At 35.5% G+C, this 109,201-nt stretch overlaps 8 protein-coding genes across 17 annotated transcripts; 4 read left to right on the top strand and 4 right to left on the bottom strand.

Annotated features, from left to right (window-relative positions):
• Positions 1–388: 388 nt before the first annotated feature.
• ei24 (EI24 autophagy associated transmembrane protein) lies at positions 389–7,101 on the bottom strand. Its single transcript, XM_051120625.1, has 11 exons — positions 6,956–7,101; positions 6,241–6,371; positions 5,819–5,964; positions 5,669–5,729; positions 5,519–5,585; positions 5,310–5,434; positions 3,847–3,966; positions 3,638–3,749; positions 3,437–3,548; positions 1,910–1,984; positions 389–1,815 (listed from the first exon to the last, which is right to left on the bottom strand). Exons 2-11 carry the CDS (start codon positions 6,280–6,282, stop codon positions 1,653–1,655), a joined length of 1,023 nt encoding a protein of 340 aa, XP_050976582.1. The 5' UTR covers positions 6,283–6,371; positions 6,956–7,101; the 3' UTR covers positions 389–1,652.
• A 29-nt stretch (positions 7,102–7,130) lies between these two features.
• On the top strand, positions 7,131–20,329 carry LOC127171755 (beta-galactosidase-1-like protein 2). Its single transcript, XM_051120614.1, has 19 exons — positions 7,131–7,361; positions 9,309–9,494; positions 9,565–9,633; positions 11,268–11,363; positions 12,813–12,921; positions 13,006–13,098; positions 13,180–13,261; positions 14,371–14,435; positions 14,511–14,595; positions 16,488–16,625; positions 17,024–17,104; positions 17,844–17,950; positions 18,032–18,178; positions 18,266–18,337; positions 18,791–18,869; positions 18,971–19,058; positions 19,136–19,247; positions 19,855–19,971; positions 20,192–20,329. Exons 1-19 carry the CDS (start codon positions 7,270–7,272, stop codon positions 20,273–20,275), a joined length of 1,902 nt encoding a protein of 633 aa, XP_050976571.1. The 5' UTR covers positions 7,131–7,269; the 3' UTR covers positions 20,276–20,329.
• Positions 20,154–36,662, bottom strand: b3gat1b (beta-1,3-glucuronyltransferase 1 (glucuronosyltransferase P) b). 9 transcript variants are annotated; one of them, XM_051120627.1, is made up of 10 exons: positions 36,532–36,662; positions 33,329–33,410; positions 32,331–33,187; positions 29,763–29,933; positions 29,445–29,672; positions 28,608–28,665; positions 26,332–26,450; positions 24,801–25,303; positions 23,115–23,411; positions 20,154–23,024 (listed from the first exon to the last, which is right to left on the bottom strand). In XM_051120627.1, the coding sequence occupies exons 7-10, from the start codon at positions 26,441–26,443 to the stop codon at positions 22,938–22,940; spliced, it is 999 nt and encodes a 332-aa protein (XP_050976584.1). In that variant the 5' UTR covers positions 26,444–26,450; positions 28,608–28,665; positions 29,445–29,672; positions 29,763–29,933; positions 32,331–33,187; positions 33,329–33,410; positions 36,532–36,662; the 3' UTR covers positions 20,154–22,937. The 9 variants fall into 9 exon arrangements, with proteins under 9 accessions (XP_050976584.1, XP_050976587.1, XP_050976588.1 ...); XM_051120630.1 differs by lacking the exon at positions 36,532–36,662 and having other exon boundaries at positions 32,331–32,410; positions 33,001–33,187; positions 33,329–34,316; XM_051120631.1 differs by lacking the exon at positions 36,532–36,662 and having other exon boundaries at positions 32,331–32,406; positions 33,001–33,187; positions 33,329–34,316.
• Positions 36,663–36,760: 98 nt separating this feature from the next.
• On the top strand, positions 36,761–49,206 carry slc37a4b (solute carrier family 37 member 4b). 2 transcript variants are annotated; one of them, XM_051120617.1, is made up of 10 exons: positions 36,761–36,834; positions 42,833–43,229; positions 44,213–44,445; positions 46,183–46,435; positions 47,216–47,371; positions 47,463–47,548; positions 47,983–48,096; positions 48,186–48,251; positions 48,351–48,489; positions 48,575–49,206. In XM_051120617.1, the coding sequence occupies exons 2-10, from the start codon at positions 43,082–43,084 to the stop codon at positions 48,739–48,741; spliced, it is 1,362 nt and encodes a 453-aa protein (XP_050976574.1). In that variant the 5' UTR covers positions 36,761–36,834; positions 42,833–43,081; the 3' UTR covers positions 48,742–49,206. The 2 variants fall into 2 exon arrangements, with proteins under 2 accessions (XP_050976574.1, XP_050976575.1); XM_051120618.1 differs by lacking the exon at positions 36,761–36,834 and adding an exon at positions 42,601–42,679.
• A 2,755-nt stretch (positions 49,207–51,961) lies between these two features.
• Positions 51,962–53,429, top strand: rps25 (ribosomal protein S25). The gene is made up of 5 exons (XM_051121908.1): positions 51,962–52,111; positions 52,421–52,513; positions 52,629–52,812; positions 53,184–53,282; positions 53,369–53,429. Exons 1-4 carry the CDS (start codon positions 52,109–52,111, stop codon positions 53,276–53,278), a joined length of 375 nt encoding a protein of 124 aa, XP_050977865.1. The 5' UTR covers positions 51,962–52,108; the 3' UTR covers positions 53,279–53,282; positions 53,369–53,429.
• A 1,203-nt stretch (positions 53,430–54,632) lies between these two features.
• mipepb (mitochondrial intermediate peptidase b) lies at positions 54,633–63,991 on the bottom strand. Its single transcript, XM_051120239.1, has 19 exons — positions 63,687–63,991; positions 61,498–61,671; positions 61,324–61,412; positions 61,154–61,240; positions 59,785–59,848; positions 59,516–59,698; positions 59,175–59,331; positions 59,011–59,059; positions 58,867–58,927; positions 58,713–58,765; positions 58,478–58,631; positions 58,280–58,357; positions 57,359–57,563; positions 56,067–56,176; positions 55,883–55,957; positions 55,505–55,621; positions 55,262–55,383; positions 54,918–54,991; positions 54,633–54,829 (listed from the first exon to the last, which is right to left on the bottom strand). The coding sequence occupies exons 1-19, from the start codon at positions 63,813–63,815 to the stop codon at positions 54,744–54,746; spliced, it is 2,067 nt and encodes a 688-aa protein (XP_050976196.1). The 5' UTR covers positions 63,816–63,991; the 3' UTR covers positions 54,633–54,743.
• A 3,617-nt stretch (positions 63,992–67,608) lies between these two features.
• si:ch73-1a9.3 (non-histone chromosomal protein HMG-like) lies at positions 67,609–71,323 on the bottom strand. The gene is made up of 6 exons (XM_051121839.1): positions 71,105–71,323; positions 69,155–69,181; positions 69,036–69,065; positions 68,902–68,937; positions 68,707–68,814; positions 67,609–68,608 (listed from the first exon to the last, which is right to left on the bottom strand). The coding sequence occupies exons 1-6, from the start codon at positions 71,120–71,122 to the stop codon at positions 68,561–68,563; spliced, it is 267 nt and encodes an 88-aa protein (XP_050977796.1). The 5' UTR covers positions 71,123–71,323; the 3' UTR covers positions 67,609–68,560.
• A 15,276-nt stretch (positions 71,324–86,599) lies between these two features.
• On the top strand, positions 86,600–102,262 carry igsf5a (immunoglobulin superfamily, member 5a). The gene is made up of 9 exons (XM_051120340.1): positions 86,600–86,926; positions 91,263–91,341; positions 92,308–92,619; positions 96,567–96,848; positions 97,136–97,255; positions 97,424–97,451; positions 97,587–97,675; positions 97,781–97,830; positions 100,387–102,262. The coding sequence occupies exons 2-9, from the start codon at positions 91,299–91,301 to the stop codon at positions 100,444–100,446; spliced, it is 984 nt and encodes a 327-aa protein (XP_050976297.1). The 5' UTR covers positions 86,600–86,926; positions 91,263–91,298; the 3' UTR covers positions 100,447–102,262.
• The last annotated feature ends 6,939 nt before the right edge of the window (positions 102,263–109,201 follow it).

Genomic DNA, 109,201 nt, shown 5'->3' with positions numbered 1-109,201 from the left:
AACCTTTTATTCATCAAAGAATCCTGAAAAAACAAAACAAAAAAAAAAAGAATCACAGGTTCCAAAAAAATATTAAGCAGCACAATGGTTTCCGACTTTGATAATAAAAGTAATAAATCAGCATATTAGAATAACAGGAGTAAATTATATTTTACAATATATTAAAATAGAAAACCATTATTTTAAACTGCAATAATATTTCACAATTACTGTTTATTCTGTATTATTGATCAAGTAAATGCAGCTTTAATGAGCATAAAAAAATTCTTAACAAAAAACAAAAAAAAAAACAACATTACAAATCTTACTGTGTAAGTCCATTTGGATAAAAACATCAACAAAAACATAAATCTAAATGTAAACACAAAATAAGACCATTCTGTACAAATACTGTACACAGACCAAGTTTATTGAAATAATGTAATACTTTTACAAAATGTCACTCACAAATATCCGTCTGTAGGTGTAACACTATTGACTCCTGACGATAATTACAACCCTTTTTTAAAACACACACAGCCCCCCCCAACGGATACACTGACATAATATGTGCTTCAGTTTCAAATGTTTCAAAACAGGTTCCAGGTACTGAACTCCAGGAACATACACCACAGTAGACATCCACTTGACATGCCAGCATTCATTGGAAACTGGATCCGTGATCATTTAAAGAACAGTTTCACACGTGTCGCACAGTTTGGCAGTGTCACCTGACAGCAGCAGAGGAATAAAGCTTGTGCATACTGTTGGAAATCATCCCCGAACCATTACAGATGACACTGGATCATGTTGACATGGTATTCCCGAAATAAAATCGCATTATAAAAGAAATAAAAGCAGCTCCCTTTTTTTCACAGAGTTACTTCTAATATCATTTACTCACCCTCATGTTATTCCTAACGTGTCAGGAACACAAAAGCAGAAATTTAGAAGAAACTTCACAATGCTGCTTTTCATAAAATATAGGGACTTGAGCAGCATGAACATTCTGCAGAATGTCTACTTTTTTTGTTCAACGGATACATGAGGGTGATCAAATGATTTTTCCATCTTTAAGAAGATGTGTAAGCAATTAAAACATCTAGCAGACAACTCACAACTTTTTAGGCCAAGAAACATCCCTTGCATAAAGAAAGAGGCCTTTCAATTTGATCGTTTTTCAGTCTAGTCCAGATTTCAGTGCAGTGAAACAAACCACTATGGGACATCAGGGCCTTTTTCTACTGATCCATTCCATTAGCTAAAGCATAGAATTTAGTGTTAACTAAGAGACAAACTGTCATGTGTCTGCACCTCACAAGGCATACAATTAAAAAGAAGGCCATAAATAGATAAAACGAGTCGAGATAGAAACTACAGGGCCTATAAGAGGAGGGAAGCCAGTTCACAGAAAATGTGCACGCTGAGGTCTTTGTGCTGTCTCTACAAATCACCCAAATGGCACATAATGGGTACAAAAATAGTCCAACAAAAATCACACAGAGAATCATGACCTTGTGTATCGGCACAGGGCGATCCAGTCCCAAACACCGGCCGTTCACATGACTAACCCGTCTGATTCATCCCTCAGAACATCGACAGACACTTTTAAAAAAACAAAGCAAATTTTCCCGTCCACCTGACTCTTTCTGAGTTGGGAATCCTGAAGGAGGTCACTGGGGGGGCATGGGTCGCTGGCGCGTCGGGGACACGTGAGGCGAGGGCAGCTTCTCCGTGGACGTGGAGGTCGTGAGGGAGCTCTGCAGGTGCACCGTCTTGTGGAACAGTTTGTTACTGATAAGGACGACCAGGGAAAAGAGGCGGAGCTGGAAGTGGCTGCAATAGTTTTTGGAAAAAAAACAGCAATGTTATTATCAATAAAATCTTTTTTTAGTCCATTTTACGTAGAACAAAACAGAAAAATGCTTACTAGAGTTTGACTGGGGTCTTTGCTTCATTAGCGCTGATGATGAAGAGCGGGAAGAGAATGGAGAACAAACAGCCGCTGGAGGAAAAAGCGCAAGATTCGGTAGTTGCACAGAAATTATACATTATAAACATTGCTGGAATACTACAGTTGAGGTCAGAAGTTTACACCCCCCTTTCAGAATCTGCAAAATGATAATAATTTATTAAAATAAGAGGGATCATACAAAATGCATGTTATTATTATTATTTTTTATTTAGTACTGCCATGAAAAAGCTATTTCACACAAATGGTGTTAACATATAAGTGATAGTTGTTCTGGAGTCCCTAGTTTGTCCTGAACAGTTAAACTGCCTGCTGTTCTTCAGAAAAATCCTTCAGGTCCCACAAATTCTTTGCAACAATGACTGAGGTACTCATATGCAACTATTACAGAAGGTTCAAACACTCACTGATGGTCCAGGAGGAGCATTTTGACATTTCGAATTTGAATGTAACTTATTTTGTCTTCTGGGAAACATGTAACTATCTTCTGTAGCCTCTGAAGGGCAATACTACATGAAAAAAATATATGATATTTAGGCAAAATAAGAAAAAGTACAAATCTCTATTCTGTTCAAAAGTTTTCACCCCTGGCTCTTAATGCATTGTTTTTACTTCTGAGGCATCATTGTGTTTTTAAACCTTCTGTAATAGTTGCACGTGAGTCCCTCAGTTGTCCTCAGTGTGAAAAGATGGGTTAAATACAAAAAAATGCTGGAAAGAATTTCCTGAAAAACAGTGGGCAGTTTAACTGTTCAGGACAAACAAGGGACTCATGAACAACTATCACTAAACAAAAAAACACAGCTGTGGGTCATTCAGGTAACAACACAGTATTAAGAATCAAGTGTATGTAAACTTTTGAATGGGGTCATTTTTATAAATTTAACTATTATTTTATCTTGTGGACTATATCCAAACATCTTCTATGTGAAATATCTTATTTAGGTCAGTACTATATTAACAATAACATGCATTTTGTATGATTCCTCTTATTTTGGTAAAATAATTAACATTCTGCAGATTCTGAAAGGGGGTTTTTAAACTTTTGACCTCAAGTGTATGCCTAGGAAAACAATAGGGATGTCTAAGAGTGATATTAAAGGGATAGTTAAACTTCTGTCATTAATTACTTATGTCATTCCAAACCTTCGTTCATTTTTGGAACACAAATTAAGATATTTCTTATAAAAAAACATTCTCTTCTGAAAAGTATTCTTGTGGCCTAATAAAATTACAATGTCCTTACTACCTTTCTGGGCCTTGAAGAGTTGCATTACTGTCTATGCAGGGTCAGAAAGCTCTCGGATTTCATCAAAAATATCTTAATTTGTGTTCTGAAGATGAATAAAGGTCTTGCATGAGGGTGAGTAATTAATAACAGAATTTTTCATTTTTGGGTGAACTATCCCTTTAAAGTGAGGTGAACCATCTCTTTACTCACAATTATAAGAATAAGAATTAGTTGAAATGGACTTTGATTTGTACCTTATGATGTATGAAGAGGGCAGAGCAGTCAGTAGTGCCATGGGCAAACCAAAGCCAAAGTAATACGGCCAGTTCCTCTCGATGTTTGACAGCCTTTGGTGCATTTCAATTCCTTCGGAAGAGATAAAATGTCAGTCAGGAAAAGTTTGGAGTAGATACTCTGACTGTCACAGCGATTGATCAGAGGAACCACACACTTACCGTGATTAAACCAGCGATATTCAAAACAGTAAAGCGAGTAGAGCAGAGACATGTGCAGGAGACTGACCAACTGACCGATAGCATCAATAGGGAAGAGACTCACAATCCATCCCTAAAAACAACAGACATAAAAAAAGCATGTTTGAAAAACAGAGATAAACAAATTAAGTGAATCACAGATTTTCATCTTCCAGATTTCAACAACCTACCTGAATGAGGAAAAGGGCCTGGAGCAAAAGATTGAAGAGCATATCTGCAATGATCTTGCTAACGCTGGGAAAAGGCTGAGCTTTACGTCCAGACACTTCAAATGCCAAATCAGCAATGTCCTGCTCAACAAAATGGAACAAAATTTACAACTCTGCATTTCAAATACTCCAAAACAGATACGTATATGTATGTGGAGATGTATGTTTGTTTCTTGAGCACCAAATAAACATTTAAGAATGATTTCTGAAGGATCATGTAAGAGAAGACTGCATTTAAACCCATTTCATAAGATTTACACTTTTACAGTATTTTTTATTAAATAAATGCAGCCTTGGTGAGCATAAGATACTTCATATCTTAATAACCCCAAACTTTTGTACAGTACTTGTCTACTTATATAAAGGCTTGAAATTGGGCATGTTGAGGATTTTACTACTATAAAGTCCTTCCTAACCCAATAAGCATAGTAAAATCACTGTAAAGAATGTCTCATTGTGTCTTTGTTTGTTTGTTCATTCATTTATTTATTTATTGCTCTAATAAACAGAAATAGTTCACTCCTGAATTAAAATTCCCTGATAGTTTACTCACCCCCCATTTCATCTAAAAGGTTAATGTCTGTCTTTCTTCAATCAAAAAGAAATTAAGATTTTTGAGGAAAACATTCCAGGTTTTTTCTCCATATAGTGGACTTTAATGAGGTTCAACATGTTGAAGGCCCATATTGCAGTTTCAGTGCAGCTTCAAAGGGCTTTACATGATCCCAGCCAAGGAATAAGGGTCTTATCTATCAAAACAATCGGCCATTTTCTTAAAAAAAAAAAACAAATGCTCATCTTGCACTAGCTTTGTAATGTGCATATACGACTTCACGCATTGCGTAATGATGTCGGAAAGGTCATTCGTGGTTACTTCATCTGTGTTCTTCAGTTAAATAGGTAGGGTGAAAAACTCTAAAAAAAAAAATTTTCTCCTTAAACTTCCAACATTGTTATTTTACCTTTTTCGTAAAGGGCATTTGACTTTCTTTGCATGTTCGCTTTGTAAACACTGGGTCGGTATTTCCACTCACGCCACGTGTGACCTTTCCAACGTTATTACTATTACGAGAAGTCGAGCTAGGGCAAGACAAGCATTTATGATTAAAAAGTATATACATTTTTATTTATTTTTAGAAAATGAGCAATTTCGCTAGATTAGACTCGTATTCCTCATGTAGAGCCTTTTGAAACTGCAGTTTGGACCTTCAACATGTTGGCTCCCATTGAAGTCCAATATATGGAGAAATATCCTGGAATGTATTCCTTCATTTCTTTTCAACTGAAGAAAGACAGACATGAATTTGATGACACAGGGATGAGTAAATTATCAGGCAATTCGAACTAATCCTTTAATTACAAGAATGCCCATTTCACGATCAAACCAGTAGGCCACCCATATAGCATGTTCAAAGCAGACTCACCTGGAACCAAATCGCATTGACTATCTTGCTAAGCACAAAGAGAGGCAGAACCCAGAGAGCGCTAAATACAGATGTCAGGATGAACTCCAGCCAGGACCACACGTTACCATGCAGCGAAGGGTCACCTGAAACCAGATAAGCATAAGAACCATGAATAAAAGACATACCTGGATTATATGACATGAAAGTTACTTAAAAGCAACACATACCTATGATTCTAGCAGTGAGGGACTGCAGCAATGGGATAAACACCCGATAAAACAGGAACAGACTTAGCTGTGAGATAAAAGAAATGGAATTTTGTTTAATATAACAGTTTAGCATACACATACCAAAGCATAAGAGATTGAGCAACGTACCCAAAATACACCTCCATTCCAGGCACAGCACTGAAAAATTCGACTTGCAAGCTTCGGTTCACTGTTAAAGAAAAAAGCAAAGAAACACATGTTATCAGGACTGGTAGTTTTGGAATAGACTGAATAAACAAATTCAAATGGCACATCTACCTGTCCTGTTTGCGTTCCTCGCTCTGAGCCCGTCTCATCGCCAGGGCCCCGCTCGTTCTGCGCCTCCTCTGCTCCTCCCTCTTCTGCTGGATCCGAGCATCGAGCTTGGAGATGGTTCCAATGCCCAGAATGGAGTCTTTGATCCCCTAAAACGAAGCAGGAAAATTGACCACTTAGATTGATTTTAATACATTTTAAAATGTAGTTTAACTAAATTTGCTGCATCATTACTTCAGGTCACATGATCCTTCAGAACTCGTTATAATATGCTGATCTGCATTAACAATATTAAAAGTCAAGCTTGTGTTTCCCACAAGGAACCAAGCTCAAGAACTTAAAGATGTTGATGTCAAGTCATAAGATTAAATCATAGGTTATTAGCTAATTAGTATAGTTAGTTATTAGTAAAATTAGGTTCTGACCGTCGCAACATTGCGGACAAACGCTCTGACACTGTCCGTCATCTCCACACCGGCTGCGGAGTCATCAACTGCAGAAGGGGCAACCAGGAGCCAGGCAAGATCTCATGACAGGAGGAGGACACGCCTGCAAACTGTCCAGAAAAAGAGAACTCTTTATATCTGTGGCTTCATAACATTTTCATGCTTTGATTTCAGTGTTAAACCATTTAATCCAGAGCTTTTAAAAAGAAACTCACTGAAAAACATTAGTCATGAACTGAAAAGCAGTAAACAATAAATTAAATAATATGTCTTCAATATTAATTGAGGGAACCTGGAAACCCACAGCTGAAATGGCATGACATGCATGTTGAAAACATGCCCTAATGGATCTCCATGTGACCATGATCAAGGGTCACACACATCTATAACAACAATCATGTTTTTCAAGATATTTTAATTTGAACTAAAGCTTGGGGTAGACAAAAACACTCTGTATCGCCAAAAGACAGCATTACATTTCAGGCTAAATAAGATTATATTCATTTCGACTATTAGAAAATACTGTCACGAAGGATTTAAATGACCAGTTCTCTAGTAAACAACAAAACCAGCAGCATTAGCCAGTGGATCATTAGCTGAGTAGCTAACTATAGCAAAAATCAGCTTTAACAGATATTATCGGACACCCACAACCATAATAAACATGTCAACATATCAATCCAGCACGTCGTACCTCATGTGCCTATTTAGGCTAAAATCTTCTCTTCACCTGAAACCTTGAAGTTTCACTCTCTTTTCTCAAGCTCTCAACAAAACAGCATCAGGCCAGTGCAGCTGCGCATGCGCGCTGTGGTCTGCCGTGTGACGGGATTTGTAGTTTTTAGACGGCGCGGATTGACAGAAACTACACCGGAGATACCCAAGCGACGCTTTCTGTTTGTTCCTAGAAACTTACAGTATAAATGTCACTGCCTTTTACCGCATCCTGGTGGGCTCTTTATTTCAGATTATATTTGAAACATTTCACAGCTCTTAAATGAGGAAAACATGGCTGTTTTCAGTATAAGAAACAATCATAGGAGGCGATATGTTATTCTATTTTTGAGTCTTGCGTGCTTTATTATATACCGCCACTTCAGGTAAGGCCACATTTTGCACTTATCTTCGAAGTTAAAATGTCTTTAGTATTTAATCTTTTTTATATTTGAAGTCTGTGGCATGCAGCTGCACAGAATGAATGCATAAAAATAAAGGCGGGTTTCACTATTCATCTCAGCATAAGCAGGGTTGTTGAATTATTTGGTTACACTGTATTTTAAAGTGTCCTTGTTACCGTGCATTTGTATGTTTAAGTAGGCCACTGAGTAATATTAGGGTTTGGTTTACGAGCAGTTGTTATTACTATAGTCGGTTAAAAACACATCTCTTGCATCTTTATTTGACCCTCTAACTCTAGCACTTTCTATTCTAATTCTATTCTTAAAAAATAGCTCACTAGCTTCTCTGTTCTTTATGTGTTCTATCGTTTCTGTCTGTTTTCTTTTTATTTATCATACGATTAACAAAAACCAAAACAAAAAACAACACTAGCTTGCTCTACTCTTTTTCTGTTCTGTTTTTTATTTGTTATATAATTTAAAAAAAAAACAACTTTGCTTCTTGCCTTGTTTTAAACTGAGACTTTTCATAGCACTTACATATCATTGCTCTTTTGTTGATTTTGATTGTATTTAAATACTTTAATTATTAAAATGGCAATAATCAATCTCTGCACATAGTTAAATGTGCTTATTTATTTATTTACATTAAATACTTTAAATATATAAATAGCAATAATGAATCTCAAAATAGTTAACTATGCTTTATTTATTTATTTATTTATGTTAAATGATTCCATTCTAAATGAATATTAAGGAAAATAAATAACTTTATTTTTATAACAAATTCCAACATTTATTTATTTATTTATTTATTTATTTATTTTATATACTTTAATTATTAAAATGGTAATAATCAATCTCAAAATAGTTTACTGCGCTTTTATTTATTTGTTTGTTTGTTTATTTTATTTATTTATTTATTATTTTATTTATGTTAAATAATTTAATTATGAAAATGGCAATAATCAATCTTAGAATAGTTATCTGTGCTTTTATTTATTTGTTTGTTTATTTATTTATTTATTTATTCATGTTACATACTTAAATTATTAAAATTGCAATAATCTCAAAATAATTATCTGTACTTTTGTTTATTTATTTATTTATTTATTTATATTAAATATTTCAAGTATTAAAATGGCAATAATCAATCTCAAAGTAGTCATTTATTTATTTATTTATTTATTCATTATGTTAAATACTTTAATGATTAAAACAGCAGTAATCAATCTCAAAATAGTTTACTGCACTTTTATTTGTTTGTTTGTTTATTTTATTTGTTTATTTATTATTTTATTTATTTATGTTAAATAAATTAATTATTAAATGGCAATAATGAATATCAAAATAGTTACCTGTGCTTTTATGTATTTGTTTGTTTGTTTATTACATTTATGTTAAATACTTTCATTATTAAAGTGGCAATAATCAATCCCAGAATAGTTAACTGTGCTTTTATTTATTTATCTGTGTATTTATTTATGTTAAATGATTCCATTATAAATGAATATTATTGGAAATAATTTCAAAATAATTCATTTAATTCTTAACAAATTCCAACATTTATTTATTTATTAATTCATTTATGCATTTATTTATGTATGTTTGTTAAATGCTTATTATTATATTACTAAATACTTTAATTATTAAAATGGCAATAATCAATCTCAAAATAGTTAACTGTGCTTCTTTCTTTCGAGTATGTATGTATGTTTGTTTATTTATTTATTTATTTATTTTAAGTGATTCCGTTATGAATTAACAATAATATTAATGGGAAAAAAAAACTGAATTAAACTTAATAAATGATTAACTGTGCTTCTTAACAAATTATAGCTTTCAAGTATGTGTTTGTTTGTTTGTTACTATTGAAATGTTAATGTGAATATCCTGCAGATAATATTTTGTTGTTGTTGTTATGTCCAGTGGTGCGACAGGAAAGATAAGAATAAATCGATCGATGGGTCTGCGGATGAACTCTTCCCAGTTCAATCTGGGAGGAAAGCCGTTTCGTATTCTGGGAGGCTCTTTACACTACTTCCGCCTGCCCAGAGCTTACTGGAAGGACCGGATGGTGAAAATGAAAGCCTGTGGTCTCAACACTCTCACTGTGTAGGTTTGAAAAGGACAATTACATTAAATGATGAGGAAACATTCAGTAATCAGACTGTTTATCTTGCAGTGATGTGCCATGGTCTCTTCATCAGCCAGAGAAAGGAGAACTACATTTCCAGGGAAGCCTTGATATAGAGTAAGAAATCCTTCCTATCCTTTTTGTAATTCCCACATGTGAGAACATTAGCGCTATATGCGATCTGTGTGTTTTGATCCTGGAAGAATCTCACCTCTATTTAATGCCTTGTTAGACTTTCACTTACGGTAGTTAGACAAACATCTCTAAGAGCTCCTGTTGCCGGTCCTTTGACAATACTGTGGGTCTGCTGTTGTCAGGAGGGACTTTGTTCTCATTCTTGTTTCATCCTGGTCTGCATCATTATCTGGGCTCTGCACAGCACTGGGAATACATCATTAATGCAGATCCTCGCCCTTCCATAACAACACGACTCTCCGGCTGGAGAATGAGCGAATATCGTCGCAAAATGTAAAGACCTTTTCAAATCAGTGAGGCTTGAAGCTGTAAATGGCAAAAAGGTCATGTGACCAAGTGGTTACAGAAAACATTTTGTTAAACACTTTAATTATTAAAATGGCAATAATTAATTTTTAAATAATTCACTGGGCTTCTTTACAAATTCTAACTTTCATTTATTTATTTAGTTTGTTAAATGCTTTAATTGTTAAAATGGCAGTAATTAATTTCTAAATAAATAACCATGCTTTTCTACAAACTCCAACTTTATGTATTTATTTATTTATTTATTTAATTTTTAAAATCTATTATATATTATATATTAATTTAATTTTTAAATAATTAATTCTCTTTACAAATTTCAACTTTATTTATTTAATTATTTATTTTGTTAAATGCTTTAATTGTTAAAATGGCAGTTATTATTTTCTAAATAAATAACTTAGCTTTTTTACAAATTCCAGCTTTTTTTATTTATTATTTATTTAAATGGTTGTAATTCATTTTTAAATAATAATATAATAATAATAATGAATGAATGAACTTTATTTATTTGTTATTTATTTGTTTTATTTTGTTAAATGCTTTAATTGTTAAAAATAAATTCCAACATTTATTTATTCATTTATTTACTTTGATTATTAAAATTACAATAATTATTTTGAAATAATTAACTGTGCTTCCTTACAAATTCCAACTTTCAAGTATTTATTTAATTAGTCAGTGAAATGCTTTAATAATTATAATCACAGTAATTATGCTTCTTTTACAAATACCAACTTTAAAAATGTATTTATTTATTTATTTATTTGAAAAAATGGAAGAAATTCAGTTCTAAATAAATACCTTTGCTTTTTCAAATTACAACTTATTTATTTCTATTACAATAATTATTTTTTAAATAATTAACTGTGCTTCCTTACAAATTCAAACTTTCAAATGTTTTTTTTTTACAAAATTGCAACATATTTATTTCTTTATTTCTTTATGTATTTATTTATTATTTAATTTATTTACTTATTTATTTAAATGGCCATAATTAATTTTAAATAATTAATTCTTCTTATAAATAAATTCCAACATTTATTTAGTCATTTATTTACTTTATTAAAATTCCAGTAATTAATTTCTAAATAATTAACTATGCTTCTTTACAAATTCCAACTTTCAGATATTTATTTTATTTTATTTTATTTTATTTTATTAATGCTATTTCTTTGGTACTTTGTTTACAATTCCTTGACTTCTATCTGATTATTTTTCAGTATCTCATTTTTTGCTCATCCAATTCACAGAGCTTTCCTTCACTTGGCTGCAGAGGTGGGACTCTGGGTGATTTTACGTCCAGGACCATACATAGGCTCTGACCTTGACCTTGGAGGACTGCCCAGGTGATTTCTACTGTTAAATGGAATATAAACGGCTCTACTCAAGCATAGCTTTTAAGTCGTATCCTGCAAATTCCAGAGAAAATGTGATTAAAAATTGTGAGGCAGCAAGCAAAGGCAGCATTTGAGCAAACCAAAATGATGTGCCACACTTTCTGGTAATGCATGTCATGAGGGGAATAAAAAAAAACTCTTACAAAGAGCTGCAGTTAAATATCCTGTGTGTCTTCTCACTGGGTAACACCTTTATAAGACATTCTACTTACTTTGCAACTACGTGTCAACTGCCGGTCATTAGAGTATTAGTAGTCTGTCTGTACATGTAGTCTTTACATGTCTTCTTATTCTGTCTTAAAGGAGAAGTCCACTTCCAGAACAACAATTTACAAATAATGTACTCACCCCCTTGTCATCCAAGATGTTCATGTCTTTCTTTCTTCAGTCATAAAGAAATTATGTTTTTTGAGGTAAACATTTAAGCATTTTTCTCCATATAATGAACTGATATGGTGCCCCGATTTTGAACTTCCAAAATGCAGTTTAAATGCGGCTTCAAACGATCCCAAATGCGGTTGTAAACGATCCCAGCCGAGAAAGAAGGGTCTTATGTAGTGAAACGATCTTTTCGACTTTTTAACGACTTTTTAATGCCAAACGCTCGTCTTGTCTTACTCTGCTTGGACTGTTTTTGTTCCGGTTCATGACAGTTAGGGTATGTCAAAAAACTCTCATGTTCTCCGTCAACTTCGAAATCGTCCTACATCGCTATTTTACCTTTTTTGTTAAGGGTGTTTGATGATCTTTGCATGTTCACTTTGCAAATACTGAGTCGGGACTTCCGCAGTAATGTAGGATGATTTTGAAATTATTTTTGAAGTTGAGGGAGAAAATACGATTGGAGTTTTCCGACATACCCTAACTGTCCTGAGTCAGAATACACAGAGTTCAGGGAGAGAAAGGCAAGAATAGCGTTTGAGTTTTAAAAGTATTTAAATTGTATTTTTTTTTAATGAAAATAACCGATCGTTTCACTAGATAAGACTCTTCTTCCTCGGCTAGGATCGTTTACATCCGCATTTGGGATAGTTTGAAGCCGCATTTAAACTGCATTTTGGAAGTTCAAAATCGGGGCACCAAAAAAATGCTGAAGTGTTTTCCTCAAAAGACACAATTTCTTTGCGATTGAAGAAAGAAAGACATGAACATCTTGGATGACAATGGGGTGAGTGCATCGTATGTGAATATTTGTTTTGGAAGTGGACTTCTCCTTTAACTTACTAGTCTACTAATACTCTAAAGAGAGTTTTTTGACATGTAGTTGCAAATTAATGAGTGTTAGTTGTAGAGTGTTTAGTTGCTAAGTGGTTAGCTGAATGCCTACAGTGTAACATCACACAGAAAGAGTAATTTGTGCTATTTCTATCACCCCTAACAAACCACTTCCCTCCACAGCTGGCTTTTGCGTGATAGAGAGATGAAGCTGAGAACAACTTACCCAGGATTCATAGCAGCTGTAAACGTGTACTTTGATAAACTCATTCCCAAAGTGGTGCCTTTCCAGGTAGGATTCTTTCTGAAACACAACAAGTACTGAAAAATGTACTCTGAGCGATTTTTGTTGGATGTTGGCCTTATATGTTATCAGTTTAGGAAAGGTGGGCCTATCATTGCCGTTCAAGTGGAGAACAAATATGGATCACATGCAAGAGATGGAAACTACATGGCATTTATCAAAGAGGTATGAATGAACATTAAATCTCAGATAAACTCAGTTATACTTGCTGGCCGAGTTTATAATATAATAATATAATATATCCAGGCTCTACAAGAAAGAGGCATCAGTGAAGTTCTCCTAACATCAGACAACCACGAGGGGCTAAAATATGGTGGAGTCCAAGGAGGTACAAACAAAACACAAAAATTAAACTGTAAATTATAAAATTATTTGCTGTAATACAAGTTTGGGGCCAGTTAGATTTATAAATGTTTTTGAAAGATGTCTCTTATGCTCACCTAATCTACATCGATTTCATTGCATCTACTAACCCGAAAAAGATGAAAAAGCCTTTTTCTGCAAGCTTGTAAAAAAAATAGCTACTCAGATTTTGCTCCTCCGCAATATAGGGGAGCTAATTATAATATTACTGCCCCTTAATCTGCACGTTTCCACCCACGGTGCCGCCATTGTGTTTTCGCAAGCGACAATGGTATACCAGTCCTAATGCCATGGCAAAAGTTTGAGCAAAGCATGCTAACTGTTTTGTCGAGCTCAGAACACTATTTAGAGTCCCAGTCTCAGAGGAGACAAGAGAGCAGTGGATTTATTGATTTACATAATGTATATTATGTTGCTGCCACACAGATTTAATATAAACATGCCATTTCTTTTCCAGCTGTTTACCTTCACAGACATTCACAGACAACTGACTGCTTTTTAAAATCATGCATGTTTTTAACATTAACTTGTGCATATTTGATAGTTCAAGTGCAATAAAACATGGAAGAGAACTTAGTTTGGTACTCACATGCTGTGTTACAGCCGCCTTCTGTGTGCGTGCTCCCAAAAAACCATGTATAAAAAGTTTAAACTAATATGGCCTTTAAAACGCTTGATTTCAGCACGGTACGCATGATAATCAAAACCAAACAGATGTTTTTTAGCAGAATATTTGAGGTAGGAGCTGCAAAGGCACAACTCTTTTCTGGAAAAGGGGGCGAGGAGCAGCAGCTCATTTGCATTTAAAGAGCCATGCATGAAAACAGCATGTTTCTGCTTCCACTTAAAATAGGCATTTTCAAAATTATATAATAAATGATCTGTAGGGTATTTTGAGCTGAAACTTCACAGACACATTCTGGGAGCACCTGAGATTTATATTACATTTTGTAAAAAGGGCTGTGAGTATTAATTTCTTAACCAAAGGTCTTGCTGACCCCAAACTTTTAAACAGTAGATTACGTATTACTAATTAAAACTGATTGCTGTCAAACATTCTTTCCTCCATCACAGCTTTAAGAACTCTAAATCTACAGAAAATGAATCATGATGACATCAAATATCTTGAAACAGTACAGGTAGATATTTTAGTGTCTATTTAGTAGATGAAAAGGTGAAACGTTTGACATTACTTTAATCACATGTGCATGAAGCCCAACAGTCCTGTGCTGGTGATGGAGCTCTGGACAGGGAGGTCTGATGGATGGGGTGGTTTACATCATAGTTTTCCTGCAGAGGGTAAGATGCCATCATGTGACACATTAAAAAAATAATCATTCTGAAACACAGAAATTAATAAAACATACACTCTAAAAAATGCTAGGTCATTTGGCAACACAGTGCTGGGAAAATATTGGACTGAACACATGCTGGGTCATTTTGAAACAGCTGGTTGGGTTAAATGTTTTAACAAACATGCTGTTTTTTTTATTTAAGTCAACTATTGTTAAAAAATTATTATATTGTTGGTTTAAAATGGACTGGACAGACAGACAGAATTGCTAGAGGCAACAGCAATAATCAAAAGATGAACAGTTATTATTGAGCAAGAACACATTGACAAAATACAAGACAAATTGAAATTATTTGGGTGAATACAGCATAGTTTACAATATTACATACATTTAAACTCATTTAACAAGCATTTTAGACATACAAAAATGTAACATTTAAAAGTACCATTTTAATTTTAGTGCATTCAACCGTTCTCTGTAATAGCTTTTTACCGAAAGTTACCCCGCCGGTGAAGGGCTGCTGTTTGGCGGGGTAACTGCGAACTTCAGACCGCGGCCTCATCTTTCACTCGTAGCTGAAAGATGCCGTGACTGACTCTAAAACCTGCCCATAAATAAACAGTACTGACATTAGAGAACATATTTTAATATCAAATTAAAATAAACTCAGTACTATAATGAATAAAATCTATTTATTTTATGCAAGGCAAAAGGCGTTTCCATCATGCGAAGTGACCGCTGCTGACGCAGCTGGCTGACATCTCATCCTTATGTTGCGTTGCGTAAAATAATACAATTTACAGCACAGTAAAGATGTTGTAAATGAAATAAAATGTATACAAACCTTCATTTTGCCGAAGAAGTGCATCAAATCAGCGGCGCTGAGACCGCTCTCTCCTGTAGGGGAGAAAAAAGCCTGTAACTCAGTAGCTGGGTTGTTTCTTCAGAGACAGGATCAACCAAGTGGTTGGGTAGAATAAAAGAACCCAGCATTAAAAATGACCCAGCAACTTACCCAGAATATGGGTAAAAAATATTAAAAATGACCCAATAAAAAGACCCAACAGGCTAAACCCAGCATTTGGGTTAAAAAAAAAATAGCACAGCATTTTTAGATATATTATATATATATATATATATATATATATATATATATATATATATATATATATATATATATATATATATAATTTTTTTATTATGCCTACTTTTAATTTTTATTAAAGGGATAGTTTGCCCAAAAATGAAAAGTCTGTCATTAATTACTCACCCTAATGTAGTTCAAAACCCATAAGACTTTTGTTCATCTTCAGAACACAAATTAAGATATTTTGGATGAAATCCGAGAGCTTTCTGACCCAGTCAGCAAGGGTCTAACAGGGTCAAGGGTCAAGGCACAGAAACGTAGTAAGGACATTGATAACATAGTCCATGTGTCATGGGTCGTTCAACCATCGTTTTACGAAGCTATGAGAATACTTGTTGTGCGCAAAGACAACAAAAATAACAACTTTATTCAACGATTTCTTCTCTTCTGTGCCATTATCGAGAGCACCACAACATAGCTTCATAAAATTATGGTTGAACCACTGATGTCACATGGACTATTTGTAACAATGTCCTTACCCTTGCTGTCCATGCAGGGTCAGAAAATTCTTGGATTTCATCTAAAATATCTTCATTTGCGTTCCAAAGATGAATGAAGGTCTTACGGGTCCAACATGAGGGTGAGTAATTAATGACTGGATTTAAATTTTTGTGCTTAATTACTTCAAAAACTTTATTTACTATTGATCTATTTATATACATTTTTTAAAAGCCCTTGATAAATTGTTATTTATAATAATGAACATTAAGAGCCAAATCACTGACATGAAATTTCCTTTCTAATGACAGACCTGGTTGCTGTGGTGAGGGAGATACTGAGACGAGGAATGTCCATCAACCTGTACATGTTCCACGGAGGGACAAACTTCGGCTTCATGAATGGAGCGTTGGCCAACCCATCTTACAAAGCTCTGGTTACAAGCTATGGTTTGTCTTAAACATGACATCGCAGTTAACCTAAAGTTGCATGTTAAACTAGGGTAGAAGAAAGTATTTAAATATATCACTTTTCAAGGGATAGAATACCTAAAAACTAAAGTTTTCACCCTTGCGTTGCTCCAAACCAGAATACAAAAAAATATATTTTGAAAAACACTGGAGACCAAACAACACTGGAGCCCATTCACTTCCATTGTAAAGTCAATGGTTTGGAACAACATGAGGATGAGGAAGATTTGATGTTGATCAACTAATGTTGTACTTCACAATATGGCCAGTGTGTGGCGCTATCAAGTAGAGCACAAGCATGTAGGACTGAAAAAGCAGCAGAGCAAAGAGTTTATACTGAAAAATGCATAACACAAGCCTTTCTTTCTCTCTTTTAGATTATGACGCTCCTCTGTCAGAAGCAGGAGATTACACACCAAAGTACCATCTTCTCAGAGATCTCCTCAGCAATTTCAACAGTATGTCGTCCCATCCTTTAAATAAATAGGTCAACGAAAAATGAACATTCACTGAAAAAGTACTCACCCTCAGGCCATCCAAGATGTTGATGAGAAATTGAACATGACATCACTTGCTCACCAGTGGATCCTCTGCAGTGAATGGGTGCCGTCAGAGTCCAAACAGCTGATAAAAAACATCACGATAATCCACAACACAACTCCAGTCCATCAGTTAACATCTTGTGAAGTGAAAAGCTGCATGTTTGTAAGAAACAAATCCATCATTAACGCATTTAGACTTTAAACCATATCTTCTGGCCAAAATATAAGATATAATTTCCTCAAGTAAAGCACATTCCTTATTGTCCTCTCACATCAAAATCCATATTGGTTTAAAACTGTTTTGGACTGTTTTTGCTTGAAACAATGTCTGATGTTGCATATTTCTCTCCTGATTCAGACGAGACGACTTTTTTACTGGAGAAAGCAATATTTGGATGGAGGACTCATGTTTTAGCTGGATGGTTTGAAGTTAAAAACGTCTTAATGATGGATTTGTTTCTTACAAACACACAGCTTTTTGCACCTCGGGCCATCTATCTTGGATTCTATCAACATTTTGGATACTGTACAACATATTACTGGTTAATATTATTTTGCCCCCTGTCCATGTGGCCTTTTTGAAGGGGAAAGTTACTACATCAGTAACATGCTCACATGTTTTCTGACCTGTGCTGATTTCTGTGATGCTCTTTAGGTGAAGTCCTCCCTGAGATGTCTGGTCTCTGGTGGAAAGAAGAATATGAGGCGGCCATATTGTTTCAGCATCTGTCACTATGGGACGCTTTGCCATACACACATGAGGTAAGAAGTCTACTTAACCCTGACTTTATCCTGAGAAGCAGAAACACTAACTCTGAGAAATCCAACATCTTTACCCTCAAGCCTTTCAAATCTCAGTTCCCGGTCAATATGGAGAATCTGCCTGTGAATAACGGTAACGGCCAGGCGTATGGATACACCCTCTATGAGACCACCATCATCAGAGGAGGCTCTTTAAAATCAGGACGCAACATCCAGGACAGAGCCCTGGTTAGTGCTGATAAATAGTCAAGCTCTGCTTCTGTATATGAACATGCTGCTCTAATTTCATTTTAATCAAGATTTTTGTTTCCTTAGGTTTTTGTGAACCAAAGTTTCATTGGCATTTTTCACCACAGAAATGTAGAATTAGCTGTTCCCGATGGAAAGGTATGATTTATTTTATTTTACATCTTATTTTTGTTCTGTTAATATTGAGTTGGTCTTTTAAAAAAGCATATTATAAATGTAATCATATGTTATATCTAAAAGATATATGTTTTATATAAAAACAAAAAGTGACAGTAAAGACATTTATGTTTCATCAAAGAATCCTGAAAAAAATTGATCACAGTTTCCACAAAAATAAGCAGCACAACTGTTTTCAACATTGATAATAATAATAAATGTTTCTTGAGCAGCAAATCAGCATATTAGAATGATTTCTGAAGGAACATGTGACACTGAGGACTGGAGTAATGATGTTGAAAATTTAGCTTTACCATCACACGAATAAAATATAAAATAAATGGTATTAAAATGTTATCTTATAATATTTTACAATATTACTGTTTTTAATGTATTTTTGATCAAATCAACTAATTGACTATTGATTATATGTAGGAGAAACGCATTTTGAGTCTGCTGGTGGAGAACTGTGGCCGTGTGCATTACAGTAATGACATGGACAACCAGCGCAAAGGTACAGTACCATGTTTTGAAGTTATTAACCATGTTTTAATATGTCACGGTTTGTCTGAAACATATTATAACCATCATAAACCTATCCAAATCTGTTTTCAGGTATTGTTGGAAACATTATATTAAACAATATGCCACTTAGAGACTTCACAATATATAGCCTGGATATGAGTCCTGACTTTATTGACAGGTGAGAAAAATCATTATGTGACAGTACAGAAAACCAGGGGGAGAAAAACTCAGTTATCATTAATGCTTTCATTTCAGTTTGTACAGGGCACCTTGGAAGTCCGTCCCTAACAAACCAAGCTTCCCAGGATTTTTCCAGGGAAGGTTATTCGTGAATGGATATCCCAGCGACACTTTCATGAAGCTGCCAGTGAGTTGAATGAATTAGGATTTGAACACTTTGAAAAATATGAAAATTTGCTAAAAATGTACTCACTCTCAGGCGTCCAAGATGTAGATGAGTTTGTTTCATGTGAACAGATTTGGTTTAGCATTACATAACTTACTCACCAATGCATCCTATGCAGTGAATGGGTGCCGTCAGAATGAAGAAACAGCTAATAAGTCACAATAATCCACAAGTAATTCACACCACTCCAGTCCATCAATTAATGCCTTACGAAAAGCTGCATGTTTGTAAGAAACAAATCAATAATCCATAAGAACATCTTAGTGATTAATTTGTTTATTACAACATGCAGCTCTTTGAATTACAGCATGTTAACTAGTGGACTTGAGTGGTGTGAATTACTTGTGGATTATTGTGATGTTTTTAACTGCTGTTTGGACTCTCATTCTGACGGCACCCATTCACTGCAGAGGATCCATTGGAGAGGAAGTAATGTAACACTAAGTTTCTCCAAATCTGTTACTATGAAGAAAAAAACTCATCCACATCTTGAGGCTCAGCCTGAGGGTTAACCTGTTCCTTTAAATTTGGTCAGAAATATTAAAGTGATTATTATGTCCCCATGCAGGGTTGGAGTAAAGGTGTAGTTTTCATTAATGGGCAAAACATTGGACGATACTGGGATGCTGGACCACAGCAAGCTCTGTTTCTACCAGGACCCTTCCTCAACAGTGGAATGAACCAGGCCAGTTTATATAATTTCCTTGACAGCTAAGATCTGTTTTTGGTTATGTGTTTGAAGAATTTGTGCAAATATCACTGTTGAAACCATGTAACATTATTTAGAATCTTGAATAGGATATTTGGAATTTTAGTAGTGGAATTTGTTTCCATGGCAACAAATCAACACAATTTCTGACCATTAACAAAAGTTCTGAAAGATCTTTTATTCTTTTATTCAACAGGTGATTGTGTTTGAAGAAGCAGAAGCGGATTTTAAAATCCAGTTTGAAGATTCTCCTGATCTGGGAATGACAGTTGACATTTAACGAACAAAATTACAAAACAACATGAAGACACAGGAATGTACTATTAAATACATGAATACTACTGAAGTGCCTGAACAAAAATAAAATGTCAATGCTGGATTGTTAAACTATTAATGGCACATTTGTATTAATAGCATGGCTTTGCATTCCATGATATTTCTAAAAACGTTTAAACATTCAATATTCTATTTAATTGTTTTTATTAAAAAGTGCAGTCTTGCTGGAGACTGTGTAATCTGTAATTTTGTGTTAAATTTGTTTAAATGTAAATGTTAAGATGGACTGCCTATTATAACTCGGGGTGTGTGTTTGCATGACAGCTTCATTTGTTAGCAAGACAAGGTAGATTGTACTTTTTTTGATTGTCTCATGGTATTTACTGGCTGAAATCGATTATATCAGTGCAATTTTATATTAACACTTAAATGTTGCACTGGCCATTTAGGCAACAGAAAGTTACTAATTTTTCTTAACAATAATTTCCACAGGCACCTGATTGTTTACACAAGTGCATTTACTGTAGATCCAGCATGTTGTTTTCCCTTTTTGCAAACACTGAGAAAGATTTTATATATAACTGAAACTTGAGGTTTGTTCAAATTAAACTTGTAGCGTTGTTTGTGCTACAGACATACGTGATACCTCACACTGCACAGTTTAATTGAGGAATATCCTTTAAAACAATCAAGACTTTTGCCTATATTTTATCTGGCAGACAATAAAACAGATGTTAAAAAAATACAAAAAATACAACCTGAGCCATATCTATGGTCAGAATATGATTGTGGGATTGTGTGACAACAATCACCTAGCAATCATTGGTTAACACCACCACCACATTCTTATAGAAATGCACTGACAAGAAATCAGAACAAGCTTTCATTGCAAATACTGTTTCCATTCAAACTACATCTAAACTTAAACTCAAATGTGACCCTGCACCACAAAACCAGTCATAAGGGTCAATTTTTGGAAACATCATCTGAATGCTAAAGAAATAAGCTCTGATGTATGGTTGTTAGGATAGTTCAATATTTAGCTGAGATACAACTATTTGAAAATCTGAAATCTGAGGGTGCAAAACACCCTCAGTTGTCCAAATAAAGTTCTTAGCAATGCATTTTACTAATGAAATTCTAGTTCTAATGTATTTACGGTAGAAAATTTACAAAATATCTTCATGGAACATGAACTTAATATCCTAATGATTGTTGGCATAAAAGAAAAAAAAATTGTAACTATTGCTACAAATATAACCGTGCTACTTAAGACTGGTTTTGTGGTCCAGGGTCACAAATCAGCTTTGTACAGCTCTGTTAGAATCAACGTTTTCTGGAATAAATCAAGTTCTCAGGAGTTTCTATATGGGAATTTGACTAAAATCCTTTTTAATGGAAAATTGCTCTTCAGTGAGATTATCTTAAATCTTGAATACACTACACAACTTTTAAAATCTGGACCGATTTTAAAACACTGTGCATCATAAATTTTGACAGCTTCATAAATGGTTACAGAAAAAATGGGCATCATACACTAAATGAGTGAAGATCACACATTAAATATACGATATTGCATCTTTTCACAGATTTTTGATCAGTAGAAAATGATTCCTTGTGCGATGATCATTTGATTTTTTATTTGTTCATGTGCGTTAGGGTTTTATGTTACATCTCATGTTGTTAAATGAATGTTTATTGCATTATTTTTGTCTCATGTGCTACCATGATTGTGTTTTGTATTTGTGTGGATGAAACGGTGCGTCTTCTAATTATTAATATCCTCAGCTTGTGAAAAAAGTGTCAGTTTATTATAAAGGTACAAAACAAACTTTGGTAAATTGCCATTTATAAGACAAAAACATGTTATTTTATTAGAAATTAGTTCAATCTGTAAAAATATTGCTGCTATTTTTTAAAATGTTCTTATTTTTTGCAGTAACATTCTAGCAACTTCAGCTGCCCTTTTAACCATAAATTTTACAGATTATTCTTTACAGTGTGTCAACGACTTTTGTCCTGTTTAGGGTTGTGACGATAAATCGATGAATCAAGAAATGATTCTGCATCGATTTCAAAATTTTCCGAATGCATCGTGATTCTCTCTCAAATCGATTGTTTTGAACAGAAAATGGCACTGCGTGCTTAAGAAACAGCTGTACTCTGCATGCTTCTGATTTCTTACACATATTTGAACCTAAAATAATCATTCATGAAGTTCGAAAAGGTTGAAGCGAATTACAAGGGTGTTCATTGTGGGCTGTGTTTACATTAATCTCACGTCATAAAAGCATTACGCTCTTCAGCGCTCTTCTTTGTAAGCATTTGAGTGTGCGGTTTAAAAAAAAAAACTAGATTAGAACGCCTTCTGCTGTTAAAAACTAACCTCAGAATCAATTCCAGAGAGAATCGGGATGCATTCGGAAAATCTAAGAATCAATTCAAGAATTGAGATGCATCGATTTATTCTCCCAGCCCTAGAAATTGTTGTAACTTTAAGCAACAGGCATCCAGATTGCAAATCAGGGCAAAAATTGTGTAGTGTATTCCAGCCTTTAGTCAAATACTTCAGCGTGTCTCTGATAGTTTACATTCAGTGCAGTCAACTATAAGTTTAATTCTGTTCCAGATAGGCCTACTACGAAAAACAGCATGAAAGCAGTTCGTCATACTTCCACGTTGCCACTTGTGAATCCCTTTTTTCCTTCATTCACAAGCAAGGGTCTTTCTGTCCGGGTGTGCCAAACCAGTATCTGAAAAGGACAAAGAAAACATTTTTCTGTTTACTTCAACAAGCCTGTGCATTTCCAGTCACGTTATGAAGACATAGATTCACGACTCACCTTTGTGCAGTTAGCGGCTTTGGGCTCCAGGTCACGGAGGGTGACCAGATCCTGTAGAAGACTACTTTCCTGGTATCCGCCTTTAACACCTTTTAACTTAAAGTAGGCTTGAGGTTTGCTGAGGATGAGCTGAAGGTTCAAGGCAAACCCGGCCATGTCGATGGCAAATGGTCGACGAGGGTCGAACACCGTCCTCCAGCCGAACACTTTGCCTTGAGAGTTGATTTTGGGCGATTCGTACCGGAGACCTCCGACGAAGGCAACGGGCCAGACTGATGCTTTGCGAGTCCAACGCATCTACGGTATGAGGAAGATGGAATCGATTAAAAGACTGAATAATTTTTTCTAGTTTAACGGTATTAAAAATATGAAATGCAGTTAACACGTGGCGAGGCTAGACGTTGACGTTGGCCATCTAACAACTGCTGCTTCTGTCTTGTTTTTTCTTGATAAGAAGTGTTTATTTAGTCGAAGAATGTCTTTATGACCACATCAACCTGGAGAATCATTAATATGTTAATTATTGTACCAAAATAAGAGGGATCATACAAAATGCATGTTATTGTTTATTTAGTACTGACCTGAATAAGATATTTCACATAAAAGATGTTTGCATATAGTCCACAAGAGAAAATAATAGTTGACATTATAAAAATGACCTAGTTCAAAAGTTTACATCCCCTTGAGTCGTAATACTGTGTTGTTACCTAAATGATCCACATCTGTGTTTTTTTGTTGTTGTTGTTTTTTTTGTTTTGTTTTTTAGTGATAGTTGTTCATGAGCCCCTTGTTTGTCCTGAACAGTTTGTCCTGCTGTTCTTCAGAAAGAACCTTCAGGTCCAACAAATTCTTTGTTTTTCCAGCATTTTTGTGTATTTGAACCCTTTCCAACAATGACTTTATGATTTTGACATACATCTTTTCACACTGAGGACAACTGAGAGACTCATATACAACAATTACCGAAGGTTCAAATGCTCACTGATGCTCCAGAAGGAAAAACCATGGATTAAGAGCCAGGGGGTGAAAACTTCTGAATAGAATGGAGATGTGTACATTTTCCGTAAATATCATATTTTTTCATTTAGTACTGCCTTTCAGAGGCTACAGAAGATAGTTACATGTTCCCAGAAAACAAAATAAGTTTAAATTTACCCTGATTTTCAAATTCAAAAAGTTTTCACCCCCCAGCTTAATGCATGTGTTTCCTTCTGAAGCATCAGTGAATGTTTGAACCTTCTGTAATAGTTGCATATGAGCCCCTCAGTTGTCCTCAGTGTGAAAAGATGAAATGTATAAAAATGAAATAGCAGCCAAATAACCTAATAACCCAGATGCTTTAAGGATTCATCTATATTTACTTCAATATTTAGTGTTTGGTAACTTTATTTAATTTCTGTATATTTCCTACTTGCTGAAGGGCACAGGTAAATAATGGGTTTATGTGATGATTGTTGTAAGTTAATTTAAATTAGATTTTTTTAAAGTCTAATAAATGTTAAAAATGATACCTCTTATTATATTATTATACTGTAATGTTAAATGGCTATAGTCAGTGATTAAATATTAGGGAAAAAAGAACAGTTTCTTAGAGACATCAGAATTAATTCAATTAATTCGTTTTTTTTTTTAATTGATTGACAGCGCTAGTAAGGACTTATGAACGGTAGACCAAATGTACCGTACCTCCTCAAACAGCTCCAAACTGTAAGTGTTATCATCATCTGCAAAATAAACAACTCCTTTATGACTGGAGTTTGGGTTGATGTTCTCCCTGAGCCAGCGGAGAGCCAGGTTCCTCTGCATGGTACCGCGTGGGATCCGTACATTTCTGGGCTTCTTTTGAGTCCTGAGATTCTCAGGTGTCTCTACGTTCAGATGAGTGTAATTCAGTCCCGTGTTCTCCAGCAGTCTGGACACCAGCGCTGTCTTCTGTGCCGAGTCCTCCACTACCAGCCAGTGAAGGTTGGGGACGTGTAGGAGGGTGTTCGTGAGCCGGGTCAACTCGGCTTTCTGAACGGGTCTACTGTAGGTTGGCGTTATCACGTGGAGAGTTGGCAATGTGTCAGACCAGGGTGGAGGCCGCTGGTGGAAGTACTTCATCTGGGTGGCCTTAGTGTTACGCTTGTTCTCCGTGATGCAGGACTCATGAAGTCGGTAGCCTCTTCTAGTGGCCCCAGTTCTGTTATCTGTGCATCAAAAAATATTTCTGCAAGAGTTTAGAGTAGGGCAAACAATTTAGCAGTTGAGCAGTACTTGCAAATTGCAGATTGATAAAAACACAACATCATAAAAGTTTATTCTGCACTAATGTCTACTACTGTAATGAAAATAGTATTCTGTAAAAATAGTATTTTGCAAGATTGAGGAAGAAACTTGATGATCAGATACATTCTTTTTGGGAGAATCTAAGTTGTCATTTATCTCCTTTTATATAATGTAATATAGACTTGTTGCTTAAATATATATTTCTTTATTTTTCTGAGAGCATGCTATTGACCTTCTGGTAATTTCATTGTTTTGCATTGCAAATTTTTCATTCACAAGAACAAGTTTCTCAACACTTTCTTGCTGAACACTGTAAAATCTCTTAAATTCATAAATAATAGAATGAATATTGCATTTCTTAAAGGGATAGTTCACCCAAAAATAAAATTAACCCATGATTTACTCACCCTCAAGCCATCCTAGATGTATATGACTTTCTTCTTTCAGACGAATACAATCAAAGTTATATTGGAAAATGTCCTGGCTCTTCCAAGCTTTATAATGGGAGTGAATGGGTGTTGAGGTTTTGAAGTTCAATAAAGTGCATCCATCCATCATAAAAAGTACTCCAGCATATAGTACGCCTACATCCTATGTCATCGGCATTCTTACACAAACGCATTCATTTGCTTCAGAAGGCCTTTATTAACCCTATGGAGCTGTGTGGAGTATATTATATGATGATAGATGCACTTTATTTGAGTATTGAATCTCAACAGCCATTCACTGACATTATAGAGTTTGTAAGAGCCATGACATTTTTGTAATATAACTTCGATTGTAATCGTCTGAATGAAGAAAGTCATATACATCTAGGATGGCTTAAGGGAGGTCATTTTCACTTTTGGGTGCGCTATCCCTTTAAGAATTATGATACATAGTGGCACCAAAACGATGCCATTTCACTAATTGCGTAAATTCTCTTGTATAATGATTTTAGTTTTTTTACCTTTAGGAACTGGAATCAACGGGTTGACAGCACGCTGGTGCCAAAGTGTGACCAGTAAAGCCCACGGTAACAAAATCAAAAAGAGTGCCAAGACGTCCCTTCTTTTCAGCATGTCTTGTCTATGGCAAAAAAAAGTATTTTAAAATGTTTTACATTTAAATGAACATTGGTAAAGATTAAGGAGTAGCTGACTTCCAGAACAAAAATTTACAGAAAATGTACTCACCCCCTATCTTTCTTCAGTTATAAAGAAATTATGTTTTTTGAGGAAAACATTTCTTTCATATAATGGATATCTATGGTGAAAGACATGAACATCTTAGATAATAGGGGGGTGAGTATATTATCTGTAAATTTTTGTTCTGGAAGTGAACTAATACTTTAAGTGTTTTATAGCAGGTTAATTAACTCACTCAAAGATATATGAGATTAATCAGACAAAGACAATATATAAACGCATATATTAGAACTGAACGTACCTGCACAAAAGGACATGAATATGCAAGTGAACTTAAATTTATGTTATAAAAACGCTCATCCCCTAATAAAACATTGTTAATGATTAACTAATAAATCATAAAGACGGCCTACTCATTGTAATGCTATTATTTCAGGAGATCAGGTTTTCACATAAACAGCAGTATTTTTTCATACATGTTTAAATGAATATGTGTGGATACTTGTTAAACTGTGGTTTAGTTTTAATTTTGGTAAACTAAAATGCCATTGACTAATATATTCAATGAAGTAAAAATTACTAAAATTAATAAACATAACAAAACGAAATTGCCTAAATATAAAGAATAATTTAATCAAAAGACAAAAACTATTGACTGAAAAATTTGATATTATATTTTTATAAACTGTAATTTAAAAATTAACACCCTTCTCTCATCTAGACTGTTGATCAAAAATGTGGTCTATCCTGAAATAATCTGTCCGTGGAATTCAAATATAATTCGTACTTTGGAAATATTTAAGTGATTTTTTTTTTGTTTTTTATTCCTGTTGACAGCCTTACACCCCTTTCCTTTACAGTGGTGTACATTTACCCCTGAATATATGTTAAGGACTACATTACAAAAACTACAATGTCATTGATCTCATTTATTTTGATTTATCTGATCTTATTTGTTTTTTACATTATTTTATATATATTATATTTAAATGCAAGCCTATATATTTATATATGTGCCCCTGGTCCACAAAACCAGTCATAAGGGCCAATTTTTTTGAAATTGAGATTTATACATCATCTGAAAGCTGAATAAATAAGCTTTCCATTGATGTATGGTTTATTAGGACAGGACAATATTTGATCCAACATACAACTATTTAAAAAATCTGGAATCTGATGGTGCCAAAAAATCAAAATACTGAGAAAATTGCTTTTAAAGTTGTCCAAATGAAGTTTGTAGCAATGCATATTACTACTCAAAAATTAAGCTTTGATATATTTACGGTAGGAAATTTATAAAATATCTTAATGGAACATGATCTGTACTTAATATCCTAATGATTTTGGGCATAAAAGGAAAATCGATAATTTCGACCCATACAATGTATTGCTGGCTATTGCTACAAATATACCCAAGCTACTTAAGACTGGTTTTGTGGTCCAGGGTCACATATTATATATTATTTCATTTATCTTATTTTTTAATATTTTTCAGTTGAGTATTTAAAGTTTAAAGAAATCCAGTGTTAAAAGACCCTGTGTTTTTTTTTTTAAGTTAAATAAATGCATGATGATGCATCTAAAGTCAGTAAGTAATCATGCTAAATAATCATAATTTCATTACTGAACAAAGTAAATGTGATTATGATTATAATTCAGCAACCATACCTAATTAGTGACATTTGCTACTACAAGAATTACTATTAATCATATTGGGCTTTCTGAAACATTTGTTGCCATCACTGCACAAAGTGTTCATCTCTGTAATGTGCAGCATGATTTATAGCATTTAGCGTGAACTAAGTCAAGCTCTACTTGAAAAAGTGTCTGAAAAAATGAGATTCTCTGCAGCTTCTTTTCCCCAGAAATAGGTCAGCATAAGCTATAAAGGGATAGTCTACCCAAAAATGAAAATTCTGTCTTTTAAGTCATACAAGTTTGGAAGAACATGAGGATGAATAGATGAAGACAGAATTTTCATTTTTTGAGTGGACTATCCTTTTAAAGTTTGCTTCTGTTGCAATCAAATAAAAATGTAAAGAGACCACAAAAAAATGCAAATCAATCCTCACGAATCTCAGATGTTAAATGTGCTCACCTGTGTTTATCCCTCTCTCATCATAACCCCACAGCCGTCAGAGTGACTTCATCAGGATCTGCAACATGACAGTAACTGAGACGTTTAGATTACGTTTAGATTCAGACATCATGAACAGTAATCATTTAATGTAATATTTCAAATACTGAAAAATCTGCAGTAGCTAATGAAATATTTTAGAGCATAACTTAAGAGACGTAAACACACACATTTTTTCTTGGTCAATAATTTGGATGTCACCAAACCTGCATAAATGTTAAATATATAACAAATGATAATATGCTTACTTCTAGAATGTGCTTATTTGTTATGAAAATTGTAATGAGAAAAAACTGATTCAATCATAATGTTCTCCAAAACACTGTTAAATAACAGAAACTGCAAGACTGTCGTTCATGAATCCTTTACATTCTCTTCAACATCAATGGTTCAGTCTGTCTGAAGATACTTCTTAAGCATCCTAATCACTTGTCTGTCCCATATGTCTTATGCAAGCAGCCAAGATTCACTTCTTATTCTTTAGACAAACATTTAAACAACCAATAAAACGGCAGCACTGCTTGGTGCCTCGCACTTGTCTCGGTTTGTTTATTGTCCGCGTGTCCCAGAGGGAGATATGCTTGTGTTGCTAAAATTGGCTGTCAGGGAAAGCTGAAGCTCCATATATTCAGCACAAACTCAAGCTTGCATTTAAAAGCAAATGTGAATTTTAAAACTGTGACAATAAAACATTTAAACACCATAAATCTCACACTTTCGCATTTAAGAGGAAAGCATATCAGCATCTGTTCTATAGAAAATTAAAAGGATTTAAAGCAAGCTTAAAGCAATACTTACATGCTCCATCTATCTTTTGTTCCCTTGGCACAATCATGTACACACTCTGTGTATCAGTCAGATATCCTGCTAGTGTTCTTTTAGGGAGAAAAGACAATAAGAGACGGAGAGAGAGAGACGGCTGCTGGGCTGGTGTCAGCAGTGCCAGGGCCAGCAGGGAGAAGAGAGGTCATCCCTCTGGAAGAATGCGTCCTCTCATTCAGACAACAAAGACTGCAATTGTGGATGCTGATGCGAGATGGCAGCGGAGACAAAGGGCACTCATCAACAACGTCACCAACTGAAATTCTCAAAACATGAGAAATACAATAATATTACCTTAAGAATGAGGCTTTGTTTTATCCACTAGGGTTCTGAGACTGCTCTGAGATGCTGTGAGGTGTGGGTTTTCCTCTTGATCGTCACACAATGTCTAATTCTCACCGATCAGATCATCCCAAATAAGCAAAGCTGCCATGGTCTGTCACAATCATCGTAGAGATGCTGAGTCTAAAAGCAATGAGACAGCAAAACTAAACTGAACTAAAGTGAAACCAGACAGAGATGGAAATCAGACTATGATCAATATCAGAGAGTGAAATCAGACTATTAGACAGTGAAGTCAGACTGAGACCGAAATCGGACAAAAAATCATATTAAGGTGTGAAGTCAGACTGACGGAAAGAAAAATCAGGCTGAAGTTGGCTGAGACAATGGAATCGGATTGAGGTCAAAATCAGACAGAGGTGGAGATCAGACTGCAAAATCAGGCTGAGATGGAAATCAGAGAGTGAAATCAGATGGTGAAAACAGACTGTAGACATTAAACTCATATAGCTGGATATCAGAAAGCAAAATCAGACTGGGGTGTAGATCAGAATGCAATATCAGACCGAGGTGAAGACAATGAAATCAGAGTCAGTAGAAATGAGACAGTATAATCAGACTTGGGTGGGGATCACATAGTAAAATCAGACTTCAGCAGAAATAAGAAAGTGAAATCAGGCCGAGATCAAAATCAGACAATGAAATCAAAATGGGGTGGATATTAAGGTGTGAAGTTAGACTGTCGGAAAGTAAAATCAGGTTGAAGTTGAGACTTCAGACTGAGATGGAAATCAGAGAGTGAAATCAAATTGGGCTGGAAATCAGACATTTAAATCAGACTGAGGGGGAGATCAGTGAGATATCAAAAATATTTTTTTTATAAAAAGAAAAATCTGACAATGAAATCAAACTGAAATGGACATAAAACAATGAAATCACACCAAGGTGTAAATCAGAAAAATTAGACTAAAGTGGAATCAAGTTAGTGAAAACAGACTGCCAGAAAGTAAAATTAGACTGAGGTGGATATCAAATAACGGAATCAGACTAAGGCAGAAAGGTGGAGGTAGGTGATCAAACTGCAAAATCAGACTGAAGGAGAAATTAGAGAGTTAAATCAGAATCATGTCAATATCAGACTGAAAATCAAACTGAGCTGGAAATCAGACAAGGAAATCAGACTGAGGAGGAGATCAGATTGTGAAATCAGACTGTCAAAAATCTAACTAGGGTGGATATCAAATTTTGAAGCCAGGCTGTCAGAAAGTAAAATCAGACTGAAGTTGGCTGAAATGGAGACAAAACAGTGAAATCAGACCAGGGTGAAATCAGACTGTCACACAGTGAAATCATAAAGCTTGGCATCAGAAATCAAAATCAGTGTAGATCAGAGTGAGATATCAGACCGAGGTGAATACAATGAAATTGGTGGAGATGAGACAGTGAAATCAGACTGAGGTAGATATCAGACAGTGAAGTTTAACTGAGAAGGAAATTGTCAGTTATTAAGGTGTAAATCCGGGCTGTCAGAAAGTAAAATAAAGCTGAAGTTAGCTACAAGACAATTAAATCAAACTGAGGTAAAAATCAGCCAGAAGTGAAGATCAGACTACAAAATCAGACTGAGATGAAATCATATTGGAGTGGAAATCAGACATTTAAATCAAACTGAAATGGAGATAAAAACAGTGAAATCAGACCAAAGTAAAATCAGTTAGTAAAAACAGACCGCCAAAAAGTAAAATCAGACTGAGGTGGAGATCGGATGGTGAAATCAGACTTTCAGACAGTGAAATCATAAAGCTTGATATCAAAAAGCAAAATCAGACTGGGGTGTAGATCAGAGTGAGATATCAGACTGAGGTGAATACAATGAAATCAGAGTCGGTGGAGATGAGACAGTGAAATCAGACTTAAGTAACAAGGTAACAATCAGACAGAGGTGAAGATCAAACTGCAAAATCAGACTGAGATGGAAATCAGATCATGGAATCAAATTGGGATGGAAATCAGACATTTAAATCAGACTAAGCAGGATATCAGCGAGATATCAGAATGAAGTAGAAATCAGACATTGAAATCAAACTGAAATGGAGATAAAACAATGAAATCAGACCATGGTGTTTATCAGACAGTAAAATCAGACTAAAGTGGAAACCAGTTAGTGAAAACAGACTGTAGAAAGTAAAATCAGACTGATGTAGACATCAGATAATGGAACCAGACTAAGATAGAAAGGTGGAGGTAGGTGGAGATCAAACTGCAAAATCAGACTGAAGAAAAAAAATCAGAGTTAAATCATATTTAGGTCAATATCAGACAGTAAAGTCAAACTGAGCTGGAAATTAGACACTAAAATCAGATTGAGGTGGAGATCAGATGGCGAAAATCAGACTGTCAGACAGTGAACTCATATAGCTGGATATCAGAAAGCAAAATCAGATTGGTGTAGATCAGAGTGACATGAGAAAATAAAGACATAAGACAATGAAATCAGAGTAGGTGGAGATGAAACAATAAAATCAGACCAAGGTGTAAATCAGCAAATCAGACAGCAAAAGACGGTAAAATCAAACTGACCTGGAAATTAGTCGTTGAAATCAGACTGAGGTTGAGATCAGATGATGAAATCAGACTGTCAACAGTGAACTCATAACTGACTATCAGAAAGCAAAATCAGACAATGAGATCAGACTCAGGTGGAGATGAGTCTGTGAAATTAGACTAAGGTTAAAATCAGTCGATGAAAGTAGACTGAGATGGAGGTCAGACTGTAAGATTTCACTTTTCACTTGCTCTTAGATTTTAGTCCCATTTAAATAACACAAAAAGATCATTTCTGAACCATTGTTTACAATGATGCTACAGGTACAGATAGTACCAGATCCTGAATACGAACTCTACAATCTGAAATTATGCATAATAACTGTTGCTATGGCAACAGAGGGAACAAATCTGGCAGTAGATCTCTGGTACGAACGGCAGACGGTTCTTACTGACATCGCTCCGCTCTACTGTTCTCCCTCTCTCTATCATACTAATGTGTATCGTTTCAATATGAGATGTCCTCCCTACTCCAAATCTGATTCAAAAGATCTGCAAATACCGAAGCTGAAAATGCCCTGACAAATCACACAAAGGCCAGCAGACCAGTAGTAGTGGCTTTTAGTTTTAAAAGAGCTCATTTTAAGTCGTATCTACCTCTAAATAATTTAATCAGGTCATTAAAAGCTGTTAATGCAATCTTTACTTCGCAGGATGGTGCTGTGGTTTGGCTGATAGCTGCTTTATTGACGTCCATGCACATGACACAGTTCACTCTCTAACTCTCTAACTAATCAATGCCTTCAGCCTGCAGCACCAGAGCGGAGCAGACAGAATACCCTGCACGGTCACGTCCACGTGCTGCAGTGATCACAATTTCTGAGCTGTAAAGACTAAACCCAGAAAAGAAACACAGAGCAGTGTATTAATTCCTTAGCACAGCAGTTCCATGTGACCGGGTCTGTAATTGTTTTAGAAATTATACTTTCAATGATAGTTCAGTCTATTGATTGCAGGAGAAGAGATTGTCTTACCTGAATGCCTTTCAAGTGTACCGAGTCACGTCCTGTAAAGATTCTTCATTCGTTTTTTCCCCTTGTCTTGCTCTTGCAAATGCTTTTTGAGAATACAAAAGAACTAAATTGAAAGACAACTTATAATCCAAGGTTTTGTTTTTACAAAACAAAGAAAACAAGACAGCCTTATCTGAAGAGCAGCAAAGCATCCTGTGCTGCTTCTCTCTGTTTCTGTCTGTCTCACTCAAACACACACACACACACACACGCACAAGCACACAGAACGAGTTGAAACATGGAGATGTCGATTTCTGCATATTTCCATGGGTGAACAGATCCATTATAGAGACACTGGGCATTATACTGTCACTTGAATTGCAATTTTCTTCTGCTAAGTGTTTCATATGATATTTTGTCAAATGGGTTGTCAACTTTGTGCTGTGTTAGTAATTTTGCAAAGTGAAGGTAATTTAACAACTTCTTAGACATTACCACTGACATTTTGAGACCCCAGGGCTAGTGAACACACATTTTACTCTAGTGGATATTTCTCAGGGTATATGTTTATTTAGAAGTTACACATTACCTTGTATGGAAAGAAAATAAATGAAGAGTTCAGATGCAAAAGCCCCTAAATCCATCTGACGTATTTCTTTAAAATGAGCATTTCTTTCTGGCTACTTTGTATAGGTTTCTATGTAAGTACTGGTACTTCTGATTGAGCTGAGGCTGAAATTTAGCGAGTTTGAAGTAAAAGTATTTGATGGACGTATACTATGTGTCAGGAGCATTTACTCAGTATCATTATCTCATTTTTGACCGAGATGGCTTTTAGCTGGTTTTACATCTGACCTCTTCAAATGTAGTCATTAATTACAATGATTCTGTATTACAAATAAGATGCTCATGTGTCTATCTAGCTGTCTAGGGATAGTTTTAATTTCTCACCCAAATGTGCTCAGCACAGTATGTGTGAAGCGGAAGTACATGAAGTACATCTAGTTAAGAGATAAAAAGAGAGTGAAGCCTTGAAATAGTATTAATAACGGCCACTTTTAATCATTTATGATTCAGAGCTTTACTCTAAAATATGCTGAGGTTGTTTTTAATGGGACAATATGCTAAATATCTTGTTAAAAATATGAGCAAAACCATTTATCAAAAGCACCTTAAATAATTTGAGAAGTGGTATTCATAAAGGAAATCAGTTCATATCTACTGACCTACACCTATTCCTGGTATTATAGCTTTGAAAAACTTAACTTGTCATGTGATTTAACAATCGCCACCACATATAATATCTATGTAGGGATGCTCTAATTAGTCTTTCTCTCCACTCCTTAACCTTGGTACACTAATCACTCCTAATAGGGCAATGATCACTTTTAAAATCCTGACTAATTTAATTAGGGAAATGCATCTATGTAGTATCACTAAAGGAATGTCTTTTACAGGCGAGCTCTCCAGTTTCTCTATCGATTGAGGTCTGTATCATATATTGATATGGTAAAAACTGTTTTTTGGCACCTATAGGTGTAGGGATATTCCACAGGTCGGTCAGCATTCTTGTCCATGTTACTGCGATCACTGTGGCTCTCTTCTGCTCACCAAGCCTGCATTTATTTGATCCAAAGTACAGCATAAAAGTACAATTTTGAAATATTTTTACTATTTAAAATAACCGTTTCTATTTGGATATATTTTAAAATGTAATTTATTACAGTGATTCCAATGCTGAATTTTTAGCAGTTTTCTTTGTACACTGTTTTTTAGCAGCTTCTTTCGCAGCTGCATCAGCCAGTTGATTTTCTCTTACTTCATCTGAATCTTCTGTTGCATGCCTCTTCACAATGACTACGGCTACTTTTGCAGGCAGCTGCACCGCCTCAGTCAAGATCCTTATCAATCTCAGAATGAGCTATTGATTTCACATCGACACTAATTTCCAAAGTGGCCATTGTTAATATTTTTCAAAGCTTCACTCTCTTTCTCTTTATTTCTTAATTAGATGCACTTCATGTACTTCCTCTTTTCACACATACACACTGTACTTAGCAAATTTGGGTGGAAAAACTGAGTGCTAGACAGACTTTTACAGAATATTTTATTTGTATCTTATAAATAGTGATTTAGTAACTATTAGTAACTATCTTTCCTTTTCCATAAAATGTGCAGCTTCTAAATATATTGACTGGATGTCTGGGACCTTAGGGCTGGCATTTTTTTTTTTTTTTTTAATACAAACCCTCTTCCTGAATAAAACGGAGAATGCTTTGAGCACCAACTCTGTGTCTGCTCATTCATTCTCCCAGGCATATTTGATCCAAAGCACAGCAAAAACAGTAAAATTCTGATATATTTTTACTATTTAAAATAACAGTTTTCTATTTTAATATATTTTAAAATGTAATTTATACCTGCGATTTCAAAGCTGAATTTTTAGCATGGTTACTCCAGTCACACGATCCTACAGGAATCATTCTAATATTCTGATTTGCTGCTCAAAAAACATTTATTATTATTATTATTATTATTATTATTATTATTACGTTGAAAACAGCTGAGTATATTTTTATTTTAGGTTTCTTTGATGAATAGAAAGTTCAGAAGAACAGCATTTATCTGAAATAGAAATATTTTGCAACATTATTAATGTCTTTATTATCACTTCTGATCAATTTAAAGCATCCTTGCTAAATAAAAGTAATCATTTCCATATTTTCTTAGCTTTGATCACAGAAATAAATTACATTTTAAAATGTATTTAAATAGAAAAGAGTTATTTTAAATAGTAAAAATATATCACAATATTACTGCTTTTGCTGTATTTTGGATCAAACAAATACTGCTTGGTGAGCAGAAGAGACATTTTTAAAAAAAAAAAAAAAGCATTAAAAATCTTCCTGTTCAAAAATTTTTGACTGGTAGTGTAGATGATCTCTGAAGGTTGTTGTCGTTCTGTCTATTATTTGAAAGAGAAAATATATTAGCATAACATGATATTAATTGCCCATATATGAATTACAATATCAGGACAAAACACCGCATAACACATTCTAAGTGCGCCATCTAGTGGTTCTAGTGCAATAATTGGCTACATCTTTGCTTCAGCTCCACTTCGACATTTCTTCAAGTCTTGTTTTTAACTTATTCGAAAAATGAATGTAAACCTTCCAATCACACCTTAAAAGTAATGTAAAAGTAAATATTAGGCTACTTACCGCAAATACATTTCAATTTGGTCCAGCAATTAAAAACATAAACTTCTAGCTCTTTAATTTCCCTTTAAATGCTGTAAAAAACGAACATTTACCACAAATGCGGTCAAAAAAAAAAAAAATAAATAAAAAAAATAAACAATATTACCGCTAAGGTTTATGTAAATATGTCACTGGGGACCGCAAGAAGCCGAAAGCCCGCCCACCGCGCCTCAAATGACAGGCTCGCAGCCAATCAGAACAGAGATTAGAGAAGGAGCTCTTGCAACAGCGTGAATTCTGAACGCGAAGCCCGGACTGTCGGAGGTATATTTTATTCGCTTCTACTTAAATATGAAACAGTGAAGTAACATTAAACTATCTAAACAATATACATGTCGAGAATTATCGCTGTGTGTCTTAGCATATCATAAGAAATACGTTTAGTCTCCACCGTGGTACTGAGGACGCTGTTGTGGAGGTCAGAATCAAGCGTTGTTACAGCATTCGCTGAATTGATGCAGTGACGTCACCGCGCGGTTTTGCGTTTTTATAATGTCGTGCGGGCAAGAGGGTTGCGTAGTGATGTTAAACGTAAAGCTATTTTTTTTATATGCTAAATCGCTTAATACTGATTTTTGTTTTATACAAGAGTCGCATGCAAATTCTAGTGATTTTAAGTTTTGGAAATCACAATGGGGTGATGAGTTATTTTCTTCATGTGGTTCTAATTTTTCAGCAGGTGTTTTAACTTTGAAGCACAAATTTAGGGGTAAAATAATAGAGACAATTTCTGATCCTGAAGGCCATTTTCTTTTTTTATTGGTTACTTTAAATGATCTTTTTTTTGTCCTGGGTAACATGGATTTAATGCTGCAAAAAATAACCTCAAGTTATTTAATTCTATAGAAGTTCATTTAGAATATTTTAAATCTAAATATCCTAATTTGTTTATTATTTTGGGTGGAGACTTTAATCAAACTATAAATAATATTTTGGACCGATCACCTCCTAGACTTTCTGATAGTTCATCAGGCCTTTGTGGTTTGATCTCCCGATTTGGCCTTGCTGACATTTGGCGAGAAAAACATCCTCATGCTTTACAGTTTACTTGGTCTAACAGCTCTGGTTCACTTAGGTCTAGAATTGATTTTTGGTTAATATCGGACTCTTTATCTAATTATATTACTAAGGCTGAAATTTTGCCTTCTCCATTGTCTGATCATAAATCTATCATTCTATCTTTCGATAACCCATCTGCTTATTCAAGAATATGTAACTCGTACTGGAAACTTAATTCTGTTTTATTAGAGGATGCAGAAATTTGTCGAGCTGTGATATCTAAGATTAATTTTTTTCTTAACAAAGCTCAAGCCGAGGATAATTTTAGTTCTAACTGGGAGCTGTTAAAATATAATGTTAGATTAATCTTAGTTAAAGCTGGATCTCAAAAAGCTAAACAATATAAAGCAGAGGAACTTGATATTATTAAAAAACTTGTCTGCCTCTCCAGCACTCCTTTTGAGAATTTATCTGTTAATCAGAAATCAGAATTGGTTGATCTTCAGAATTCGTTAGATAATTTGTATATACAAAAAGCGAAGGGTGCTTTTGTTCGCTCAAGAAGAAGGTGGTTGGAGGAGGGAGAACGTAACTCCAGCTATTTTTTTAGATTAGAAAAACAGCGAAATCATCTAAATTCTATAAGTAGCCTTAAGGTAAATGGAGTGGTTTTGAAGAATTATAAAGAAATCTCTAATTATTGTGAAGAGTTTTATAAAGACCTTTATCGTTCCAGATACTCTCAACAAAATTTGGACTTTTTTTTTAACTCCCTTGATATGGGCCTTATTTCTAAAATTGATGATAATGGCAAGAATATATGTGAAGCCCCTATTCAAATGAAAGATATTTCTGAGGCTATTGATAAGTTAAAACTAAATAAGTCACCTGGGAATGATGGTTTGACCACAGAGTTTTATAAGAAATTTTCAAATTATCTTTCACCTTTTCTCTTCAATGTTTATTTAGAGAGTCTTAAAAAGGGTATTCTCCCACCTTCTATGACTCAGGGTGTTATAAGTTTGATCCCTAAACCTCAAAAAGACCTCTCTCAGTTGGAAAACTGGCGACCTACACTGTGTGCAGAATTATTAGGCATGTTGATATTCTGGTCATATTTTTTTTCCAAACACATTTTACCAATTCCAAACCACATCAGTCTTAATAACTACTGTTAATTTTGTGTTTAATCATTTATATGTGATATATAATTGTCCGTGAAGGCTGGAAGTGAAAAACTCCTTATATTCAGGTGTGCAGAATTATTAGGCATGTTTTCGTTTACAGCTAAAATGAGCCAAAAAAGAGATTTAACCCAGACTGAAAAGTCCAAATTATTAAATGCCCATGAGAAGAATGCAATACTAATGCATTACAAGAATTTGCAAAGTTAAGGCTTGACCATTGGACAGTGAAATGCTTGTTGAGTCTGCATGGTCAGAAAAAACAGGTGGAGAAGAAAAGATGCATGTTAACTGCAAAAGAATTAGGAATTAAGGTGAAGAATTAGGTGTGACACCATCAGGAACCGTTTCCAGTTCTCCAGCGCCACCATTTTCCAGAACTGCAACCTACCTGGAGTCTTCAGAAGTGCAATGTGTCAGGTTCTCAGAGACTTTGCTTGGTAAAAAATCAAAAAATGCCCTGACTTAATAAGAATAACAAGCTGACATGTGTTGTGAAATACATGAAGACAGTTTTTTTATATGCTTTAGAGACAGATAAGTTGAGAGTGACTCTTGAAGGACAAGCATCACATCCTCTTGTACCTCTGATTCAAGAATTTATCTTCTAAAATCTGGCAGTAAGTTTTGGGAGTTCATTTTAGTCCATCTCTGCAAGTCAGACTTTTCAGGATAAGAGACTAAACATGAACTCCCAAAACTTACTGCCAGATTTTGGAAGATAAATTCTTGAATCAGAGGCACAAGAGGATGTGATGCTTGTCCTTCAAGAGTCACTCTCAACTTATCTGTCTCTAAAGCATATAAAAAAACTGCCTTCATGTATTTCACAACACGTCAGCTTGTTATTCTTATTAAGTAAGGGGCATTTTTTAGGATTTTTTACCAAGCAAAGTCTCTGAGAACCTGACAAATTGCACTTCTGAAGACTCCAGGTAGGTTGCAGTTCTGGAAAATGGTGGCGCTGGAGAACTGGAAACGGTTCCTGATGGTGTCACACCTAATTCTTCACCTTAATTCCTAATTCTTTTGCAGTTAACATGCATCTTTTCTTCTCCACCTGTTTTTTCTGACCATGCAGACTCAACAAGCATTTCTCTGTCCAATGGTCAAGCCTTAACTTTGCAAATTCTTGTAATGCATTAGTATTGCATTCTTCTCATGGGCATTTAATAATTTGGACTTTTCAGTCTGGGTTAAATATCTTTTTTGGCTCATTTTAGCTGTAAACGAAAACATGCCTAATAATCCTGCACACCTGAATATAAGGAGTTTTTCACTTCCAGCCTTCACGGACAATTATACATATAAATGATTAAATACAAAATTAACAGTAGTTACTAAGACTGATGTGGTTTGGAATTGGTAAAATGTGTTTGGAAAAAAAATATGACCAGAATATCAACATGCCTAATAATTCTGCACACAGTGTATAAGTCTTTTAAATAATGACTACAAAATACTAGCCATGATTTTTGCTAAGAAAATTAAATATGTTCTAGATGATATAATAGATGAATATCAGTCAGGTTTTATGACAAACAGACTTATTTCAAACAATATTAGACTTGCTCTTGATATATTAGATTACTCCGATCTGATCCCGGATGACAGTTTTCTGCTTTTTCTTGATTTTTATAAAGCTTTTGATTCGATTGAATTTCCTTTTATTCTTAAGTCCTTGAGTGTTTTTGGTTTTGGCCCTAATTTTATTAATGCAATTCAAACGTTGTACAGTAATGCCAATGCTTCAATTAAGTTACAGCATGGTACTACTCATAGGTTTAACATAGATAGAGGCATCCGTCAAGGCTGCCCTATCTCACCTTATCTTTTTCTGCTTCCTATGCAACTTTTAGCCGTCCATATTCAAAATAGTCCTTTGAAAGGTATCTCTGTGGCAAATCAATCAGTATTAATAAGCCAATTGGCTGATGACACAACTCTTTTTCTAAAAAATAAAGATCAAGTTCCTTTAGCTTTGGATAAGATTAAGTTTTTTTCCTCTGCTTCTGGTTTATGTCTTAATATTCATAAATGTGAACTTTTATCTGTAAAAGATGCTACTGATGTTAACATTTGTGACATCCCAGTCAAATCTGAAGTTAAATATTTAGGTATAATTTTATGTAAAGATCAGAAAAAGAGATTAAAGCTTAACTTTGAACCTCTTATATTCTCTGTCCGACGTAAATTAAACTCTTGGTTACAGCGTGATCTGTCAATAACAGGTAGAGTATTGCTTTCTAAAGCAGATGGATTATCTCGGGTTATCTATCCTGCAATGGCACTGGATGTTTCTGTGGAAATTTGTAGAACACTAGACAAAATTATACTTGATTTTGTTTGGAATTCTAAAACTCATTTAATTAAAAAAAGCGTTATGTTAGCTGATCGGGCTATGGGGGGTTTTGAGTTAGTGGATTTTTCCACTCTTAACAATTCGTTTAAAGTTAAATGGATAAAGACATTTTTAAACAACCCCACATCCTGTTGGAATTTTATTCCAAATCATATATTTAATTCAGCTGGAGGTTTACATTTTTTGTTGCGTTGCAACTTTGACATCTCTAAAATACCTTTAACTTTATCTTGTTTTCATAAACAAGCATTAATAAGTTGGTCACTTATATATAACTATAACTTTTCTCCACACAATTATTTTATTTGGAACAATAAAAATATTAGATATAAAAATAAATCTCCACAACTGGTTTAATAAAGACATACTTTTAGTTAGTCAGCTTTTAGACAATCATGGTGTCCTTTTTACTTATGAACAATTTATGCAAGAATTTTCTTTTCCTGTCCCCCCAAGAGAATATGCCATTGTTTTTGGTGCAATTCCTGATTGTATTATACCTTTAATCAACTGTGGCCCTAAAGGTTCTTTAGTTTCTCCAATTTTTGATAACACTAACTTATTTGTTAACAAAATTCTTCTCAATACCATGTCAAACAAAGATATTCGTTCAATTATTAATAGATCTCAGATTTCTCTACCTGCTTGTGTAAGTTATTGGAATAACATATTTAGTGATATTGAATGGGAAGAGTTTTGGCTTCTTCGACAAAAATTCTTCTTGTCTAATAAAGTTGCTGAAGTCTCTATTAAAATGGTCCATAATTGCTACCCGGTAAATTACAAACTTGCTAAGTTTAATAATAGTATTTCCCCCAATTGCTCTTTCTGTCTTAAGTCTGAAGAAACAATCAATCATTTATTTTGGGACTGTGTTTATTGTAAAGTATTTTGGGTTGATTTTTCTAATTTTGTTAACAAGTATTTACTTCCAAACTTTTGTATAACTCCCAAAATTGTGTTTTTTGGTTACTCTTTAAATATAGGCTCTTCTCACTGTAAGCATATTATTAATCTATTGCTATTTCTTGCAAAATTTTATATTCATAAATGTAAATGGTCAAAGAAAACCCCTTACTTTTTTATTTTCAGAAAAGATTTTGATATATATGTGAATTCTATAAGAAACTCTAATAACCCCATCGCAATCAAGACTCTTTCTTGGTGTAAATCCTGTAAGCTAATATAATACGCTTTGGATTATTGGATGTAACCCTCACTGTTGTCTTTTTTGTTTTTATTGTTGTAAATGTGATTGTTGACTGCATAATAAAAAAAAAAAAAAAAAAAAAAAAAAAAAATGTCGTGCGGGTACCAGAGCGCGCTCCCAGTGTCAGTGGCATCTCTTTTATTCACAGTTTTATTATTATTATTATAATGTTTAGCGCATGTGTCCACCTGCAATGTGTAGCAAGCCTGTATAACGTTATTTTTATCTGGTGTCTTGGCATTCTTGCAAGAGATGTTCCCTTGACACCTGTATCATGTTTCAAATTGCTGTTCAAATCCCCCTCCCATGCACCATGGCCACTCAAGTAGCCCTTTAGCATTTAGACTGCATGAGGTCTGTAGAACTCCAGAACGGAGTGATTTTTTTTTTTTTTTGACAGTCTAAATAGTGCTGATGCTTTGCTTAGATGCATTTGGATGCAAGCCAACTTCACATCAAGTTACTTGCATAGAGACCAAAGTAAACTGACTCTGAAATGTTTTCCAGGCACATCGGTGAATGCTGGCTGAAGAGGGGGTCGCCTTTCACCCATGCAACTTTGAGGAACCTGGAGAGGAGCTGAAAATACCCTCAAGAAGTCAGAAATGAATTAGAGATTTGGATCAATTTTTGAAAGTTGTTATTAGAACTGAAAAAAAATTCATCCAGCACACTTTTTGGCTGTGATATTGGAGCCTTTTTTATTTTATTTGACATTTTTTCTTTATATTTATTAATAATTTTACAACTGCAATCATGGGAGCGGCGGGTTATGGATATTATCGCACAGTTATATTCATCTCAATGTTTGTGGGCTACATGCTGTATTACTTCAACCGAAAGACTTTCTCTTTTCTGATGCCGTCGGTGATGGAAGAGATTGATTTGGATAAAGAAGAGCTTGGTAAGTGTGTTGTGTGTTCTGCACGTACACTACCAGTCAAAAGTTTTTGAACAGTAAGATTTTTAATGTTTTTTTTTTTTTTTTTTTTTTAAGTCTCTTTTGCTCACCAAGCCTGCATTTATTTAATCCAAAGTACAGCAAAAAAAGTTACATTTTAAAATATTTTACTATTCAAAATAACTGTTTTCTATTTGAATATATTTTAAAATGTAATAAATGTTTAGCATCATTACTCCAGTCACGTGATCCTTCAGAAATCATTCTAATATTCCAATTTGCTGCTCAAAAAACAATTATTATTATTATTATTATTATTATTATTATTATTATGTAGAAACAGCTGAGTAGAATTTTTCTGATTTCTTTAATGAATAGAAAGTTCAGAAGAACAGCGTTTATCTGAAACAGAAACCTTTTGTAACATTATAAATGTCTTTATCATCACTTTTGATCAATGTAAAGCGTCCTTGCTAGATAATATTAATTTCTATAATTTCTCCCTCAAAAAAATCCTTTTTATTTCAGATAAATGCTGATCTTTGTTACTGTTTTAAATATTGATAAAAATAATAATAATAAAAAATGTTTCTTGAACAGCAAATCAGCATATTAGAATGATTTCTGAAGGATCATGTGACACTGAAGACTAGAGTAATGATGCTGAAAATTTAGCTCTGATCACAGGAATAAATCACATTTTGACAATATATTCAGACAGAACACAGTTATTTTAAATAGTAAAACTACTTCACCTTTGACTGGTAGTGTATAATAAAGTTTTGCTGCTAAAAATTCAGCTTTGCATCACAGGAATAATTTACACTTTAAAAAACATTTAAATGGAAAACACTTAACAATATAACTGCTTTATTGTATTTTTATCAAATAAATCAAGTCTTAGTTCGAACGCAATGCTGTATTTCTTCCACAAAGCATCCAAAGTAGGTTTTCAGCCTTGATTTTTCCTGATTCCTGTAATGCAGGACTGATCACCAGCAGTCAGACTCTGGCCTACGCTATCAGTAAGTTCATCAGCGGAGTTCTTTCGGACCAGATCAGCGCTCGCTGGCTCTTCTCTATTGGGCTTTTCATTGTGGGCGCCATAAACATTGCCTTTTCCTGGTCGTCCACTGTCATGCTGTTTACCGTGCTTTGGTTCGTGAACGGGTTCGGTCAGGGTTTCGGCTGGCCACCCTGTGGAAAGGTGCTTCGGAAGGTAAGGCTGACCCTTTACCTTTAAATCCATCAATATGCACCTGTCTTCCAGTGTTGGCAGTGTGACAGGAATAGTTGGGAACTCTTAACTGCTGACCTCACGGCTCACGCTGATGGATTGCAGCCTGTATTCTGATGTAACAGCTGATGCCGGCCACATACTTGTGGAGTCAAGCAGGGAGCATTACGATACGCTTAAATCTAATTAAAGAAACCAGCAGCAGTTATCCGTGCCAGACCAAACTGGAAGCACTTGGTCTGCAGTAAAATTAATGTCATTGAGTATTACATAAATTTCGGTGGAGGAGCATGTGCGTAATGGTCATTAACAGGCATTGCTCTTGAATTTCAATTGACTGTAAGGAACTAAATGTTATTTACTAGCTTTTCCCTCTTGTCGTTCCAAACCCATAAGAGCTTCATTCATCTTCAGAATACAAATGAAGATATTTTTGACGAAATCCAAGAGCTCTTTGACCCTCCATAGGCAGCAAAACGATCAAGGTACAGAAACGTAGTAAGGACATTGTTAAAATAGGCGGAAGACTGTCCCAAGAGAGAAGAAATCAATGAGTATTCTTGTAGCTTCATAAAATTATGGTTGAACTATTGATGTCACATAGACAGTTTTGACAATGTCCTTACTACGTTTCTGTGCCTTGATTGTGGTAGTACCTTTGCTGTCTATGCAGGGTCAGAAAGCTCTCGGATTTCATCAAAAAATATCTTAATTTGTGTTGAGAAGATGAATGAAGGTCTTACGGGTTTGGTACGAGATGAAAGTAAGTAATAGGGGTCCTATTATGCTCTTTTACAAAGTCTTGATTTTGTTTGGGGGTGTAGTAGAAAGTGCTTTCATGCTTGGTGGTTCGAAAAACGCATTATTTTTAACATAGTTTACATTACAACAATACATTTCTCCCAGCTTAGCACATAAGGCTCGATTAGTTCCAGGTTTAATGAAGGCCAGCCTTCCAAAAAGCGAAATGTGTTGTGATTGGCGAACAGCTTAGACGGTGTTTCAGTACTGCCACGCCCCTTGTCAAAGAAGCAAGTTCTGTGTACAACTGTTAGCGCAAGCTAGATTAAAGTGATTCTAAAGTATGGATATTTTTCTTACAAAAACGCATCGATTCGCTACAGGAGTCCTTTATTAATGCGCGAGGCACTTTTTATTATGGATGGATGCATATTATTGGACTTGTTTTGGACTAATGAGGAGAAACATTTGTCTATGCCGTTCTAAAGCTTGGGAGTGCCAGGATAAATTTTAATATAAGTTCGTTGCAGCATGGAGAACCGCTTCATCGCTAAAGTTAGGCTAATCCCCCACCTCGTCCCTACCCTCCCTCCAACAGTTCGAATTTCTGTGGGCAGGATTTAATTTAATGATATTCTAATGGACCACATTGTGACATCATTGCATGTGGAAAAGAAACGCTGTAGTCCAAAGGAGCATTCACTGTAGTTCTTGAAAAGGGATTTTTTAAAAAACGAAATATCTCCTTTCGGAGTGGACTTTGAGATTTGTAAGTTTGTAGATCTTATACCCGAAAATACACACCACACACTGACTAAAGTTCAAAAAGTGAAAAATCATAATAGCACTTCTTTAATGACAGAATATTTATTTTTGGGTGAACTATCCCTTTAAATAGCTGTTTTTAAACTTTATCCTGTTGTGTTGGTTTTCCATGAGTAAGTTTAATTAAAATGTCCTTTTACTGGCCTTTTTCAGTGGTTTGAGCCGTCTCAGTTTGGGACATGGTGGGCTGTCCTGTGCTGCAGTATGAACCTGGCAGGTAGTCTGGGACCCATCATCACTACAGTGTTGGTTCAGTACTATAACTGGAGAATCATCATGTCCGTGTCTGGGGTGATCTGCATGACCGTCGCTGTCGCTTGCCTTCTGACGGTGAAGAACGAACCCAGTGATGTGGGGTTGCCCAATATTGAGCCTGGCGCTAAAAAGGGCAAAGGGAAAAAGGGAGGTAAGAAAGCAGTGCATTATCTAGTGTTTATTAGACTGTGGTTGGAGATAAATATATTTTTGAAAATTCAGCTTCTCAATCACAGTAATATATTACATTCTAGAATATACTGAAATAGAATAAAGTTGTTTTAAATTGTCATAACATTTCACAATATTACTGTTTTCAATGTGCAGTCTTAGTTAGAATAAAAGATTTCTTTTAAAAGCATTAAAAAACTCCAAACTTTTGAATGGTTGTGTTTAATATACAGTTGAGGTCAAAAGTTTTCATACACCTTGCAGAATCTGCAAAGTGTTAATTATTTTACCAAAATAAGAGGGATCATACAAAATGCATGTAGTTTATATTTAGTACTGACCTGAATAAGATATTTCACATAAAAGACATTTACATATAGTCCACAAGAGAAAATAATAGTTGAATTTATAAAAATGACCCCATTCAAAAGTGTATGCACATTTGATACTTAATTCTGTGTTGTTACCTGAATGATCCACAGCTCTTTTTGTTTGTTCGTTTTGTTTAGTGATAGTAGTTCATGAGTCCCTTGTTTGTCCTGAACAGTTAAACTGCCTCATATGCAACTATTATAGAAGGTTCAAACGCTCACTGATGCTTTAGAAGGAAAAACCATGCGTTAAGAGCCAGGGGTGTTAACTTTTGAACAGAATGAAGACGTGTACATCTATATACTTGTTTATGCTATTTAAATGATTTGTGTTTGTTATTGGCTACCGCTCCTGTCAGTCCACTCAGTCTCTGATTGTTTTTTTCCAGGCCCTAATGATGAAAGCAGTCTAAAAGAGTTCCTGTTGTCTCCTTATCTTTGGGTGCTGTCTGCGGGCTACCTGGTTGTGTTTGGAGTAAAGATCGCCTGCACTGACTGGGGTCAGCTCTTCCTCATGCAGGAAAAAGGCCAGTCTGCTATGATGGGTGAGTTCGGTACTTTATCTCTGTTTATTTTATTTCATATTAAGTTTATGGCCTCTGTGAGGATGCTAATGTGAATGTGTGTTTTCTACAGGCAGCTCGTACATGAGTGCACTGGAAGTTGGTGGGTTTTTTGGCAGCATTGGAGCTGGTTATCTGTCTGACAGGGCTGTGGCTAGGGTGGGTTCAATTTGAAGTAACATACATTAAAGGAATAGTTCACTCAAAAAGGAAAATTTGCTGGAAATATACTCACCGTCAGGCCACCCAAGAATAGATTTGGAGAAATGTAGCATTACATCACTTGCTCACCAATAGATCCCCTGTAGTGAATGGGTGCTGTCAGATTGAGCGTCAAAACAGCACAATAATTCACGAGTTATCCACACAACTTCAGTCCATCAATTAACATCTAGTAAAAAGTGAAACGTTGCATTTTGTAATAGATAAATCTGTTTTGATGAAGCAATGGATGGCCTGAGTGCATTTTCACTAAATCTTCTTATTTGCTGCACCATCACCCTTAATTGCAATATTGGTGCATTATTGGATAAATTTGTAATTTATGAATAGAGATCATGTCATCTGTTAAACAGTGACTTCCTGATTTATAGCAAGGGCTGGGTACCTATGGTAATCCTCGTCATGGGCTGCTCCTGATGATGATGGCAGGCATGGCTGTGTCCATGTACCTCTTCCGGGTTACCATCACACCAGAGACCCCAGAGGTGATTTTTAATCTAAAACTGGTAAAATCTATCTGAGCATTAATTTTTGCTTTATTGTGTTGATTAAATTATCATGTTTGGTTTCTTAGGAACCACCACTGTGGGGTTTGGCACTCCATCCAATTTCAATCCTCACAGGTGTCTCAGAGAAAGAGGTATATCCAAAAATTCACCATTATGAGATTTGAACATTTGAGAATTATTCATCTTCAGTGTCTTTTTTTTCCTCTAATACAACAATTTCTGTTCTGCAGCTTTGGATTTTGATTCTTGGTGCTGCATTTGGATTTTCCTCATACGGACCAATTGCCTTGTTTGGGGTGATTGCGAGTGAAAGCGCCCCCTCTAATTTCTGTGGCACATCACATGCCATTGTAGCTCTGATGGCAAACGGTAAATCTGCTGGGATTGTTTCATGACAAAATGTGTTAAGATAAAATGCTCCATATAACCATAAATTCCCATTTTTTCCTTTCAGTTGGTGCATTTATTGCTGGCTTGCCATTTAGCACCATTGCCAAACGGTACAGCTGGGACACGGCATTCTGGGTAGCAGAGGTCACCTGCGCTGTAACAACAGTTTGTTTCTTCTTTGTGCGCAACATGCGCACAAAAATGGGCCACGTGCCTAAAAAGATGGACTAATCTTCTAATTAAATATGATCCAGTTGGAGAGCCCGGACAATGTGACAGCACTCGGTTAGGACATTGTACTTAAAGGGATAGTCCACCCAAAAATGAAACTTGTCATTATTTACTCACCGTCATCTCATTCTAAAGTTTGTAACACAAAATAAGATATTTTTAAGCATTTTGATAACCAAACAGTTTTGGTTCCCTTTGTATTTTCGGTCCGACATGAGGGTGAGCAATTAACAGATTTTTTATTTTTTGATGGACTGTCACTTTAAGGAAGTGCTTTAATGTCAGTGTTACTGTGTTAAAAATGTATATTTTTAACTTGCATTTAGATTCAGTTTCACAGTAACTGTTTTTTAACCTTATTCGTCAGCAATAACGCAACATTTACACACTTCAGAGGCAAAGTGTGTCCACTGTACATCTTTCAGAAGAACTGTATTTGTATTACTGTAAGAACAGAAATGTTTACACACTTTTTAAGTATAGAAAGATGTTTACTTTCTTAGAGTTGTTTCGCATGAATGTTGGTTAACTTAGCACAAGCTTTTTAAGCTAGTTAATTTGATTTAGGTAACAGTTTTAAAGTGCAAGTTATGTGCTGAATTGAGGATCATCTTTTTCCAGTGTACAGACACATTTTTTTTTTTTAAATATCTGTACTTTTGCCTTCAGTGTTACAGCAAAAATTGTATTTTTCAAAATATGTACCCAGTCATACTAATCTTAATGCAAACAGCAGTATCATTTATGATGTATAAAGGTGTAAAAATGTAGTATAAAGTTTATTGTAACTAAGTTGTTGCTTATGTGTCATTTCACATCATTTTTACCACTGGTCTTGATTTTTCCCCCTATCTTTAATTAATTTATTTATTTATTTATTAAGTGAGCTTAACTTATCTTAGTTATGTTACTGTTTTGGTATACACTCTTAAAAAATGCTGTGTTAAATACGACCCAACGCTGGGTGAAATATGGACAAACCCAGCAACTGGGTGTTTTTAAACAGCGGTTGGGTTAAATGTGTAACCCAACCTTCTGGGTAGTTTTATTAAACTCAACTATTGTTTAAAAAATTACTATATAGCTGGCTTAAAATGAATCTAGGTTGTAAATTAATATATAAATCAGACACATATTTACTAGAGGAATCAAAGTAAACATTTATTAATAAACAATTAAAAAAAGGCTTTTATTTAATTATTAATTCAGCTTATTAATAAATGTTTATTTCTTAAACATATGAATAAATGTTAATTTCCTACATATTTTGGGTTCATTTTAGTCTGTGCATATTTCACTCAGCTTTGTTAGAGTGTAGATTTTAAAAAAATTGCGGAGATATATATATATATATATATATATATGTGTATATATATATATATGTATGTGACCATGGACCACAAAACCAGTCATAAGGGTCAATTTTTCGAAATCAAGCTTTATACATAATCTGGAAGCTGAATAAACAAGCTTTCCATTGATGTATGGTTTATTATGATAGGACAATATTGGGCCGAGATACAACTATTTGAATATCTGGAATATGAGGGTGCAAAAAAATCTAAATATTGGGAAAATCACCTTTAAAGTTTCCAAATGAAGCTCTTACTAATGCATATGACTAATCAAAAATCAAGTTTTGATATATTTACAGTAAGAATTTTACTAAATATCTTCATGAAACTTGATCTTTACTTAATTTCCTAATGATTTTTGGCATAAAAGAAAAATCAATAATTTTGACCCATACAATGTATTTTTGGCTATTGCTACAAATATACCCCAGCGACTTAAGACTGGTTTTGTGGTCCAGGGTCACAAATATATAAAGTTATATAAAAAGTAGGAGTGAATTCAGGTAATTTGGGTTGCTTTTTACCACTGAGATGAAAAATGGCAAAATTATCTTGAATTAACTAATTGACTATGTATACACTACCATTTAAACATTTTTGAACAATAAGATTTTTAATGTTTTATAAATAAGTCTCTTATTTGATCCAAAGTACAGAAAAAAGTAAAATGTATAAACATTTTAATATTTAATTTTTTCTATTTAAATATGTTTTAAAATGCATTTTATACCTGTGATTTCAAAGCTGATTGTTTAGCATCATTACTCCAGTCACATGATCCTTCAGAAATCATTCTAATATTCTAATTTGCTGCTCAAAAACATTTATTATTATTATTATTATTATTATTATTATTTAAAACAGTTGAGAATATTTTATTCAGGGTTCGTTGATGAATAGAAAGTTTAAAAAAAAACAGCATTTATCTGAAATAGAAATCTTTTGTAACATTATAAATGTCTTTATCATCACTTTTGATCAATTTAAAGCATCCTTGCTAAATAAAATTAATTACTATAATTTATTTTCCTTTTTTATTTCAGATAAGTGCTATTCATCAAAGAATCCTGAAAAAAAAATATTCTCAACTGTTTTAAATATTGATAATAATAATAATAAATGTTTTTTGAACAGCAAATCAGCATATTAGAATGATTTCTGAAGGATCATGTGACACTAATGCTGAGTAATGATGCTGAAAATGTAGCTTTGATCACATGAATAAATTACATTTTGAAATATATTCAAATAGAAATCAGTTATTTTAAAAAAGTAAAAATATTTCACAATATTACTGCTTTTGCGGTATTGTGCATTTTCAAATAATTGCAGGCTTGGTGAGCAGAAGAGACTTCTTAAAAAAAACATTAAGAAACTTACTGGTCAAAAACTTTTGACTGGTAGTGTATAAGTATCCTATTCTTGGCAAGGTTGCATTTATTTGATTCAAAATTCAGTAAAACACTAGTATTGTAAATATTATGTTATTAAAATTTAAAACAACTCTTCTATTTTAATATATCTTAAAATATAATTTATTCCTGTGATGCAAAGCTGAATTTTCAGCACGATTACTCCAGTCTTAAATGTCACATGATCCTTCAGAAATCATTCTAATATACTGATTTATTGCTGAAGCGACTTAATGTTTATGTGAAAAGCCGTGTTTGTTTTTTTTTTTTTTTTTTTTTCCAGGATACTTCTAACGAATACAGCGTTCAAAAGAACGGCATTTATTTGAAATAGAAATCACTTTTAACGTTATAAAATTCTTAACTGTCGCTTTATGAAATAATTAATCACAAAAACTGTATATTTGTGGGAAACTAGTTCTCTAAAAAGTTACCTCACGTGTCTGGATGAGACTCGCACTCGCTCCAGTCCTGCGGGTGGCGAGCTCGAACCACTGAGCGCAAAGACAGCGCGCGCTGCACCAGACGAAGTGCACGCAGACAAAGCGGACGTGCGCGTGCACTACTTCCTTTCTCTTCCGCAGCTCGCAACGCCTCAGCATGGTGAGTGCTAGAGCGACTCCATAATGTTAGAAAATATCACTTTTTACCCACTTCTCACGTGTAATAGCCGTATTATAACAACAGCGTTCTACGTTTTTAAGCATGATGAATAATATAATACAGCTTTATTGGGCCATTTCAGCATTTGTGTATGATTATTTTGTATGAATTGTTGCCGCATCGTGCGACAGGCCTGAACACGCGTACCGCATGTTCACACATTGATTTATTAAAACTCAAACCATGTAATGATCAAAATAGGCTTTTATTTATGCATATGATTGAAATGAGTTTTCTGTAACTGTCTAGCCGCCCAAGGATACCAAGCAGAAGAAAGATACGGGCAAGTCCAAAAAGGACAAGGATCCCGTTAACAAATCCGGAGGCAAGGCGAAGAAGAAGGTAAAGTACTTTAGTATTTACCTCACTTAAGAGACCCGTCTGTCTTTTTAAGTGATATTTTATGTTGTAATTGCGTGCATGGGTTGTAATTTCCCCTGTATTTGGTCTTGAGTAGAAGTGGTCCAAAGGAAAGGTGAGGGACAAGCTGAACAACCTGGTCCTCTTTGACAAGGCCACATATGACAAACTGTACAAAGAAGTTCCCAACTACAAGCTCATCACACCCGCTGTGGTCTCTGAGAGGCTGAAGATCAGGGGCTCACTGGCCAGGGCTGCCTTGCTGGAGCTGCTCGGCAAAGGTGATTATCTGATGCTATAACAATGAATATGATTGATTCACAAACTGTTTGTGAACATCACATGTACAGCTCTACTGTAAAATTTATATTACATGTATATAAGTACGATTTATTGGACACTACAAGGTACACTGCCAATATGTCTTAAATTCTTTAAGGTTTCAGTTCTATAAAGTCGAAGCAGTCAAGTCTTTAATAAGTGAACTTCTGTAGGCTGTTCAGGAAAACGTTAGAAATTTAGCAAATGTGTTAAAAACCTGAACGTGGAACACATTGCATTTTCTAATGCATGTCAAACTCCGCACATTTTGAGATGTTTTGAGTTTTATTTTGGATTCATGATAGTGACATTTTGCGTTTGTCGTCATCAGGTCTGATCAAGCTGGTGTCCAAGCATAGAGCTCAGGTCATCTACACCAGAAACACCAAGGGCACAGATGAGGCTGCTCCAGAGAAGGAGGCATAATATGGTGATTATCAATTTGGAATATCTCATTTTCATATTTGATGCCCTGTACTGGTCTCCTATAATGAATGTTATTCATCTCTTTTTCAGATCACACCTTGGCTTGAGTTATGGTCTTTTGTATAGGTAAATAAACAACCACAAAATGGAACCTTGTGTTTGTGCTTTTTTTCCAAAGTGAACATGTACCTACATTCAAAGCAAATTGCGAATGTGTAGAATGTATATTGTGATTTTAAATTAGGTTTCATTATGACAGCAGGACGATGTTTATGAACACCTTTTAAAAACCAAGCTTCGTTATCTATTATTACATTAAGTGGATCATTTTCAAATTGTGTAATGCTATACATATTTGCCATAACTTACGCATCTTTCATCTGTATGGTTGTGTATTTTTCTGCTTGTAACTAAATACTAGGGATGAAATTATATCAAAATCTTACGGTATGATATTTATTACAATGTTTTGCGATATTTTAAAGACAAATGAAGACTTGGGGTAAAAAGAAAATGACATGAAATTGTTTTAATGTACTTTGAGAGTTCAAAATTAAGAGCTCCAGCCCATCTTCTTAACTAAGAAAACTTAAGTCAGAAAAAAGTCAATGAACTGACTTGTACTTGAACTTTAAAGGGGACTCAACCCTCTTTTTATTTGTGGTATATTGTCTGTCTAAATTACATTCACACTAGTGTTTTAGGAAGCCAAACAAATTAGAATATAGTAACAATAACAATTTTATATTATTGTTATTCCTAAGACAGTAATAGCTGTATATTGTAAAACAACTGCACTGTAATATAAATAAAAATGAATATCTCATAGGTATATTTATGTTTTACACTACAATAGGGAAATTACAATACTACTTTCCTAATTTCTACACCTGAAAGAAATATTTTGAATTTGGACTGCAGTAACGTTACCCATTTAAACCACTAGCTGTCAGCAATTCATGTACACTTTTAACCTTTTATTTTGATGGAAAACTTCTTTAAAATGTGCAACAAAAACAGACTTGATTGAAGGGATTAAGTCATATTATGCTTTTTGGTTTTAGTTTGACAGATACTGTGCCAAAGCATAATGGCCCAAAACACAACTTTAAAGACTTTTTATTTTAGACTAATAATTTAAAAATATCTTAAAAATCTGCACTTTATGCCAAGAAGACCCATCATTTCATACCGTCGTGACCACGATAATATAGAGTTTTGATATGATAACATGATATTGACAATATCGTTACATCCCAAATATTTAATCAATTCAAGATTATTTTTGCAAAAATATCACTTTGATAAACATCTTCAAATCTATCATTGAAGTTCAATATTTAATGTTTAATGACAAATAGAAGTGACACCATTTTTTATCTCTTCACATTTTTCACAAGGCTTAAAAAGCAATACACACAACAGTGAGATGATACCCAGTGTATGAGACTGAACAAATAAGCATCTAAACTGGGCATTTAAAATTTGCATCAAGGTCCAACACTAGTGCATCAACAAAATCTTCAATACTAGGGGTTTTCTGTAGCATTCCTGAGGATCAAAAATAAGAGTGTGTGAATATTTACTTGTATCGTTAACAGTGTAGTCTTGAAAATTTAATTTCAAGTGTTACTTTTACCTTGGACCATCAGCATGGGCTCTTTACTGCCTCCATGAGCGAGCATCTCTCTGCGGTAACGTTCTCCCATCACTCTGCAAGTGATCACCTTTACTTTACTCTTTAATTTGATCAGACATATCCTGTACAACTACAGATACTGTGTTTTAATAGTGAACATCAGTCACTATAAAATAGAAAATATTCTACATTAAATGTATATCGAACAATGTAAGAAAAAACAAGACTTTCCGGTCACCATGAGTAAAATTATCTGTGCACTTAGCATCCATGATGGAGTAACAGAACATATGCATGACAAAGGTGTCCTAAATGGCACAAGGAGTTGAAAACTCCACACTGACCTGCTGAAGGGGTCCTCTAGAAAACACTGCCTCCAAACCATGGAGGCAACCGCCCTGGACATGAGGTAGGAATAATATTTGGCACCATATCCAACAAGGTGACTAAATCTCAGTTGCCAAGCCTGTATCATCAGAGAAAATGAAAGATGAGCATTTTATTTGTAACATTATGGGTCAAAACCAAAAAATTTATTTAGACGAACAGTGCAAAATCTGAGATGTGTCTGTGAGGTTGCCACTCACTGTGTCATTAACATATGGTAACCCGTAAAAGTTCTCCTGAATTTCTCTAAGGATGTCAGTGGTTGATCTGTATTGTGGTTTTCCATGATAAACCTGGTCTAAAGCTGCATAGAAAATCTGTAAAGAGAAAAAAAAAAACTAGTAGACTTATATAAATCCTACTGTATCATATTTATTACATGCATTTTAAGGCCTCTAAATGATCAACATGATCAAAATTCAGGAAATTTTTATTCTGGTGTGAACCAATTCTTTAAGGTCACTCTGGAGTTTTTCAACTGTACTTTACATCCACAATTACTCCTGACTCATTAAAGCTGACTTATTTATACCAGCACTAGTTCTCCATCTCAGAGCAGTGATATGTGTTGTTAGTACCTGTAGTTGAGTGTCAGCAGCACTACAGACCCTCTTAGACTCACATAAACGGGACACTAGGCTCTCTGGAAGAGGCTGAACAAAACAAAAGACGATGAAGATGTTACATCAACATGCAGCTCTTCTAATAGGGTTCAGATACATAGACAATGATCTCTGAAGCAAGTTGTGTGCACAAACTCACCTCTCCAGTCTGATAATGTTGTGCAAACTGGCTCACAACTCGATAATCTGAGGCAAAATACTCCATCAGAATAGAAGGGACTTCAGCAAAGTCTGTGGAGCACCTGGTTCCTTTATAAACATACAAATCAAATTCAGATCTGTTATTTGTCATTTAAAGAGAAAGTTCACCCAAAAATGAAAATTCTGTCGTTAATTACTCTTTCATGTCATTCCAAACCCTTAAAGGAGAAGTCCACTTCCAGAACAACAATTTACAAATAATTTACTCACCCCCTTTCATTCATTTTGCTGAACGAGACTCAAAGGTCCGAGTCGTTAAAAAAAATGATCTGAACTTCCCATCACTACTACGAATCACATCTAAGTTCATCGTCTGTGTACTCTGGCTCAAAAAGGTAGAGTATGGCGAAAAACTCTTCACATCTTATTGAACATCTTATTTTCTCCTACAACTTCAGAATTGTCCATCATCGTTGTACCTTTTTGTTTGTAAACAGCGTTTGACTTACTTGCACTTCCGTCTTTGCGTGTTCGCTTTGTAAACACTGGGTCTGTAGTTCCGCCTACAGTCCGAATGACTTTTCGACGTGATTCAATAGTACGTAGCGTCGTGAATGCGCATCCCAGAACCTGTGCTACACGAGCTTTTGTGCTTAAAAAGTATACAAATTTTTTATTTTCCGAAAAAAATGACATATCGTTTCGCTAGATAAGACCCTTCTTCCTCAGCTGGGATTGTTTAAAGCCAGATTTAAACTGCATTTTGGAAGTTCAAAATCGGGGCACAAATGAAGTCCATTATATGGAGAAAAATCCTGAAATGTTTTCCTCCAAAATCATAATTTCTTCACGACTGAAGACAGAAAGACATGAACATCTTGGATGACAAGGGGGTGAGTAAATTATTTGTGAATTGTTGTTCTGGACGAGGAGTTCTCCTTTAAGACCTTCACTGATCTTCAGAACACAAATTAAGAAATTGTTGAATGAAGTTATTTTTGTTTTCTTTGCACACAAAAAGTATTCTCACAGCTTCATAACATTCTAGTTGAACCACCTGATATCACATGGACTATTTTAACAAAGTCCTTACTACCTTTCTGGGCCTTGCGGTCTATGCAGGGTAGAAAGCTCTCAAATTTCATCAAAAATATCTTAATTTGTGTTCTGAAGATTGACAGGTTTGGCTTACAGGTTTGGAACATGATTTTCATTTTTGGGTGAACTATCCCTTTAAATTCAATTTATGCGTAAACACCAAATAACCCTGAATATTCAGTTCACTCTAACCTGTGACATGCTGATAGCGTGTCCTGCCTAACATGGAGTGCATGGCATGTCCCATCTCATGAAAGAGGTTCTCCACCATAGAAGGGGTGAGCAGACATGGGGTTTTGCCATTGGGTGGAGGTAAACTCAGCATCAGCACCACAACAGGCACCTGGTAAATGCCATCTTCCCTCAGCCTCCCACCACGGATGGTGAAGTGACAGTCCTGCCATATATGAAAATAGTATGATTAGAGGTCCTGATACCTGATAAAGCAAAACAAAGTTAAGTACACGCACTACCCTTAATGTTCTTGAAAGAATGTGTTATATATGGAAGCCTGGAATTTAAAAAATGACTTGTAATCTAATAATTCAAACTTTACATCTTGCCATTCTGAAAAAAGTTCAGAATTGTGAGATACAGTAGTCAACAACTGAAGTGGATCAAAACCTTTCATCAAAGCTGTCCTAAAACCAAAACAATAGCCATTCTTTGTCTTAGGACAACTATCTCAAAACTTTTGTTTCTCAAAATTGTGAGATATAAACTTAATAAATTATATCTCACAATTTGCAACTGATTAAAATCGCAAATTGACTTTTTTTCCTCAGAATTGCGAGTTTATATCTCACATTTCTGACTTTTGAGAGTTAAGTCAGAATTTAAGTTAAGTGATTTTATAACTCACAATTTTGAGTTTGTATCACACAATTCTAAGAAAATAGTCAGAATTCTGAGATACAAAGTCGCAATAACCTTTTTTCCTTTTAAAGGGCTTCCATAGTTCCCTATTGTAGTATATTTTATAATGTAGTTTATTTTTGTGATGCAAAGCTAAATTTTCAGCATAATTACTCCAGTATTCAGTGTCACATGATCGCATATATGCTGATTATATATCAGCATTGTACAGAATGAGTCAAGAGCAGCCAGCTGTACCTGGTGAGGTTTATCACATCTACGGAAGAAATCACAGTAGATGTATCCCAGCAGTCCCTCTGTTTCATGGACCACAGCCTGTTGCCATCACAAGAAACAGTAAATACAGCTGCCCATCTGCAATAACACATCTGTGACTGATCAACAGAGAGCTGGTCTTGAAAACTGAGCAAACAAAAATGGAGGAGAAAATCTCACAAGCTTTCGAACATCTTCACTCCACAGTTCGCCCATCTTCGCCTGCTCCGTTTGAAAAGAAACACCCAGAAGCTGCGTGAAGAGACGGTTGAGTCCTTCCATACAAGCACCCAGAGAGAAATACGGACTGTAGATGCTGGGATCAATGTTAAACCTACAGGTACATGATTGTGTGTGAGGATAAACAGGAAGCAGATGGTATATCCAGAGGGATGTATACATGAAAACACCTTACTTTTCAGTTCGTATGGCACTGCTGAGGTACGCGTGATCCCACGGCATCACTTCCTGACATGCGACAAAAACAATATTTAGGAAATCTGTCTGCATTTGTGATGAGGAAAAACAGCATTCACGAAACAAATCCAGTGCACAAAATAAACATTTACAGGGTTTGTCGAATGTGTTTGCTTCTTCATTTCTTTCATCATCTTGAAGTCCCTTGATGTTCTGTATTATGACAAACAAACAGAGTAAACTTCACAACACATCAAAGATTCCCATTCAAAAACAGCAGTTAGTGCAAAACATACCTGTCAGAGAGCTTTTCTGTTAGCAGCTTCAAAAACTTCATCACAGTCTCTGTAAAACAAACAAATTCGTTTGCAAATGCGTTTTCGTTTCACCTTCAATTTGCAGCTTATACATAAAAGTAGCTATGAGGATAGTACCCAGCAGATGATGCTCTGATTTTTACCTGGGGTTTTAGCCATCGTTCCTTTCAAAGCCCTGTGTGCAAACGACTCATAGCCCACTAAAGTTGCCAGCTCATGTCTACAAGCCAAAAGCTCATCCAGACAAAGCAAGAGACTAGCGTTGGGGTACAGAAAGATTTTATACGCAGCTTCCCGCACCTACCAGAGGGAGGACAAAAAGACGCTTACGGAACATGCAAATGAAAGCAAACCATGTAGCTTGCATAAACAGCCAATAGCACGTCACACCACAGGGACATGATGGATTTATGTCCACCTTTAAGCTCAAGCAACAAACAGAGAGGTGGTAACTATATAAACAGACTAATACAATCACACGCACCAGCTCATTAGGAGAGTCAGCATGCAACCCGCCGATCTGAACGCGGTTCCCGTCTATGGAGAAGCAGTGGCGGATGTGTTCTGGTAGAAGTCGCTTATCTATGGCGTTTGGGAGCTGAGAGCCACTCAGAAACTCGTGGTAAAGATCCAGCAGCTTTACATTTAGAGCGACGGCCTTGCTTCTCTGAGATAATTCATAAAGAAATATCTATATATCAGTATGCTCACATTAAAAAGAGCTTGTATTTGGGCTTAAAGGATCGTTCCTACCTTCGATTCATCCAGATGTATTCCACTGATTTCAAAATCAAACATGAAGAGCTCTGCCACTCTTCTAAACCAGCAAAAGAAACATGTGAATAAAATAAATGTTGTGACAGTAAAGATGTTTATATCATTTGAAAAGGTTTGTATTTTAAATAAACACTGATATTTTGGTCTTTCTATTTATCAAGAAATCCTGAAAATAATGTACTACAGTTGTATATTAATGTACACTGCTATTCAAAAGTTTGGGATTAGTAAGATTTTTAATGTTTTTTTTAAAGAGGTCTTTTCTGCTCTGCATTTATTTGATACAATAGAGATTTTCTATTTTAATATACTTTAAAATATAATTTATTTCTGTGATGCAAAGCTGAATTTTCAGAATCATTACTCCAGTCTTCAGTATCACATGATCCTTCAGAAATCGTTTTAATATGCTAATTTATTATCAATGTTGGAAACAGTTGTGCTGGTTAATATTTTTTTGAAAACTTTGGTACTTTTTTCGAGATTCTTTGATGAACAGAACATTAAAAAATATCAGCATTTATTTAAAATAGAAATTTGTAACAATATACACTACCATTCAAAGTTTGGGGTCAGTAAATTGTTTCCTTCTTTCTTTCTTTGAAAAATATTAATACTTTTATTCAGCAAGGATGTGTTAAATTGATAAAAAGTGATAGTAAAGACTTACATTGTTAGAAATTTTTTTTATTTTAAATAAATGCTGTTTTTTAACTTTTTATTCATCAAAAAAAACCTGTAAAAAAAATATAAGAATATAACATTGATAACAAAAGTAAAAATTTCTGATTTCTGAATGATCCTGTGACACTGAAGCCTGGAGCAATGGCTGATGAAAATTCAGCTTTGCATCACAAAAATCAATTATATTTTAAAGTACATTAAAATAGAAAACTGTTATTTTAAATTGCAATAATATGTTGTATTTTTTCAGTATTTTTGATCAAATAAATGGAACTTTGATGAGAAAAAAATTAAAATTCTTACTGATCCCAAACTTTTGAACAGCAGTGTATATTAAGCTGTTTTCAAATTGATAATAAAAATAAATATTTTTGAGCAGCAAATCAGAATATTAGAATTATTTCTGGAGGATCATGTGACATTTAAGACTGCAGTAATGATGCTGAAAATTCAACTATAACATTATAGAAATAACCTTATAAAATATATTAAAACAGAAAACTGTTATATTAAATTATAATATTTTACAATATTAGAATATTTTAATCAAATAAACGCAACCTTGGTGAGCATAAGAGACTTATTTCCAAAAGTTTGAACACACATAAATACAGTTTTTAATCTACACTTGTTTAACAGGATTTTTTTAAAGTTCGCCTGCCTTGTGTCTGGATCCAGTGTGGCCAAAACAGCCTCGTTTTCCAGCAAATTCTTCAGGCTCTGACACAAATCGACATTTGTATTTAGTCTGTAATATACACAAACAAATGAAAATCAAACACAAATATCATTTAACAATACTGCCAGAATAACCAGCCGACAGATACACACTTTTCCACAACAGTGCCGATATCAACGCAGGTCCTTTCCGCTGCCTCCCGGAACGCAGCATCCGGATGAGCCACTTTGATGAAATCTGCCTGCAACGAAACTCTTGTGAGATTTAACAGACCCCTAACAAGTATCACAGTTTGTGTTTTATGCCAACACAATTATCAGGTTTACCAGGTCTGCAACTCTGCATAAACTGTCAGACAGCTGATCAAATGTTTCCACAGTGACGGCACCAGGAGGATGTGTGCAAGCCTTGTGGACCAGAAACTCTGCTTCCCTGAGAGCCTGATGCTGAGCCATCTGGAAACCGGCAGGACCACTGAGCTCTGATACTCGAAACAGACCCTGAAGACAGAGAATAAAGAGACTTGGTTTCATTTTGCACAGAAAAACAAGGTAAATACAGCTGCCGTCATTTGTATGGAAGTCTGCTTATGCCAAAGAATAAAAAAATGTTTTATCTCATAATTCTAACCTTTTTTTTTTTTTTTTTTCACAATTCTGTTTATATTTCACAATTCTGAGAACTGCAAGCTATAAACTTTTTTGTTTACATCTTGCAATTCTGACTTTATTTCTTATAATTCTGAGTTTACATTTTGCAATTCTTCAATTTAATTTCTTGTAATTCTGAGTTTACATCTCGCAATTCTGACTATTTCTTGAAATTGAGTTTACATTGCACAATTCTGATTTTATTTCTTGAAATTTTAAGTTTACATCTCACAATTCTGACTTAATTTCCTGTAATTCTGAGTTTACATTTTGGATTTTTCCTTGCGATTCTGAGTTTACACCTCTCAATTCTGACTATATTTCTTGTAATTGTAAGTTTACATCTTCCAATTCTGACTTTTTTCTCAAATCTGAGTTTACATCTCGCAATTATGACTTTTTTCTTATAATTCTGAGTTTACCTCTCTCAGTTTTAACTTTTTTCTTGTAATTCTGAGTTTACATCTCGCATTTCTGAGTTTATTTCTTGTTATTTCTAAGTTTACATCTATCAATTCTGACTTTTATTTCAATTCTGAGTTTACACCTCTCAATTCTGGCTTTTTTCTCAATTCTGAGTTTGCATCTCGCAATTATGACTTTTTTCTTGTAATTCTGAGTTTACATCTCGCATTTCTGACTTTATTTCTTGTTATTTCTAAGTTTACATCTATCAGTTCTGACTTATTTCAATTCTGAGTTTACATCTCTCAATTCTGGCTTTTTCCTTGTGATTCTGAGTTTACACTTCTCAATTCTGACTACATTTCTTGTCATTTTAAGTTTATATTGCACAATTCTGACTTCATTTCCTGTCATTCTGAGTTTACATCTCTCAATTCTGACTTTTATTTCAATTCTGAATTTACACCTCTCAATTCTGACTATATTTCTTGTAATTTTAAGTTTACATTGCACAATTCTGACTTTATTTCTTGTAATTCTGATTTTACATCTTGCAATTATGACTTTTTTCTTATAATTCTAAGTTTACATCTCGCAATTATGGCTTTTTTCTTATAATTCTGAGTTTATGTCTCTCAATTTTGACTTTTTTCTTGTAATTCTGAATTCACATCTCACATTTTGGACTTTATTTCTTGTTATTTCTAAGTTTACATCTATCAGTTCTGGATTTTTCCTTGTGATTCTGAGTTTACACCTATTAATTCTGACTATATTTATTGTAATTTTAAGTTTACATTGCACAATTCTGACTTTATTTCTTGTAATTTTGAGTTTACATCTCACAATTCTGACATTATTTCCTGTAAATCTGAGTTTACATCACATAATTCTGACTTTATTTCTTGTAATTCTGAGTTTACATCTCGCAATTCCAACTTCATTTCTTGTAATTCAGTTTACATCTCACAAGTTTTTTGTAAGTTTTTTGTCAGAATTCTCACATTTTTATTGTTTCTGCCAGACTTAAAAAATTAAAAACGTAATTGCACCTTTTTATGTCAAATATTCTGACTTCTGACTCACAATTGCCAGTTTATATTTCACAGTTTTTAGTTGATATCGTAAAATTGCAAGATATTATCATCAACTCAAAATTGTGAGAATTGTGAGATAAAAATTTTGTCAATACATTTGTCATGAAATACAAAATGAGATGATATAATCATAACACAAAGTAAACAAAATATATACTAAATTGTATAATTAAATTGAAAATACTTTATAAAAAACACTTTATAAAACTTTATAAACAATATAACAACTATAAAACAACATCAACAGTTCATAAAAAGTAATCACTTATGCAGACAAATACGCCTGCCTAAATTATTTAACTTTTAAAGCACAAGTACATTCTATTATAAAAGTCCTTTGATAATATATAATAAAAGTCTCACCACATTTTTCTGTAAATGTTCAGATCGTTGGTGCTGAACATTAAACGCTGCTCCGACGGCGGACCATGTGTTGACACTGCGTCTGTAGAGCGCGTTCCAGCGCTGCAGCACGAGCCGCGAGCAGCGCATCGTTGATCATCTCACACAACACTGTTATTTCACATTACAGCATAAGCTCCTGAGAAAACGCATTGTGAAACACCCAGGCCGGCTCGGCTCTTGCAAAGTATTATGCAAACACAGGTAATTAACAGAAGTTTTCCAGCTTGTAAATCTGCAGAGATCAGCTGTGGATTTCACCTCTCATGTGAATACCTAGTTTACGTGTCACTTCAGCACTTTCTATAATCAAAAATGAAAACGTGAACGCTTTCATTTAGAAAACATAATGCAGAAATTTATATTAAATTTATGTATTTCGGAAATGTATTATGTTATGTTTAGCAACGTTACAGTTTATTTGGGTTTGTTGTTTTTATACAGTAACGAAACTGCGCGGACGTTGGGTAAATACTGTGTGACGTAAAGCCCAGAGTAAATAAATCCATCCAAAGCAGCTAACAAAAGCTCGCTCTGCCCTTGTTCTCCAGTAATACACTGACGAAAATGTTTCACACGAAGATTAAGCTTTGATTTTAAAGTCAATGACCGGTTTATTCAATAATCTGTGGAAGTAATTTTGGTTCAAAATCCGAAAATAAAGAGATCACACACACATCACGTATACTGGATAAATAACACTGATTCAAATAACTCTTTCTTTCTTTTTGTTCGTTTGGGAAAAGTTTGATAAACCAAATAAAATATTAAAAATGTACACTCTTCATCTACTCTGAAAAATGCCTTAAGCGTAGAGTCAGTCAAGGACGAACAAGTTCCCTCCTTTCTTCATGTTTTATGTAAGGTTAGGTTTGTTTTTCAACTATTTGACAAATGTTCATAAGGGAATCTAGCCAACAGCACTGCCTTTACAAACCCACATTAGAAATAGCAGGAATGTGGCACTAAACACAAAACTCAGACACTCCCTTGCCTTAAGCTGAAGTGTGTGTTAGAATATAAACAAAAACCCTTATGGCAAACATTTTCTAGGTCATCACAGTCAGAGAAAGTTTGGGTGGGGGTTGGGGTTAAGATCACATATGGTGGGCAACTACATATCCATTTATCCTATTAGGCAGTTTCTCTGTTTTCGTGTGGGAACAGTTGATGTCACTTCCTGTGCCAACAGGTGCTGTTTATGAGCTCAGATCCATCTGCCCCACATCTGATTTGGTAATTTAAAATTTTCACATCAGTACAAGGCTTTTGTTGACTAATAACATGTAAATGTGAATGATTTTGTACATATGCATATACAGGTGCATCTTAATAAATTAGAATATCATGGAAAAGTTCATTTATTTCAGTAATTCAACTCGAAATAAATTTAATGCACACAGACTGAAGTAGTTTAAGTCTTTGGTTCTTTTAATTGTGATGATTTTGGCTCACATTTAACAAAAACCCACCAATTCGCTATCTCAACAAATTAGAATACTTCATAAGACCAATAAAAAAAACATTTTTAGTGAATTGTTGGACTTCTGGAAAGTATGTTCATTTACTGTATATGTACTCAATACTTGGTAGGGGCTCCTTTTGCTTTAATTACAGCCCAGGTTTGTTTGACAGTGGCCTTCAGCTCATCTGCATTTTTGGTCTCTTGTTTCTCATTTTCCTTTTGACAATACCCCATAGATTCTCTATGGGGTTCAGGTCTGGTGAGTTTACTTTTGGTGCTTTTGGCAGTGTGGGCAGGTGCCAAATCCTGCTGGAAAATGAAATCAGCATCTTTAAAAAGCTGGTCAGCAGAAGGAAGCATGAAGTGCTCTAAAATTTATTGGTAAACGGGTGCAGTGACTTTGGTTTTCAAAAAACACAGTGGACCAGCACCAGCAGATGACATTGCACACCAAATCATCACAGACTGTGGAAACTTAACACTGGAATTCAAGTAACTTGGGCTATGAGCTTCTCCACCCTTCCTCCAGACTCTAGGACCTTGGACCAAATGAAATACAAAACTGTCTCTCATCTGAAAAGAGAACTTTGGACCACTGGGCAACAGTCCATTTCTTCTTCTTCTTAACCCAGGTAAGACGCCTCTGACGTTGTCTGTGGTTCAGGAGTGGCTTAACAAGAGGAATACGACAACTGTAGCCAAATTCCTTGACACGTCTGTGTGTGTTGATGCCTTGACCCCAGCCTCAGTCCATTCCTTGTGAAGTTCAGCCAAATTCTTGAATCGATTTTGCTTGACAAGCCTCTCAAGGCTGCGGTTCTCTCGGTTGGTTGTGCATCTTTTTCTTCCACACTTTTTCCTTCCACTCAACTGTCTGTTAACATGCTTGGATACAGCACTCTGTGAACAGCCAGCTTCTTTGGCAATGAATGTTTGTGGCTTACCCTCCTTGTGAAGGGTGTCATTGATCGTCTCCTGGACAACTGTCAGATCAGCAGTCTTCCCCATGATTGTGTAGCCTAGTGAACCAAACTGAGAGACCATTTTGAAGGCTCAAGAAACCTTTGCAGGTGTTTTAAGTTGATTAGCTGATTGGCATGTCACCATATTCTAATTTGTTGAGATGTGAGTGAATTGGTGGGTTTTAGTTAAATGTGAGCCAAAATCATCACAATTAAAAGAACCAAAGACTTAAACCACTTCAGTCTGTTTGCATTGAATTTAATACACGAGTTTCACAATTTGAGTTGAATTACTGAAATAAATGAACTTTTCCACGACGTAATTTACTGAGATGCACCTGTACATCTTTTATATTAAATGAAGAAACAGCCCAGACATAAAGTTGTTGCCATTGCATTTAAATCCCTACACATGTAATAATGACTTTTGTATGATAAAGTAAAAACTACTCAGACAAATCAAAATACAACCTGAAATGTTTTTAAAGCAAACTGAGCAAGCACATTTCAAATACTTTTGACAAATTGTCACTTACTGTGCCACAGAAATGTAATTTTAGCCATAAAAGGACTTATTTTGACATTAAATAAATACAAATGTGACCCTAGACCACAAAACCAGAGATTTATATGTTATCTGAAAGCTGAATAAATAGGCTCTTCAAATGATGTATGGTTTGTTAGGATAGGACAATATTTGTCCAAGATACAACTATTTGGAAATCTGGAATCTAAGGGTGCAAAAAAGAAAAAAAGAGAAAATTGAGAAAATTGCCTTTAAAGTTGTCCAAATGAAGTTTTTAGCAATGCAGATTACTAATAAAAAAATGAGTTTTGATATATTTACAGTAGGAAGTTTACAAAATATCTTCATGGAACATGATCTTTACTTAAGATCCTAATGATTTTTGACATAAAATAAAAACTGATCATTTTGACCCATGCTATTGCTACAAATATACCTGTGCTACTTAAGACCGGTTTTGTGGTGAGTCATAAATATTAATTACTTTTGAAGAGTGCACAGGCAACATGAAGAAACATAGAAATAAATGCAGAAATCAAAATACAGACTGGTATTATCATGTTTTATTTTTTGGCATGTACCATGGTAATACCAGTGTGATTTTATTAATACAGTACATAATACATATATATTTTGTTTTCTATCTGATTTTATTTTAAAGTTTTAGTAAAAAGTAAAGTTTTAATTCTTATAGTGATATAGTTGGGGTTATAGTTATATAGTGACATTTTAATGCTATTTTAGTACATAAACTAAATGAAAATGAGAAATATTTCCTTGAAACCATGGTACATGCAGAAAAATTGCAGCATTTGACAGTACAGAAATCTCATTTTAATCACCCAGTTCATTTAATATATCAATATTTTAAAACAGTACCACTGAACCTACAGTAATGAATGTAACTTCAAAATCAACGGGAGAACAGGGTATCACAACTGATATTTTATTGGCTTGTTTTATCGAACCATAACACACAGAGATACATCTATAAACAATGATCAAATGAAACTGTACATTTATACTTGATATCTAAGTCCCACAAAAATAATGCTACTGCTGGTCAGAACGCTTTACAACTAAAAGATTTTACACGTAATGACTCGTTTCCAATTTTCCATTTTAATAATGCGTTTGGATATTAAAGAATCGCTGGCTTTTGCAAAGATATTTATCGCACGTCTGCCATCGGTACCATAACAGCCCCGAAAATCTTTTTCACAGCAGTTTTAACAAATTTATTGCGGTACTATCACAGAAGAGACAAAATCAATACACACGAAGCACAGGCCTGACATGAACTCCAGTACTAGAGAATATGTTTATTTAGCAGAAATGATTATGGAGAACTGCAGTTAACATATGGAACACAGCTTACAAACGTTCTACAAGTAATCTTTCGCCTTATAAACAATAAACAATGAGTTATTTGCCCACCCCTCCCTCCCCGAACACACATTACAGGTTACACACACACAAAAAAAAAACAAAAAAGAAAAAAAAAAAAAAAAAATCAAAATCCCTCATAGAGCCAATGGAATGTTAGTCATCGGACAAGCTCGGTAAGATGTCCAGCTGTCTTTGTAAACGACATGCCCGCAACCTTCCCCTCTACCTCACGCTTTGAAAGCGAGAGCAGAGAGGCGGGGAAAAAAACGCCTGTCGACATTTACGATGACGGTAGTTTTTTCTGCCCAATGTAAAAATGCTGGATATGATGAGATCACTTTCAAAATGTTTCTTTTCTTCCATAAAAAATGTGTCTCTACAATCAAACTACTAAAAAACCTGCCTTTAGAAAATAGTAGATAAAAATATTCCCCTGAATTGTACAAGAAAAGAGGTACAGGGAGTGCTGGTAAAAGATGAGACCTCAGCAAAGTTATTCCCCGTCTTCTCCCTTCTTGTCGGCGTCTTCTGTTGCCGATGCCTGAAAAAACATGCCGTTAAGATTACATAGAAAGACCACAAAGCAGACCGTTTTTAGACCGTTTTAATGTAAGATTTGCCATGTTATGACTATGTTACCTCTTCGTCAGCTTTTGTTTCTCCGTTTTCTGCGGGCACGTCCTCCTTCTTCTCCTCCTCCTTGGGCTCCTTGGGTTCCTTTGTTTTCTTAGGTTTGGCAGCCGCCTTCTACAATGTGTTAAATTATTTTTTACATCATCGCTAAGTTATAATTTTATGTTTTTATAATTGTTTTTATTTTTACATTTATCTTACCTTTGGCTTAGGCTCTGCCTTTGGGGGTGCAGGTTTCTAAAAGTGAAAAAGTTATAATACATCAATTAATAAATCACTGTCACATTTGTTGAATGAATGAGAACTGTATATAAAAGCAGAACACGAATACTCACATTTACCAACCTCTCCGACCTTCTTTTAGGCTGCAAAGTAACAAGTAGTTAAAAACATGTACTTCATTTTGATGCAATAATTCTTTATTTCCATGCAATAAGAAGCGAGATCTTTTTACCTCAGTGACTTCAGCATCATTGTTCGCCTATGAGGGAAAAAAGAAAAAAAAGTTTTATTATATCTGAGTAATTGATAACAGATACACCTTTATAACACAAGTAATGTATGTATAAAATGGCTAAATTTATTTAGGTAAAACAATCTGGGTCATCTTTTCATTTATTTTGATTCTGATTCCTCTTTAAAGATTCTTTTAGTACTCCTCAGAAGACAATTTGAGGGGGAAAATTTGTATTTCTTTAAATTTGATAATTTCATGTTTTAACAGAACAGATATAAAAGATGTTTACAGACTTTTTAATGACTTAGACCCAAGTCTATAATTGGTTAAAATACCAAAACAAACAAAACACGTGGTACTAAACATCCTTTATTAATTCATTTTAATAAAACATTACTTTTTAAAAATCATAATGTGTTAATGTGAATAAAACCACGTTGATGTTAATAACCAGTCTGCACTACAATAATTTAAGCGAGCCTTAAAAATAACACAGAAACTATTCTTGACTCCTTTCTAGTCGGACATGACCAAAGTAAATAACTTTAGTCGCGAATTTAGTAACTCTAAACTGATTCATAAGGTTTATTAAAAACGGACTAAATATAACCCATTCATTGGGGAACCGAACTATTCATGTTGTATGTTATTGATTCACTAAAAAAAGAACCGGCTCATTCGAGTCATTCGTTCGAGAACCGAACTGCGCTGGTCGCTACGTATGTTTTTGGTTCATTAAAAAGAATCGGCTCATTTGAATCATTCGTTCGGGAATGAGACTACTCGTGTTTTGCAGTACATTTCAATACACTAAAAAGAATCGGAATCATACGAGTCATTCGCTCGAGGTTCGGACATGACTGTTTGTTTCGTACTGTGTGGATTATTTCTTAAAGTAATGACTCCCAAACATACAGCCAGCAATTTATCAGTGTTTATGTCCTGCCTCCGTCCTCCAATACTGTGCCGCTCGGTCCGTTTTTATTGCAGCCTTTCGCGCACCGCCCCCTTCATGCACACCGACTCATTCAACGCTGATTAATGGAGATTTGCTCTCGCCCCACCGACCCTGCTCCATGACATTCCCGCCATTCGCTTTCAAACACAACATCCCGAGGTGCACAGCCGCGAGGAAAAAAACACACACACCACAGAATATACCAGAATAATAGGAAACACCAAACAGTGGCGCTATGATGTGCAAGAATACCGCCATTGCATAATCTGGCACTTGCACGATCAAATGTATCGAGACGCAATCGTGCACTAAAACCCTAATGCACGAATTAAATCCCTAATGCACGACAGGATAAAATATTGCACCGTCTGTCGCTGTGTTTTCAGACCCACATTGAGTTTAAATCATCGGGGTTGCGCGTAAGGGCAGCCATGACACTAAAACCCCCCAGCCTTTACAAAGACATTTACGTGCAATTACAGCCAACCATACTAAAAATAAAAACTGCGTGTGATAGATAAATAAAAACATAAATATTCAATGCAACAATTTGATTTGATGACCTGCGCGCAACAGCCTTTAGGTCGCCCGACTGTATAAGCTGCACGTAAACGAAAACTAATAACGTTACACCCCCTTTGTCTGATGCATGTCGACAGAGACTTCATGTATTTGTAAACAAAAACACGACACATATGCACAAATTATATTCCACATCCGCGCGTGCATGAAAATTAAACTGGGTTTTAATTAACTCCGGTGGAGAAAAAAATCTCAGTCGCGCGTTCTCAAATCAAAACACGCGTTTATAATATGCAAACACAAAAATGCACGAATACTGCTGCAATTGGATAAAAATTAAGCACATTTGCATGCAACGTGCACTAGTGCACATGCACTATTCTTTTCATTCCTCTTTTGCTTTTTTATACAGCATGTTCTATTAAAGATGGTGTCTCGATAAATTAGGAAACCAATGCGCTACTTACTTTGCTCCTTTTAGGCATGGCTGTGGGTTTGTACAACGCGTAAAAATCAAAGCGGTTAAAATGCAAGATGCACGGATTTAACGGTGAAAAACAGTCGACACTGTTGAGCTCGGTTAAAGATTCACACAGTAGGTTTGATCACAGTATAGGAAGACGTTAACGCTCGTCCGAAACAAAAACCTGCTCAAACCGGATTGGATTCTCCTCCTCCTCCTTCTTCTTCCCTATTCAATTCATCACAGGCCGGCCTGACAGTGAATTTTCCATTCCTACTATGGCGAAGCCTCAACTCATGAATATTAATGAGACACTAATGACGTTACTCGGTAAGCGTCCAGTAGCCTACCTTGATTAATATTCATGAGCCATGCCATATTGCTAGTAGGATTCGTTTATTGGCCAGCAGACTAGCGTCCCCTTGCCAACGGCTGGCTGTAAGCCAATCAGAGTGAAAGCAATTTTGATTATTTAATATTCATAACCCACGTCTTCACCATAGTAGGATTATCAAATCCGTCTCTCCGCCTCCTGCTCCCGGTGATTGGCCTGCGGAGACTCACTGCACATTTTCAAATCATAGCAAGATACCCGTGTGGACACTTTTGCATGCCAATCAGTTGGAAGATTATTTGTTTTTGATAATTTAGAGCTGCTGAAGGGAGATTTTGGTGCTTTTTGTCGATTTAAAAATGTTTTTAAAATCCAAAATCATATTCCCATTTTAATTTCCATGCGATTAGATCACAAATGTTGCGCAATCTAAAGCTTTTCGTTTTTTTCTATGGTTTCCAGATGTGTGCGAGTTATTTTAGGAGCCGGATTTGAAACGGACCTCGGAGCTGTTGGGCTTTTAAAGCCCCCGCGTGTGTGCAAAGGTTTTGCAGGAGAAAATGGCGACTGTGCACAGAAACATTTCACTTGTGTCACAACAACAAAATGTTGCCACTGCTGAAATCTACAGATTTCAAAAAGGGTGCAAAGTGAATCTAGTTGCACTTATTATTTTTTATTATTTGGTTTAGGTATTTTGTTTTTGCGTTCAGTGTGAAAACGATTTAAATATTAATAAGTGGAAAATCCATGTTATATAAGAACTATCTTATATAAGTATCTTATAAAATTATCTCTATACTTGGATTCATAAATATCACAAAACATCACCTCAGAAATGGTCCTTAAACACCAGTAAGCAAATATAATAACCTGAACATTAATAATAATGACACAAAATAATAACAATGATCATATTCATAAGGAAAACCTGAGAAAGATAATGAACATGAAAGAAAATTTTAAAATGGTGATTTCTAGACCTGGAAAATCCATGGAAATGTCTATAGTGTATGTAAAAAAATTCTACATTAAAATAGTTTGGGATATATTAAGTAGTATACTAGTATATTAAGTATATATAAATATTATAAAATGTAAATAATTTTATGACTTAAAGAAATTCATCTCACATATTGTGAATATCACATACGTATAGATGTTATGTTTTACTGTAACTCGTGCAATGCACAGGATGTTTTTACCAACATACACACAGATGCACAGCAGTTCAAAACACCTCAGAGTGTATATATCATAATATTCCTTTGGGAGAAATGTGTGTAATAGCTGCGTAACCTAGGATACGCCTTTCAATAAATGGTGCTCTCAAATCGGTCATAGTGTATGACCTAAAGCATGTGTTAAACAGCTTGATATCATCATAGACTTTGAAAAAAAAAAACAGGTTCTTCATGGTTCTTTGCAGCACACTGGGTTGGGTTTTTTTTTTTTTTTTTTTTTTTTCAATATAATGGTCTTGAGTTTGCTATAGGATTTGTTTGAGGTTAAAATAGTCTTGATGTTACACTACAGACTCTTCTTGTGAAGATCTGGTTCCTCCAAAGCACCAGTATGGTTTGTTCTAAATTAATATAGTATAAAAAGTGGTTTGTGGATTAAAAATATCTCACAGATCATCAGCCTTAAACCCTCCTCAGTTATAAGTGGAACATTTACATCTAAGGTCCTCATAGCAAGGGCTCCTGGTCCATAACATAATGAAAATCAATCATGTCCTCAACCGAATTGCTATCTCCTTATCCAGACCCTTGTGATTTCACAACCAGATCACATCAAGTCCCTCCCCATCGGTCCCCTCCCCCATGAAAACATTAAACCCCCTTCTACAGGCAGCGCTTTCAGGCGGGAAAGTCTGTGCGCCCTGCTTGTGAAGTTCTCCCATGTCTGTATGTTCCTGCAGGACTAGAATGGGGGTGGGTGTAGTAGGTGTGGCTGGCGAGTTTCAGATAACAGGTCTCATTTGAGGACTGTTGCCAACCTTAAGCTTCAGTTGAGACAGGAAGGAAAGGGGCACTGAAGTGAACTGTGCTGCGCACGATTACAAAGCTGCTAACTAAACATACACGTGAGAGTGAGATCATTGTGCATGTGTGATCACGTCATTGAGAAAACACACAACACAAGTGTACAAGGAGATCCTTACAACTCATGAGCACCATCTGAATGTTCTTAGTGTTGGTTTATTTCACATGCTAAACACCTACACACTGCAAATCTGTGTGTTTACTTTAAAAGAATTGCAGAAGAGTTCCAATGTTTCTAAATCAAATTATATAATTTTAGTATCTTATTAATGAATCTGAATGGATTTAGTGTTCTTTTGTGTGGTAGGGTGTTCTGGTTGGTTTCTAGGGTGCTATGCATTTACTAGAGTGTAAATGTTTGTTAGTGTGTTATGTGGTTGTTGAGGTCTTCTGGGTGGTTTCTAGGGTGTTGCTATGCATTTGCTAGAGTGTGAGTGTTTTTAGTGTGATATTATGGGTTGTTCAGATGTTCTGGGTGGCATTTAGGGTGTTGGCATACATTTGCTAGGGTGTAATTGGTTTTTGGATTGTTATGTTGTTGTTGTTGTTGTTGTTGAGGTGTTCTGGATGGTTTCTAGGGTGTCGCTATGGATTTGGTAGGGTGTGAGTGGTTTTAGAGTGTTATTATATGGTTGTTGAGGTGTTTTGGATGGTTTCTGGGCATTGTTATGCATTTTCTAGGGTGTAAGTGGTTTTTAGTTTGTTATGTGGTTATTGAGATCAGTGTTGGGCAAGTTACTTCCAAAATGTAATACATTATATATTACTAATTATTTTCTCTGAATTATAATGCGTTACACTACTTTTAAGTTACTTTTGAGTTACTTTCACCAAAATATCCACAGAAGTATGACTAGGCATTATAAAATACCATAATGTAGTTTATTGCTGCTCATTATAGTGGAGGGTAATGAGGTAGGTCAATATAGCATAAAATTATAAAATCATATTTAGATAGGCTACCGGTATGTAAGTCTACATTAACGCTACTTGTAGTTTAGGTTAAACACAAATAAGCACAGAAGTTATTACATTTATAAATAACGCTGGTAAATAAAGCAAATTGTTATAATGTTCAACAGTTACAGGGACGATTCTAGGATTTTCATTTTAGGGGGGCTCAGCCCCCAATGAGGGTATAATAACAAAAATTAAATAAATAAATAAATAAAATAAAAAATGTTTGACTAATAGGGGTGGTATACTACACTTATTGCAATATTGCACTGTATTGCATAGATATGTATAACATTTGATTACTGAATAAGCCAAATACAAGTCTTTCTGATCTCACACACACACCTGTTTTTACAAATTTTACTGTTTGCATTTCTAGTACAAGCCTCTCTCCTTAGTTGAAGTATGCAAACCTCTTTGCCACAAGCACTAGAAACAACTGAAAGTTAAATTTTCAAATGAAAATGGCAACAGGATAGTTTTATGCGTATGCGTTAATGTGCTTAATTTTCGCTGGAGGAAACAGCTGTGGTGTGATGAGGGGTGAACACAGCGAAAATGTAGGCTACAGTAGATGCGTCATATTCTGAGTTTGCATTTCACTGTTTTTATACTGAATCTGTTTTTTGTGAGTAAGATTAATTAATGCATGTTGACATTTAGTCTAGAATACCGTAACATCATGTTTACTCCCAATTTTCAGACAGGAGACTTGTCAATCAATAAATGGGGAAAAAGTAACTGGCGTTACTTATTTGAAAAAGTAACTCAGATATTTTCTTAGAAATTCAAAAGTAATGCGTTACTTTACTAGTTACTTGAAAAAAAGTAATATTATTACGTAACTTGCGTTACTTATAATGCGTTACCCCCAACACTGGTTGAGAAATTCGGGGTGGTTTCTAGGATGTTGCTATGCATTTACATTTACCTTTATTCATTTAGCAGACGCTTTTATCCAAAGTGACTTACAAGTGGGGAATACGTCAAGCGATTTGTCCTAAAGAGGCAAAACGACTTAGGAAGTGCTCATAATACCATAAAACAGGCATTGTTCAGGTAAGTACAAGCTAGAAAGGGAAAAGAGTAGAATAAAAAGTTTTTTTTGCTAAGGTGTGAGTGGTTTTAGTGTGTTATGTGGTTGTTAAGGAGTTATGGGTGGTATTTAAGGTGTTGGTATGCATTTGTTATGCTGTGAGTAGTTTTAGTGTGTTGTTATGTGGTTGCTGAGGTGTTCTGGATGGTTTCTAGGGTGTTATGCATTTTCTAGGGTGTAAGTGTTTTTTTGTGTGTTACTTCTTGTTGTTCAGATGTTCTGGGTGGTATTTAGGGTGTTGGCATATATTTGCTAGGGTGTAAGTGGTTTTTAGTGTGTTGTTAAGTTGTTGTTGAGTTGTTCTGAGTGGTTTCTAGAGTGTAGCTATGCATTTGCTACAGTGTGAGTGTTTTTAGTGTGTTGTTTTGTGGTTATTGAGGTGTTTTGGGTGGTTTCTAGGGTGTTGCTATACCTATGCTAGGTTGTGATTGGTTTAAGTGTGATGTTATGGGGTTGCTGAGGTGTTCTGGATGTTTCTAGGGTGTTGGAAAGCATTTGCTAGGGTGGGAGTGTTTTTAGTGTATTATGTGGTTGTTGAGGTGTTCTGGATGTTTTCTAGGTCGTCGATGTGCATTTGCTAGTGTGAGTCTTTTTAGTGTGATCTTATGTGGTTATTGAGGTGTTTCAGGTGGCTTCTAGGGTGTTGCTATGCATTTGGTAGGGTGTGATTGCTTTCTAGGGTGACACTATACATATGCTAGGTTATGATTGATTTTAATGTGTTGTTACAAAGTTGTTGAGGTGTTCTGGATGGTTTCTAGGGTGTTGGTTTGCATTTTCTAGGGTGTGACTGGTTTTAGTGTGTTATGTGATTGTCGAGGTGTTCTGGGTGGTTTGTAGGGTGTCACTATGCATTTGCTAGGGTGTGAGTGTTTTTAGTGTGTTGTTGAGTTGTTCTGGTTGGTTTGTACGTTGTCACCATGCATTTGATAGAGAGTAAGTGTTTCTAAGTTTGTTTTTTTCAGTGATGGGAATAACAGCGTTATAAATAAATACTGTTATTTTTTTCAATAACAAGTAATAAAACTAATTACTGTTTCCCCCATTACAACGCCTTTACCAAAATGCGGCGTTACTATAATTTATTATAATATTGTTATAATTTTATTTTTCAGTTCATCGGAATGGATGTGCAACGTAGCTATATTTGACGAACTGTAAACTCTAGTGTGAAGGCACACGACTAGCCGTCGCTTTGTCTCACACACATGCAAATACAGAGCGACAGAGTCCACATGTAACACATTACATGTAAACAATTTTCTTTGCTGTCTTTTCCCTGAGTTCCTTTGGAATTCTTCAGCTTTTAAGAACTGCCAGTTTCTCCAGTAGTAGGCGGAACTAATGCACAAAGGACAATCTCATTGGCTGACGCTCACCTATAATCATCCCTGTTCTGATTTCAGCAAATCAGTTCAAACAAACGCAGACAACGTGATATTAATTAATAAATGCTTAGTGCATTTTATATTGTTATTAGTAGTAGAATTCATACTAGTTTTGTTATCTTATGAGTGTCTTTTATATAGAAACGATTACAAACAATATCTCAAGCACCACCACCGGTCCTAAGTTCAGTCGACATGACAAATATGCATTCATACATGGTTATTCTAATTACTAAAGCTGTAATTGCTAAAGTTTAATGCTAAATTATCATAATGTCATATTATAATGCTTGACTGAAAGATGTACTTTTAGAAATGTAATAAACTGTACCATTAATCTATATATAAAATAGTATATCAGATATTTAGTATTAGTCTGGTGAGTAAACTAAAAATTAAATTCATTTCATTTAAATTGTATTCATTTAACATATTGGGGCATCCAGGTTATTTGATATATCCAAGTTATATGACATATAGTAACACGATAGTTACCTCCCTTGGTTACTTTTATAATGATGTAACTCAGTTACTAACTCAGTTACTATTTGTGAGAAGTAATTAGTAACTATAATTAGTTTTTTAAAGTAACATTCCCAACACTGGTTGTTATGTGGTTGCTGAGGTGTTCTGATTGGTTTCTAGGGTGTTGCTATGCGTTTGTTAGGATGTGAGTGTTTTTTGTGTGCTATTATGGGGTTGTTGAGGTGTTCTGTTTGGTTTCTTGGTTGTCGTTATGCATTTGCTAGAGTGTAAGTGATTTTTAATGTGTTGTTATGAGGTTATTGAGGTGTTTTGGGTGGATTCTAGGTTGTTGCTATGCATGTGCTTGGGTTTTCTGAGTGCTATGTGGTTACTAGGGCATTCCTATGCATTTGGATGTTTTAACTGCTTTGTTGTAGTGTTTGTTCTATGCATTAGCTAGACAGTTCTGAGTAGTTGTAGTGCATTGCTACAGTGTGTGGTTGTCAGGCTGTTTCGGGTGGTTGTTTAGGGCATTGCTATTAATTTGCTTGGGTTTTCTGAGTGGGATTACTGTGTTCTGTTGGTTGATAGGGTGTTGTGTGTGGCTTCTAGGTCATTGCTATGCATTTGGTAGGATGTTCTAAGCCATTTTTAGTGTGTTGCTTTGCGGTTGATAGGATGTTCTGGGTGGTTCAGTGACGTTGCTATGCATTTAAAATGTGAATTGCGAATGTTTCTAGGGTGTTCTTGTTTGTTACTAGAGTTTTGCTATGTATTTGCATGGATTTTCTGGTGAGTTTAGTGTGTTGCTATAGGTTTGATAAAGTGTTTTTTTTTGTGTGCATTGCTATGTTTTGGGCCGTTGCATATTGGCCCAGGTCAAAAGGGTTGACACCCAAGTCAGCCGGGTCCCTCCTTTTCTATCTTTTTCTGCTTTCTTTCTTATTATTGTTATTATTTATTTATGACGTTGGCCACAACTATGATTTTTTTTTTTTTTTTTTTTTTCAGAAACGAATGCCACCATGGTACATTTTTGCAAAGAAAATCATTTGTTGTTCTGTGATGTTGAAAGATGCATGGAGGATCAGTATGAATAGGTTTACAGTGGGATGCGTTTGATGAGTGAGATTAAGATACCCAGGTCACCTTGAGGTATTTCCAGTAGCTTGAACAAAAGCCTCTTTGAGGGGCAGCACTTCATATAGTTCTATCCAACCATCTGCCACAACATCTTACTCACTCAACCGCCTTCACATTAACCTCTTGATCATTATATAATCTAAATACAGACATTTAATTAAGACTCGTTTCATAGCAAAATCCACAAGACTCCAGTTTTGATTTAGTTTGGCTCCAGTCGAACCCAGACCTGCACAGGCACGCAGAAGATGATGATGGTGAATGCTAAAAATGTAAAACATAATTGTGGTGCAATCTAAAATCCTGCCAGTAGTTGACTAAGAAAGGTTTTAGCAGAGGTTGATGCAGTGCGATCAGACTGGATAAAACATACAGCAGTTATCATGCAAACATCGAGATTAAACTAGTTCAGTAAAGCTTCACTGATGTGGTCAGGACAGACGGCTCTAGTAAACTCACTCACTTTGGAAGCGCAAGTGTAACCCAGTGACTATATGGATCAGTAAGTGGATTTCTCCTCGAGCGAATGGCTGCCTGCCCATCTGGACGTGCACGTAAAGCCCAGATTACACAGAGTAATGGTGATGCAGCAGGGGTCAGTGAGAGGGGAGCAGACAGAGCTCCTCTCCAGTCTGGTATGGACTTAGGCAATAGGCAATGTGTTTCATTGATATTTAGATGTATATACGCACCTGCTTCATATCTTCTATTACATTTTCTAGTGGAATATATAACTATTTCAACTTAAAAATACACAAACGATCATGTCTATTTGTATGGCACAGCCTGTTAAAAATTACAACAATGTGCATTTTGATAAAAAAACATGCACACTACACACAATACTACTGTTGTCAACAGAGGCCACGTGTTGGAGGTTGATGTAAAGTAAAGCTCAGGAACCTGCTGTGACTGAGTATCGCTTTAACTAACCGACCGACTCACTTAACAGATTTCCTAGAGGTGCGTCTTAGACAATGACATCATGGCTGAGCAACTTTTCTTTTGTGAGGAAGCTTATTGTCTCAAACTGCAGCCAAACACACAATTGGTTCAATCATGGGTGAAGAAAAGAGATTAACAAGGGACTTTTGAAAGTCAGTAACTTTAGATGATAATAAGTGACACAGCAGTGGATTTAAAAGGCTGTGTAGTGGTATTAGTGCCTTAAAACATGATGGTCAGGGCCAGAGAGTGTCTTGAGGGCTCGATCCCCTCCCCCATTCTATACAATATTCCTGTTTGCGGCACCAAGGGTCTTTATTGCCTACAATGCTGCTGTTTGTGTATTAGATCTACAGCATCCCCCATTCAGCTTACAAAGGTGATTTAATTATGCATTCTAATAAATATACAGGCAACTAAGCAAGAATATTCAAATACAGACAGAAATGTCAGTCATGGAGGGCAAATCTCATGGCTACATTTGGCTTCGGGGTATATTCTCCTTCCTGCTTTGTTTGAATTTTATTGCCCTAGTGTTTAATTAACACACAGTTCTATTTACAAGTTAAAAGGCTCCTTTTGGCCGACAGACACCAAAATAGCGCCATTTTCTGTTTTATTTTTACATGTAGGAATGCGTTTCACCACTAGAATGCGACAAAAGCAAAGATATTTGAGGAAACGCTAGTCTTACCGGTTTGAATTCATTCTAATATGCTGATTTGCTGTTCAAAAATATTTATTATTATTATTATCATCAATTTTTTAAACAGTTTAGTAATTTTTCAGGATTCTTTGATGAATAGAAAGATCCAAAGATCATGATTTATCTGAAATAGAAAGCTTTTGTAACATTAAACACTATATTCTCAGATTTGCTAACAGTATTTACAGAAAAAAGTATAATAACTTACATGAATCGTTTGCTTTTTACCATCCATAAAAAAAAAACTTGACCATGTAGGGTTGATCTAAAAAAAATGTGGTGACAAACATAATACTTGAGTCATGAAAAAGACTAAAAATATCCAAGTAATCTTATATGAAAAGGATACTTTCACAAGCTTTTATTAAATAATATGAAGTTGTTTAACATTATATTATGCTGTACTGGATTTTTTTTTTTTTTTAGAAATTACATGGAAAAAAAATCGGCTTTTATGTTAATTATTTATATTGTGTATATCGAATTATATTATATTTAATTGTTTTATATTATTTTATTTTGTATTTCCAACATTAAACGAGCATTGGTAGCGTTAAATATTAGTGCATTTTTAATGTTTTTTTTTTTAAAGAATTCTCTCCATTTATTTATTCCAAAATGCAGCAAAAGCAGTAATATTGTAAAATATTTTTACAATTTAAAATAATTATTATATATATATTTAAATATATTTTAAAATGTAATTTATTCCTGTGATCAAACCTAAATTTTTAGCATCATTACTCCAGTCTTCAGTGTCACATGATCCTTCAGAAATCATTCTAATATGCTGATTTTCTGTTCACGTAACATTTTTTTATTATTATTATTATCATCAATTATTTAAATTTATTATAAATTTTTGAAACCATTTTTTTGGGGATTCTTTGATGAATCCAAAGATGAGCATTTTCTTAAATAAAAAGCTTTTTTAACATTAAACACTATACCATTTACCATTCAAAAGCTTGGAGTCAGTTTTTTTTTTTTGTTTTTTTTTTTTTTGAAGGGGGGAAAGAAATTATAGAAATCAATACTTTTGTTTAGCAAAGATGCTTTAAATAGATAGAAAGTGATGATAAAGACATTTATAATATTACAAAAGATTTCTATTTCAGATAAATGCTGTTCTTCTGAACTTTCTATTCATCAAAGAAACCTGAAAAAAAATTCTACTCAACTGTTTTCAACATAATAATAATAAATATTTTTTTAGCAGCAAATCTGAATATTAGAATGTAACTGGAGTAATGATGCTAAAAATTCAGCTTTGAAATCACAGGAATAAACTACATTTTTAAATATATTTAAAAAAAAACATTTATTTTAAATGTATAAGTAATATATCATTTATAATGTTTTTGCTGTATTTTGGATCAAATAAATGAAGCCTTGGTAAGCAGAAGAGACTTTTGACTGGTAGTATAATATAAAAATAAAAACTAAATTTTGTTAAAGTGCCTCCTAGATCAAAAATCACAGGCAGCTGATCAAATATTCTTTCTCTTTTTTATGCTCATTTTTAATTAATAATGTAATGTACACCGTGTTAAGAAAGATAAAAGACAGAGCAGAAGTACAGAAAAAAGGGGATGATCCAGAGAGAAACAAACAAACAGATGAGTTAGATTGTTCAAATATGTACATATAGTGATTTCCCCACCACATTGCAAAAGATATTTAATTTAAATGTAATTAAAATGCATTTTTTTCAGTCTTGTAATTTAAATATTGCATTGTTTAATGACCACGTGGCAGATTAAAATAAATAATATAAATATATTAATAAATACTTTCCATGTTGGAGAAAATGTCAGCATTTTGCAAGACAGAAAATCATTTTTTGAAGGACCCTGTAAGGTCACAACTTCCCAAACCTGTAACTCCTCAAACCCCATGACGCCTCCACCGGGGTCCCTGTGCCAAACCTGCTTCTGTTTTGCTGAATGAAGCAGCCCAACTCACTGGTGCAGGAAAACCGAGGAGCTCAAGAGGAAAATCTGCAGTGCAACAGCAAGGTTTCTGTGATCGCATTTTCACAAGTCACAATATTACCCAGCTTTCTGAAGTAATTGGTTAACTGCGGCATTCTGTGGTCAAATATAATTTTACAATGTGACATATAAAGATGTATCTACTTAAACGGGCCAAAAAAAAATTAACAAATTGCATTTACTATAAATATAAACTATTATTTAATTAACATTCCAAAAACATATTCTTAGTAGCCTATAGGGAAAAAGCAAAGGTAATATCCAACAATGCTAATTCCATGTTGTCCATAGTGACTGACCTGTCGGCCAGTTGTGCACCTGCATGTAGCCTTTGTCTTTGACCTTGTGTGGTTTCTCTCCCTCCCACTGACTCTAATCAAATGTGTGACCTGCCATCTCTGGCTCTCCACAGGTGTAGTTCACACTCAATACTAATAGAGCCTCACTCCTGCCCCCTGCAGGCTGACGCGCACCTACCTCCTCCGAGCGCCCCCTCACTCCCCTGTGAACCACATACAGTAGATCTTCTCCGACATAATCACAAAACTGCTCTATTGAAACATCAAGTGTTATTTAATGTGTTGAGACCTAAAGAGTGGGAAGATTTTTAGTGAATAATGGTTAAAATATGTGACTGTTCTTCACACAAAGCTATCGCGTGGCTTCAAAAAACGCAGAACATAGAACATGAGTCATATAGACTTCTTCTGCTATATATTTTTGACAGAATCACAGCCGTTTTGACAAAATCTGTGACTGCAAGTCGTTTTACGTCAAATTTCTGTGCTAGAACTCGCCTGGCGCTTGTGCACATTATCGTTAAAGCGCTGAGGAGAAACAGCGGTGCTGTCAAACAGGTTCATTTACTTAATCTTTTTAGACAAGCTGCCTGAGTGCTATCGCTATGTTTCATTCATAATGCCTTTAATGTTCACTTTCTGGTGATGTCTTACCTCCTCTATTTCATATCCTAGAAAGCGTTTTGGTCTGATAGGAACAGAAACTGTTACAGCAGGGCCATCAAATCCCTCAAGGCAGCATGACAGATTACTTACCATCATTATTTATAATTTATTTCACACAGAATGGCCTGAATGTTACCCAAATTCACTCTGGTGATGTCTGACTTTTACTTTATATCTTAGAAAGTGTGAATCACTGCAGATCAGGAAATTAATGAGGGCTTGTGGCAAAAATGCTACCCAAATGAACAAAAATAACCCCATAAATTCAATTCAAAGGGGCAAAAAATGCCCCTGCACAATTAAACAACACATTACGGCTGTTGTGATTAAAAGTAAAAATGAAAAAGTGTCAATTCACAGAATTACATTTAGATTCGCTTACACTGCAACAGATAACTTTTGTGCAGCGTTGAGCCTTGTAACCAATCAAACGCGTTTCTGTTGAACTTAAGAATGCATCGGCCAATCAGATAATAATACAATAATGATTTTTGTCATAATATTGCAGCCCTATGAGCTGCTGTGTAATTTAGACAGTCTGTTATTAACAGCAGTTTAAAATGTTGATTAAAAGTACCTGGGTAAATTTAAGTATTTGACATTAAAGACATATTGCTTTTTAAAATAATAAGGTGCACTGTAAAAAATATTCCATAAAATTTACGGTAAAAAACTGGCAGCTGTGGTTGCCAGAATTTTACCGTAAAAAATACGGTAGCAACATTTTGTGTTTTGCGGTTTTCACTTAAATTTACAGGTAAATACCATAATTTCGGTAACTGATATAATGTTAATGTACCAACCTATTGAAGTACTGAAATCTTTTTTGTATCTTTGTAATACACTGATAACCACCAAAAGCAGGTGGTGATGACAAAGTCAAATGATGAACCAAAGCTCATCACAAACAACTTTTAAAAATGAGCATATATAGAAGGTGCACAGTGTCATTCACACAAACACCATCATGGTAATAGACATGAAACTGAAATAATGCATAAACATTAATTTAACAACATTAGATGTAACATACAACCCTAATGTACAAAACAGCTAAGAAAAAACTAAGAAAAAAGGGTTATTTCAACAAAAAAAACATCAAATAAAAAAAAATGTAACACAGGGAATTCTGGGAATGTCAGTTTACGGTAAATTTCACTGTTCTCTGTAAAATTTACAGCCTTTTACCGTTAACCATTTAACAGGTTTTTACTGTAGCATTTTTACAGTATTTTTACCGTTAAATTCACAGTAATTTTTTACAGTGTGATTATAAAAAATGCCTTGACCAATGTAAAAAAATGCCCCTGGAAATCAATTCTTAGGGCAGATATTGCCCCTTAATGGAAAAGTTATATACAGCAGGGTCACCAAATATGACAGTTTACCAAAATCTGTTGCCTCCCGCTCTGTTTCACACAGAATGGCTTGGATGTTACTCAAATTCACTCTGGCAATCTCTAACCTTCTCTGTTTTATATCCCACAACGCATTTTGGTTTGGTGTAAACAGTTGTTGATACACACAACAGTCTCTGAGCAGCATAACAGGTTGCCAAAGTTTGCTACACCCCTCTATTTCACACAAATTAGCTGTAATGTTACCCAAATTCACTTTGGTGATGTCTAACCTTCATGCTCTATAAAGCATTTTGGTCTGATGTGAACAGACACAGATACAGCAGGGTCACCAAATCCAACATACAGCATTAAAAGTTAACCGAAATCCGTTACCCCCTCTGTTTGACACAAATTATTGCTGGAATGTTACTCAAATTTACTCTGGCTGTGTCTAACACTTCTATTTTATATCCTAGAAAACATTTTAGTCTGATATGAACAGACGTACATGGGGTCAGCAAATATGACAACAGAGCATTAGAGGAAACAGAAATCTGTACTGAAATCTGTCACACAGAATGGCTTTAATGTTATCCAGATTCACTCTGGTGATGACTAACTTGCTGTATTTTATATCCTAGAAAAGCTTTTGGTCTGATATGAACAGACACAGATGTACGGCAGGGTTACCAAATCCAACAAGGGAGCACAACAGGTTACCGAAATCTGTTCCCACCCTCTGTTTCCCACCCAAATTCGCTCTGGTAATGTCTGTCTGCTTCTTTTATATCCTAGATACATTTTGGTCTGATGTGAACAGCTGCAGATATACAGCAGGGTCACCAAATCCGACAACACAACACTAGAGGCTACCAAAATCTGTTACGTCCCTTTTTTTCCACACAGAATGGCTTTAATGTTACCCACATTCCCTCTGGTGATGTCTAACGTCCCGTATTTTATATCTTAGTATGCATTTTGGTCTGATGTGAACAGACACAGATACAGCAGGGTCACCAAATTCGAGAACACAGCATTAAAGGTTACAGAAACCCATTACCGTCCTCATTTTCACACAGAATTGCTTTAATGTTCACAAATTCACTCCGGCGGGGTCTAACCTCCTCTGTTTTATACTCTAGAAAGCTGTTTGGTCTGAGGGGAACAGGTACACCAAATCTGACAAGGTAGTATTAAATATTTATGTTACAAATATAATAATAATAATCTAGTAACAGGTTTCTCCAGGTCATTGATTTCGGCACAGCAAATACTGTTGTAATAATTCACATCATTTAACCCACTGGCAAACGTTCTTGTTTTAAACATACATGTTGTGAAAGATTTATACTAATATTTGAAAATCAAGGCTGAGTACTTTACCCAGTTTTGCTTCTTAAGAGATATATATTTTTTATTAATGCAAAAATACTTTTTTTGTAGTTTGTAAATATAATTAAAATTTTAAAACTGAAATTACATGTCACAAAAACATGGCGTAAGCAGCATTAATCAATTTAATTCTCAAAAAAACACAAAGCTGTACAAACAGCTTAAATGCATTGTATAAGGCCTTTGTCAAATGTTTAAATCTTTATAAATGTACATTTCTCACCATTGCACATTCCACTTCAGGGTTTGGTTTCTTTTTATATCTGTGATTGAGTGGCTGGTAGCACAACCCAGTCATGTTATAGCTGAATTATTATCGTTTGTCTTCTTTGCAGCAGGTAAGGAAACCAAATACAGTGTACCCAGGAGCCACAGGGCACATAGTTTTGTGTATAAAGAGAATATGATGGCCTGACGTCATTGTAACCTGTTTGCATATGTCCTTCTGTGTGCACAATACCTAAAGTTGATGCTCTGGTAACAATAGATAACCAAGCAAACAGAGTTGTTTAATAACCTGAGATTTTCTCAAAGGTTTTTTTGTCTGTACACCTTAAGGTAAGCAAACTTCACCTGTAGAAGTGGCTTTGTACAGATATAGATTTGTAGATAAAATAGGTTAAGCTCCAGAAATGACTGCTGTTGACACTGTCCACAATTTTTTTTTTTTTTTTTTTTTTTTTTTTTCAGTGAAACTGGGTGTGTCTGCTTTAGATTTAAATCAGCTGCATTCAAGCACAGTCTTGCGTGAACCCTAACAGATGGATCATGGGCTCATGTGCCCCAAAAGTAATCTTTTGGATAGACGGGCCACCTTGTTTGACATGTCAGTTTGACGTCAAATCCTCAAGAGATCTGCAGACATATGCAAAGCAGACAGGCTCGATGGGTTTCGACTGCATGGAAATGGCTTCCCTGTCTCTATTTTATAACATGACAAGAAGCCAGCTGGACTTTGATCTCTCTATAGGCCAACAGGTGATACAGGTGATCTGACGAAGGACGACTTGGTAGTGTTTCTTGATTTTTGCTGGATTAATAGAATTTTACGAGGTAAGTTGTTGTTTAAGCTCTTATTATAATAACATTTAAGTTCACAATCACAAAAGGAGCAGTGTGTATTTAAATCTGTTTTACAGGCTGAGTACTGAATAAACTGTAGTAGTGAACACAATATTGTGTATACTCACGATAGGATAGCATATATAAACACTTTTATAAGACTTATATATTTTTATAAATATTTTGAATTAGTTTTTACTTTCCATTTTAATTTTTGTTTCAGTTAGAGTTGAATCAGTTTGTTGTGTATTTTTGTATTTTTAATTATTTTTTTCCTCCAAATACATTGTATAGTTGTTATTATTTTTTTTATGGTTTTAGTTTTTTAAGTTTTAGTTAGATATATTATAGTTTTTATAAACATTTTGAATTTTTTGTTATTTTTCACTTTAATTTTATTATTTTGCTGTGCATTTCTGTCATTTGTCTGTATAGCTTTTATTAATTTTAATTTCAGTTTTAGCTTTAGTTATTTTAGTGCTTCAAGTTAAACTCAAAGAAAATGAGAAATGGTTCCTTGGCAACTACCTGAATTAAAAAGTGTGTATGTTTTTATATTTCCTATTATTTCAGTTAAATTAATGTTTTTCAGGTTTTTAATGTTTTTAGTTTTAGATAACGTTAATAAAAGCATAAGTATGGAAGCCCGTTTCTGCCACTGAAAAAAAGGTTATTGCGACTATTTATCTCACAATTCTAACTTTTTTTCTCAGAATTGTCATACAAACTCGCAATTCTGACTTTTTTTTTTTCAATTGCAAGTTATAAAGTCAGAATTGCAAGATATGAAGCCAGAATTGTGAAATATAAACTTGCAAATCATGACATAAACTCGCAATTGTGAGTTAAAGTTAAACTTGCATGATATAAACTAAAATTGTGAGAAATGAAATTAAATTAATTGCAATTGTATTTGAATTGTAAGTTTATATCTCAAAATTATTTATAAATAACTCCCAATTGCATGTTATAAAATCAAAATTGTGATATATAAAAATAAATGTATTTTAATTTTTTTATTTTTTATTCAGTGGCAGAAATGGGTTTCCATACATAAGAGCCTTCTTTCAAAAACAAAACAAATCTGAAACTTTTTGCGGATAGTGTATAGTATATAATGTTTCATACTGAAGTTCATAGTGTGATATATAATATAATACAAAAGCACTGTGGGCAGAAAAGCCTAAGTTTGATTATCTAATAAAAACAAGTTTGAACGACTTGAATGAATAGAATGTCTGGAAGCATTTTACAAGTTACTATTTACCTAACAAGACAATGAGATATTGTCACGAACGCGGTCTCTGTGGCTCCCCCTATCCGTCATAATAGTAATAGTCCGTCATATTTCCAAGCCTTCGTCAATGAGGTATTTCGGGATATGCTCAACCGCTGGGTCATAGTTTACATCGACGACATTCTCATTTTTTCAAACTCCTATGCTGAACACGTCCAACACGTCAGGTCAGTCCTCCAGCGACTCATTGAACATCAGTTATACGCCAAGGAGGAGAAGTGTCAATTTCATCAGGAAAGCATCGCCTTCTTGGGTTATGTCATCAGTCCTGAGGGCGTCGCCATGGACGACAACAAGGTGAACGCTGTGCGCAACTGGCCCCGTCCCAAGACTCTCAAGGAGCTCCAACGTTTCCTGGGGTTTTCCAATTTCTACCGCCGGTTTATACGCAACTTTAGTACAGTCGCCGCACCCCTTACTTCCATGATCAAGAAGGGCGACGCCCGACTCACCTGGTCACCCAGCGCCACGCAGGCCTTCCATGATCTCCGACAGAGATTCACCACGGCACCCATACTTCGGCATCCTGACCCCCGACTACCCTTCCTTGTCGAGGTGGACGCTTCCAGCACGGGCGTAGGGGCCGTTCTCTCGCAGAAGCAAGGTCAGCCTCCCAAGACATATCCCTGTGCATTCTTCTCTCACAAGCTAAGCCCAGCGGAAAGAAACTACGATGTGGGCAACCGGGAGCTGCTTGCCATCAAACTTGCTCTTCAGGAATGGCGGCACTGGCTCGAGGGGGCTCAACACCCATTCACCATTCTCACCGACCACAAGAACCTGGAATATCTTCGTTCTGCCAAAGTTCTCAATCATCGCCAGGCCAGGTGGTCGCTGTACTTCACTCGGTTCAATTTCGAAATAACATGAGCCTGATCAAACTATCCCGCCATCTGAGACCATCCTACCCGCATCTGTCATCATAGCTCCCGTCACCTGGGACATCATGACGGAGATCACAGAGGGTCAGGTCCAGGACCCTCCGCCAGCTGATTGCCCTAATCATCTCACCTATGTACCCCTTAATCTTCGCACCCGAGTTCTCTCCGAGGTCCACTCCACCCCCAGTTCTGGTCACCCGGGTATCGAGGCCACCATCCAGCTCTTGCGCAATCGATTTTGGTGGCCATCCCTACGATCGACACCATCACCTACATTAAGAACTGTACCGTCTGCAACACCTCTAAGACACCCCGGCAACTACCTGCCGGTCTGCTACAGCCCCTGCCGGTACCTAAGCGCCCTTGGTCCCACATTGCCGTGGACTTTGTCACTGACCTTCCCTCCTCCCACGGTAACACCACCATATTATCAGTGATCGACAGATTCTCCAAGGGTTGTCGCTTCATTCCCCTTCCCAAGTTACCCACCGCCATGGAGACGGCTGAAGCACTGTGCAATTCTGTGTTTAGGTTCTACAGCCTACCGGAGGATATTGTGTCAGATCGCGGCCCCCAGTTTACCTCCCGCCTCTGGTCCAGCTTCTTTCGTTTACTCGGCGTCAACATCAGCCTTACGTCTGGATACCACCCAGAGGCCAACGGGCAGGTGGAAAGACTGAACCAGGAGTTGACCCGCTTCCTACGTTCATACTGTCAAGACCACCAAGAGAACTGGAGTCGTTTCCTCCTCTGGGCAGAGTACGCCCAGAACTCGATCTGTAAGCCCTCCACTAACCTAACACCATTTCAATGCATCCTAGGTTACCAACCTCCCTTGTTCCCCTGGTCCGGAGAGCCCTCCGACTTGCCCGCGGTCAACTCCTGGTTCCAACAAAGCGAGGAAACGTGGAACCGAGCCCATGTCCACCTACAGAGGGCCGTCCAACGCACCCAGGCCCAGGCGGACCGCAGACGCCGACCCAACCCCTCCTACGAGCCCGGTCAGTGGGTCTGGCTTTCAACCCGGGACCTGCGCCTACGACTGCCCTGCAGAAAGCTTAGCCCCAGGTACGTGGGTCCATTTAAAATCATTCGCCAAATTACACCAGTATCATTCAGACTCGATTTACCTGCAGAATATCGTATCTCACCCACATTCCATGTCTCTCTGTTAAAGCCCGCTGGTCGCCCCCGGTGGGGAGGAGATCCTAGACGAGACCGCACCGCAGGGACCACCCCCCCTGATCATCGACGGCGAGGAGGCCTACCGAGTCAACGCCATCCTTGACTCCCGACGCCGGAGCGGTCATCTCCAGTACCTGGTCGACTGGGAGGGCTATGGCCCCGAAGAGAGGTCCTGGGTGCCCGCTGAGGACATCTTGGATCCCTCCCTCACTACCGACTTCCATTCATCTCACCCAGATCGACCAGCACCCCGTGGAAGGGGTAGACCCCGGCGTCGGCCGCCTCCTCGTGCCAGGAGGCACTCGCGGGGGGGGGCTCTGTCACGAACGCGGTCTCTGTGGCTCCCCCTATCCCGCACCAGCGGGAACCCTCACCTGAGTTCTAGACTGCATTTCCCACAATCCCGTGCCTGGGGCCCGCCACTTCCGGTTCCGGGTCTCCCGGTTCACTTCCCTTGGCGGCCATTTTAAGCGCACCGCGCCGGCTCGCTCTTTGCGAAGTTTTGATTAGTTATGCTGTCAATCCTGAGCGTTTTCTCCTCGGACTGTTTTCACGTTGCCAACCGGACTGTTTATACTGTGTGTGAACCTTTGCTGCCTGCCTTTTGTCGACCCTCGCTACTCCCACGGATTACTCCCTTTGAACGCCGCCGGCCCCGACCCTTTGCCTGGACTTTTACTATTCGTTTGGATTTGCCTTCACCACACCAGTCTGCTGTTGTCGACCCTTGCTTGTTAACGTTGTCTGAGAAAATAAAGCTGTTGCAAATGGATCCACCGCCTCATGATTCATCCATAACATCGTCACAGATATTTGCACACAATCTTCATGTCAAAAGCACACCTACAAAAACAAAAGAGGAATTCCTAATACGTGAAGTTAATCAGCTGAACATACTGATCATTGCAGGGTTGTGTCCCATCAGTTGCCCTGCCTTTTTTACAGTGATGTGCATTTATTCTAGAGCTGTGGATGCTGGTGTGACGATAACTGAGGAAACATGGATGTTTTTAGACTGGGTCTTTTTCTTCTGATGACTATGGGTGAGTTTTCATATTCACTTTTTCACATTCATCACATCTTAGTGAGCATTTCTCTTGTTTTCCAGTAAAAAAAATATCTAAATATCTTTAAAACAAGACATATTTGCTTGTTTGTTTAACAAACTTTAATAGTAATGTATTATAATAATAATGAATTTGAAAATTAAATTATTTGAAAACAAGTCTCAGATGGATGAATGGACAAATGATTAAGTAAAAGTTTTTTTGGAGTGTGAAGGTATCAGAGAATTTTAATCTTACAAATCGTGCAGTTTTACAAAATATTGGAAATTTCTATGGGAATATAAACCAGGGCAAGTTGTCACACACAAACTATATTTGTGACCCTGTACCACAAAAGATTAATACATCATCTGAAAGCTGAATAAATAAGCTTTCCATTGATGTATGGTTTGTTATTATAGGAAAATATTCGGCTGAGATACAATTATTTGCATATCTGGAATCTAAGGAAGCAAAAAAATCTAAATATTGAGAAAATCACCTTTAAAGTTGTCCAAATTAAGTTCTTAACAATGCATATTACTAATCAAAAATTAAGTTTTGATAGATTTACAGTAGGAAATTTACAAAATATATTCTTGGAACATGTTCTTTACTTAATTTCCTAATGATTTTTGGCATAAAAGAAAAATCTATAGTTTTGACCCATACAGTGTATTTTTGGCTATTGCTACAAATATACCACAGCGACTTAAGACTGGTTTTGTGGTTCAGGGTCACATTTGTGGTATATTATAAATTATATTTGATTTGGTCTGTATATCATCTAGTTTTGCTCAGCTCTCTTTCTCTCTCTCTCTCATCATCTATATATATATATATATATATATATATATATATATATGATGAGAAGAAAAACAAGAAAACATGCTTTGAATAACTGGATCGAAACACAACCAGCTGTTTTTGAATCATTTGTTACTTGTGTGTCATTGACTGCAGTGGTGTCCGCTCAGGTGCAGCTGCAGCCTCCAAATGCAGCGGTGCTCAGTGGTTCGAAGGCTCGATTCAACTGCAGCACACCTCAGCCCCAATCCGTCATGAACTTGCTGGTCAATGGACTCTTGGTCATCACCATTCTTGAAGCAACTGGGGTGCTGAACAGCACAGATCGTTTTTCAGCCACGAATTTCACCACACCTGGAGATTACAAATGGGAGTTAGTAATTAACAATGTGCGGAGAGACGATGCGGGTGAAATCACCTGTCAGGTTTTGGGTGGAGTGGCTCAAACGGCCACACTGTCTGTACAAGGTGAGCAATGTTTGAAGTTCTATTGTGATTCCATTTCACTGATGTATGCCATGTGACATAAAAAGTTTAGACTATACAGATACAACTGAGAGAGAAATATGAGAGTATGTGAGAGAAAGTGAACAAGACAGAGCAGCTACAGATAATTAAACCATTTAAAAAATGATTTATAAAAACAAAAGTTTGGGGTCAGAAATGATTACTTTTATGAAAAAACGATGCAAACTGGTTAAAAGCAACAGTGAAACTTTTAAAATGTTGTAAGATTTCTATTAAAAGTGATAATAAGAAATGAGCAGCAAATCAGTGTATTAAAATAATTACTATAGGATCATATGACACTGAAGACTGAAGTAATGATGCTGAAAATTCAGCTTTAACATTACAGGAATAAATAAACTTTACATTTTTGAAAAATATAAAACAGTTACTTGAAATCATAATGATATTTCACAATATTTGTTTTTACTGTGTTTTTTATGAAATAAATGCAGCCTTGGTGAGCATAAGAGACATTTGAAAAACATTTTTAAAAATTTAATGACTCTGAACATCAAGCGTAAATAAAAGAAAGAAAATAAAAAGTTTATTAACTGCTTGATCCAAAACATTCAAAGGATTTAAGTAAGCGATTAAAAGCAGACAAACACAAATGCATGATTTGATCTCTCTTAAGCTTTATAATTAGTGTAATTTTACTCCCAGTTCCATTGTGTTGTTTATTCCTGGGTTGCATTTTGTACAGGCTGCCTTTGGGTTTACAGTCAGTATATTAAAAGGCTCTGTGTTCAAACTACTGCTTCTCAGATGCAAAACTGCATCCTTAATGATTTCTGGCATGGGTTGAATGTTAAATTACACTCTTCAACAGCACCTACCTTCTTCCTTCAGGCTTCATCTTTGAGCCTAAGTGAGTTCCAGCACCTACATCCATATGCTGATCCGTTTTACAACCTTTAAGCATTACTCAGCAATTTTATGCATGACAGAGCGTAAAATTGGTCTAGAACATTCCCAGAGACTGTCTCTTTAAATATATCAGCACTAACTAATGCCCTTATCAGCACTAAAATAGCCTTTGTGGAGCATGTAAACATCTATCAACAATTACAGGAGTAATTGTTTCTCCTAAACAACAATGAAATTAAAACAAAATTAAAACAAAATTCAGTGTTCTCAGATTTGCTGAGATGCATAAAGAAAAAGATCTTAAAAGGAACTCAAATATTTCTCACCAAATTCTTCCCAATCCAGATGATATTCAGTATTACATTCATAACTCTATATGTACGTCTAATTTCTTTGTACTTCTTAAAATAACTCTCCTGAGCAATGAAAGAGCAACCTGTTTTGGTTACATTTTGTGCAGAAACATTAATATATAGATTTGAAGAAAACATAGATGTTTTATACAATTTTTTATTATTCAAGTTTTATACATGAATGAATGAATGAATGAATGAATAATTATTTAGCTGGCCAAATAAATCAACTGTAAACGGCTATTAACAGAAGCCAGAGACACTGAAGACGAACGCAATTGAAGAAAATACTGTAGCAGGCGGATCAGCTCAGTATTCACAATGCGCAAAATTTAGAAAAAACTAAATACTTAAGTGGAGGTGAGGGGTTTATGGCCACATACAAATACACACCGTAAGATTCAGAAGTGACAACCGCATTTAAATTTGGGAGTGAGTCCCGGAAATTATTGTTCCATGTGTGTACAGAACAACAGTCACTCCAGCATTTGTAACCAATTTAAGCAATTCTGGTATCTTGCGGGCGTAAATAAGAATTTAGCCGTTTGGTATCTGCACTGTTTTGGTTAAAGATCGTTTTGTCAGTCGATTTTAACTTAGCTACCGCTGTTAGACGTGCTGTTTTGTTTATGCTTGGGAGGCACATGGTCTTGGAGTGTTGCCATGTCCTCATATTTACAAGCGCTTTTAGGCATGTTGTTTAGTCTTCGATCATAAAGCTAGCCACTTTATGGAGTTAATAAAGTGGTATGTTGGTGTGTGTGTGTTATAAAACATAAACACTTGGGTGTTTTAGTGTTTTTTTTTTGTATGAAGATCTGGCAACACTGACACTTTACCACAGCGCTCATCAGCGCAACTAGCCCTGTGTTAAAATTTGCAATGGTTGAGACTTATTTCAGTATTTTCTTGCATCTCACATACACAGACGTTGTATGACATTGTTCAGACATTTCTGATGCGCGTTTAAATATGTCATTAATAACTAGTTCGGTTCAGTACACACTGCATAGAATTTCTGTAAATGCAGTTGTCACTACCTGTATTTTTTGGGAGTTAATGCGGTTGGTAAATGTAGCTATCACTCCTGCATTTTACAGAACGCGATTAAAGAGTAAAAAGTGAACTGACCACCGAATTTAGCTGCATGTGTACGTGGCCTACATGAATGTATCTCCGAGGGGAACTGATTGTCTTCAGAAAAGTTTAGATGGTAATTTATTTTCATCTTACCTCAGTATAATCTAATTTACATCAAAAACTACACATGCTATACACCTTTTTCCACAACACGGAAGTAAGACTATGTATGAGACTTCCGGGTTCCTTATCCACTATTGGAAAATAATGAGGAAAATAACGACGTGCAGTAAACAGTAAAACAGTAAAACAGTAAAACTCTTTGTACTATAAACCAGTGTGCACATTCAAAACAAAGATTCACATAAACTGTACTCACCCCCTTGTCATCCAAAATGTTCATGTCTATCTTTCTTCAGTCGTAAAAAAATTATGTTTTTTGAGTAAAACATTTCAGCATGTTTTTGTTCCGGTTCATGACAGTTAGTGTATGTCGAAAAAGTCCCATCTCATGTTCTCCCTCAACTTCAAAATCGTCCTAAACCACTGTTTTACCTTTTTTGTTGAGGGTGTTTGATCTTCTTTGCATGTTCACTTTGCAAAGACTGTGTCGGTACTTCTGCAGCGATGTAGGATGATTTTGAAATTATTGAAATTAATTTATTATTTATAAGTTGAGGGAGAAAATACGATTGGAGTTTCTCGACATACCCTAAACTGTCTTGAGTCAGAATACACAGAGTTCAGGAAGAGCACGACAAGATGAGCATTCGAGATTAAAAAGTATTTAAATTTTATTTTTTAAATGAAAACCAATTTTTCGCTAGATACGACCCTTTTCCTCGGCTGGACTCTTTTACAACCACATTTGGGATTATTTGAAGCCGCATTTAAACTGCATTTTGGAAGTTTAAAAACAGGGTACCATAGCAGTCCATTATATATAGCTATTAAATATATCTATATAATATAATAATATAGCATTATATATTTGCTATTTTTTGGTCAGATGCATAAACCATGTTTTCTTCAAATATTTTTTTACAGGGTTTACTGTAACTGGATGAGATTATATTGCTAATAATTCTGCTTGTTTAACTTTAATAATAAATCTTATATTCTTATTATTTATAATATATTGTGTATTGTGTATATATTGAATATTCAGTATCGGACATTTCAGCTTGAAAATGTATCAACAGAAGGCCAAAATGACCACAGAATAAAGCAGGAAAGTTTAGCAAGCATTTTTTAAAATAATTTCTTCATTCTTTGATGCATTGTTTGTGAATGTAGTTTCGCCTTACAAGATCTGTCTGTTCTTTTCTGACGGACCACAAAAAGTACAAAGTGCAGCACAAGGCAAAACAAAACCTAGATATTATCAGCCACACCTGCGAGTTGCAGCTTTCACCTGTCTTGCTGTCCCATGGGAAATTATCCGATTACATCTCAAATTGCAGATAATCAATAATAATCTACTTCTTAATTAAAGTGGACCATGTTTCAAGACAGACCCAGTCGTCATTAAAGCAAACTCACAAATCCATAGTGATTAGGGCAGAGAGTGTGTTTGAGAGATAATTCTGCTCTGTTCTTTTTCAGAACGTGGCAGCGTGGAGATCGTAGGTGGAAATCAGACCAAAACAGAAGGAACTCAGACAGAGTTCCTGTGCAAGGCCGTAGGCTGGTTTCCTGAACCCAACGTGTCCTGGTCTGTAAATGGAGAGGCAAATTCCTGCAACTCGAGCTCTGTAGCACAGGGAAATCAGTTTAACTCCAACTGCACGCTGACAGTCACTGCCATCAAAAATTCTTCTGTTCAGTGTCTGGTCAAGATACCTGCCCTGAGCACACCAGATGGCCGCACGGTCTTTCTGACCGTTGGTAAGAACAATCAACATGTTTTGATTTTTATGAGTGATCAAAAAATAGTTCCAAATTCCATTCTAATGATAAACCCCAACAGAATCGGAATTCTAAACATAGTGCAACAAAGTAAATAGGTTCACTTTTAATTCCAGTTGCTTTCAGCAACAGCTAGAGGGCACTGCAAACACCAATCCGGCCACAGAAAGTTTAATATTAAAATCAAAGCCATTTGCATAACTTTGCTGTCCTGTTTGGCACAAGATGAAGAGGATGCATGATTCCTTTATCTCTTTCTTTCCAAGAAAAGCTCGCTAAAAGAGACCAGACGGTGTTGATCGCTGTCACTGTGGCCTTCAGTGCAGCGGCTCTATTGTTTCTAATTATCTATGGAATTTTCTTCTTCTGCAAGAGAAGGAAGAAAAGTGAGTATTTGTGTGGATGAATCCCAGATTATTAGCTTTACTGCATCCCACAATTGAGCTGTTGTGTTAAGCTAACTGGATCATGCTAAAAAGCCAAGCCTTTTTGATTATTGATGTAATTCTGGTCTTTAAGTGTAATCAGCTCATTTTATTTCTGCTTTTCTACAGAGTCAGGCTACCAAGAGGAGATCAGGAGGTGGGAAAATTAGCTCAAATGTGTCTTTTGCATTTAAGAGTGATTGAAACTGCATGTAAAATTGAGAAAACATCTTATATTTTTAAGCTTTTATTACTGTGAGTGCTTGCTAACAGGTCTGGGCTCCTGTTTCAGAGCACGAATCCAGTCCCAGAATAGGACGCCTGCAACAGAAAATGTGCAAGGACGGGACAACCAAGGATATAATAGAGATGGACATGATGGTGTGATTTTACTTTCTTTTACTGCCATCTGTTATAATGTGATGATTCAGGAAAGCATGAATGAACTTTGTACTATAAACTATCATGTGCTTCTGTTTACTGCAGGACGCACCAACGGTGGAGTCTGGTACACAAACCACTCTAACAAACTTCAGGTGATTCCTCAAATTAAGTTAAAATTCAAAATTTAAAATGTATTAAGTTTTAAAATTTAAAATGTACTCACCCCCTTGTCATCCAAGATGTTCATGTCTTTCTTTTTTCAGTCGTAAAGAAATAATGTTTTTGAGGAAAACATTCCAGGATTTTTCTCCTTATAATGGACTGATATGGTGCCCCGATTTTGAACTTCCAAAATGCAGTTTAAATGCAGCTTCAAACGATCCCAAATGTGGTTGTAAAAGATCCCAGCCGAGGAAGAAGGGTCTTATATAGTGAAATGATCAATTATTTTCATAAAAAAAAATACAATTTAAATACTTTTTAAATCTTAAACGCTCGCTGACTCAAGACAGATGGGGCATGTTGAAAAACTCAGATTGTACTTTCTCTCTCAACTTCAAAAATCATTTCAAAATCATCCTACATCGCTGCAGAAGTACCGACCCAGTCTCTGCAAAGTGAACATGCAAAAAAGATCAAACACCCTTAACAAAAAAGGCAAAATAGCGATATAGGACAATTTCGAAGTTGAGGGAGAACATGAGATGGGAGTTTTTCGACATACCCTAACTGTCACGAACCGGAAAAAAAAAAGGTCCAGGCAAAACGAGCGTTTGGCATTAAAAAGTATATAAATTGTATCATTTTTATTAAAATAACCAATCGTTACGCTAGATAAGACCCTTCTTCTTTGGCTGGGATCGTTTACAACTGCATATGGGATCGTTTCAAGCCGCATTTAAACTGCATTTTGGAAGTTCAAACTCGGGGCACCATATCTGTCCATTATATGGAGAAAAATCCTGAAATGTTTTCCTCAAAAAACGATTTCTTTACGACTGAAGAAAGACATGAACATCTTGGATGACAAGGGGGTGAGTAAATTATATGTGAATCTTTGTTTTGGAAGTGGACTTCTCCTTTAAGGTTTTCGAGGAAAACATTCCAGGATTTTTCTCCATATAGTGGACTTCAGTGGGATCCAATGGGTTGAAGGTCCAAATTACGCTTAATGTGATAGACAGTGATGATGGTGATACTGGTGTGGGGCCGCAACACCAGTTTCGTCACTTGCCCACTGCGGCACCATCCGCGACTGTCGTTTTTATTTTTTATAGAAATAAAATTCATTTAGTTCATGTAAAGCACAGACACTACAATTAAAAACTGAATGTGGCTGCTTAATGCAGTGTGCCGAATGATAGTCACATTACAGATCAGCTTTCATTTATCACATGAAGAGAGTGAGTCGAAAGTCTAGTTGAGAAAGACAAAACAATAGCGGATGATTCAGTTTTGAAATGAAATGCAAAAGCACCTGTTTAGCAGTATTTCGGATTTTGAAAAGCCTCTTGACTTTTGCTGTTTATCTAAGGGGATATTGGAAGTTTTTTTAAACATTTTTTTTTTTTTTAATTGGTTCCACAGTGTTTGCTTATTTTTACTTTTATTTAAACTTTCTGTAATTTATTTTATTTGACATCAAGGCGTATGTCGTGTCTCAAGCTTTCTTTTTTGTTTTGCTAATAAACGTTCTACACGTTTTATACGTTTTTGTATAGGCCTACCTATTTAAACTTTGTGCAAGTTATTTGTTATTTTATATTAGGCATTGCCTAGCACGGTGTATTTTTATTCGTTTTGTTAATAAAAGTTATATGATTTATATATAGGTGAAGTGAGTTTAACGTTGTATTTTGACACCGAATTGCCACTAATTCGAAAGTGAAATAAAATGTGCACGGTGCTTTTAAGCTATTTACAAGCAAAGGAAAGCTAGGAAAAGAGGGAACCCCCACCCGCGGAGATACTGGTATTATCGGTGTTGTCACATGTTGATTGACCGGTGGGAAAATTTTCTCACTGTAACAACCCTAGTCCAAATTGGAGTTTCAATGCAGCTTCAAAGGGTTTTACACGATCCCAGCCATGGAACAAGGGTCTCATTTAGCAAAACGATAGGTCATTTTCTGAAAAAAAAAAAATATACTTTTTAACCACAAATGCTCATCTTGCACTACCTCGATGTAGCCATGTTGGAAAGGTCGGTAGACGGAAGTACCGACCCAGTGTTTACAAAGCAAACGTGCAAAGAAAGTCAAATGTTGGACGATTTTGAAGTTGGAGGAGAATATGAGAGTTTTTAGTCTTCCCCTACCTTTTTGAACCAAAGTAAAAAAACAAAGAGCTAACCACGTATGACCTTTCCTACATGATAACGTAATGCGTGAAGTCCTGGACACGCAATGCAAAGCTAGTGTAAGATGAGCATTTGTGGTCAAAAAGTATATAAACTTGAATTTCTTTTAGATAATGACTAAACGTTTAGTTAGATAAGACCCTTATTCCTTGGCTGGGATCATGTAGTGCCCTTTGAAGCTGCAGTGAAACTGCAATTTGGACCTTCAACCCCACTGATCCCCAATGAGGTCCATTATATGGAGAAAAATCCTGGAATGTTTTCCTCAAAAACCTTCATTTCTTTCCAACCGAAGAAAGAAAGTCATGAACATCTACTTCAGATCTAATACAAATCTTTGTTTTTTCAGATGCCTGATGGCTTTTTTGATGATGGTCACAGGAATCACAGACACATGACCATCGTCTAAATGTTGGACTTTACAGACAGCAGGTGTTATAGCAGTCTTCTTTTTTGCACATACAATCGTCATTTTAGGTTTGATTACAGAAGAAGGACAGCCTGAAGGACTTCATATCAGCACTTAAGGTGTTCTTATTCACCTCCACTGGATTATTCATTGGAACATTGAAGGATTTTTTTTGGTGGTTTCAGACTTGAACACTGTAGATAATCACCACCAGGGCACATTTTTGGGCTTTAACAGACAAACGTGGTCATGATGAGGGCGGTCGAGGGATTGGTAAAGATCTGCCGGAAATCACTTGTCTGTTTAGGTAAACAAACTGGTATGACAGAAGTGTTGATTCATTTTATAATCCTTGCATGTGGATAATGCATTCATCAGATGCTTATTTCCACAGCAGGTTTGTTTGAATCAACATCTTCCTGTTTTTTCCAGAATCATAAAATCATCAGCATATGGCACAACACACCCTACAGGAGTTTTGCTTCCTGTTTTTATAGCTGCTTACAGTTAAACTAAAGATTTTCCATGAGAATCTTATATGACACATCATGCTTCATGAAGCATGATGTGGCTAAACAATTAATCTAAACCACTAATCTTTAACTTCCCACAGAGAGAAAACTGTTTAAAAGTGTTATGAAATTAATTGGAACTATGTGATGCTTATTAATACAGCAATCGATCACTTAATCAATAATATCAAATTTATGAATACCTCCTATGTAGTTTTCACTTATCTGTGTTTTACACATTTTAATGGCACTAAAATCCATTAAATGGATAAGCATTTTGAACAAATGTGTGTGTGTGTGTGTGTGTATATATATATATATATATATATACACATACACACACACAACCGTTCAAAAGTTTGGGGTCAGTACATTTTTATTGTTTCTTTTTTTTTCTTTTTTTTTAAAGAAATTAATACGTTTATTCACCAAGGATATATTAAGTTAATAATTAAAAGTTTATTAAAAGTTAATAATAAATAATTTACATTGTTATAAAATATTTATATCTTGAATAAACACTGTACTTTTTAAACTTGTTATTCATGAAAGAATCCTGAAAAAAAAAAATTACAGATTCCAAAAAATATTTGGCAGCACAACTGTTGATATTATCCAACACTGATCATTCTAATAATAAATCTGCATATTAGAATGATTTCTGAAGGATCATGTGACACGACTGGAGTAACAGCTGATAAAAATTCAGCTTTTCATCACAGGAATAAATTCTATTTTAAAGTATGTTAAAATAAAAAACATTATTTTATATTGTAAAAACATTTTGCAATATTTCTGTTTTTTTTCTATATTTTTAATCAAATAAATGCAGCCTTGATGAGCATAAGAGACTTCTTTAAAGACTATTACAAGTCTTACTGACCCCAAACTTTTGAACGGTAGTGTATATATATATATATATATATATATATATATATATATATATATGTATATATACACACACACACACACACATATATATATGTATGTTTTACATATATATACACATACATACATACATACATACATACATACACACATATATGTATGTATTTTTCGTCATTTTATGCATGAACCTCACTTTTTATGCCTAAAACAAGAAAAATATGTTTGCGAAATAAAAAAATGTATTATACCTAATTCTCAACTAATTCAACATATGTTTTATTTTTCTGCTCATTTTAAGAATATTTGTATATTTTATTCTGAAGAAGGGAGAAAGGCCAGATTAGAAGAATTATTTTTAGCTTTTCTTTTTTTGTCTGACAACATATTTATGTGTCCCTAAATTCTTATGTATGTAATAAACGCTTTTTTGTACAATTATTTTTTTATTTGTTAAAATTCAATGATCTATCTCTCTATCTTGAATTTACTGTTCTGCTTTCAGTATATTTCAAAAATACTTTCAGAAGCCGCAAAGCTGGAGAACATTTTAAATCAAAGAACAGACATATAGACAACAGACAGAAACACTCTGCTGCTCTTTTTGAAGCGTTCCTTTAGTTTAGTAGAACATCTCGCTGCAGTGTGTATCTGACATTCTTATCCAGGCGCTCTGCAGTCAGTGTGTGTGAATATTAGCCCGCTTTCATCTTTTCCCTTAAAAAATAATGAATGCTCATAAATAAATAAATAAAGCGCAGTTAATGGCCAGCTGTAGGCTGGCATCTATTCCCCTGTGGCTTGTTATGAGCTGAGGAGTCTTCCTCTTCCTCATGCCTCACTCCACCCAGCTCTGAGCTGGCCGAGCAGCTGATATTCTCCCACTCATTACGACCACACCAAAGACGCTTTCTGTTATGTAACCGCGCGCTGTGTACCTCCAAGACACAGATATGGAACATCTCCAGTTTCATTCTAATATGAAGCAAAATATCATGGTGAAACCCTGTGGTGATGTTGTGGTAGAGTGATGATATCAGCTGGTTAATAATTCGATAATTAATGATCCAATAAATCAAGAGATATTTTGAATTCATAAAATGAATGATTTGGCATTTCGTGCATCTCATAGTACTTTGCTAATGCACCAAAATAACTGTTGAATATTATCTTGTTCAGTCCTGAAATGGGCATTACCATAACCATCATTAATTACTCATTCTCATGTCATTCCAAATATGTAAGACATTCGTTCATCTTCAGAACACAAATTAAGATATTTTTGATGTAATTCGAGAGCTTTCTGAAAGGATATCATTAAAATAGCATCAGTGCATCAGTGGTTCAGCCGTAGTGTTATGAAGCTACGAGATTAGGGCTGCAACGATTCCTCGATTCTATTCCAGTATTCGATTTTTAAAAATCCTCGATTGCATTTTGCCTGTGTCGAGTAATCGGCAAAATACCAGAAGTGGAGCATTCCACATATTAAACCCATTTAAAAAATCATAAAGCATAATACTATTAAGAATTCACAAACGGTACGATTCAATTAAATAAATGTATGCGATGCAGGTGTAATATATGCGCTTTAATTATATACATGCGTGTAGGTTACAAACGTGCGATCTCAAACTCCATCTCTGCACATTTTATCAGATTTGTAAGTTAAATCATTTAAAAACCTACGCAAACACAGCAGAATATAATCATATTATGATAATGTTTCTCAATATGCGAACGTTAACTCTTCATCGCGATTTCAAAATAAAAGCTGAAACCCTTGCTCTGAGTTTACACGTTTTGATGTCCACATATTCAAGAAATTACAGTGACTGTAGCTTTTCTGTCATAAGGAAATGGCCAAATATTAAAGATTAAGTGGACATTTGAATTCAAGGATTAAGCAGGCTGTTTGCGCCCTCTTTGCGTTTATGCTGGTCCTTAGCTGGTTTAAGCTGGTCCTTTGCTGGTTTTTGCTGGTCATGTTGCTGGTCAAGGACCAGCATGAACCAGCAAAGGACCAGCATAAACCAGCTAAGGACCAGCATGAACCAGCAAAGGACCAGCTTAAACCAGCATCAAAACCTACCTAACCAGCATTTCAGCATCAAAACATACCTACCAGCATATGCTGTTTTTTTCACCAGGGTTATGGGTTTGGAATGACATTTTTGGATGAGCTATCCCTTTAAAGTCAAACCTTTTTCGAAAGCATTCTCACTTAAAGAACACGGACCTTCAGAGTTGCCGTCATGAAATATTCAGAGTCTGAGCAGAAGTAAAGTTCTCCACAGATCTTGGCACACTATTAACAACCTCTCAGAATAGCTGCTTAATGCAGTTGGTTTGAATGACTGTCTCCTCCTGAAGCAAATGATCATGGATGTGAGAAGCATAAAGGTCAGCCAGACTCCACAGTTTATTTGTCCACACAATCTAGCGGGATCTTTTGCTAAAGGCGCTCTGGGAGTTAATGAACCACCGATGTGTTTCGGAAAAACCAGACAGAAATACGGCAACCTCTAAAACTGATACACCAGGGTGGTCTTGCCAGTAGACAAAGCCTGGCTGGTCTCGGGCAAAATTTAGGAGCTAATGATCGGAGAGGAAATATTATCACCTTTGCTCACAACCTTGCTTTTAAAGATTTATCACTTTCTCACAATAAAACCTCCAGAGAGTAGCAAAGCTGTCTGTTCTCTCTATATATACCCCTACAAGCCAATGGAAATGCTTCTGTTGTGGTTGCATGGTGGATACTCACTCGAGACCCATTTTTGTCTGCCTATTATTTAAAATAACATGCTATTTTTGTACTTCCAGCAGAAAAAGCAATGCTGATCACCAGGCCAAAGCAGATGAATTAATTAGTGAATTTAATGACAGATTCTTCATATTACGCCTTGAGAATGAAAAATTGCTTAAAAATTACAACACTAGTAGTCGATAGTCATGTCGATATACATGTAGATTATTGTGGCGTTTTTATAAGCTGTTTGGTCTCTCATTCTGACGGCACCCATTGACTGCAGAAGATCTATTGGTGAGCAAGTAGTGTAATCTTCAATGTTCCAATCTTCCAAATCTTCATGTTAATTTTTGGGTGTACTGTTTCTTTAAGGTTTAATGCTGAGCTCAGATATTGCTTTATGTGGTTGGAATTTGATGCATGATGGTGGGCTCACATCCTAACAATCACTAATTCATCCTAAAGCCCCGCCAATCCATTTTCATAAGCTCTTTTAGCTCTTGTTCAGTGTGTTTAGATTTGGTATATAACCAAAATTAATTTACTTAATGAATAGTCAGGTAGATTTCAGCTTTTATGTCAGTGGTTCAATTGAGGTACAGAATATATTTCTGAATTGCACTGATCTTATTGGCCTGTTTGTGATTAGTATTCATGCAGTGCATCATTTGTATTAAGACAGATGTTAATTCTTATGTTTTAATCTAAATTTTCTAGTCCAGTAAACACGCAGGCAAACTATAAACAATATCTTCCTCTCATCAGCATTGAAGATCCATGTACACATCTCCACCATTTTTCCAATCAATAATTTGCATTAGAAGTTAGTGCTAGTTAAAATTGTATTGTACATGTTTCCATGGAGTTATCTGGAGTGAGGAGCAACTCTTGCTCTTCCAGCAAAATGTTCAAGTTTTCCAGGAGGCCAGTAATAATTCAGTGTGATTTAGTGTCAGAAAGCCATTTACTTCAAATGAGCCCACTGTGAATTGAACACTTCATTACAGCAGGCAGCTAATGAAAGGCAAAGAGAGGTGCAAGTGCATGACAAGTGTACTATGGTGAGGTAACTGTAAAGTCCTCACTGATTAGGATAATTATTAATTATAAGGCTTAAAATAATTTGTATAATTAGAATTTAGATTTTATGAAGAACATAAGTGGAAAATCATGATTCCAGAGTGTTATGCGGTTCCAAACATGTTCTGAATGGTTTTTAGTGCATTGCTATGCAGTTGCTAGGGTGTTTTGGATCTCTTTTTCAATGCAAGTTCTTTGCCATTTTATTTAAGAATAATAATCTTATGCTCATGTGCTGCATGAGCAACCTGTCATGATGCATTAAAGAACCACAAATAACTGGTATTCAGCGGTTCAAGTGCATGGCGCTGAAACCCTATTATAATTGTTAGAATGGCCAAGGATCAGCAATCTCTGCTTAAGACTGAGTGTGCAAACCAAACCATGAGTCGCAGAGACTTGAAACTTGGAAAGACGGTAGTACTCAGCACCATCTACAACGTCACCAAGGCTTGCCCCAATCAGCCTAACAGGAGCGCTACAGCGATCAATTCTTAAACCATTCGTTGCAGGCTCAGGTCTTATGTTGTTGGAATCCTTGGCTCACGTTGGACAAAATGCACAATGCTCAGATTCAACCGTGAAATGTTTAGGTATTCTGAAATTTTTTGAAAAACGACTTTTGCACCATAGGCCGATGATCTTTGAGAACGTGTTAGACAAGGTTAATGGAGGTCGATCGGAACAAAACTCGGTGGGCCTGTTTGACTTATGGCCTTAAAGGTCTGTAAAATGTGAAATTTGAAAAGGAATTGGGGGCGATATTGCATTTTTTTTAAGGGTGTGAACTAGGGATACACAATACTGGATTTTTTGCCGATATCCGATATTTTCCCATCTCATTTTGGCCGATGCCGATACCAATGTATATCCTTTTGTTTGGAAACAATACCAAGCATACCTGGCATACACCACATACTGTATTATATACCGACTAATAATCTTCTCGTTCCTACAATTTTTTCATTTATTAATTTGTAAAATGAGGGAACGAATTAGTAAGTCGTATGAACAAATTCTTAATTCACTGCCACAAAATCTTTTATTTCCCACCCGCATATTTACCACAGTAAGAGATACGAAAACATGGATTAAAAGTGAATGACAAGAAAATAAACCTGTGAAATTAAAGGGTGAGATGGTGAGGATTTGGGAGAAGAAACTATAAATATTATTGTGGAAATTTGTGATCTACCGACAAAACGGAACACATAGCCGATTATTGGTTTAAATCTATGGGCTTGAACGGCATGAATCCAAAATCATGGTCGCTATGTATAACATTTGCCTGCTAACCAATTATTTATTTTATAAAGAAGGCTTTGTACCTCATTTGTGTCATAATATTCACATAAAAATGTTCGTATGAGCAACAGTGTGTTCTGCCTTAGCGCTGCCGGTGAAAGAGGTTCACTGGCTGCGCGCCGTAAATACTTTTAGGATCATTTTATTTTAAACGCCGATCATATCAATTGCAAACGTTGCGATTGTGTTTCAAAATACAACAATGAGCACCGTGAAACCATTTGAAAAGTCGCGTTCAATGGTCTATTGACTGGTATGAAACAGCCAACAGTAAAATGATCCCAAACTGAACAGTGGTGCGCTCTCTTCATTTTTTATCAAATTACCATATTCACATCTATTTGTTTTACAGTCCTGCTACTAGCCGTTTTTAGACAAAAAAAAAAATGCCGATGCCGATATTTACATTTAAAGCCATTATCGACCGATTCCGTTATCAGTCCGATAATATCGTGCATCCCTAGTGTGAACCATTGTACGTCGCATGTTTTTTCACACATACGCACAATAATAATATCATACGATAGAACTCCTCATTCCAAAAAACTTTGCCTCTACAACCACTGTTGTCCATCAAATCAAATGTTAAAAACATACTTTTGCGAACTAGTCCTAGGTTTTTCGCTCAATCTGGAAAAAAAAAACACTGCAGTACAATTCTCTGGACTCTCTAGGTCAATAATAATCATTAAAATGTTGAAATTTACCCTTTGGGAAGATATAACAGAGTCATTTAGAAGGGGCCTGTCCAAAAATACCCAAAAGCCTATAAAGATTAAACGAAAGCTCAAAACTTCACAAAACCTGGTGAGCACATGCAACAGGTGATTCTAAACAAGCATGCAATGTTATAGTGAGATCGGAACAGTCATAAACGTTAAAAATCATCATATTTCTATGGGTAATTACATGCATTTGCCAAAAATGTTTTTTTTTTTAAATCACTGATTTAGGTGGTTACAGGCTTGAATAAATATTATGTAAAAATGTGTAATGTCTTTTTTCATATGTGCTTTAATGCCTTAAAGCGCTTGAACCTCGGTAATTGCCGCTTGCAACTATATTTATTGTTTAAATTTCTTACAAAATGACTAAATTTGAAGGCGGAGACATTTCATACCAAAAGTATCCTGCTCTGTCTTGTCTGTCGGCTCTTTGTCAGTTTTCTCTTTGCTCTGCAATGTATTTTTTACTGAGAACATGATGTGAGCGTGAGAGCGCCATGGCTTGTCGGATGCAGCAAAAGCAACGAAAGGGGCCAGGTCTTTGCGAAGGGTCAATTGGATTGATGGCTTAATCAGATTTAAAAGATCATTAGATTGTAACAGTCAGTATATGCAGATATGAGCAGAAGCAATGACAGAATAACACTGGGTCTGAGAGGGGTTTCCTCTATAGTTACAGGGCTCAGACATAAGTAGGTTCACTATAAGCCAAGCTGCATCAATGCCAATAAACGTTCCCCCTCCTCCTCCACTATCTCCTGCGCTCATCTTAGTGTAGGCAGTTTCTGTGCCAGCAATGCATTGGAAATGATTCATAGGATTCTGCTAATGGTCATTGATAGTCTATCAGGAATGGCCTTAATTAAGGCTTAAGCTTTCTCAAAGCCTTGTCAGTGTAATGAATAGCTGAAAAGTAATCACAAGAAGTAGACTTTAATTAAGCATTTGCTTGAATATGTACAGTAATGTGCCATTGCTGTCAGGTTTGCGTAGAAGACTCTTATATCTCAACATCAACCAGGAAAATTCCAGAGACTGCTTTAAAAAACACAGCCAGAGGTTTCTGCGGATCTTACTAAAGTGTTGCAGTGTAACTCTGAAGCAGTGTGGGTCATTATCAAATTCAGAGCTCGGGGGCAGCAGAGACATTATATGACACCAGGCAGCGCCATTAAACAGGGACTGTCTGCGGCACTGTTTACTCAGGGAAGACCAAAAATACAGAGACCCGAGAACAATTCTCTTATGTAAAGAAAAGAGCAGTGACCTTCTACAGAGCTGTAATTTGAATTAAAGGAATAGTTCACCCAAAAGAAGCTAAAAATGTACTCACCATTAGGCTATCCAAGATAAACAGCTTTGGAGAAATTTAGAATTACATCACTTGCTCACCAATGGATCCTATGGCATGAATGAGAGTTCAAACTGCTGATAAAAACATCACAATGATAAAGTAATCCACACCACTGCAGTCCATCAATTAATTTCTTCCAATG

This window comes from Labeo rohita, chromosome 10, assembly GCF_022985175.1.
Source record: "Labeo rohita strain BAU-BD-2019 chromosome 10, IGBB_LRoh.1.0, whole genome shotgun sequence".
In the NCBI taxonomy this organism is placed as follows: Eukaryota; Metazoa; Chordata; class Actinopteri; order Cypriniformes; family Cyprinidae; genus Labeo; species Labeo rohita.
Note: the sequence above shows the minus strand (reverse complement) of the source record. Positions and strands in the feature narration are given on the sequence as shown.

Coding starts and splice junctions, on each gene's coding strand:
- ei24 (XM_051120625.1), bottom strand. CDS start 6,282: ATGACGGACAGTGTCAGAGCGTTTGTCCGCAATGTTGCGACG. Junction 3,967..5,309: donor TCAATGCGATTTGGTTCCAG/GTGAGTCTGCTT, acceptor TTTGTTGAGCAG/GACATTGCTGATTTGGCATT. Junction 1,816..1,909: donor AAGACCCCAGTCAAACTCTA/GTAAGCATTTTT, acceptor AAACTATTGCAG/CCACTTCCAGCTCCGCCTCT.
- LOC127171755 (XM_051120614.1), top strand. CDS start 7,270: ATGGCTGTTTTCAGTATAAGAAACAATCATAGGAGGCGATATGTTATT. Junction 13,262..14,370: donor ATATGGTGGAGTCCAAGGAG/GTACAAACAAAA, acceptor CCTCCATCACAG/CTTTAAGAACTCTAAATCTA. Junction 18,179..18,265: donor ACATCCAGGACAGAGCCCTG/GTTAGTGCTGAT, acceptor TTGTTTCCTTAG/GTTTTTGTGAACCAAAGTTT.
- b3gat1b (XM_051120627.1), bottom strand. CDS start 26,443: ATGCTGAAAAGAAGGGACGTCTTGGCACTCTTTTTGATTTTGTTACCG. Junction 25,304..26,331: donor GTTGATTCCAGTTCCTAAAG/GTAAAAAAACTA, acceptor TTTGATGCACAG/ATAACAGAACTGGGGCCACT. Junction 23,412..24,800: donor GTTTGGAGCTGTTTGAGGAG/GTACGGTACATT, acceptor CTCATACCGTAG/ATGCGTTGGACTCGCAAAGC.
- slc37a4b (XM_051120617.1), top strand. CDS start 43,082: ATGGGAGCGGCGGGTTATGGATATTATCGCACAGTTATATTCATCTCA. Junction 43,230..44,212: donor TTTGGATAAAGAAGAGCTTG/GTAAGTGTGTTG, acceptor CCTGTAATGCAG/GACTGATCACCAGCAGTCAG. Junction 47,549..47,982: donor CTGACAGGGCTGTGGCTAGG/GTGGGTTCAATT, acceptor CCTGATTTATAG/CAAGGGCTGGGTACCTATGG.
- rps25 (XM_051121908.1), top strand. Junction 52,514..52,628: donor GAGGCAAGGCGAAGAAGAAG/GTAAAGTACTTT, acceptor GGTCTTGAGTAG/AAGTGGTCCAAAGGAAAGGT. Junction 52,813..53,183: donor GCTGGAGCTGCTCGGCAAAG/GTGATTATCTGA, acceptor TGTCGTCATCAG/GTCTGATCAAGCTGGTGTCC.
- mipepb (XM_051120239.1), bottom strand. CDS start 63,815: ATGCGCTGCTCGCGGCTCGTGCTGCAGCGCTGGAACGCGCTCTACAGA. Junction 59,060..59,174: donor AACGATGGCTAAAACCCCAG/GTAAAAATCAGA, acceptor TTTGTTTTACAG/AGACTGTGATGAAGTTTTTG. Junction 58,928..59,010: donor ACAGAAAAGCTCTCTGACAG/GTATGTTTTGCA, acceptor GTCATAATACAG/AACATCAAGGGACTTCAAGA.
- si:ch73-1a9.3 (XM_051121839.1), bottom strand. Junction 68,938..69,035: donor GGTCGGAGAGGTTGGTAAAT/GTGAGTATTCGT, acceptor TTTCACTTTTAG/AAACCTGCACCCCCAAAGGC. Junction 68,609..68,706: donor AAACAAAAGCTGACGAAGAG/GTAACATAGTCA, acceptor ATGTTTTTTCAG/GCATCGGCAACAGAAGACGC.
- igsf5a (XM_051120340.1), top strand. CDS start 91,299: ATGGATGTTTTTAGACTGGGTCTTTTTCTTCTGATGACTATGG. Junction 92,620..96,566: donor GGCCACACTGTCTGTACAAG/GTGAGCAATGTT, acceptor GTTCTTTTTCAG/AACGTGGCAGCGTGGAGATC. Junction 97,831..100,386: donor ACCACTCTAACAAACTTCAG/GTGATTCCTCAA, acceptor TTGTTTTTTCAG/ATGCCTGATGGCTTTTTTGA.